Source organism: Myxocyprinus asiaticus, chromosome 2, assembly GCF_019703515.2.
Source record: "Myxocyprinus asiaticus isolate MX2 ecotype Aquarium Trade chromosome 2, UBuf_Myxa_2, whole genome shotgun sequence".
In the NCBI taxonomy this organism is placed as follows: Eukaryota; Metazoa; Chordata; class Actinopteri; order Cypriniformes; family Catostomidae; genus Myxocyprinus; species Myxocyprinus asiaticus.
The window spans coordinates 65,930,160-66,065,783 of record NC_059345.1 but is presented as its reverse complement, the minus strand read 5'-3'; the positions used below and the strand labels follow the sequence as shown (position 1 = coordinate 66,065,783).

At 39.1% G+C, this 135,624-nt stretch overlaps 4 protein-coding genes across 7 annotated transcripts; 2 read left to right on the top strand and 2 right to left on the bottom strand.

The window, feature by feature from the left end:
* Window positions 1-15,005: 15,005 nt before the first annotated feature.
* LOC127456241 (endonuclease domain-containing 1 protein-like) lies at window positions 15,006-23,560 on the top strand. The gene is made up of 3 exons (XM_051724638.1): window positions 15,006-15,396; window positions 15,669-15,987; window positions 23,177-23,560. The coding sequence occupies exons 1-3, from the start codon at window positions 15,106-15,108 to the stop codon at window positions 23,392-23,394; spliced, it is 828 nt and encodes a 275-aa protein (XP_051580598.1). The 5' UTR covers window positions 15,006-15,105; the 3' UTR covers window positions 23,395-23,560.
* Window positions 23,561-56,851: 33,291 nt separating this feature from the next.
* LOC127456082 (E3 ubiquitin-protein ligase TRIM39-like) lies at window positions 56,852-73,347 on the top strand. 2 transcript variants are annotated; one of them, XM_051724401.1, is made up of 7 exons: window positions 56,852-56,913; window positions 67,079-67,656; window positions 68,419-68,514; window positions 69,755-69,988; window positions 70,102-70,243; window positions 70,519-70,545; window positions 71,418-73,347. In XM_051724401.1, exons 2-7 carry the CDS (start codon window positions 67,102-67,104, stop codon window positions 71,969-71,971), a joined length of 1,608 nt encoding a protein of 535 aa, XP_051580361.1. In that variant the 5' UTR covers window positions 56,852-56,913; window positions 67,079-67,101; the 3' UTR covers window positions 71,972-73,347. The 2 variants fall into 2 exon arrangements, with proteins under 2 accessions (XP_051580361.1, XP_051580369.1); XM_051724409.1 differs by lacking the exon at window positions 56,852-56,913 and adding an exon at window positions 59,426-59,537.
* A 2,402-nt stretch (window positions 73,348-75,749) lies between these two features.
* LOC127456048 (E3 ubiquitin-protein ligase TRIM58-like) lies at window positions 75,750-105,891 on the bottom strand. Of its 3 annotated transcripts, none has more exons than XM_051724360.1 (7): window positions 105,850-105,891; window positions 89,911-90,560; window positions 89,394-89,489; window positions 83,844-84,077; window positions 78,816-78,963; window positions 78,375-78,401; window positions 75,750-78,218 (listed from the first exon to the last, which is right to left on the bottom strand). In XM_051724360.1, exons 2-7 carry the CDS (start codon window positions 90,556-90,558, stop codon window positions 77,665-77,667), a joined length of 1,707 nt encoding a protein of 568 aa, XP_051580320.1. In that variant the 5' UTR covers window positions 90,559-90,560; window positions 105,850-105,891; the 3' UTR covers window positions 75,750-77,664. The 3 variants fall into 3 exon arrangements, with proteins under 3 accessions (XP_051580320.1, XP_051580327.1, XP_051580312.1); XM_051724367.1 differs by lacking the exon at window positions 105,850-105,891 and adding an exon at window positions 100,294-100,435; XM_051724352.1 differs by lacking the exon at window positions 105,850-105,891 and adding an exon at window positions 92,355-92,400.
* Window positions 105,892-107,700: 1,809 nt separating this feature from the next.
* On the bottom strand, window positions 107,701-131,410 carry LOC127456075 (E3 ubiquitin-protein ligase TRIM39-like). Its single transcript, XM_051724388.1, has 7 exons — window positions 131,357-131,410; window positions 127,128-127,768; window positions 126,732-126,827; window positions 122,094-122,327; window positions 110,791-110,938; window positions 110,625-110,651; window positions 107,701-109,919 (listed from the first exon to the last, which is right to left on the bottom strand). The coding sequence occupies exons 1-7, from the start codon at window positions 131,361-131,363 to the stop codon at window positions 109,375-109,377; spliced, it is 1,698 nt and encodes a 565-aa protein (XP_051580348.1). The 5' UTR covers window positions 131,364-131,410; the 3' UTR covers window positions 107,701-109,374.
* Window positions 131,411-135,624: the final 4,214 nt, after the last annotated feature.

The window sequence follows — 135,624 nt, the reverse complement described above, 5'->3', positions numbered from 1 at the left end:
AGTTCCAGAGCCTTCTCCACATATTCGCCTAGCGTCCAGTGACGATCAGCCGGAGGCATCAGTTCCCTCAGTGCACTATTCAGACCGGCCCAGAAGAAAACCACAAGTGAGCGGTCTGGATAGTGCACCACATTTGCTAGCTCTAGAAACTCATGGACGTGATCCTCAGCTGGACGGTCCCCTTGCTGAAGGAGCAGAATTCTGACGGTTGCTAGATCCATTTTTGGGTCAGTCTTTCTGTGACGAGGCAGACGAGGAATGAGGATCTAAATGCGGCTTTAATGAAAAACAAAAGATGAACAAAGTACAGTAACTCAGAATAAAATGAACAGGAAACCAGGCACAGAACATGAAACAAGGGCATAAATACACATGGGCAAACAAGGAAATGAGGAACACCTGGGGAAAACAATCAGTGGAAAACCAATCATAAAATGAAACTACAAAAGGACTACAAACTAACAGGAAACAGGAACTAAACAAGAATGTCAACATAAAAGTCAACAGGGAATATGTGACACATTCATGTGTATCTTCTAAGTAAACTTTGATGATAATTCTGATATCACGTGAAGACAGCATGAGAGACAATACAGATGTTCTGACTGAGTAAATCCACTCACTGACAGACAAAGCATACTCTCACTCACACCAGAAACTCACTCATAGCACAAAAGACAGTAATTTTTCTCCATCTCCTGGCATAAATGTGTAATTTCACAGGAATAAATCAAGATCCCTCTCAGTACTCTGGTTTAGAATGTCACACGAAAACAAGCGGAGTGATACAAACAGTAAAGCGTGCCAGTGCTGTTGATGAATTAATTAACTGGTAGGGGAAAGGCAAATTAGTTCCACCTGACCTACGATTACTGCTGGAAAGGATACTGGTAAGTTCCACTCTGGAAGCCAAGGAAAAAAACAGTCCTCTCTACTCCTGATGAACACTGCCAACACCAGGTGTTCCCCACTCATCTGCTTGGACTACCTTCAACTTTTCAGAGATAGATGGATGAAGTACTTCAACCTCACTTTGAGAATGTTTCTGCTTATCTGGATGATGTAGTGATTCAGAGTCAGAACTAAAGAAGCCACTAACCATAGTGCAGGCTGACTGCCAAAGCGAAGGTGACTTTGTGTTCCCAACCATTGCTCATAATACCAGATATTTCATAAGAAATCATTGTCCTGACTAATTCCTAAAAAAACGGGTTTGGAGGCGGACGTGTCTTATATGGTGGCTAATGATGAGCATCCAATCCAAAAAAACTGCCTGAGGAAAGGCATTACCCAACAGTAGAAAAAGAATGTCTGGGATTTAAAAGGGCCCTAGAAAGTTTAAAATATTATCTTTTGGTAAGACAATTTACAACAGACCATGCCCCATTGTCCTGGATAATGACCAGGAGGTGATTCCTTAGCCTAAAGCAATTTAACTTCCCTGTTGTCTACAGGTCTAGACTCCAATCTTTCTGTGGAAATCTGCTTTCATTAAATAGTTGACTATTCTCTTAATGTATTACAGTGTTGTTTTATTATGTTTACTTGTTATCCCAACAGCTTCTTCAAAAACATGAAGTATTGGAATTTTAATTGGGAGCATACAGTATATACAGTTGAAGTCAGACATTTACATACACCTCAGCCAAATACATTTAAACTCAGTTTTTCATAATTCCTGACATTTAATCGTAGAAAACATTCCCTGTCTTAGGTCAGTTAGGATCACTACTTTATTTTAAGAATGTGAAATGTCAGAATAATAGTAGAGAGAATTATTTATTTCAGATTTTATTTCTTTCATCACATTCCCAGTGGGTCAGAAGTTGACATTCACTTTGTTAGTATTTGGTAGCATTGCCTTTAAATTGTTTAACTTGTGTTAAATTGAGTAATAGGGTTCAAAACAGTGTTACTATGAATGCAAACTTTAATACAGTGAAAAAGACACTCTATTAGCATAACAAATATATATATATATATATATAAATACAAATTTCCAACATTCTTTTGAATGTCCATGTACTAAAATAAAATATCTGATGCCATGAGTGTAGCTTCATTTACTATTACTATTATTTTCAATGGCCATGGAAAATAAAGCAATGTGATAACAATTTTGCCTGGTCGCAAAAAGTAGTCCATTAATTTACCTGATGAACTTTCACCTTTTGCTGACCCTTTATACTTCACAGAGCTAATGTGTGCTTCTAAATCACTTGCACCTTTATTAGCAACTGACACATAAGTGCCAGCTTTACATGTCATACATTCTGCTTCCCACGGATCTCGACCTGAACGAAAGCATGGGAATTTTTTGTGCAAATCTTCTGTAAATTTGCACTTTTGTTTGGGCATTGTTTCCACTCAGGTGGCATTTGCTGCTACTGTCAAGCAACTGTTTGATACCGAACACAACAAAGCTTTGCACGTTCGCAGAGAGATTGACAGGCAGGAATTTGGCCAATAGTTGCTGCAAGCCTCTTATAATCGACCAATTGGTGTGCGAGAAGGCGGGACTTACAAAGAGTAAGTAAAGCAATGCAAATATGCGTGCACACACAATGAAGTATTAGACCAGATGCACATCAATAATGCAACTAAAGCCGAATCCCGGACATTTTTGCAAATTTAGAAATCCTGGCCGGACACCTTTTTAAGGTCCGAAAAAGACGACATGTCCGGGAAAAAGAGGACGTATGGTCACCCTATTTTTCCTCCAAACATAACGATGGTCATTATGGCCAAACAGTTCAATTTTTTTGTTTCATCAGACCAGAGGACATTTCTCCAAAAAGTACGATATTTGTCCCATGTGAACTTGCAAACTGTAGTCTGGCCTTTTTATGGCAGTTTTGGAGCATTGGACTCTTCTTTGCTGAGCAGCCTTTCAGGTTATGTCAAAATGGGACTGGTTTTACTGTGGATATAGATACTGGTCTACCTGTTTTCTCCAGCATCTTCACAAGGTACTTTGCTGTTGTTCTCTAATTGATTTGCACTTTTCTCACCAAACTACATTCATCTCTAGGAGACAGAATGTGTCTCCTTCCCGATAGCTGTGTGGTCCCATGGTGTTTATACTTGTGTACTATTGTTTGCACAGATGAACGTGGTACCTTCAGGAGTTTGGAAATTGCTACCAAGGATCAACCAGACTTGTGGAGGTCCACAAATTTTTGCTAATTTCTTTTGATTTTCGCATGATGTCAAGCAAAGAGGCACTGAGTTTGAAGGTAGGTCTTAAAATACATCCACAGGTACACCTCCAGTTGACTCCAATTAGCCTATCAGAAGCTAATTGGCTAATTGCCTAAAGGCTTGACATCATTTTCTGGAATTCTCCATGTTGCTTAAAGGCACAGTTAACTTAGTGTATGTAAACTTCAGACCCACTGGAATTGTGATATAGTCAATTAAAAGTGAAACAATCTGTCTGTAAACAACTTTTGGAAAATTTACTCATGTCATGCACAAAGTAGATGTCCTAAATGACTTGCCAAAACTATAGTTTGCTAATACTGTATGAAATCTGTGGAGTGGTTAAAAAATGAGTTTTAATGACTTCAACCTAAGTGTATGTAAACTTCTGACTTCAACTGTATATAAATCAACTTTACAACAGTTTTGAACTAGGTGTTTGAAACCAACATTAATAACCACTGCTAGAGAAAAAAACATTTGTGCAATTGGACTTTTGGCTCAAAAACTTATTACAGAGATATAGCACTTCCGTGTGAGATATAGCTCCGTTCTGCCATATAGGGTGCAATATCCTCCACAGTCACAGGACATTTGTGGAACATCTGATGAACAATACCAGATAGTGGAAGTTCTATGCTCTCTTTGTTTTCACCTTAAATATTTGCAATTTAATTAATATGTAAATTGTGTCAGTATTTAATTTACCTATCTACACAAACCATATGATATGCCAAATCCTGTTCCCAAATCCTGCAAAACACATATGTAACCAGGTTAAAATAAGACAACATTTAAATTGTGAAACTGGTTATTAAAGCCCTTAATTAAGTGTATTGTCCATATGTAAACGAGGTCCTTCTCATCTAGTGATAAAATGTTACGTTGGTATTTTAAGAAACAGGAATGTGAGTTACCGTTCTGCCCGGGAGTGTCGCGAGAATTTACATGCAAGCAGCACAATTTACAATGCGGTTTAGGTGGTGCTTATGCGGTGAGAAATTAATACGTTAAAAGTTGATAAAACAACAAAATAGTGAAAAATATGTACTTCTAGTGACATATAAACTGTTTCGCAGTGTGTTTGTGAAACGGATGGCTGTGGGTCTCACCGACTGATACCGATTTCAGTTGAGACACTCAAAGAGTGTAAGTATTGATGAAGTGTCAATATCTAAGTGACGTTGAAATAATTTTGTGCACAATTGTATGTGAATTAGGGTGGTTTAAGTGTGTTTTTCTTGTTTGATCAAGAGGGGAGAAAAACGTGCTCCATAGGCCCTTTGTGTGTGTTTCTGAGTGGCTGTGAAGCATCAGAGTAAGTTTTATTTACTTTTATTTTTTTTTAAAGTGTTTGTGTTCATTAAAAATTGTATTTCCTGAAATGAAGTAATAATGTTCCTGTAACTTCATGTTTTTCGAAATGTTAAAGGAAGTTTTTGTATTTTGTTTTCTACTGAACACAGAGAAAGAGGGGTTCATCAAATGCTGTGTGTCAGTGTGTACATGTGCCAGTGTGATGATGAGCAGTAAGTGTAACTTGTTTAATTCATTTTCAAAGTGGCACTAGCATGTTTATTCACTACTGTGAGTGCTTAAATAGCAAAATGTGTGCAGTGCTCAAAATGTATTAATTAGAACAGAGAAATGTAAAGTGTGAGTGCTTATTTCTTTCTGATTGATACATTTTTTTTTGTTGGTTAAATTGAAGCAGCCTTATGTGGTATGTCATGCATACAAATGTTATATTTGTTTATGTATGTTTTTCTTTAGGATAAGAGGCTGCTACCACTGTCTATGCTGACCATTTTGTCCATGTTGACTACCGTTAACGCTGCGCTGTTACAAGTGCAGTCTGGAATAAAACAACCACAATTTATAGTAGTTTTACCCTGTGCCCTGTTGTTGTCATTTATTTCACATCACCGGGCCACACATACAACAAATAACATTTATTCTGACTTGTGAGTAGTGCTTAATATCGATGGTTTCTGTGTGTTTAGCCACACCAGTTTTGTGATCTTTGTAAATGAAAGACTCTCTGTTGTACTCATTTCTTAAGTAATTATATGAAATAATCTGTGATTTGAAATTTATGATTGAACTGGCTTAATGAATCACTTCAAACGTGATCATCAAATTATATTTTAAATACTACATAAATAATTGAAAGTTATTACTACATGTTTCAACTATTCTTCCGATGATTTTTTATTTTTTTTTTTGTTCTGCCCTCTGCCTCAAATGCCTTGCTTGAGTCGACAGTCAGTTAATGCAGGAAGTAGTTTTGGGTAAAACTGCAGAAAATACAAGGATGACAAAGTAAATACGTAAAGTTAACAAATATATCAATTTATAGCTAACAAAATGCTCTTAGATAATTACACAACATGTAGCTTAGCCCACATTAAGAAATGCAGTAATCGTGACTCCAGCCAGGTCACCTAAGCAACCAAATTGGCCTGGTTGCTAGGGAAGGTAGAGTCACATGGGGTAACCTCCTCGTGGTTGCTATAATGTGGTTCACGCTCTCGGTGGGGCGCGTGGTGAGTTGTGCGTGGATGGCGTGAAGCCTCCACACGTTCTATGTCTCCGCGGTAACGCGTTCAACAAGCCACGTGATAAGATGCGTGGGTTGACAGTCTCAGACGCAGAGGCAGCTGAGATTTGTCCTCCGCCACCCGGATTGAGGCGAGTCACTACACCACCACGAGAACCTAGAGCACATTGGGAATTGGGCATTCCAAATTGGGGAGAAAAAAATAGAATAATAATAATTAAAATAAAAAAAAGAATTAAACCTTCTCAGGATTCACATCCATAAGAAAGGACAGCACACACACAATGAACCTGATGAAGCATATTTGCAAAATGCATTGTTATTTTATTGTGTGAAACTAATGGAATAAAGATGTATCACTGAAGTCAGTCCATCGTGCAAATAGTAGACTGTGTGGTGAATAGTAGGGGTGTTGATTATTAAAAAACTAAAAGCTGATACTCTGGGTTTGCTGATTTTAAGCCCTTAGTTCAAACTTTTCCCTACTTAATCAAAAACACAACACCAAATATGACATACATAATAAAACATATCTCAGCCACACCACAGTGGGAGAGATAATGAGCAAGGGACAAGAAGATGCAACATTAGAGTGTAGGCTGTGAATGGTGCAATCGGATATGTAGTCACCACCTGAACACCAAAACATGATTGCCACTGCATCATCATCATGTCAAAAGGTTAAATTTGGTGAACTGAGTTTCTGTAGTAGTTCAGCTGAAAATCAGCTCAAGGCAAACTAGAGACATCTGCAGGACTGTAGGCGTGCTAGAAATAATGTTAACTGAAACTCTTCACGCATTCACTGAAATTGATTAGAAGATCGATCTTGGGGTTGGTACACAATCCCCCGCACTCGGGAATGACGTCACTCTGCTTATATTTACTGTATAATTTACCGTCTATAAATGTAATGAATGTTAACAAATTATACATCTTTTCAAAGGTCTAAGGGTTCAGCATTGATATCTGATCTCTGTTTCACGATAGCAGTGCTCCAGAAACAGTCATTTAGTTATTTTTGCCAGGAGTACAAATGAAAACATGCTAAATCAAAACGGGACTTCGTACCTTTTTTATGAAAACGCGATCTCCAGATGAATCCAGTTCGCCACACTTGGGTAAATTGTCCATGACAAGCGTTCAGTGAAAAACATCCAATAGAACTTTTTAAATCTGAGAAATATTGATATATTCTCCATTGTTTACATAAGATCTCGTCTGAAAGAATTACCCTTTGTCATCATTCTTCAACAAACTATGCAATCTGAGCAGCATTTATGTTGTAAAACTGTACATGATCTTATATATTAGAGTCACATAAACAAAATAAGCCCATCTCCAAAGTCTGTTTTTAAAAATGGGGCATAGTTTTATTCACAATAGCCAAGCAGTGCAGTCAGATTTTGTGTGGTCTTGAAAGGCTGCGCCTTACTTTTACTCTGTACACCGCCAGCGATTTTCCTGTGGTAAATTGCTGATGGACAAAATGTTTAGCCAATGAGAAAACAATTCCAATGGTGCGCATGATGTATATATTGCGCCGGTAGATTTGAGTTTTTTTATTATTCTGCAACGTGGATTCCACAATTCACCAGCAAGCTACCCTGTAACTCAATTCTGTGATGCACCTGTGTTTCAACACAAACATTCCTTCTGCATCCCACGGTGCTTTTATCATTGTCGTTCTGGATGGATCCTCATCGCCCAAAAAAGTTTTTTTCTCCTGAGGACTTTCTAGAGGAGGTCTATCGAAGCAGTGAGGAGGAGAATGCCTCAGAAAATGAACTGAGCAATGATTCAGCAGACGAAGAAGAGTCACTTCTAACTCAGTGAGTTCCAACACATTTCATTTTTGCTGGTTTACAACAGTGAAGAATACAAAACTGTGATACTGTATGTTATAGGGTAAACTGTATACTATTATAGATGAATCTTTTATCTCTCTCTTTTTTCTCACTCTCTCTCTATATATGTATGTATGTCTTATAAATAATAGCATTCTTATATTCTATTATATATATATATATATATTACAAGTGCTAATACTGTTTGTTATATGGTAAAATGCATAGTATTATATATATATATATATATATATATATATATATATATATATATATATATATATACACATACATACTGAGACAAAAGATTTTTTTTTGGACAATGATTGCTGCCTGTATGAGCGGCCGTCAGTGTTTTAAAAATAATTAATTATATATATATATATTCTGAAACTTGGGAAATAAAGCCCCAAGTGTCTTCTTTCAAAAGATACCACAACTGTTCCCATACTCCAAAGGGTTTAGGAAAGACATCCATTTAAGTTCAGGTATGTCTTTTTTTTTTTTTTTACCAAGTGACCATTTTAGGTTTTGTCTGTAGTCAGAGAAAAAAGCTTGCAGGAACCTCGTTTTTTGTTAGATCATCTTCAAATTTGAAACATAACTTCTTTAGACTTGTGGCTTTGAGAACATTGTATTTCTTGGTTGTCTTGGCACTTTTATTATTGTTTTTTTTTTAGATGATGAAAACATGTTCAGCACAAAATATTTCCATTACTATAAACTTCAGCTTCTGTAACTTTGAAAAAACAAACATATATCAATTCTGGGGAAATAAACTTGGGAAATAAAGCCCCAAATGTCTTCTTTCAAAAGATACTACAACTGTGTCCATACTCCAAAGGGTCCAATAAATACAACCATTTAAGTTCAGGTATGTCGTTTTCATGGTTTGTGCTCAAAAAGGGGGTGGTATCAACAGGTTAAGATTTGATTCAAATGAAATGATTTCATATGGATTTTTTTCTATATTTTTTCCCAGCCCTAATCATCATCATCACTACTACTAACTACTGGCAGCGTTTATCTCCTAAACCAGTCTCATTTAGGGCCCTGATGGCAATTTGTGTTCATGGCCACAGGGGCACTAAAACGTAGACCAGATGGTAACAACTTAAAAGTCTGAGTTAATGGAGTAAGCACATTCTGATAGGATGGCCTTTACTTTTCGTCCTAATGCCCCATTCTAGCACACTTGAGGCCACCTATAAAATGCCATAAATGTAATAATGCTAACACTACATAACCTAAACTAGGTTACAGTGTTAGTAGAAAATATTAACCACAACAGCAACTACAAGCAATTTGACAATTTGAGTATTTCCATTTCATGAAACTTTATACTTCTACTCCAATGTATCACAGAGGCAAATATTGTACTTTTTACTCCACTACATTTGTCTGACAGCTTTAGTAAGTAGTAACTTTTTGGGTTACAATTTTTCATAAACATAAGATGATCTCATAGAATATGATGCATTTCTGAAGATTAAACTACCAAACAGTATATAAAGTAGTTAAAATTAGCTAAACCTTAAACATCTACAGCAGTAAAATGCAACATTTATGCAGCAGTGATATTAATCCAAAAATATCATATAGGCTGTAATAGTAACACACTGTCAGGGACCATTTTACTGCACAATGAGTACTTATACACAACTTTTACTTTTGATTCCTTTAAGTACATTTTGCTGATAATACTTATGTAAGTTTTTAAATACAGGACTTTTATTATTGTGTAGTATTGTGTTTCAGTATTATATTGTGGAGTATTTTCATAGTGTGCTGTTACTACTTTTACTTAAGTAAAGAATCTGAATATTTCTTCCTCCATTGCCTCCTGTAGCCTACATATCTAGTTCATCAAATAAAATAGCCTAATGGAAATAACTTTGCAATAAAGATCTAATAGTAATTAGCTGTGTATGCTGACATGCATGGGTGTTAAACTAAAGCCTTCCATGATCAAAGTCCTAGGGAGATGGATTTGTAATGCTTCCTCCAGGCTTTATTATGCTCATTACCACCTTAAACCCTTCCTTGGGGCAGAATAGGAGTCAAGCTAATAGGTTAATATAGGCTAATATAATGCTATGCAATCAGAGGCGAGACGGCGTTCTCCACGCGCATGTCCACACATACATTATCCAGACGCTTATCCACACAGACGTTATCCAAACATTTTCCACACGGACATTATCCCGACGCTTATCTACACGGACATTATCCAGGCGCTTATCCACACGTACGTTATCCTACGTTATCCAAGCGCTTATCCACACGTACGTTATCCAGGCGCTTATCCACACATACGTTATCCAGGCCCTTAACCACACAGACGTTATCCAGGCGCTTGTCCACACGGACGTTATCCAGAGGCTTGTCCACATGTACATTATCCAGACGCTTATCCACATGGAAGTTATGCAGGTGCTTATCCACACATACGTTATCCAGATGCTTGTCCGCACATACATTATCCATGCGCTTATCCATATTGGAGTTATCCAGGTGCTTATCCACACATACGTTATCCAGATGCTTGTCCACACGTACATTATCCAGGCGCTTATCCACATGGAAGTTATGCAGGCGCTTATCCACACATACATTATCCAGATGCTTGTCCACACATACATTATCCAGACGCTTATCCACACGGACGTTATCCAGGCGCTTATCCACACGTACGTTATCCAGGCGCTTATCCACACATACGTTATCCAGGCGCTTATCCACATGTACGTTATCCAGACGCTTATCCACATGGACGTTATTCAGACCATTATCCACATGTATGTTATCCAGATGCTTATCCACACGGACGTTATCCAGACGCTTATCCACACATACGTTATCCTACGTTATCCAGGCGCTTATCCACACAGATGTTATCCAGACGCTTATCCACACGGACGTTATCCAGACGCTTATCCACACATACGTTATCCTACGTTATCCAGGCGCTTATCCACACGTACGTTATCCAGGCGCTTATCCACACATATGTTATCCAGGCCCTTAACCACACAGACGTTATCCAGGCGCTTAACCACACGGACGTTATCCAGGTGCTTGTCCACACGTACGTTATCCAGATGCTTGTCCACACGTACGTTATTCAGACGCTTGTCCACACGTATGTTATTCAGACGCTTGTCCACACGTCCGTTATCCAGAGGCTTGTCCACACGTACATTATCCAGATGCTTGTCCACATGTACATTATCCATGCGCTTATCCATATTGAAGTTATCCAGGCACTTATCCACATGTACGTTATCCAGACGCTTATCCACATGGACGTTATTCAGACGATTATCCACATGTATGTTATCCAGATGCTTATCCACATGGACGTTATCCAGACGCTTATCCACACATACGTTATCCAGGCGCTTATCCACACGGACGTTATCCAGGCGCTTATCCACACGTACGTTATCCAGACGCTTATCCACACGTACGTTATCCAGACGCTTATCCACACGGACGTTATCCAGACGCTTATCCACATAGACGTTATCCAGACGCTTATCCACACGGACGTTATCCAGATGCTTATCCACACGTACGTTATCCTACGTTATCCAGGCGCTTATCCACACGGACGTTATCCAGGCGCTTATCCACACATATGTTATCCAGGCCCTTAACCACACAGACGTTATTCAGGCGCTTAACCACACATACGTTCTCCAGGTGCTTATCCACACATACGTTATCCAGATGCTTGTCCACACATACATTATCCATGCGCTTATCCATATTGAAGTTATGCAGGCGCTTATCCACACATACGTTATCCAGATGCTTATCCACACGTACGTTATCCAGGCGCTTATCCACACATACGTTATCCAGGCCCTTAACCACACAGACGTTATCCAGGCGCTTAACCACATGGACTTTATCCAGGTGCTTGTCCACACGTACGTTATCCAGATGCTTGTCCACACGTACGTTATTCAGACGCTTGTCCACACGTATGTTATTCAGACGCTTGTCCACACGTACATTATCCAGATGCTTGTCCACATGTACATTATCCAGACGCTTATCCACATGGAAGTTATGCAGGTGCTTATCCACACATACGTTATCCAGATGCTTGTCCACACATACATTATCCATGCGCTTATCCATATTGAAGTTATGCAGGCGCTTATCCACACATACGTTATCCAGATGCTTGTCCACACGTACATTATCCATGCGCTTATCCATATTGAAGTTATGCAGGCGCTTATCCACACATACGTTATCCAGATGCTTGTCCACACGTACATTATCCAGGTGCTTATCCACACATACATTATCCAGGCGCTTATCCACATGGAAGTTATGCAGGTGCTTGTCCACACATACATTATCCATGCGCTTATCCATATTGAAGTTATGCAGGCGCTTATCCACACATACATTATCCAGGCGCTTATCCACATGGAAGTTATGCAGGTGCTTGTCCACACATACATTATCCATGCGCTTATCCATATTGAAGTTATGCAGGCGCTTATCCACACATACATTATCCAGGCGCTTATCCACATGGAAGTTATGCAGGTGCTTGTCCACACATACATTATCCATGCACTTATCCATATTGAAGTTATGCAGGCGCTTATCCACACATACATTATCCAGATGCTTGTCCACACGTACATTATCTATGCGCTATCCACACGTACGTTATCCAGGCGCTTATCCACACGTACGTTATCCAGGCGCTTATCCACATGTACGTTATCCAGACGCTTATCCACATGTACATTATCCAGACACTTATCCACATATACGTTATCCAGACGTTAATCAGGCACAAAGTAAAAAATATCAATTTCTCAGCTCCGTCGCCACCACACCACCGCATTTGAGCTCACCTCTGACACGTGGCTATGTCGCCTGACATCTAATGTTGCCATGACATCGCCTGTATACTCCAACACAATCAAAATTGAAGGATTTTTTTCACCAGGCGCTGGCGAACGTAGACACGTCAGTTATCCTGTCAGTTAGCTAAATAATCAGTTCTATGTCAGCTTTCACACCTCATACCTCACTGCACGCTTACAGTTCTGACACTGCTGACAGCTGCACGAGAGAGAGAGACAGAGCGAATTTATTCGCACACCTTTTGGAATTACAATTTGATACAAAAACAAGTTTATTGATTTGATTTACTCATCTGTATCTATTGGTTTTGGGATTTTGAGAAAACCCTAAACCAAGTTTGTACAATAGCAGTTTTTTTCATCATCATGCCGTCATATTAAAATGACTTTTTCTCAATCCTCTCAGTAGGATGTTTGGAAAAAGTCTGCTTTGAAGCAGCAGTTAAAAATGGCCATTTGACAGGTCCACATGAATTAACTGTCCCACACCCCTCCCACCCCACCCCCATGAATCTACGCCCCTGCATACGCAGATGCACACTCTTCCAAAACATAAGAACTTCACTTATGCGTTAACACAGACACATAAGCTGTGTTCTCTGACAGAAACCGTGTGTTAAAGTGCTTTATTCTTAACAGCCTTTAATCCCATTCGTGTTAAATTATGTTTCAGAACGCCACTTTCTGCAAAACCCCGGAGTAAGCTGTTTTCTCAAGTGTATGTAAACATGGTCAAAATCTTGACATAATGAAAGATATACTATATATACAGTATATGGAATGAAAGATATAGAAGCACTATACACTGTGCAATTATAAAATGTACTATGCACTTAGCCATGTAGTGTATGAATTTTCAAAGTGTAGTTTAATCTCAAATGGAACAATTAAAGTCTTTTACTTCGCCGTATAACAGCTTACGGAACTGACGTTTCAAGCACGCGCAATGTGTCGCCACTAGCTTTAGCGCGTTGGCCAATCTCAGTTCAACACTTGTATTTCAAACAATGTACATAATCAGACAGCTTGGGTGCTTTATCCACTGAAGCTTCATTAGCTGCTACATTCATCATTATTTACAATTGTTTTGTCAGACCAGCAGCGCAGCCAGGTATCTTTGCTTTATATATGTACGGCAGGGTTGGGGAGTAACAGAATACATTTAATGGTGTTACATATTTAAAATACAAAATATGAGTAACTGTATCCACTACCGTTACAATTTAAATAGTTGGTAATCAGAATACAGTTACTTTCGAAAAGTAATGTTGCAAATGATAACTGTAAATAACTGTTTAAACAGTCATCATTCGCTGTCATCCACAGAAACTCTTGTTAACGAGTGTAAAAGGTCATACAAGTTATCTTTATTAGCATGTAGAAACGGTTTCTGGCACTGCAGTGAATGTAACAGTCATGCTCTTTCTTTCATTCATTGTCTGCATACAACTCAAGCTATCTAGTTCTAGTTAGTGTACATGCTCCAGACACAATGAGCGGTTGTGCTTATCTTTATGGTTTTGAAGGGCATGACAAGGAAGATCTCTAACCACTGTATTAGGAGATGTAATAGTTTGCAACAGTACATTGAACCTTAGGCAAAACCTTCACATTATCAAGAGTATTTAACTTGGACATCATTTGTGTATTCCACTTTAACTTGCATGTAAGTAAAGCTGAAGTGTGTAGCTTTTACAGAGTTAAAATACTTTCTTCTATCCCAGCTTAATATACAGAGACAACTATAGGTGGTAAGAATTTAAAAAGGCACAAATCATGGGAATGCAATTTCACAATTGCTAGAGCAATGTGGATAGCCATGATTAATATTGTGGAGGATGAGGGTTTAAGAGATGTAATGCTCATTGCAATGAATACTTAACCTAAGGGGACTTGTTCTATCAATTATTCAACCTCTCACTTTAATGTTTTTTGAATTGGAGCTAGTTAATGTATTTCTGTCTTTATACTGTAGAATACAGTACTTTGTTTGCAAAATGTTAATAAAACATTATTGTTAAATATTGTTTTCTTTCCTAAGAAGGAACTAAATGCATTTTGACAGGAAAAGAAGCATATATAGTCAAATTTAAGCACTTTTGGAATCTGCAGTTAATCATGATTATCAATGCAAAATCGTAAATCTTTTAATCGACTGACAGCACTATATAATATATATATATATATATATATATATATATATAGTTTGGTTTATGTGAAGAACAAAAAAACAATTTGCCAATGGGGTAAGAAATATATAAAATTAATTCAAGATAATCTCTCTGAAATCTTACACAATTTGTATGTTGTTTAAAACATGTTAGAATAATTTCATTGAAAATAAGGCATAAATATCGATTAAGTATTTTCTTCTATTTTCTTTTTATCCACACATGATCCTTTCTCCACCCCCTCTTCAACTGTATAAAAGTGCTTACTTCCTCTCTGTGCTCTCTCTACTGTCCTGTAGCAAACCAAGAATTGTCTAAGAGTAACATACAGTAATCAACTTTGTACATTTGTCTTTGTTGTTTCACTATTGTGACCTGCAGTTTTCTGTCATCTCATCTGTGTCTTGATCAACTCCATCCACCTCATCATGATGCTGCTGTACCTGCTGATGGTGCTGTCTGCTTTTTACTCTCCATCTTCATGCAGAGTGGTGCATGACTTCTTTGGGCATGGTGGTTGTCCAAAGTTCTTCTTTTCCGTTGGAGGACCGACTATCCTGCCATACCCACGATTTGTGCAGATTTGTCAAGATCTTAATGGTATTGACAGATTTGCCACTCTTTATGATACTCAAAACAGAATACCAGTGTATTCTGCTTATCGGTTTTACCCTCATGCCAGTTCTCCAAGAAGCTATAGTTGGCGTAAAGAAAAAGATGTAAGTTTGTCCAAGTTTTCATGTCAAGTATATCTTCTTCATAAATATACCTATTTTTCAAGAACGTTTCCTATACTAACATGATGTAAAATTTTGCATGAGCTATTAATTGTGAAAGTCATTATTTACACATGTTTATGAGGGTCACAAAAGGCACATATTTGGCGGAATGACCAGCATGCTATGGTCATATCCCAAAAGTGGGTGTAAAAATAGTGGGATTTGGTATAAAATTTAATACTTCTTGTAATACTTCTGCAAATATTTTATAGCTCCATGATGACCAACAGGCTCTGAATGAAGACTGCTTAAACACCTGTTATGAACGTGGACATTTGTATTCTGCATACCAAAATAACAATGACGAAGGAGTGCATGCCACCTTCACCCTCACCAACGCTGCTCCTCAAAGCCATTATTTCAATGTTCAGTGGTTCAGGTTTGGTGAACAACCAATAGATGAAGCTGTACAAATGGCATGTGGAAAAAACCCATCATTTGGTGCTTACATTGTCACAGGAGTGGTACCAAGTAACCCACCGAAGTATTTAACAGATTTAGATAGTGGAACACCACGAAGAGGTCATTCAGGTAATAAACTCTCAACCTTATTAGCACATAGAAATTCTGTATTAGCACTTGGGGCTCTATTTTTGTGACTGTGCTAGGCATAGCGCTACACGCATCGACCGTGAGCTACGTCTTATCCATTTTCCGTAAGAGCGCTAATTCAAAGCATAATTTTCATGTCAGCGCAAAGCATAGGAAATGTTCTTGGGTGGGAGTGTTTGCGCCATCTGTGGGTGAATGCACGAAAACTGTGGGTGAATTGCTGTAGCGGCTCATGACCACAGATAGAGGTGGGACAGATCTCGCTTTTTCTTTTTTTCTTTTTTTACATTATTCTACTCGTTCAACTCATTATGCAAACACAAACACGCTGACACAATATGTATATTATTACAATGTGTGATTATAATATTCTAAATAAGAACGATTTATCTTAAAATGCTGACTTGCTGTAGTAGATCGTAATCTAAATCAAATGTTATTTTATAATGTTAATTGTTGTTGAAGACGGAGAGAAACAGAACTATCTGCACGCTATTTACACATTTCCACATTACTAAAAATCTAAATGCTTTATAATGATAATGTTTTATATCACAGTAAATTTAAAACAAAGTTTCAAGAGCCAAGGCTGTTTGACAAAATTTGTCGTCATACAAAACATACATTTTATCACCTACCCTTATCTTTTGATTGCCAAACTATTTTTTATGTCTGGCTTTTGTCTTGAATTTGCAATAAAAGGAAACGCGATAGTGCTCGCCATGTTTGCAATCTGTCACACTGCTGGTGCACAGTAATAATAAAGTTACCTTTGGTTTGGCACTATGTATGGGCAGAGTAATTTCTGCCCCAATGGGTCTCAATGAGGGCTTGTTGCAGTACCATATTTGACCACAGTTTTCCATTGGAAAATCTGAGGGGCGCTGTGGAGTTCTGGAGGGCAGCAGACTCCCTGCTCCATATGCTTGAATAACTATAGCAGTGTGTACGACTTAAAAGAGGATCAAAACGTATACTAGGTCTTCTTTTAAAAACGTATGTCAGCATTTTGAACACATTTACGGGCAAACACATGTTGAGGTTTTTTTAAAATCAGTAATGTATGGACAGACATTAAAAATGGAATAAACTTTTTATTAACCTTAAAAGGTTAACATTTGATTAATTTCTTACCACTGAAGTGTACAGTTTGCTTGTCTTCATTTGTAGTCAGTAATCAAACTTCTCAGTTACACTCCATCATCTTCTTTTCAATTATCAGAGTCAACTCTTTATCAAATTGGTAACAATCTCACATCTAGAAATATGAATATTTGATGAAATCAATAAACAAATGTCATTCATTGAGTGTCCACCAGCATGACCATTCATTTTAAAACAGAGCACTCAGATTTATAGAGGAATAAAGCAGGTGTGGATTAAATGTCCCTGTATTGGGCTCAGTAACAGGAACGCAAATATTGTTTGCTTTTTGCATCCCTTTATTACAACACATTCAAATGCATTACACTATGAGCTTTACTCCTACATTTGTCAACCTCACTGAAACGTTAAAAAAAAAAAAAAAAAAACCCCTTAACAACAATTAGGGAACAGTCATGCTTGAGGATGAACACAGAGGCTGCAGGAGAACCCAAATACATTTGAATGAGACAGCTATAAACTTAAGGATTCCACAAAATTAAATAAAATGGATTAGCAACGTCAACAATAATAAACACATAGCCGACGGAGTCGCAGGACAAGGCTTCAAAACACTAGCTCTGCTGACCCTGGCAGGTGTGGGCGCTGGCTCGTTGACCGTGGCATTATGGTTAACTCCACCGTGGAATCCACAGCAAGTGTTTGACTCCTCTATCACTCCTACAGTGAAGGCTGATCCACTCAGTAACAGAGCCATATCAATGAATTGGGCCAAGGTCCAGGGGCTTATGCTAGAAGGCATGATGTACTTCACAGGCCCATTCAATCCATCCCAGAAGAGGTCCTTCAAAGCCACATCATTGAAGTCCACCACATTAGCCAACTCACAGAATTCCACTACATGGTCCTCCACTGAAGGATTCCTCCAACACAGCTGAAGAAGTCTTATTGCTGGGTTCATGCTGGGTCTAGTCTTCTGTCATGCTTGAGATTGAGACTGCAGGTGAACCCAAATGCAGTGTTTTAATGATGAAAATAGACAACTATAAACTTAAAGATTCCACAAATTAAATAAACAAACAAATGGGACTAGCAACATCAATAATAATACTTAGCTTGGTAAACAAAAGAACGAAGATAGCTCAATGCTGCAATTCACAAGACTAGACTAAGACTGAAGGAAAGTGTTGAGTATAAATAGAGTCCTTGATTAGTATGTGACAGGTGATGACAATGATGGGATTAGTGCTGATGAATGAGCGCAGGCGATCATGGAGGACTGGGAGACCGAGGGGGCATGATAGGAACATTCTGTGTAGGTTGTAACACAAAAACCTCCCTGCAACATTCTGGGAACATTAGTTAATGGTTGCAAAAAAATAGAACCTAAAGAGAACATTCCTAGAACTTCAGAAATTGGTTCTCAAAAGATTACTAAACGGTAACTAAATGCTAACATTAGGGGAACGTTCTGGGTTTTCTGGGTTTGATGGCTGTAGCATCAGTGCATTAAAGGAATGAAAGTAAAGAATTAAAGAGACAAAACTTCTCAGAGTGAAAACCAGTTCGTGTGTTACTCTGCACAAATATAGCTTTGTATATTTATCTATCAATTATTGTATTAGCATTAAGCTAAACATGTAATTTTTTTAATTAACTTAAATATCTACAGTATATTTCACCAGGGAGACTATTTTAAATTCGTCTGCCTCAAGAATCCCAATTTGTAACAGAATCGATTTTTTTTCCCAACCCTACATTACATACAGCCCATTTACACTACCAAATTCTTATGAATGGGCTGTCTTCATTATACTGACGTTGCTTTATAGGAAATTAAATATATAATAGGATGCAGACAGGGAAATAACCAAAGAAGAACGTCTCAGTTATGTACGTAACCGTGGTTCCCTGAGAGGGAATGAGATGTTGCGTGATGACGTAATTGGGAACATGTCAGTGATCACGTGGTCTGAAGCCCCTATATAATCACAAGGAACTACATCATAGGCTCCGTATAGGCACTCACTTCGGCGCCATTTCCTCAGATTTTCTGCAAAAAGGCACGAGCCTATGCAGCAACTCGTGGGTATGGCCAGCTACACAACATCTCGTTCCCTCTCAGGGAACCAAGATTACATATGTAACTGAGACGTTCGCTTTCGAAGGAACTTCTACGTTGCATGATGATGCAACTGGGAACAAATTCCCTAATGCCATGGATTAGCAGCTGCCAACTATCTAAGCCTGTGTGGCAAGCTTACAGCGGCGCACAAGCGAGCTAAAGTATATAAAAATAATGAATTTTCTCCTGTCCCAACAGAAAGAACCTGGGAAGCAGGAGTCAAACTCTCATACAGATTATTTATATCTAACAAAAGTATGCAGAGAGGACCACCTTTTCACCATACAAATGTCCTCCAAGGACGCACCTCTAGCCAAAGCTCATCGTAGTATAGTAGTGCTCGACACAAACAGGTCCACTTCTACTCTGCTGAACCTCCTCCAGATTTGTTCCACAATCTGAGGATGTAATGTCCATTCTCTGGGTATCAGACCCTGTTTGGACAGGAGATCCGCCCCCAAATTCAGTTGGCCCAGATCATGTATGGTTTGTAGAGACAGCAAATTTTTCTGTGCCCACAGAAGAATGTGTTGTGCCAGCCTCAGCATGGCACAAGAGAGCACTCCTCCCTGATGGTTGATGTAAGATACCACCATCCTGTTGTCCAACCGGATACAGACATGACTGTCCCGAATCTACAGAAGGAAAAACCTTAATGCCAACAGCACCGCTAACATCTCCAGACAATTTATGTGTCAATTCAGCCGCTGGCCTGTCCACACTCCAAGAGATTGACGACTTTCGTACACAGCGCCCCAACCCACAAACCAGTTCCCCAGTTGCACTTGTGACATTCTTTATTTGTGTGTAAACATTCTGAATCTGCATTTCATTAGAGTGAAATACAATCATCTAAAATCCAGAATAGGATGCAGGCCGCCATCTTTTTTCGTGACTAGGAAATAACGGCTTTAAAAACTGCATTCTCTCTGAGGAGGAATCTCATCAATTGCCCCTCTTCTCGAGAGTGAAATTCCTGAATCAAGAACAGGGATTCCTGAGCAGAAACCTCTGTCGGGATAGCCCCGTTGAACATTGGCAGTGCCCGCCTGAATTGAATGACATAACCATGCTTTATCATTCTAATTAATTAATAATAATTCCTTACATTTACATAGCACTTTTCTGGCACTCAAAGTGCTTTACATAGTATATGGGGAATCTCCTCAACGACCACTAGTGTGCAACATCCACCTGGATGATGCGACGGCAGCCATAGTGCGCCAGAACGCCCACCACACACTAGCTATTGGTGGAGAGGAGAGTAGAGTGGTGTAGCCAATTCAGGGATGGAGATTATTAGGGTGCCATGATAGATAAGGGCCAATGGGGGAATTTGGCCAGGACACCGGGGTTACACCCTACTCTTTACGAGAAATGCCCTGAGATTTTTAATGACCACAGAGAGTCATGACCTCGGTTTAACGTCTCATCCAAAAGATGGAATTACCCAATTTGATACATTTATTAACTGATGCCAAGCCACTAGATGGGCAGACAGCAGAATTAATGCATGATTCACTATTATAGTGCAATGTGTAACCACTAGATGGTGCTCTTGGCTTACTTTTGACAGATGCCCTGCAATCAGCAACACAGCGGAGGGGAACCTTTGCGTCTCTACTACTGTGGCTGATTAAATGGGATTTAAAAATGTTTCTGCCTTTATTGTATTTAGGCATGAATAACTGGGCCCTGAAATGTTCACAGCAGGGACGCTCACAGAAAAAAGGTCTCTTTCCTGGCATCTTAATGGGGAAGAGTGTGTGAACATTGGGGGAATTGTGAACACTTGTGCTTACTGGACATCAAATTCTGTTATTCCTGTCGAGAGAACCTTGATCATGGGGAAAGAGGCCGAATTCGACCGGGCAAGTATAAAAAAGGATCACTCTGAATGTATACACAGCAGGGACGCTCAGATAAACCATCTTCACTAGGATTAGAATGGGGAGAATGTGCAAACATGGGGGAAACTGGGAGCAAGCAGGTTCGCCACAATGGCCCCAGCATTATTATGGGGGACTGTGTGTGTGTGGTTATGACAGTATTTTATGTGTACACTTGTGATTGTTGTTCATCGAATTCTGTTACGCATGTCCTGTGGCCCTTGGTTTTGGAGGCAGAGGCTGAATTCGGGTTGAAATAACATTTGTTGTTTACTTATAAATTATAGTTATGCATGTCCCAATATTTTGGTTGAGAACTCCCATACTAAATCCACAATGTGATTTACGGGGGAAAGCATGATTGAGACAGTTTTGAGAATTCGAGGTGTGATGAACGGTGAACATCACTCGATAATGTCTGAAGAGCAGACCAGGGAGCATCGGGAATGTATGAATGTCCCATTATGATCAAAACTCCAAGCGCTCACGGATCCAGAGACACAAATGTGCAGGGGAAAAAGTTTGCAACCTCAATTCATATAAGGAGGCATAAACCCCTTTCCATCATCTCTTTCACCAGCAAAAGCATCGCCTTGACTTACGTGTTCCCCAGCGCAAGCTGCGGAGGGAGATTGAGGAAAAAAACCAAGTGGAGCTTTCTATTTATTTACTCAAACAGATACTCCTTAAAGCGATGCACTTGGTTGGACTGCAAAATCGTGTGCAAATCCAACAGTTGTTGTAGCGAAATCCATGCTGCCACTGAAAAAACCGAGCAGAGATAGCAGTCAGTGTCTCTTCTCTTGCCTAATACATGAAATGGCAAAAGAAAAAAAGAGTTGAAATATAGAAAACCCTAGAGAAAATGGCATAGACGAAGCATTCCACGCACTGGTTCGCCATCACTCAGTGGGGGAATATTCTCTTATTCCAGCCTCGTCGTTCTGCGGCCGGGCTTCACCGGTCCATGCAGAATCCCGTCCACCATGAGCAGCGCTCCAAATGGGGAGGGGAGAGAGAGAGAGGCTGTGCCTCCATTGCCTTATACATGTGCATTCTCCCAGAAAGACAAAGAAAAAGACAATAGGGACAAAGGGGCCCATTTTGTTTTCTTACCGTCCAACGACGAATCCTCTCGTACAGCATTCATAATGGCGGGGGCTCATGACGCGTGTGTTTCTGACACACATTTTTGTCACAAAATGGCCACTGAGCTATGCCTCAGAGCCTGTCCAATGAGACTAACGCTTTCGCTCAGGGGGAGGGCGACAAACATGAGGAGGATTCTGGTGTCCTTCCGCACTCCATCTTGTCTGACACAGAACCGAAATCCCAAATGGTTCCAGCACACGGAGCTCCAAATTTGGAGGCTGTAGAACTGGAATAAGTGGGGACAGTGCCTCATGTCTTCATCAGTCCTTTGTAATGCAGAAAGCCACAACAGAGGCTGCAGGTGAACCCAAATACAGAGTTTTAATGATGAAATAGACAACTATAAATTTAGATATTCCACAAATTAAATAAACAAAAGGGATTAGCAATATCAACAATAATAATAATAACACATAGCACTTACTGTAGCTTGGTAAACAAAAGAACGATGATAGATCAATGCTGCAACTGACGAGACTAGACCGCTGTTTTAAATGTCCTTACACGTTTGCCACTCAAAAGGGAGAAAAATAATCCTCGCTTCGACGTGAGTTGCTAGTAACAACACGGGCTTCAGACCACGTGATCACTGACATGTTCCCAATTCTGTCATCACGCAACATAGAAGCTCCTTCAAAAGAGAACCTTAGAATTAAGTTGCACTTGACCCAGTCCATTAATGCTTTGCACATACAATTTAACCAAACCTACTTGCATGCTTACACGAAAATACCAAAACTTCATGGCCGCGCCCACTGACTTTGCGCATATGATGAATTGCATAGCACTGCACTTAAGGCATAGTGCTGTTGAAATAGGGCCCATTATGTGGTATAATCTGGAAAATTTTACAATGGTTAAATTTCTGGAAAGAAATGATTATTTTATTGCATTGCAGGTGTGTTTGTGAATGTGCCCCATGTCTTCTGGAATGCATTCTGCTGCAAAGACAACAATCAGATCATTAAAACTGGTGGTTTCCATGTACAGAGCAGCCCAAATGGAGCAGATCATTACATAGAAGTAAAACATCCAAATGTTGCACATCTAGAAAACGCCCTTGAGCATTTATATGGTATTCCAGGATTTAAGGTTTTTGGTGGTCTATGTGTTTGATTGTGAAAATGTTATTGCTCTTTAAAACTTGATATGATATTGCATACTTCAGCTGTATATCTGAGATTAACACATATTGTCTTACATGATTGAGAATGCGATCTAAATGCCTCTGGTTAATTTCCATGTAAAATCCATGTACTTCATTTGTTTTACCCTGATTTTATTAAAGCAGCATAAAGTGAATCTGTAGTCTACTTTGTTTGGCTCCAAAAGATCATGAACTCTACATGGACAACATGATCACACAGGAAGTCAGAATGTTGTTTCAGAGAGTTCTGGTATCCTGGGATTGGCCACATTATACCGACTCACCGACAAGTGGCATCTGCTATCTGACATTTTTGCATCAACTCCAGCATGTTTACCTTCACTTGTGGTGCGATTGGAAGCATGTTGCGTCTGCAGCGTGGGAGACCTTTGTTCAGATCCCAGGTTGAAAACAGTAAGTAATTGTGTTCACAAAATCAGTGACAAGTGCAAATCAGAGGTTGCATATTTCCCTCTAGCATTACATTTTTACTCCACTGATGGTTTAGGTTGGGGTTTGGGGTACAGTTTATAAAATATGCCTTCCTCTTCACTGTAATACAGCATATACAGCTGAAACAACTCACTTCACAAATTGCTCTTGGTGCCCCTCCGTGGACATTTCACCAGGAAAATGGAACTCATACATACCCATATGCCCAACAACACTTACTGCTTTGGCCACTGGGGGAAGTGTTTTGAATTTCGGTAAACACTGATTTTAGCCAAAGAAAAATCAACCTACTGTTTACGATTTCACTGCGAGATCAGTCTGGACACTGTGTCCTGTAAGATCATCGACAGTCATTTGGTCTTATTTTTGGTGTTATAGATCGCACTTGGTTTTGAAAAGATAAAGTTTGCCTTTTGCAACTCTTGGGGTTGTGCGATACCTCACTGATATACAAAACCACCAACACCAGAAACAATTAGGTCTTTCTAAAGCAGATGCCCTGGATCTGTGAATTAGCATAATTTGTGTAATATACAGAGTTTGTCCTGATCCACAGATTCAGATCTAAACAAGATTAGTATACTCAATTCAAGTCAGTAGAGACTGTTTTGAAGTCCAATCTAGCTTTTAATGAATGCAGAATACCTTGCTACAGCCTTGCACAAAAGGCTGGGTCATCGACAGATCCTCCTTAAATCTCCCTATTCCTCATATTACCCATCCTCACGCACCTCTCTGCCCTGGTCCCTTTGGAGCTGCAGCGGGAGGAAAGAGGATCAGTTTCAGTCATTTATGGAAAACATTGCTCTTGCCCATCAGATAGATGGATATATGGCTCACAAGGTGGAAACATTTGCGGAATGGCGTCTTGAAATAGATGTCGCTCAGCAAACTGCTCATTTATGTTCTTTTTGTACTGTATATAAAACAACACAATCACAAGGAAAAACTTGCATTTGCTCAAAAATAGGAAATTCTCTCAAAAATATATATCGCTCACAGAAATAATCTTTTGGAGCTAGAGATATCAGGGCTGATTTGCTGTTGTTAAATTGTGTTATGTTTATCTGCATTTATATCGGCCTTCAGCAATCCTATTCTCTAGATATCGGTATTGGCACCGGCCATTGAAAACCCAGTCAACTGCTAGAATAAACTAAAATTTTAGTCATTCTTCCAGTGAGATGTTTTAACTCAAGAACCACTGTGACTCAATTATGCATTTATGTGCACTTCAAAAGTTTGATTTCAGTTAGACTTAAACAATAATTTGTCTTTTTAAAATGTAATGAAAACACTGTAGATCAACTGAAATCGTACTAGTTGGATTTTTGCAAAGTCAAACTACACTGTTGTTCCTTTTCAAGCCGGTCTCTCGACACTGCTTCATAATGCTGATGCTATGGGATCTTTGCAGGATATCCAATATCTGAACTGTTTAGAATCACGGCAATTATTAATTGGCAGATAGCGCTTTGTGCTCCGGCCCCCTTGCGCATGTCATTGCATGTATATCTGGTAGGGCGATTTTCTTCATTGTCTTATTTGCACCTCTACTGTGATTGTGTATGTGTGGTACTACTGTACCCAAGCATAAAAGAGCCATTTGCTTAACAACGTATTTTTCAAGATGGCATTTCATAAAAGCTTTCCACTATGTGAGCGGTTTATCCCCCTGTACGATGGGCACAAGCATTGCGTGTTTTGCCTTGCCAAGCCCACACGGAGGTGGTGCTCGGTGTATTGCATTTTGCGATTGCGTTCAATTTGAACGCATGAAGCTCAAGACGCTTTGCTCGCAGATCCCCTCATCTGGAGGAAGATGCTGGTCCCCTCACCTCCCACTATACTCCTTTTCCTCCCAAGGGACCACACGAGGGAGGCATGCTAGGGCGGGATGATGAGCTTGGAGAGTTTGAGGATGGAATTTCACCGGCACAAGCCTTGTGCGCCTCCTCACCTCTCCCCAATGCATTTTTGCCCATTGAATACACTTATGATGATCAGCGTCCTACTATTGGGGCCTTGCACCATCACATTCAGTGGTCATTCCGATATGTCTACCATGGTGTAGGAAGGTGAGGACAGTCAGTCGATAAGCTCATCAGATTTTCTCTCCGAAGAGAGGAAAACCGTGCACTAGTCTCTGACACTGAGCTGACCCAGGTTCTCTCTCTGGCTGTCGAGAAGCTCAATTTAGAATGGCCCACCCCGAGTGCTTCCCCGAGCAATCTCGACTGGATGATCAGTTTTACCCGAGCCGACGCAACTAAGCATCCTACCAGCCGGTGCCTGCACGAACAGCTCACAAAGATGTAGCGTCCGCCTTACTCTGCGCGAACGCTCGTCTTGAGGGCCGCAGCCTTCACCACACTGGACCGTGCTGAGGAGCAAGGGTAAACAGTGATTCCCCGCTTGAAGAGGCACTAGCAACCCATTTGTGCCCCTTCTCTCCCCCATCGTGGAAGGCCAGACCCGCGCACCTGTCTAAGTCCTGCAGTCTCACGTCTATGCTCTTAGGGAAAGCCTACGGATTGGCTGGTCAGGCTGGTGCGGCCTTGCACACTATGGTGGTACTGCAAGTGTACCAGGCTGACCTAGATAATGTGATTACATTTCTGCTTTTTCCAATACGTATACACAATATATCGGACCACAATTGGCCTCACCACTGCACGCACGCTCCGAAAGACAGAGGTGACACACGGCATGTATTTAATCTGACGTGTTTGTCATCCTTCCTTCAAATATTTGATTATGCAGTGTGTCATGTATACATGGACAGATGAAGAATGCAGCTCCACTACACAAATATGGGCTGGGTTATAACTGCGCATTTAAAAATACCAAATGTACTATACTCAATTACTGGATTAGTGAACGAATCATACTTTTCATACATAAGAGGTGCATTAATTAATCGTACACCTCTTCTTTTTTTCAATGATTTGGTTGATCTGGTTCACAAGTCAGATTGAGTGATTTCAGCACAAATCAGAGTTCAGCTCACCAACTCAATAATCTGCTCGCAACAGTTCTCAAGTTAACAGCTGATGTGTTCATGAATGAGAGATCAAATTAATTTAAATCAGTACTGATCAAGTACTTTCGCTTTTGAATTAATGTATAGACATGACAAAAGCACACACCCAGGGCTATTGTTTGCAGATGTATGTAATTGCAGCTTAGTGTGTCTAATCAGGGGGTGTGACTTAATTTCTGGGAATGAAAGTTAATAAGGAAATGAAACAAAAGTGAATCAAATATGAGGAAAGAGAGAGATCAGACAGACAATATTATTGCATTTACATGTAAGGCTTTTGATAGACAGTGTTATGGTCAGTAATATATAATGGTACTAAACTAACATCTTGAAGGAAATTACATGAATAAAGCATGAACACTGTTAGTTCAGCATAATCACATGGGAAATTGCTGTGCTTTTGATGTCACATCCCATATTCTATTTTTTGCAAAGAAGTAAGTGAAAGAATGCTAGTTTCGTCATTTTAGGATAAGAAGCATATTTGTATAATTATTATAAAAAAATCAGATGTAAAGAAGTAAGAGAAATAACACTGTTTTAGTCTCTGTACTGTTATGGTTAAGCCCTAGGTATAATTTCATTTTGATGCGAATGCTTAGCGACTACATACAGTCGAACGCGAGCCTGTCAAAGTATACTCCATATAACTGTCCGTGCATACACAGGCTGTTTGCGCATGCCGCTACCGGACTTTCTCTACAGGAGTTTAGACCCTTAAAGATGTCTTTCTATTCCTTCAGACTGCATTATACAAACACAGGTATCTCCTGACTTCCTCACACATGCGCTCTTGACTTGCACATCCACTGTTGTTGTTTTTTACCTTAATCTCCAGATGTTTAGCGGCGATTACATCTTTTTCTAGCGCTTCTTCTTGACAGCAAACGGCTAAAAATGTAAGTGTTTCCACCTTGTGGACCCACTAATTAGTGCATATAACTCTAGGCGCATGCGCATTCTACACGTTCAAAAATCTGGCGCCATCTGCTGATGATGAGATTTGTGTCATACGTGGATGTTCAGCGTTCATGTCTGACCGAAGCATACTTTTAGGATTTTGGTCAGAATTAGGACTTTATTAATGTCATTACTATCCAAATGTTTCTGTACAGTTATGTTACATCCATTCAAAGAAGTACTTGCACAGTGCATCGCAACCGTAGTTCTAGCTTCAGCCACCGGGAGGGGCAGTTCGGCCATTCTGAAAGCATACACCGATTTTCTGAGACAAAACATTCAACCTCCAGTCACCGATTTAACTATACAAAACATTCGACCTCCAGTCACCGATTTAACTATACAAAACATTCGACCTCCAGTCACCGATTTAACTATGATATCAGTCTTGTTAGGTGCAATATACAGGCCTATGTCTTTTTTTTCCGAATGGTCAGTGAATGGAGGTCTTTAACCTTTTTTTTATCATCAACCTCAGGTGGTCAAACTAAATATTAAATAAGCTTTGAACGTGGAAGTGGCAGTGAAGAGAGTCTATTACAAAGTGTACATGCCAATTTTTACTTCTGCGTTGAACCTACGGCATAGTGATGTTTAATTTCATCTGTCTTTTTGAACAAATCTTGTAAGTGGATGAATCGTTCTCGTTCACCTCCATACACTGACTCATATTTGTTGTTCATTGAAGTCTCTCCCTTTCGAAACCAATGGACCAGGGGTCGGCAACCTATGGCACGCATGCCAGCATTGGCACGCCGATGGGTAATCACTGGCACGCCAACATCGGCGAGAGAGAAGTAGACTATTCATCTATTTCATGACCTGAATAGGAGGCTAAACAAAAAGTTAAAATTAATGAGACTGCAATATACCCAACAGACTCGTGCAGCATGTGCAAGCCATTCTGCACATCACGATCCGGCAGCGCTTCACTTTTGGTTAATTGCACGAGTAAACGTGCCTGCTTTGCTTCGGTTAGACTGCATGGATGACAGCCTACATTGTGTTTCATTTATTTCTTTTTGCTTTCAAAACAACACGTGATGCAATATGGAAAACACCACTGTTAATCCTTGAGATTTCCAACCCAGCATACAGGTACACCCTCCTTAAACCATAGTCACACTCAAAATGACATTAAAAGATTAAAAGAGAAAACATAAACCCACATCGAGTCTATTCAAAATATAAATTAAACCTGGAAATAAAGTTTTAGGATTTTGCAGATGCGATTCACCAAAAAGAGCTAAATAGTTGATTGGCTTGTGATGCGCGAATGGTTTGCACATGCCGCGTGAGTCTCATCACACGTTTAGCCTCCCATTCATCTGATGAAAACACGCTGCGTGATCACGAGAAAGGATTACATCAAGATGTAGATTGGAATGCAGGTGCAAAAAAAACTTCATATAAATAAAATAGACCTGCTGAATGAATACACCTCTTCACTGAACTAGTCAGTCATTTGAGTCTGAGTGAGATGAGAGGTGATTCGTGAACGAACTGAATATACCGGTAAACTCGTTTGCGAATGATTCGTGAACGAAGATCTGCTGAATGACTGAATGAGAGGATGCACTTAATGCACTTAAGACAAGTTTATAGGTATGCACAAAACATAATCCCCAATTTATGAATGTGTTCAAATGAATGACAACTTACAGTAAAAATGACATGAATTATGGATGGAAATGTTGTGCTTTGATGCACAATGTAGGATATTTAGTCTTTTCTTTTTCTTTGTCTTGGTTATAATTAAGCCCAGTATTTGACAAAATATAGGGAAAATAAGACCTGCCATTTGTAATGAAAATGGTTATGGTGTTTAAACTCTATTTTTAAAGTGTCTTCGTACTTTTGTCGACATTCCTTTGTTGTGTTTTTAAAGACGGAATTTAGCGTTAGCCGATAGCATTAGAGAGCGGGCTGTGAAGGAGTACAGTATATCATTGGTTGGACCCACTGAACGAATCTGCCCCTTCACTGAACTAGTCTGTCATTTTGTTCGTGACGTGAACATCCTGAATGTACTGGTAAACTCGTTTATGACCGACATGAATTAATAAGTCATCATCATCATAAATTCTGACCAGGTAAATGAGTGGAAGTGCTGCATGTCATTCATTTCTATCGTCACTCTTGTTCAACAAGAAAAGTGGCTGTGTATAAAAGTGAGTGATGACCACACATTACAATTACATATGGACATTATTGAAGCTCAAAATTATTTTTAGGCTAGTATTGTTGTCCATTTTTTGTATAGCCTGATAAAAAGTTGTGCTCTGCAGTTCACAGTATGATAGATATGCCTTGTTCTCATTTGTGGGGAAATGCTTATGATGCTTAAACACACTGCAGTGCTGAAGTCTCTTAGTAGAATTTTAATAAAGGATAATTAGATGTGTTGACTGCTTTCGGTTCGATGCAATTATTTAAAATACAATCATTTGGCACCATCAGCAGGTGCAAAGGCATAACTTGAAGATCTGGTCAGTGAAAGAATTAATGAACGAATCTGAATGAATCTTTTTGGTGAATGGAATCAAAAGAATCGGGTCACTAAAATAAATCAAAATCACCAACACTACTATGGCATAGCCTGTCGTGCACCTCTTAAAATTATTTACAACGTGTCCATTGACACAGACTACAACAGCTGTGACAGAATTCAGATGATGTCATTTATTGAGTGTCACAATTTTAAAGGGATAGTACACCCGGAAAAATTCAAGGAATGTGCTTGTGTGCATCATATGCCTGTAGACCAAACCCTAAAACATGCAAAACACTTGCCACCTTTAAAACCCAACCTACAGCTCTGATGCCTTTACTGTGCAATAAGTCATGCAGTCAACACCTTTCAGCTTCATTCTTCACTGACATCAGATATAGTCTTCCAAGAGAGTGCCTGACCTTTTATAAACTTCATTATCATAATTATCGTCATCTGGTGCAGTTGACAATAAAACTCCTGTGATCTCTGCTCATCCTGCTAGTCTTCTATCTGCTGGCTTCAGGGTGGTGCAAGACCTTTTAGGATATTTTCCTGAATTCTTTCTGGAGACACCAAATGGTTGGGTTACACCCACTATCCTGCCAGGGGCATATTAATGAATAATCTGCAAGGATTATGAGGGAGCTGATAGATTCGTCACATATTATGATACCCGCTGGCATATTCCTGTTTGGTCAGCGTACAGATTTAAAGGGAATGGTAAAGATAACAGAGCTGTAATTCCATGGAGAAATGAACCTAAGAGTCAACATCAATTAGTGTGTTTGCTGTTTATTGCGTTGCTTATTGTCTAGATGTTTATCAAAATTGTTTAACAATATCACAATGGAAATTTACAGTACATGAAGTGATCTTTAGTTCCCGATCTGTCACTCACTCGACGTTGTGTCGATGTAGTGACACTAGGGGTCACTCTTGGGAGCCCGAGGCACCTCTGGTCTTTGATAAAAGGCCAGTGAGAATTGGCGAGTGGTATTTGCATGCCACTCCCCCCGGACATACGGGTATAAAAGGAGCTGGTATGCAACCACTCATTCAGATTTTCTCTTCGGAGCCGAACGGTCATGCTCACTGAGCTGAATTCTACGGTTCATTCACCTCTGCTGGATCTGATGGCGCATTTCAGCGGCTTTAGTTGAGGGTTGTGCACACTTATGCAACCAGGTTATTGTAAGTCTTTTATTTATTTATTTATTTCCATTTGTAGTTCACTTCAATTTGGTTGATTGCATTATTACATTGAAGGTGGAAAAAGATTTGACATGATTAATCTTGGATTCATATTTTACATCTTAAAAACCTGCAATTTTAACAGGGGTGTGTAGACTTTTTGAGCACATACCACTGTATGTGCTCAAGTGTGTCAGGGGAACACCAAAGTCTAATTTAGAGGGAAACCCCATTATTGCATCCCAATGCACCTGTCGCATTACAAAGTGCATGTCACTTTTGTGTCTTCAGCAGCTTTCTCGCATTAAAATGCTTTCTGGTGTACATGTAAATGAGCTATTATAATTTAAAATTTGCAGAATTTATAACTCTACCCCCTGAGTAATGTCATTAACGACAGCTCAACCAACTTGGTTCGAATGATGGATGTGCGACATAGTTACATATGGTTTCAGGAAACAGACGTGACTAACTAGTTAATTTCTACAATGATGCATCGTACTATGGTGGTTATGCAGTAAGTAACGTCTTTGTACCCCATGACAGATAAAAATCTGAATACAGGTCCAAATATTCCCTAATCTAGTGAATAAATTAACACGTATTCCATCCATCCATCCATCCATGAAAACTACAAGGAACCAATGTCCTTACTCCATTTTACCATCCGTCTCCAACAGCTCAACCATAACGAGCAAGCTTCTAATGCAGATTATAATCAATTAGGAGAAGAATGGGAACGAGGTCATCTGTATCCTGTTCAACACACAGCCACACAAGTAGTTTGTAATCATTCTTTCTGTCTTTTCTTTCTTTCTTCCCTTATTTCTATCTATCTATCTATCTTAAACTTTCAGAACAGGCCAAACAAGCCAACCTAAAGTTTGTCTACAAACGTTTCCATCTAGTTATGTCAATTATTATTTTTGCTGTTCTGTCCACACTCAGATTTAACAGATGACACAATCGCAGTGGCTACAGCCATAGATATCTGTCACCACCTGCACTGCCCCATCTGTAAAAACCTGTTAGCCGAACCTGTCTCGACCAGTTGTGGACACACCTTCTGCAAGCGCTGTCTGGACCAGCACATCAGCATGTCCGACCCGCAGTGCGTGCTGTGCCTGGAGCCCATGTCCACCAAACCCAGCGTGAACGTCATGCTCGAAGTGCTCAATTATCCGACCTGAGTCTCTTCACCGGAGAAAGAGGCGAGGATCCATGCGACATCTGCAATGAAAGCCTCACATTCAGAGCGGTCAAGTCCTGCTTGATCTGTCAGATGTCGTACTGCGAGCACCATCTGAAGCAGCACCAGTCCACAGCGAGACTCAAGGGCCATAAATTGGTGAGTCCAGTGGAGAGGCTTGATCAGCAGGCATGCAGTGCACACAACAGACTGCTATAGAGTTATATATACGTGCCAAAATTCTGTGTACGCAAAATTGTATTTTGAGCGTGCAAATTATATTTTTAGTGCACAAAAAAGTTCTGTGCATGCAAGATGATATTTTGAGCACACAAAAAGTTATTTTACATGTGCTTGAACTTAGTTTTGTAAAGCAATGTATCTTCTTGCATAGATGAATCAATTTTTGTGTGTGCAAGAACTTTTTCTCTCTCCTCGTATGTTCTGCATGTGCTCGGAACTTTAGACTGCTCGCTTGTTTTTACACGCATATTCCAACAAGTCCCACCTCCTACATCAGGACTGGCTATTAAGAGCTGCTTACAAGTGCTCTGTGATTGGACAGTTGAGGTAGCTAAAGCAGCCATGAACATCTCAGTGTACATAATGCAGAAGAGCCAACAGGCACAATGCTCCCAGTGCAGTACACACTTTACATACTGTATGCAGTTATCATTACAAAAGATATTTACCCAGTGGATTATAGACATACCATGAATACTGTAAGGCTTAATGTAAGTTTTTCAAAATATAGTGGATTTAGGATCATGCAGTGCTAAGGAGGACTGCTTTTTGCAGTCTCAATTTATGTTCAATATACTGTACATTTAATTTACTCCAAACTATGACAGGAGACATAATTAGCCTCTTTTCCATTTATTAATCATGTTTGCCATTAGGATTGTGATAGAATGCATAAACTTCATAAAAACAGCATACTGAACATTTCAAGAGACCCCACAGCTTTGAAATGCAAACATATACAGCTTTTCTAATTTATTATTAAGAATAGAATATGTTAATTTAGGCAGTATTTATAATATTTATAAAAATGGGAAAGGACACACTAAAGAAGGTGGACAAAATAACACGTTTATTAAAGAAAATAATATTTCATATAATAATGACAAAGAGAAGAAGGTTCAGTGGTTGCAGATCCATGGTAGACTGTAATCTGGTCACATTTATTTTAATAAACTTATCTCTCAGAATATTCTTTGGGATAGATAGAAGTCAAATTAATTTCCCCCAAAACTGCACTATTACATTAGTCCTAAAGAGTTTTACACATGGGAGAGATTATATTGGTGTAAATTCAGATAAAAGTGGTAGCTAACTTGGTCAAGCTAGTAGCTACGTAAGTGTAACTTGGTAACCCAGAGAACCAAATGCTAACATAGACCAAACTAAGAGAGCTAGACAGATAGTTATCTATCTAGTAAGCCTATTGGCAGTGTACAGACTAAAAATATATATTTAAATCAAGTCAACAAAAAACTGCTTTCGTGTGGTCATAGTGTTACACGTTTACTTTCTTGAAAACAAACTAACCCCTTCTCCTCTTCCTCCTGTTTTGATTATCAGTTTGATCAGTGATCTAGCCAGCCAATCAAAATTTACCACCTCATCTCTTATTGGCTGACATTTTGGCACATTATAATGCTCTAAACTTGTTGAGCAAGCAAGCAGTCAAAGCTATGAGCACACACAGAGTGGGTAGGAGGAGAGAGCGAGTAAGATCTTGCACATGCAAAATACAGTGGAGTTGCATAAATGTCAGAAATCTGTGCAAATTCACATTCAAAGAAATTATATTCAAGCGCAAAATTGATTTTTGTTTGCTCAAAATGAATTAATCTTTGCAAGAAGATACATTGCATACAAAACAGTGTTCACGCACAAACAAAATACCTTTTAATGCACTCAAAATATCATCTTGCACGTGCAGAAGATTTTTGTGTGCTCAAAATAAGATTTTGCGCATGCAGAATTGTGGCACATACTGTATATAACTCCATAGACCGCTGGAGCTCTACTGCCGATGGGACAAGTGCTGCATCTGCCGCTTATGTGTGAAGACGGCCGGAGACGTGACATCAGTGGAGACGGAGAGAGAGAGAGAGAGGAGACAGGTGCAAACAGAAAGCTATCAGACAAAATAATACAGATGTAACAACTCACCTGTGCTACAACAGTGTTTTTTTTTGTTTTTTTTTATGAATATAATTGTTAATATTTGCTCACTGGAATTTATTTTAGCAACATTTTTACCTTTATTTCTAACCATATAAAACACATAGTCAATTTATATATACTGTATAATTGTCTTGTTTTCTAGTAAAAATGTCTAAACATCCTTAAAACCAGATACATTTAAATAAGAATCAAAGTTTTGTAAGATAATAAGACTTGTTTTCATGGAATAGGTACTGTAGGCCTTTATCTTGAATTTGAAGTTTATTTTTGGCAATAAGTTATTTTTATATATTTTTTTTCTTTTTTTTTTTGCTGTTGTTGTTTTAAGTAGTAACCTCACTAAACTTAGAAGAAAATGAAAAGAAAATACAATTCTGTCATTGTTTACTCAACCTCATGTTGTTCCAAACTCTAATGACTATATTCCGTGGAACACAAAAGTGAAAAAAGTGAACAGTGACAGAGGCCTTATATCTCCTTTTGTGCTCCAAAGAAAAAAGAAAAGTCACTTTAATCATTTTACCAAAACAGAAGGTTTAAAGACACTTGGACGATGTTTAGATATTGTTTTGAATTCATTGTACTCAGAAAGCTTTGTGTGTGTTTGTAATTGTGTACTGTATGCATGTGTTTGCATGTTTCTATAGGCAGTACAACAAAATACCATTGAAAAATTGGAAAGATGATCGGTCAGATTTTAAACTCAAAACATCCTCCCCAGTCTAAAAAGAGCATTTATAGTTGACACCCTGTTGAAACTTATTGAAATCTGCCTGTTTGTGATGTCAGAAAACATTGCTCATTTGTTGTTACACATCCCGCAACATGCATCATCGCACCCTTGGCCCCGCCCACTGGTGCACAGTTCAAGTCAAGAGATAAGGCCTAGTGTGGTTAACTATTCCTAACATAACACCAGTGGGGACCCATTTAGACTATTTTTTATTATTTTGTATATAAACATGAACTACACAGACTATTTGACCGCTGCCATGTATCTCGCCAATTTTAAAAGACGCGGTGTTAAGTTACAACTCTGAAATGGAGAATCAGTTCTCTCATTCAGCTGCTGCCTCTGTCATGGAAGTGTTCTTTCGCCCATCTGCGCTGTTTTAAATTGTTGGTCTATGTAAACATAGGACGTCTTTTACCATTTTGGTGTGTTTCCGGCAATGTGCACGTTCAGTATGTATTTGCATAATTTCACCGTTCTTTGGACTATGATGTGTTCGTTTTTTTTTTTTTTGGTTCATGTCAGCATGGATTGCTTGTGAACAGTCAAATACGATTCATGATTTGCAAAGGAACTGTTACTGAAGGATGGGACAGTTAACAACACTTCAGAAAGTAAACCGTTTCATTCATGAATATTTCAAATGTCATGACTGTTTGATAGTTTATGGTGCTGATGTGTTAACAGTTGTGCTTGAGATGAACAGTTTAATATATTCAGATGCACTGTGTTGGATGTGTTTTATGTGTAAACCCTGCAATTTTGTTTTATAATGTCGAGGTTCTTTGTCTTCCGACTGAGTTTGCTGAATTTTAAGTGGCTGCATGATGTTTGGCAATCATAACAGTGGCCGTTTACGTTGAAGTTTTAAGAAGGCGTTTTTTTTTTTAAATAATATTATCATTGGAACTCAGGGAAGATAATACAATTATAAAAATAAAAAAAAGCACTTCATGACCGCTTTAAGTAAAGAAAACTATAATACTACCAAATCTTTACATTTTAAAGGAATTCAAATTCCTCTGAACATTTATGGAACAGTGCTAATATTTTACCTCTCTCTCAGACTTACCCGTGTGCGCCTGCTGAATTCAAAGATGATTGGGCGGTTTCCATTGACACTGAGCTAAACGAGAGAGAATTTTAAAAGCAGCTGTGTTGGCTCAGATTGAGTCAAATCTCGAGGAACTTTGCACTGTTGGTGAGAGATCATGTTTGATGTCTCAGAGTTTTTGTGGTAATGTGAGGTTTTGTTGTGGTACAGCAAATCAGCCAGTAGGTGGCGCTCCAGCATTTCAGTCAACCTTCCCCAGTACTATTCAGTATACGTATGTGTGTCTGTTGAGTTGGTGACACAGTAAAGATGGCATGCTAGAAAGACACTCATGTTGTGTGCTTAAATGTTTATTCCAAGATATTACAGTTTTGATGTACTTAATCATTTATTGACTACCCTTAACAAAAATGCCAAGTACAATACAAAAGTAAAAGAAAATATAGTACAGTACAGTACCATTAAAGTGAATGTATCCATGAATACAGTAATCAATCAATATCATAGTGTTCATCAAAGTACCTAGTTACTAAAGTAACATCTTATACCATTGTTTTGTGTTTTTGTTTTTTTAAGTGTAAAGGACTGTAAAGATTATTGTACACTATGTACATTACCAGTCAATCATTTGGACCGAGTTGGTGTTTCTTATGATCTTAATGCTTGGATCTTAATGCTTAAATGCTGGAACCATGCCTATATATTAATTTCTATTAATTGTTTCTTAAGCTCCCAAACATCTCATAACTGATATCCTTCTCTTTCCTTAGTGGACGTGCTTCTGGATGCAGAAACTGCACTTCCACGCTTGGAGGTGTCTCCAGATGGCAAAATCATGAGGGATGCTGGAGAACCTCAGGAGATCCTGGGAAGCCCCAAGCAGTTTAATGTGTTTTGGGGGATCCTGGGAACTCCTCATATCACGTCTGGAAAAGTGTTCTGGATCGTGGAGGTGGGGCAGAAGACGGGGTGGGAACTGTGCGTGGTGAGAGAAGGTGCTAAGCGAGGTTACTGGGCCATCGTGCTCTTTGGTCAAGGCATGTATGGAGTTTTTGAAGATACTCCAGTGCAGCTGCAGCTCTCCAGAAAACCCCAGAAGGTGGGAGTATTTGTGGACTGTGAGGAGGTGCTTGTCTCTTTCTATGATATGGAGGCTTCATCACATATTTACACATTCACTAAGTGCAGCTTTAATGAGCGATCCATCCATAATTTATCTTTCATCTCAACAAAAATGGGAAGAATTTAGCTCCAATGGTCATTTGCTCATTTGCATGTGAGGCATGTGGTCTAAAGCATACAGGCTAATTTTACGATATAGAGTGCAACAGTCTGGTTCATTTTTTAAATAGGCAAATTAAGTTTTAATGATAACTTATAAAACTTTAAAGATAAACCTACCGTGAGCTCTGAGGTTGTTAATCAATGATGCAGTGTATACTTTTGTTGAAGTCATCAGTCTTTGCTTTTTCAATGTAATTTTCTTAAATAATGTGTTTAATAGCGGAATTCCTGGTGAAGAACTACACTACCCATAATCCTAAACAGAGATCCACCAATCAGAGAATGGTGGCAAACAAAGCGTGCCAAAAGAGATCTGCAGTGACCGCACACTCCCATGATGCACAGTGAATGAATTATTCGAGTCGGTCTCCATACACTCTCAAACTACATATATATTTTTATTTATCTGAATCTTTTGCAATAAACTTAAAATACATTGTTCTACGCTTATAATCAACCACTTCATATCAGTAGTTTAATATTTTTTTCATAATTTATAATTTAATTACATCTTTCACAATCCTTCATGGGATTGTATGATTTTATGAAATCCCTATGGAAAACATTAATTGGAAAAATACTTCCAGAACCAAGACGGCTGAAAAAGTGAGTGGGCACTGTTGCGCTCTATTGAGACGATGAAGGCTCAGGATGTTTATTGTTGAAGATGATAGTGGACTTTAGGAAAACATCACAGCATTAAACCCACTCACCATTCTAAACAGCACTGTGGCTGAAGTGGAATCATTCAGGTTCCTGGGCATTACCATCTCACAGGACCTGAAGTGGGATACCCACATAGACTCAATTGTGAGAAAGGTCCAGCAGAGGTTGTACTTTCTTCGCCAGTTGAGGAAGTTCAACCTACCACAAGCGCTGCTGATACAGTTCTACTCAGCAGTCATTGAGCCCGTCCTCTGCACTTCAATAACTGTCTGGTTTGGTTCAACTACCAAGTCAGACATCAGAAGATTTCAAAGGATAGTTCGGACTCCTGAGAGCATTATCGGTGCTCCCCTACCCACACTGCTAGAACTGTAAACATCCAGAGTAACAACAAGGGCTGGTAAAATCACTCTTGACCCCATTCACCCAGCACACTTCCTTTTCGAACTGTTGCCCTCTGGCCGGCGCTACAGAGCACTGAGCATCAGAACAGCCAGGCACAGGAACAGTTTTTCCCTCAGGCCATCCACCTCATGAACAGTTAAAACTGCACCCAAATATTTTCCTTTTGTCAATACAACCATGTGCAATAGTCAATCCATCCATTCCTACTTATATCCATATTTCATTTATATTTTTAACTTATCCTATCTCTTCTTCAATACATTACATCACCTGCATATAACTGTATATCTGTATATAAAATATTCAAACAACATTATTGCTCTATTGTATATTTCTCTTTTTATTTATCTGTTATATATTATTTTTTATTTTTGTGTCACTATATGTGTATACAGTATGTTTAAATGTATATGTTTGATTGTATGTATATATGGTTGCATTCTCTTTGCACTGGAGCTTCAGTCACCATGACAAATTCCTTGTCTGTGTAAGGATACTTGGCAATAAAGCTCATTCTGATTCTGAATATTCATTGATTTTATTTTTTGTATTCACTTCTTTCTTTTATGGACCACACTTAAAGTACCAAAAAGTTCCTTGGAGTATCATGCAAAATCATGTAGTACCATGGTATTACCATCTAATATCATCACTGTTCTATGATATTGCCACCGCAGTTTTTGCATTTATTAATGTTGTATTGTAATTAGAAGGGTACTTATGTTATTGTATTTACACAATATTTTACTAAGCATAAAATTGAATGTACTGTGTACTGCTTATCATTTTTTATTTTTATATTAATATATTGAAGTGGGGTAAGAATTTTAACACTGAATGTGTCAGATCACGTCATTCTTATGTTTTCCCCAAAGACTTTTATTTTGAAAGTTTGAAGAGACTCTTAGTTTTGAAGTTTTGTATCTTCCTATGTTATGTCTTCCTGTCCATTGCCCTAATTGTGTCCCAGGTGTTCCTTGTCTCCTTGTTAGCCCAAGTGTATATATATATATCCTCTTGATCTTTGTTCCTCTGTTGTTTTTTTTTTTTTTTTGTGTGTGTGTTAGTTGCAAGTATACTGCTATTGAGTTTGTGTTACCTTCTACTTTGTATGATTTCCTCTTCTTCTTTGTATCCCCTTATTTAATTCATAATTAAAGTTCTGCATTTGGATCCTCACTCTCTCACCTCTTCCCTTCAAAACCCTGATAGAAGATTCGACCAACATAATGGATCCAGCAGAACATATCCTGAAACTCTCCCAAGGGTCCACTCCTGCAGCTGAGTACTGCTCAGTTTTTTGGAAACTGGCCACTTAATTGCACTGGCATGAGAGATCCCTCAGGACCATGTTCTGAATGGGACTTAATGGCCCTGTGAGGAAGCTAGTTCCTTTGGACAGTGATTGTCAGTCTCTTCAGGATTTAATTGCTGAAATCATAAAGGCCTACCTTCTATTCTCAGTTCCGGTGGTCCCGGAGACCCCTCTGCTCTTGGCTACGGCGGTTCCAGAAACTCCCTCGACAGAGGCCCCTCTGCTCCTAGCTCCGGTGGTCCCAGAGACACCTCTGCTCTTAGCTCTGGTGGTCCCGGAGACCCCCTCGATGGAAGCTCCTCTGCTCCTAGATCCAGTGGTCCCGGAGACCCCCTCGATGGAGGCCCTTCCGCTCCGCCCGCTACTCCTCCAGCCACTCCACCCTCCAAGTCTTCTGTGGCTCCATCCTCCGAGCTCTCCGTGGCTCCACCTCCAGAGATTCCTACGGCTCCGCACGCTCTGCTGGTGGGTGTGATCACATTAGCGATAATGAGCTGAGCCAGGAGAAACTGTACATCGCTTTGTTTCATACAGATTACATTGCAGGAGAATATTTGTTTTAAATTTGAATTGTTTTATTTAAAAGTAGACACTAAGCTTTCTTTAGACATATGTTTCATGGTTGTGTGGTAAGTATTCGTGGAGTTTCAGTTAATTTGTGACGTGTTTCAGAAAGATGCTCGCGGAGACAGAGACGGCTGAAAGCGCACCCTGTTTATTTTCTTTATTTTACAAAAGCACAAGGTTTTGTTATTGTGAGTGTACACAAATAAAAGTAGACCCTTTATAGTTTCTAATGATGTCTTACACTTATCTGTATGCCCAAAAATGACGGAGTATTTTAAGTTTTTTCCGCTGTTATGCAGAAAAAATCCAGCAGGACGCGCCGGTGCGTCCGTCGACCCCAGAGGGTTAAGGTGGGGTTTGTCACATTCTTATGTTTTCCCCCCAAGGACACTTATTTTGAAAGTTTGAAGAGCCTCTTGGTTTTGTATATTCCTTTTATGTCTGTCTTCCTGTCCAGTGCCCTGATTGTATCCCAGGTGTTCCTTGTTTGCCCAAGTGTATATACAGTACTGCAAAAGTTTTAGGCACTTGTGAAAAATATTGCATAGTGAGGATGTCTTCAAAAATAAAGACATAAATAGTTTTCATTTATCAATTAATGTCATACAAAGTAAACAAAGCTAAATCCATATTTGGTATGACCACCTTTGCCTTCAAAACAGCTCCAGTTCTCCTAGGTACACCTGGACACAGTTTTTCTTGGTTGTTGGCAGATAGGATGTTCCAAACTTCTTGGAGAATTTGCCACAGTTCTTCTATTTCGGCTGTCTGAATTGCTTCTGTCTCTTCTTGTAATCCCAGACTGACTCAATATTCAGTGGGGGCTCTGTGGGGACCATGCCATCTGTTGCAGGGCTCCCTGTTCTTCTGTTCTATTTGCAAAAGTAATGTTTGGGAGTCTAAAATGTATATTTCCTATTGACACACTAAAGCTGAAAATATAAATAACCAACTTGAGACAAATGTTTTGTGAAGTATCTTATGTGCTTAATTTTAGTTTTGTAAGGAAATAAGTTGATATGTTTGCACAATAATATTTTTGTCAACAAAACTAATTTCAAACATTTAAGCATATCTCTTCAGATCAAAAGGTATCTAAAATCATGAGAAACATTTCAGTCAAGTGACCCTAAACTTTTGAACAGCAGTGTGCACATATATATATATATCTATTAACACATACTGTTTTAACAATGAGTTGAAAAAGGACATTACAAATTGATTTGAATGCATAAATGTAACCTTTTCTGGAAGGCTTGAGAAAATAAATGATAAAGGGAATCTACTACATCACTTTCCTGTTTTTATTATGAGACATGTTGACAAAGATATCTTGAGAAACAAAAGAAATAAATTGCACTTTATAGCCAATATTTGTTCTTTTTACTCTTATTATTGGTTACATCAAAACCAATAATATCAGAATTACTTAATCAAATGTGTGTATATACTGATATATGTATATCTATATTATTTTTTTTATTAATTACTTGTCCTGTTTATTTTGTTCACATTTATTGCCTTGATGACATTTTTGTTATTGTACTGCATGCATAACTGAAATATTCTTGACTTGCCTTACCAACTGAATTCATAATTGTGTATGGATGTCTTAAGCTGTCCTAAAAGTACTGATGTCTACAATTCAACCCTGATAGCACATGCACATCACCCAGATGTCTATTAGATATGTGTTTACATCCGGAAGACGCATTTTTTACGTTGTTTGCTCATCTGCAATATGTCTATAAGATGTATGTCAATAAGTATATCTAGGATGTCAATAAGACATTCAGCAGATAATAAGTTATTAATAAACGTTCTCTATATTAATGCAGTTCATGATTGTGATAAGATTGAGTTTGTGGGCAGTGGAGGAGTCAGGAGACAATGAAACAGGTTCAAGGTCAGTCTTTATTATCAAATAAAACAGAAGTCTGCTTTTCAGCTTAAATCAAAAACACTCTTTCTCTGGTAACAGACACGTTGACTCTTGTCTGTCTCTCTCTTTCTCCTCTGCCACTGTGGCGAGCCTTATCAGGTCTCCCTCCACCATCACTATAATGAGAGACAGGTGTTAGAGTAATTACAGCCCAGGTGACGAGCCTTACCGCTTTCCCTCTCCTGCAGACAGACACATGACCATGCCCCCCCATGCCACATACCCCCACTGCTGACTCAGGCTGGGGCAACATCCAGCCTGCGTATTATGCACATTTCAAGCATTGCCTCTAATTCTTCCTGAACAATCTTTTTCTTGTGTTCAGGAAGATGATGGTGTGGCTACGAACCACCACCCAGGGGTGGTCTTGATATGGAGCTCTATGAGGTTCGTGTGACCGGGAAGGGGTGAAAACACGTCCGTGAATTCCGCTTGCAACCGGGCAATGTCTGTAAGCTGCGACAGTGAGAGGTGGTCTCCACAAATGAATTTGGTTTGGGAGATACCTCCAGCCCGAGCTCTGCCCTCTCCGGAACTACCATTGCCAAGGCTACAGGCACCGCCTCCCTCCATGGTTTGAGGAGGTTGAGGTGGTAGATTTCACTTGCCCCTCCCCTATCCGTTCGCCTAACCTCATTATCGAGATCTCCAACTCGTCGTGTGACCTCAAAGGCTCCTTTCCACTTGACGAGTAATTTGGAGCTTGAAGTGGGCAGCAATACAAGCACTTTATCTCCCTGTGCGAATTTCCGTAGTTGAGTGCCCCTGTCATACAGTCGGCATTGACATTCTTGCACTTGGAGCAAATTCTCCTGAGTTACCTGCCCCAAAGTGTGGAGTTTTGCTCTAAGGTCAACAACAACAGGGGTTTGAGCCACTTATCCCAATTTTTAGCGTCTTCATGTACGAACTTACGAATCATGTTTTTCAAGGTCTTATTAAATCATTCGACCAACCCATCGGTTTGCAGGTGATAAACAGGGGTGCGAATCGATTTAACGCCTAATAATTCATAGAGTTCGCATAGTGTACGTGACATGAATGTTGTGCCTTGGTCAATGAGGATTTCCTTTGGAATCTCCCCGACTCGGGAGATAATTTTGAAGGGTGCCCCCACAACATTACGTGCTGAGATGTTGCGAAGAGTCACTGCTTCCGGATATCGCATTGCGTAGTCTACCAGAACTAATACAAAGCAATGGCCGCATGCAGTCTGCTCTAATGGTCCGACGAGGTCCATGCCAATTCTCTCGAAGGGGACCTCGATCAACGGCAGAAGGCACAATGGTGCTTTTCTGGTGACCGGTGGATTCACCAACTGATATTCACGGCACGCTGTACACCATTTGCATACGTCGCCGTGAATGCCTGGCCAAAAGAAGTGGGCCATTATGCGGTTCAAAGTCTTTTCATGAGTGGCCATCCACTGGGTTATAATGAGCCGCCTGGAATAGTGTTTCCCAATGGCTCTTTGGTACTAATAGCTGAGTTGTATTCTCTTTGGTATGAGTGTCCTGCGTCATACAACCGCTCTTTAAAAATAGAAAAGTATGGGTATGTGAGTGCAACATTAGGCTGGAGCTGTTGACCATCAATTACTTTCACTTGGTCAAAGGCGTGCTTGAGGGACTCGTCACGCGACTGCGCCAGAGGGAAATCCCCCTCAGGGAAGCCCCTGAGTATGGGAATTTCCCTGTCTGCATCATCATGATGCGGAGTAGATGTCGATGGCCCTGGCACCACCTCTCCCGCCATAGCATCGCACAGTGTCATTGTGTTAGCTGGGAATACATAGATCATATCCAGAGACTGTTACCAGTTTTTATGGAAACTTCACATACTGGTTGGTTATTTCAGTTTTTAGCATGGTTTTAACTGAAGCATGCTTTAACTACTGTATGAGTTACATTTTCGAAAAGAACATTAAAAAAAATACAGAACCACTGTTACCTTGACTAATCTTTACATTCTTTCTGTCTCCTCTCTATTACTCATAAACAAAAACTCGCCGCAGCACATGCGTGCAATTCAAGAATCTCATTGGGATCGTGGCCCTCTTGGAATAATAATATACAGGTGCATCTCAATAAATTAGAATGTCGTGGAAAAGTTCATTTATTTCAGTAATTCAACTCAAATTGTGAAACTCGTGAATTAAATAAATTCAGTGCACACAGACTGAAGTAGTTTAAGTCTTTGGTTCTTTTAATTGTGATAATTTTGGCTCACATTTAACAAAAACCCACCAATTCACTATCTCAAAAAATTAGAATATGGTGACATGCCAATCAGCTAATCAACTCAAAACATCTGCAAAGATTTCCTGAGCCTTCAAAATGGTCTCTCAGTTTGGTTCACTAGGCTACACAATCATGGGGAAGACTGCTGATCTGACAGTTGTCCAGAAGACAATCATTGACACCCTTTCACAAGGAGGGTAAGCCACAAACATTGATTGCCAAAGAAGCTGGCTGTTCACAGAGTGCTGTATCCAAGCATGTTAACAGAAATTTGAGTGGAAGGAAAAAGTGTGGAAGAAAAAGATGCACAACCAACCGAGAGAACCGCAGCCTTATGAGGATTGTCAAGCAAAATCGATTCAAGAATTTGGGTGAACTTCACAAGGAATGGACTGAGGCTGGGGTCAAGGCATCAAGAGCCACCACACACAGACGTGTCAAGGAATTTGGCTACAGTTGTCGTATTCCTCTTGTTAAGCCACTCCTGAACCACAGACAACGTCAGAGGTGTCTTACCTGGGCTAAGGAGAAGAAGAACTGGACTGTTGCCCAGTGGTCCAAAGTCCTCTTTTCAGATGAGAGCAAGTTTTGTATTTCATTTGGAAACTAAGGTCCTAGAGTCTGGAGGAAGGGTGGAGAAGCTCATAGCCCAAGTTGCTTGAAGTCCAGTGTTAAGTTTCCACAGTCTGTGATGATTTGGGGTGCAATGTCATCTGCTGGTGTTGGTCCATTGTGTTTTTTGAAAACCAAAGTCACTGCACCCGTTTACCAAGAAATTTTGGAAGTCACTTCATGCTTCCTTCTGCTGACCAGTTTTTTAAAGATGCTGATTTCATTTTCCAGCAGGATTTGGCACCTGCCCACACTGCCAAAAGCACCAAAAGTTGGTTAAATGACCATGGTGTTGGTGTGCTTGACTGGCCAGCAAACTCACCAGACCTGAACCCCATAGAGAATCTATGGGGTATTGTCAAGAGGAAAATGAGAAACAAGAGACCAAAACATGCAGATGAGCTGAAGGCCACTGTCAAAGAAACCTGGGCTTCCATACCACCTCAGCAGTGCCACAAACTGATCACCTCCATGCCACGCCGAATTGAGGCAGTAATTAAAGCAAAAGGAGCCCCTACCAAGTATTGAGTACATATATAGTAAATGAACATACTTTCCAGAAGGCCAACAATTCACTAAAAATGTTTTTTTTATTGGTCTTATGATGTATTCTAATTTTTTGAGATAGTGAATTGGTGGGTTTTTGTTAAATGTGAGCCAAAATCATCACAATTAAAAGAACCAAAGACTTAAACTACTTCAGTCTGTGTGCATTGAATTTATTTAATACACGAGTTTCACAATTTGAGTTGAATTACTGAAATAAATGAACTTTTCCACGACATTCTAATTTATTGAGATGCACCTGTAAATGTTAAAGAGGCATATCCATCAACCCCGATCTCTCCAGACCACAGGTGAACCAGCTCACATAACATCTTGGGAAGCCGCCTTCCCTCCCCAACAATGCCGCTGCTCCATTTCAAATTTCATCAAACATACGGGCATAAACAATCAGCAAATCAGGATCTTCATCCAGATCTTAGTCATGTAGGAGACCTCCCTCAGTCGAGCCAACACATCTACCACAACCGGAATACACGACCCCTTGCTGGAAGGCCGTCAAAAGCATCACATCAAGGCAGCAACTGATCCCCATCAGAAATACGCTGTTCTCTATCATATTCATCAATTTGTATTTACAGTATGGTTTAAAGGTCTTGGGCTTTCTGCTGCTAGTGTTGTCTGTTCACCACAACTCTCATCTGCATCTATATCATGTTCAAGCTGCAATATTTCATTTTTATAGAGCATTCAGTTCTCATAGTTCATGGTTGGTGATCACGCGTTTCACAGCGTGACGGACACGCCATGGCCGGTAACTGAGTTAAGGTTCACAATGCATGATTCAGTCACCGTGTTGCATACCTGAGTGTACCCTTATCAAGAAATCAAGATCTATTATTCATGCATGTCGTGATGCACAAGTACATACCGTACGGGGTCTGTTACTCCTTTCAGTTAAGATGATGCATTGTTTTGTTGGTCACTCCTATCCCACGTAAATCTCGAAGTGTTTCTTACTTCATATGTCTACTTCCACGTTCTGCAAATATGGAAGCACCACTGTTGTTGCGCACCTCTGACACCTAGCAGTAGGCTCCGCTCATTACATTTCCATTTTTCAACAGCTCATTTCATTACCAGCGCAATGCATTTAGATGCCTTATATGAAGAATATCGATCCTCACACAAAAAATATTGATTCTAATGTTTTTTTGTTTTGTTTTTTTACTAGTGATTTTATTATTTAGACAACATGAATATTAATGCATCTCATAATCTTCAAAATGGAAATAAAATATAAAAATAAATAAAAATACAATTTTGTTCCGCACATCTTATGTGCAGAATCTATACAGCTCAGAGCCCGATCTACACAGCTGCCTTTCAAATTTTTGTGTGATTGATTGTGACTGGAGTGATTTCATGGGAGTCACAAGACTCTCCCTAGCCAATCACGTTGATGGATAACAATAAAATCAGCACAGGGAAGTAACGAACACAGATGGAGGGAAAATAGCGCAGTAAAAGTACAGTTACAGCACTTAAAATGTACTCAAGTAAGAGTATACCATTTTTAAACTACTTAAAGTACAATTCCTGGGAAAAACTACTTAATTACAGTAACCTAAGTATTTGTAATTCGTTACTTTACACCCCTGCCTAGACGTGACATTTATTATAATGGGCTTGTGTGACCATTTTTACAGGTTATTAAAATTCAGAGTTGTTAAAACATTGATAACAATCTTTATTATTAAATGATACCCTTATGAAAACGTACCATGGATTTACTGTAGTAATATTGTATTACCATAGTAACCACGACTGTAGTAAACATGTTTTTTCTGTTTTTGGCAGTAACTAAGGTTTTGATAAAATTAACCATGGTTTTACTACAGGATTACAGTATGATCCATATGGTAACTTAGTTTTAGTAATAGTAACCATATTGTAACATTTGACCAGGCTCCCGTCCACCAGAGGGAGCCCTCATCTGAATATTGAACCTGTTCCTGCCACATCAGTTCCTGTTTGGTCATTCACCATGTATATAAGCCGTGTGCTCACAGTATCACATTGTGAAGTATTAACAGTTCCACTGCCTTATCAAGCGTTTCTCTCCATACCTATGTGTAGAGCTCCTGTTATGATCTTTGCTTACGTTTTCTGGACTTATGTTTTTGGATTATTGTTTTGGATTTGTTTGCCAATTGACCAATTTATATGTGTTTTGATGAAAGCCTGTGACCTGACTAAGATTGATGTTTATGACTTGGAGTATTTGAATAAAGACCCACAAATGGAATCCTCTTAGCCTACCTCTCCCTTACAAAATACTTCGCCCGGCTCGGATCCAGCGGATGTCTCTCAACTCCTTTCAACCATCAGGTATCAGAATGAGGTGCTCAAATGTTTTCAACACCAGCTGCTAACGCTACAAGCCACCAATGACCATTTAACACAATATATTCGGTCTCTTCCTGCACCATGCCATGATCCGGTAAGATTTGCTCTACTTGATAAGTTTGACGGCTCTCCAGATAATTGTATGGGTTTCCTGTGACAGTGTTCCATCTACTTATCAAACCAACCTGAAGTTTTTAACCAGGATAAATTGAAATGCTCATTTATCATGACTTTGCTAACTGGGAAGGCATTAGAGTGGGCTACGGCTGTTTGGGATTAGGATGCACATATTCAACAATCTTCCAGTCATTTTACTGTTTTGATTCGTGATGTTTTTCAATATCCTGCGGGGGGCATGGATGCAGCATCTCAGCTCACTCAACTACAAGGCAATAAATCTGCTTCCGATAATGCCGTACAGTTTCGTACACTTGCAGCACAGAGCGGGTTTAATGACATCGCTTTGAAACACATTTTTTGTTCTAGTCTGTCAGTTAAACTCCAGGATGAATTAGTGTGCAGAGATGACTCCCTCGACTTCTCTCGGTACATTACCGTCGCTATCAGACTAGACAATCTCTTACAATCACAACCATGTTTCAATAACTCCCTACCACATCTTGTACATACAACCTCTGTACAATTACCAAGTCAGCAGCAACCTACAGAGGCTATGCAAATAGGACAAACTTGTGTGTATCGAGATGAACGTAGAAGACGATTACTCCATAACCTCTGCTTCTACTGTGGTGAACCAGGTCATCGCTGTTCCAACTAACCCATCAAACCTGCTACCACCTCTTCACAATGTTATCGAGTGAGTCACATCTTTAAAAATCTAACAATCAGTCAAGGCCTGTCACTACCCATTATTTTGTCCATCACTAACCAAGAATATCATTTCTCAGTGTTAACTGACTCAGGAGCTGCTGCTAATATGATACATCAGGACTTAGTTAAGCAATTGAACATCCCCAAGACCAAGTGTGAACCACCTATTGCTATAACTGCTGTTGATAACGGTCCCATCGGTAAAGGTCATATCACTCATCAAACTCTTCCTATAAAACTCCTAGTCAGTCTGCTTCACATTGAAAGCTCTGTACGTCATTCCATCACCACGAAACCCAGTGATTCTCAGATATCCTTGGTTATCTGCTCACAAACCCCAGTTTTCATGGAAGAACAAGGACTTAATCCATTGGTCTCCTCACTGTCATCTTCACTGTCTGGAACTGCCACCCAAGTTTAAAGTCTGCACAATTCATCTCACTTAGAACCTCCCTTCATTGCCGAACAATGTCCCAAATGAGTATGCTGACTTGGCGGAGGTTTTTAGTAAAGAGAGGGCCACCCAGTTACCTCCTCTTCGATCCTGCGACTGTGCTATCGACCTTCTTCCTAACACTTCTCCACCCAAGAGCTGTGTTTACCCACTGTCCATCCCAGAGACCAAGTAGTACATTGAGGCCCTATCTTATGGATTTATTAGACCCTCTACTTCTCCAGCTGCATCCAGATTCTTCTTTGTTGACAAGAATGATGGCAGCTTAAGACCTTGTATTGACTATCGAGCACTCAACGCAATTACTGTCAATAACCGCCATCCACTATCACTTATTCCTTCTTCCCTGGAACAATTACGAGAGGCCGGATACTTCACTAAACTGGACCTCAGATCTGCTTACAACCTCATCAGAATACAAGGTGATGAATGGAAAACAGCTTTTCTTACCACCAGGGGGCACTACGAATACTTGGTAATGCCGTACACGCTCTCCAACTCACCTTCCGTCTTCCAATCTTTCATCAGTGAAGTCTTCAAGGATCTCCTGAATCAATATGTTATAGTCTACATAGACAACATGTTGATCTATTCATGGTTGATGGAGGAACATACTGTATCTACCATGTAAGAAATGTCTTGTCACGTCTACTCCAGAACAAATCTTTTTGTCAAAGCCGAGAAGTGTGAATTTCATGTTCTTTCCACCACATTCTTGGGATATAATTTTAGCCACTCTGGAGTGGAGATGGATCTCACCAAAGTAAAAACCATCACTGATTGGCCCACACCCACCATGGTAAAGGAATTACAACGATTTCTAGGCTTCGCTAATTTCTAACGCAGATTCATCCGTAACTACAGTACCATTGCTGCACCCATCACCTCCCTTCTTAAAAGAAAACCCAAGAAGTTGGCATGGACAGAGGCAGAAACAACCTCTCTCAATAGACTCAAGTCCAGTTTTACCTCAGCCCCTATTCTCAAGCATCCTGACCCTCAACTTCCCTTCATCATAGAGGTCGACACCTCTGATACTGGAATTGGTGCTGTTCTTTCCCAACGTCATATAAACCCAGGCAAACTACACCCCTGTGCATTCTTCTACCAGAAATTAACCTCAGCAGAGAGCAATTATGACATTGGTAACAAAGAATTACTGTCTATCAAAGCCGCCCTTGAAGAGTGGCGACACAGGCTAGAAGGTGCACTTCATCCATTTCAAGTCATCACAGATCACAATTTTGAATTATCAAGGAAGCCAAGAGACTGAATCCTCGCCAGGCCAGATGGGCACACTTCTTCACTCGGTTCAATTTCATGGTCACATATCATCCAGGAAGTAAGAATGGTAAAGCCGATGCCTTTTCACGTTTCTGTGAATCTGCTGAGACACATCAGTCCAGAAAAGATTCTACCTTCCTCTATCATCATTGCACCTATCTAGTGGGATATCATGGAGCAGATTCTACACATTCAACAAGAGGAGCCTTCGCCTCCAGAATGTCCTGCTGGCAAGGTATACATTCCATTCAGTCTACGCAACAGAATCATTCAATGGCCACACGTTACTCACCTCTGGACAACCTGGAATTAACCATACTAACACTTTAGTCAGGAACTCTTTCTGGTGGCCCACACTTCCACTGATGTCAAGAACTATGTATGTGCCTGTCAGACCTGTGCACAATCCTGCACACCTCGTCAACTACCTGCAGGACTATTAGAACCACTACCTATTCCACAATGACCCTGGTCCCACTTGTCTATTGACTTCGTCACTGATCTGCCTAACTCTCAAGGATTCACCACCATCGTGGTCACCGTTGATCGCTTCTCAAAATCGTGCCATCTTATACCACTGAAAGGTCTACCCACTGCCATGGAAACAACTCAAGTGCTGTTCAATCAAGTGTTTCAAATCTATGGATTACCTGATGACATAGTCACTGATTGAGGACCACAGTTCACTTCAAGAGTATGGAGAGCATTTTGCAAACTACTAAACATCAATGTCAGTCTCACCTCCGGCTATCATCCACAAGCTAATGGCCAAGTAGAACGGCTTAATCAAGAGATCAGTAGATACCTACGATCATACTGCAGCAAAGAACAGGAGAAGTGGAGCATCTTCCTCCCATGGGCAGAATATGCTCAAAACTCCCTCACACACTCCTCTACAGGTCTGGCCCCCTTCCAATGCATTCTGGGATATCAACCTCCCCTATTTCCTTGGTCTGGGGAAACATCTGAAGTACCTGCCATGGATGATTGGATTAGGAGTGAACTGGTTCGGGACGGGGCTCATATCTCCAACGAGCTATTTGATATATCAGAAAATCCAAGCTGATCGACACAGACGCCCCCATCCTGAGTATCAGCCAGGTCAAAGGGTGTGGAGAGATCGTGGGTAGCAGCTAAGGACATCTTGGACCCATCACTCATCAGAGACTTTCATCAAGCCCACCCGGATCATCCGGCCCCCAGACCAACGGGTCATCCCAAGAGGAAAATACCTGGAGTTCTTCTTGGGGGGGGGGCATCTGTAACACTTGAACATCCACTAGAGGTTGCCCTCACCTGAATATTTATCCTTTCCATCCAGCTAATTCTAAGAGGTATCAGAAAAAATTTCCCCTACCATCAGCTTCCAGCTCATAAACGGCTTCCTATCACTTTAGACATTCTACAACTCCTTATTTCCTCTCTCAGAGCAGGCTATTTTTCTAAATTATATGACATTCTTTTAGAAGCATTTTTTTCTCATGGCATTTTATGGTTTTTTGAGGTGTGGGGAATTCATGTAATATTTTCCAGTTTTCCTGCCTTCTCGACATTTAAACTTTCAAAAAAATGATTGTTTAGATCATGGTCGCTCCATATCAATATCTTAAATTCCTGATAATTTATTTTGTCCATATGCCTTGATGATACATTCTTATGTCACAGCCTCACATTTCAGCTGCCTCCCCTTATTTATTAATTCTTTGGGTGACGCATGACTCACCTGGTTCGCATCTCATCTTTCCGACACGCTAATATGCTGCGGTCTCTCCCCTCGAGCATATTCTGGCCATTCCTTCAGGATAGGAGCCACTACAGCAGCTGCTTCATGAAGACTTCCTGAGTGTTCCATTAAGACACTGGGATGATGGTCTTTTTCATCATACAAGACATACAAAGGCCCCAACCTGCATTCAATCAACCTCAGCTCATAGTAAGCAACGCATCAAATGTACCATTTTCTTACAACTCTGGTGGTGGTAGGATCACACACAAAAATAATAGTAAAAAAAAAAATAATGATCTGCATTCAATTCATATCATGAAAAGCATCAAATGTACCATTTTCATACAACCCTCGTGGTGGTAGAATCACACACACACACAAAAAAGGCTATGCAACCCCTTCCTTATCCTTTCCAAGGGTATTGCACAACAATGCTCCATTTCATAAATTGAAAGCATTGGTTACTCTTTTCAAGGGTACTGCACACCCAGTGCCAACTTCCCTTCATGTGTCATAAGCTTTGGTTTTCCTCAATCAAATGCTTGCCCAATTCAGGGCTTATATAAAGCATTGGGAAGCACTGGAACATTGGAGGGTTACAGTGTGAAGAATTTACATGTTTTTATTGTTCATGGTATATATATTGGGGAGGGGGGATGTACCTCACTGTGATTGGATCCTTGGTGAATGAACATAAACAAATGTTCAGCAACATCAGATAAGATGCTAAGACAACTGCCAGACACATCTTACAGGGCAGGAAGGGGGATCATCTGCACCAAGGTTTAAGCAAGAACTGCCATCAATTCCTTCAGGACCTCCTGGATAAAGCAGCAGTGAAGGGCCACAGAGATCTTTTCTATATATCTATAGGTTTGAAGGCCTTAAATTAATATAAACTGCAACAAATCGACTCCATCTTCCTGCAAAGCACAGATTATGTTAATGGTTACTGACTGTTAACACAACAGTTCACGGGACAGACCTATTAACGGATAAATGAATGCATGAATGATGACTAAGCCGTTTCTTATCGTGTTTGAAAGAGGTTTGGTAAAGAAATAATGCATGTGTAAAACGTTAAAGACACTGTTTTAACACTGTTCTTTATGCTATGCAAATGAGTTCTATACTAGGATGGGCAACACCATGGCTATTTCAGACGCCAGTGGCCAATCACACTCCAGGATCGGAAAGGTGCCAGATTTCAATCTCCTCCTCATCAGAAATGGATAAAAATGTCCCCCGGGTAGACACACCTTTGTCCTGTGTTTCCAACTCTACAGGGAAGGAGACATTAGCAGAAACACCACATCCTGAGTTTCTGACCTGACAAGGAAAGAGGCTACAAGATAGTTGAGGTTAAAATTTTTGCGAGCAAAACCTTTTATATTGCTTTATTGCTATATTGCTGCACTCTAGCTGAAAAAGGGCCCCAGCATTGAGGGACCTTATCTGACCCTTACGGCCCCTCCAGCAGTGCAGCTCAGTCCACAAAGGACCTCTGCATCGGCAGACATTGCCTGTCCCACATGGCTCCTCAGTGACGCAGCCAGCCTGCAAAGGACCCTGAAGATTCAACTGACCCAGCTGCCCAGTCCACTCTTTAAGGACCCTCTTGGCGCAATCGCAGTTCAGCATCCTCCAGCCCAGCATGGCAATGACTACTGGATTGCAACTCTGCGCCCATACCTCTGCACACTACCCACATCACCAGTGGAAGACGTCTCTATTGCCGGATTGATCATCCGACAGTGTGGAACATAAAAATAAACTTACCAAACCTCTTTCTAGAGACCTTGGCATTAGTTTATACCTGCAGCGTATGTTTTTCTAACTGGCTTAGATAACAGTTACCTGGGGTCAGTTTGTTATAATTAATAGGTATATTATTTGTTTAATGATAAATAAGCATTATTTATCACCACTTTGCCAGAGCCATTAGGTGGTTTCCCATAAGGAGCATTCCCATACAATTCTCTCCCATTGCTACATTCAGTTCAACAGCATTGCATTTATCCACTCTGTGTTCAAATCATTTATTTGTTTTATTGTTTAATTCAGTACTTTCATTTTTGGTTATTAGTTTATCCTTCAGCAGTGCATATTCATTATTAGCATTATTAATCGTTGTGCTATTTACTCTTGCATATCTATTGTTAATAAATTTCATTAATTTTATTACAACTGTGTCTTCATTGTGTTGATGATCAAAGATTCTACTAGTTGTCTAGACTCTCACAAATCCTTCAGATAAATCAGCTGACCAACTTCCTCTAGTTTACATTAATTCTAAATTAATGAACAGCTCTTTTGGGAGTGTTCTTAAATTGTTAAGATATTATTCTTAACTGGTGCCCCGTATTGCAAAGGGGGAGGGATCATCTGATACACTCATAACCACACCTTAAGTGACATGTGATCAAAAATCACTACGCCATCGGTGAATTGAGTAGAAATCACTACAGTCATATACATGGCTACTCTTGTCAAGGGTATTGCACAACCAAATGCTTGCCTGAGTCAGGCCCTTAAGCATCAGTCATCACAAACGATGCTCCCCTCCCTCATTTTCCAAATAGCATCATTATCCTTTCAAGGGTATAGCACACAATGCTCCACCAACCCCATCCCTACCCCCATTATCCCTCAGCATGGCATATATATATATATATATAACAATTATATGTTCTAATGGCTCTTATCTTTTGCAGATCGTTTCCTGCCAACTTGAAGATCCAATTGGTATTCCTTAATTTATTTTCTCTCTCTTTTGGGGGTCCTAGTATTAAAAGTATTTTTTGGGGTAGGCTCCTTGCCCCTGCTGTCTTCCCCAGCAGGATTTGACAGTTAACCAAAAAAAATACCCGGACCATCAGATGGAGGCTTACGCCAAAGAGACTTTTCATTATTATTTTATGTTCATCAATAAATTGTTATTCCCTTAATGCTATGCTGTTCTGAGTCTTTCTGATAGAAAATCTGTTTAATTCTGTGGAATGGATTTAAAAACAGTAAAATATGTTGAATAGAGTTGAGAGTACTACACTATTTTATGTAGCCAAAATATGTTATAAACAAACACACATGGGGTGGGGCATGTGTAGAACTTTATGAATAACAGGCTCTCAAATTCTGTGGGAATCTGCAGATCCATGTGGTCCTGCTCATAACTCCAATGTTTCTCACACACATTCTGCTTTTAGTTTAATTTCTCTATAAGGATCTGAGTAACACTTACTCATTCATGATGACATTTGGTTCCATTTTCAGTTTTATCCAATGGATAATGGATAAGAGTTATGCAATATGTTCACTTTGACACCAGAGGTATATTATTACTTTATAACACATTCATGAAAAGATGCAGATATGAAGTACAGAAATATAAATTGTTGATGTCATTCTAAATGCACCATGAAAGTACAAAAATGTCCAGATGACTCGGGCGCTATATCAGAGACAATTTAGTCAGATTGACCACTTTTATGATGCATTTACTGTGCTTTTTTGTCATTTTGGAGCTTGACAGACCCAGACCACTTTTTTTACTTTTCTATTTGTTCAGTATTAGTGATTTAAATCTTCATATAAAATTTTAATTTAATGATACAATACAGTCATGGAAAAATCATGTGAAGTGAAAAACTGTCATTGACATATGCTGGTACAGTAATAACCAGGTGCAGTTGTCTTTGATGTAGTATATACCTGAGCAAAACCTGTCAGAGATTGTGCTGCTTTCATAAATCACATACCCAGAGTAATTGTTTGCAAGTTGAGGGAAAGGCTTCTGTTGTAGAAAATGAAAGCTAATAACACTGAAGAGGGGGAGTAACTGTGAGGAAATGAAACTTAAACGAAGCATAAAGAGGGAGAACGAAGGAGAGAGAGACAGATCAGAGAAACATAAGAGTAATTCAAGCCCTTGACAAGGTAAGACTGATTTCTGCAGATTTCAAATTTTATACTAGGATTTGCACAAACAACTAACTCTACTGTACATATTAAACTACAGTGTGTAATCTATTCGTATAATCTATTAAGAAACACAAAGGAATGGACATAAGAGAGCTTAGGGATATGTAGCCAGGATTAATAGAAGAAAAAATGTTCAACCGAGTGTATTCTGATTACGTCTTTTGAGATAAATCTAGGAACCGTAAGGATATATTTCCCTGGAGTAATACAGAAGAGTGATGGCCAGCTTAAGGCTACAGTAAGGGGGCACTGCGTCCAGGAAGTCAATTTCGAGTGGGGACGCCATTCCAGTTCAAACTGATTACATTTTAAGTGAACGAAGAGGATATTTATTTATTATCTTTTATACACTGAATAGCCTACGAAAGCTATGTGTGTTAACTTTCGTGAATGGATAGAAATGATGTAATACACACAGCTAATGGGAATGCGTCTCTGTCAGTGTGCGTCCTCACATCACTGAGATTTTACTTCAGGTAAGTTGACTGAATCTAGGAATGCACCAAACGATAATCTGAACAGAATTCACTACTTTAACAGATCCGATAACAGAAACTATTCAGAAACGATTACATTGCATAGATAAAGCTGCATGAGCATACGTGAAATGATCCAGGTGTCTTGCCGAAGAGCTCACGTTTACAGTTGATGAGACACATATTGAGTGAAAACATCTCATAACCTCCCACATACTGTCTACTCAACAGGTTCATAATTGGCATGGGAATCCATAAGCACATGACAGATTTACAAATGTATACATTCATCAACAAATGCACACGACAAATCCTCACACGCTCAACTGACAAATCCACAAACCAGAAGAATGTACAAACGTGCTCACAAATCACAATACAATACACAAATAAACTGCAATATGTGTAATATAGTGCATAAATAAATGCTGTTTGTACACACACGAGTGCTTCGTCATATGCTGGGGGCATGGTTTAGCATGGCTGACACCAGTTACCCAGCACTCATTCATTATGTGGGAAAAGGAGAAATATCCAGTAGATTTGGCTATTTTTTATTTTTCATTTAGGTGCATCACTACTGAGACTATTTTAAAAGTCCTTATTCATTTTACTATTATAGCTTACTAAGCATATCCATAGTTATGGACGCAAATTTGCGACTAGTTTAAATTTTTTGTAAGGGATACTAAAATGACAACAGATATAAAAGTAAAAGTTACACAAGAAGCCTGTTTAATTGTTTTTTATTTCTCAAATTCTCTAATGTGGTTGTCTTGATTGTTCTTTCCCACCAATAAATGTTTAATGTCCAGCAACCACCCACAGACAAAATAATACATGATTTTATAGACTTGAATATCTTTCCTGACTCGCGTAATCACTAACAGTGTGCCTAGTATTGAGATCAGAACCTGAAGCGTTTTTCTTACAAACTGGCAGGATCCAATCCACCAGTTAAGTTTATCTTCATATTTATCTTCTCATAACACCTCCGTTTAATATTATCCAGCGTTTCTATATAAACCTAAATGTTTTTCGCAGTCACAATATTTCAGATTTATTTCTTTATCTCATTGGTACTGGAGAAACAGTGCTTTGTTTACTGGTGTTTCCATCCGTCATGGCGGCGGGGCATGTTTGATGACTTAATCGAATATTATCTATATTGATCCCATTTTCAATATTTTCTCAGAAATATGGCCCACTGACTCCCTTCCCACAGCCTCTATAAGGCCACGTCCACACTAATCTGTTTTTAACCCTTGTGCGACCTTAGGGACATTTTTGTCTTTTTCAGTTTTGTGTGGATTGAGAAATGTGTGTGTGTGTGTGTGTGTGTAAAAACAACAGTGGCATTATGTAAACAAACTGGCATTTAAAGGGTTAAAATCCTAAAAATGAATAAATATTTGGTCATTGAGTTTTTTTTTTTTTAATCTGACACTGCAAAAAAAAAAAATAATGCATCAAAATCAATGTTATTGCTAATCATTGACATATCCCAGACTGTGATAATCCCCAAAAAATAAAATAATAATAATAATAATAATAATAATAAAAAAAAAAACATTCCCCTTAGCATTTTGTACATGGAAAATAATTCATTTTTGGTGTTTTTTTTTTTTTTTTTTTTTTATTTTATTAATTTTTTTTTTTAATAAAAAACAACAGCGGCATTATATAAACAAACAGGCATTTAAAGGGTTAAAATTCTGAAACTTAATGAATATTTCGCAGTTATGATCAGGACTGATGTTGGTTAAAAAAATTAACTCATTGAAAGTGAGTTTTTTTTTGACAGACATTTTTGTCCTCTAAGGACCTCTGAGTAACTTTTTTACTGGCCTACAAGGGTTAATCATAAATGTATTTGGGTGGGCGTGGCCTAGTACGAATCAATATTTAACATTCCAGCGTGCAATTCACAATCGTGTTTCCCTGCAATTGTGATTCCTGTGTACATTCTGGCTGCCACTGTCCGCCATTAAAAAAAATAGGTAAATACAATTGCCGCTATATGTGTCAGGAAGCACACAAAACCGATGGATGTTATGAACCCAACAGCTGGGAACTTTATTGAAGATGGCAGCAGATAGCAGGGTGAGTAACAGACAATGATCAATTGAGGGTAGCAGCAGATGAACAGAGAAAGTACGCACAGCAATAGATGATCGTCAACACAGTGGTAGAGCAAAGTACAACAATAGATGATCATCAACATAGACGTATGGCGTAATGCACTAGATGAAGATCTTGTGTAAAGAATCTCTGATGAAGGAGGAACACTGTAGAAGGACAGCGCAGTCTTAGCAGTCCTTGTTGAGACTAGTCAATGATGTTGAGTAAGAGGTGAGTATATATGGAGTCTGTGATCGCTTAGATGATTGCTAACAGGTGTGTGTGATTAGTAGTCTGGCAGGAGGGAGCGGAGAGTGGAATGAGGCTGAGAGTCTGATGGAGGTGTGACAATATGCTGCTTCTATGTGAAGTAAAATCACAAGCTATATATGCTACTTTTTCCATAATATAAATGGATCATGAGGTGTGAGGGGGCCCTCTATAGGGGGCTGCGAAGATGCGTAAAAATAGCTAAATTAATGCATTTTAAAACCCAGATTTATTAAATGTAGGTCACACTACACTTTGACCCTGTGAAATTACTTTGGACACCACAATGGACCAGATGTGATGTCACGAGCAAGAGCTTCTGGTTTTAATAACTAATAAATCATTAAGTTACAAATAATTAATGAAATTATAATAAATAATAAATATTCAAAATGTTGAAATATACCATCTGCTCACTTTTCTGCAACAATAAAAACACACCGCTTTGAAATATGTATTTGTTTTTCTATTAACATTTTTTATTGATTCCTGTATTAACACATACAAGCAAGAACATATACAAACAGAATCTATACTTAACCCCCTCTATTACTACCCCCCCAATCCTACCCAAAACAACATCCCAGTGGTCCCACATAATTATAGACACACAAAAACATATATTAAAAAATATAATAATTAATAAAATGCAATTATTCACACACATAAACTCTACATCTCTCTCTCCACTGTCCCTCCCCGAGAGCCCTCCAAAAATGCCAAATATTTGCCCCATTTTCCCATAAACAAGTCCAAATTACCCAATCCTCTAGATACCCCTCCTTCAAATGCTGCCACCCTCCCCAACTCTGTACACCACTCTAGAAATGATGGCGCTCCGTCGGACTTCCAACCCCTTAAAATGACTTGTCTGCCAGTCATAACACTTGTTAAAACCCAATTTTTTATAAATTTGTCCACCAAATTTATGACAGCTCTGTCACCCAAAATACAAAGTCAAAAATGCAAAAGGCATGAGTTGTGTCTCCAACTTCTGACTGACAACACCAGCAGTTGGGTGTGTCTTTAAGACCAAGCCTATATAATCTAGAGGGGGTCCAGTAAAATCTATGTAGAATCTTAAATTGCACAAGGCAAACCCTTGCATCTCTAGATGCAGACTTTTTTTTTAGAATCCTAGTCCACACTTCTTCCTGCAATACCAAATTCAAATCTTTTTCCCATAATCTCTTGATAGAAGCTAAAGCTCCATCCCCCCGACACCGAACCAGCAGGGAGTAATACACTGATGCCTCATGACCTTTTCCAAAAGCAGTAATCACCTCTCCCAAAGCATCTGCCGCTTTAGGGGGGTGTGTGCTACTCCCAAAAATAGTACAGAGCACGTGGCGCAGCTGTAAATTCCTATAAAACTGAGATCTGGGAATCCCAAAATGATGACCCAGATTCTCAAAAGATCTCAACACTCCACTCTCATACAGGTCGCCGAGTGTAACAATCCCTCTCACAATCCACTCTGACCAACAGAAATTGATACATAATTTTGGGTTCAGCCATATGCTTGAGGCAACATTTAAATAAACATCCAAATTAAATACTCTGGCCACTCTTGTCCAAATCATGTGCAAATGTGAAATAACGGGGTGTGACTTAACTTCTCCGGTTAGTTTAATATAAAGACTTTGCAATGGTGAAATAGGGGCAAGGACTTCCTGTTCAGTAGAAAACCAGGGAGGGGCTCTTTCAAGTGGAAGCGACCAATGAGCCAAATGCCTGAGACCGAATGCATAATAATAAAACAAAATCTTGGGTAAGCCTAACCCACCTTTGTCAACTGGCCTATGTCATTTGTTGGAATGTAGACTGGGACGTTTACCATTCCAAATGAAGGACTTCGCTATGCTATCAAACTGCTTAAAATAAGAGAGGGGGACATCTACAGGGAGAGACTGTAGCAAATAGTTGAATTTTAGAATACAGTTCATTTTAATAACATTAATCTTCCCAATCATTGATAAATGTAATGAAGCCCATCTGTCCACATCGCTCAAAAACCTTTTTATTAAAGGGTCACAATTAACTCTAACTAAATCAGACAAATTTGCTGGTAATAAAATACCCAAATACTTAATGCCCTGTTTGGGCCACTGAAAGGCGCCCGGCTGGAAAGCCGTTACTGGGCAGTTTGCTGTCAGAGCCATAGCTTCGGATTTAGACCAATTGACTTTGTTTCCTGAGAACTTGGAAAAGGAATTAATAATTCTGTGGAGGGCAGGCATAGATCTAGTGGGGTCGGAGACGAAAAATAAAATATCATCTGCGTAAAGCAGAAGCTTATGCGCCATACCTCCCACCTCCACCCCTGGAAAATCATCCTCCTTTCTTATTGCATCTGCTAATGGTTCCAGGGCAATAATGGGGAAAGAGGGCAACCCTGCCAAGTGCCCCTATCCAGAGTAAAATAATCTGAAATTAATCCATTTGTTTGTACCGCTGCTACAGGGTGTCTATAAAGTAACTTAATCCAACCAATGAATGTACTTCCGAACCCATACATTTCTAAAATCTTAAAAAGATAATCCCATTCTACAATATTAAACGCCTTTTCGACGTCAAGTGAGATGGCAGCGACCAGAGACTGATCATTCGCTACTAACCACATGATATTAATGAAACACCTGCTGTTATCAGAAGAGCTGCGGCCCCGAATAAACCCCACCTGATCTATATGTATAAGAGATGTCATAAACTTACTTAAAAGATTAGCCAAAATTTTGGACAAAATTTTTACATCTAGCTGGATCAGAGAAATTGGTCGGTAACTTTTACACACACACGGATCTTTGTCCTTTTTAAGAATCAGACTGATCCGGGCTTGTGTCATGGTTGGAGGAAGCTTTCCGTTCTTTATTGATTCTGTATAAACTTCTAACAAAAGTGGAGCCAGTTCTGTAGCATAAGATCTAAAAAATTCAGCAGCAAAACCATCTGGCCCCGGAGCTTTGCCTGTAGGTAAGGCCTTAATTACCTTGTCAAGTTCCTCCAAGGTTATCTCAGAATCAGACAATTTCTTTGCTCAGTCGTCAGTTTAGGAAGTTTTAATGGTTCCGCAAAGTTTCTAGTATCTTCATCAGTAGACGAAGACGTAGATCTATAAAGATCAATATAGAATTCTTTAAAAGCATTATTAATATCAGTGGCCGAGGTAAATATTTCACCAGCAGATTTCACTGAGGGAATAGTAGAAAAAGACTCTCTCTGCTTTATATATCTAGCCAAAAGCTTCCCTGCTTTGTCCCCTGACTCAAAGTCAGGGGACAATGTCGTCTGATGAGGCCATCAGACGACATTCTGCACTTCAGCTCTGCCTCCGCACTTTTAATATTCTCTTCCAACTCCACAAGTTCTCGTGCTTTGGATTTTTTGGTGAATGAGGCATACTGTATGATCCGACCCCTAAGAACTGCCTTAAGTGCCTCCCAAGCCATGCCCACAGAGGATACTGAGGACCAGTTGGTCTCCATATAAACACTGATTTCGGTCTTTAACATTTGTTGGAAATCAGGATTTTGCAAAAGGGATACATTAAAGTGGCAACTATATGATTTCTTTTTCTCCGTATGTGGCAACATCTCCAAACTCACCAGGGCGTGATCCGGGACTAAAATGTTTCCAATTGAGCAATCCGCAACAGATGAAATGAGGGACTTAGATATCAAAAATAAATCTATTCTAGAATAAATCTTATGGACTGATGAAAAAAATGTATAGTCCCTACCAGATGGGTTCAAAAGTCGCCAAATATCTGCAAGACCAAGATTTTTACACATCCTCTCAGTGTTGCTCTAGGGGGCTTACACACTTTTGCTTCACTGTGATCAAGGACTGAGTCCATCAAAAGATTAAAGTCTCCTCCCAATATTATATCATGAGGGGTGCCAGCGGCTTGCAACATCCCTTCAAGATCTATAAAAAAGCCCTGATCATCAGCGTTAGGTGCGTAAATATTAGCCAAAATCAACCTTTGCCCCTAAATTTCAGCTAAAACAATAATGACTCTTCCTAATTTATCTTTAATCTGTTTGAGAAATTTGAATTGTAGATGTTTATTAATCAATATAATGACTCCCCTGCTCTTACTTGAGCCAACACTAAAGGAAACATGTTTTTCAGCTTCCTGCGGGGAAAGATGTACACTATATCATATTTCTTACACTTAAGAAAATAAATAACCTTCTTTTTATGGGGTGCCCCAACCCATTTACATTCCATGTGGAGAGAGACAACTTATTCATATTAACATTTGACATATTGATATAATAAAAATAAATAAATTGTGTGTCAAAAACAAGATTATACAGACCACATTCCCCATTAATGCAACAATCAAACCCTGAACTCCCCCCCCCCGAACAAAACAAACAGAAAAAAGAAAAACGTGCGCATTAACCCCGCACATGACAGCACCAACCGGCGTCAATCCCTTAAAACTCAAAGAGTCCATGTACGCCTACGAGAGCCCCCGTGACAACTTTGCCATCGGATTGCTCAAGTCCAGTGCTTCTATACAAATTTTGTAAGGCAAAATTACATAACAGAAAATACTTTGTAAAACAGACCCCAGCCAATAGGCAGAATAAACACAAAGAATATGCTGATTCATTCACAGAACCGTCTCGAAGGTGTGTTCCTCCACAAAATAAACTCCAGCTGGTATAAAGCCGTTCAGTTTCCTCGGACAGACAAGCAATTGTTCAGTGAACTGGCTGTTATGAGTTCAGCGGATGACATAATCATTCCAATGTCCTGTAAAAATAGTCAACAAAACAGACTCCAGCCAGCAGGAGGAATAAGCACAAAGAACAAACAGATTTATCCACAGCTGTTCCAAAGGAGTGATATTCAACAGAACAAGCTCCAGCTGCTAGGCGGAGCCAGCATGAAAAACAAAACCGGCATCCCGGTTCCTCGGATGATCAAGAGCCAAACTAACTCGGAGGCCGCAAAAAAAAAAGAAAAAGAAAAAGAAAAAAAATACACCATAACTTACTCAGCCCGTCAACTTTATAAAAGACGTCCTTTATGTGAGCATGTAGATATTTTGCGGTCATCCAAAGTGTCCATTCTTGATCTGGCCGGAAACTTCAGTGTAAAAAAGATCTTCCGTCAATGCAAAAGTTTCTTGGAGTCATGCCACAAAACAAACTCCAGCCGCTAGGCGGAGCCAGCGCAAAAAGAAACAAAAATGGCACCCAGCTTCCTCAGATAATAGAGTCACTGAACCATGAGTCAGTCCACCAATATAAGAAACATCAAATGGCTTACTCCAATGTATTTATAAAGAGTGCCTGTTTTGGACATGTAAATACTTTGCGACCATTCTTCATTTCTGTTCTCAGTTCTGGAAACATCAGAGCAAACGAGATCTTTTTCTGATGTAAGAGTTTCTTACATTCCTTGAACCGATCGTGTTTCTCTCTTGTCGAATTCGCAAAGTCCGGGAACAAGAAAATATTATGGTTCTTCCAAGAAAGCTTCCCTTTGCTCCCCGCCTGGCGCAACATGAGATCTTTATCAGATGATCTCAGAAATTTGGCCAAAATCTATCGGGGCCTATCTCCCTCAGCAGATCTGCGAGCCGGGACTCTGTGAGCTCGCTCGATTTCCAGCTTGTGGCCTGTTATTTCGAGCAGACTCGGGAAGAGCTTGTCCAGGAATTTCACCATATCTCTGCCCCCTTCATGCTCAGGAATTCCAACAATTCGTATGTTATTCCTTCGGCTCATATTTTCAAAATATTCCAGTTTTTCCAAAATTAATTCCAAATCTGTTTTGGACGTGGGCGGATTAGCGGATAATTCCCTTTCCGATGACTTAAGATAATCGATTCGTTTTTCAACTTCTGTCACTCTTGTACACAACTCAGAGAATTTTGTTTCCATCGCCGTAATTGATCGACGTATTACAGCGAGATCCTCCAAGTCAGCAACAACCTTCGTCAGCATCACCGACATGTTGACTTGCTGAATTTCATCTACCGACGTGCCGTCCAAATCGAGTCCCCGTCTCGCAGTCCCATCAGAGGCCTCAGCTTGAACACGTAAGTGTCTTTTAATGTCTCCAGAGTCTGAAGATTTTGACTTCTTTGCCATGTTTACCTCAAAGAGCAAATGTGTAACTGGGTATATCGAATCTCACCGGATTAAACATGAAAAGAATTTAAAAACTAGCAAAGTTCACAGAGCTCGTGTCTCACACGTCTGCTTCTCGCATGGCGTCCCCAGAAACTCGAAATATTATTTTTTTTAATTGTGCCAAGAGGTCAACGTGTGATGCTTTGGTCTTCTATTGATCTTGTATTTTATTTAATTAGATTGGTTATATCTTTTCTAACTGATCGGACTTACAGTTTTTCAACAGTGGACAATCAAAAAACAAAAAAATCCCACTTCACAATGTAAATAAACCCACACAACATCTTTAAAGGGGCACTCCGTAATTTTTTGAAATATGTCGAAGTATGTCTTACACTGACACCTAGTGGCTTGAATGCTGCATCATTCAAACTAGAGGTCGACCAATAGTGTGTTTTATAGACACAGATAACTAAGGAGGGAAAGCAGACAGGCAGTAGTTTTTAAAATGTATTAAATAAATGAAAACGTTTCACTCAGTGTAAGATAGTGCTGAACTTTAGTATCACTTTCAGTGGTGATACTTTAATACATTTCTCTCACACTAGTACCTTCTTCAAAGCCTTTTCCGTAATGAAAATATTCATTTAAATATTACAGGTCAAATGTGTGTTGTTCAGCAGTAACATAAAACGCTACCTTACAAAGCAAAATAGGGACTGTTTGCTTCATCACTACTGACAATATTTAAAATTTTTTGTCATATTAAATATGTGGATGAAGTAAGAGAGAGAGAAAAAAAAGTGTAGAAATAAAATCAACTCAAGTCTTGTCTTTTTAAATGGAATTTTAGAATGGCATTTAATATATTAAATGTGCACTCACATGAAAATCAAATTTATATTTCAGATATATATATATTTTACCATGCTCTAACTGATGTTTCATCTGTACATAACTATGTCATAAAATTAGGAAGCTTGGACAGTAGCTTATTTTGTCAGAATGGAGAGCATTTTGGGAAACTATATAGTCAAAAAACTATAAAACGTAAAACTATAAAACTGTTCCTGTACGTGTGCATACACACAATGTGCTGTACAAACGTGTCCATATAGTTATGTCAATTATTATTTTTGCTGTTCTGTCCACACTCAGATTTAACAGATGACACAATCGCAATGGCTACAGCCGTAGATATCTGTCGCCACCTGCACTGCCCCATCTGTAAAAACCTGTTAGCCGAACCTGTCTCGACCAGTTGTGGACACACCTTCTGCAAGCGCTGTCTGGACCAGCACATCAGCATGTCCGACCCGCAGTGCGCGCTGTGCCTGGAGCCCATGTCCACCAAACCCAGCGTGAACGCCACGCTCGAAGCGCTTCTGCGGGAGTTTCATCAGACTCAATTATCCGACCTGAGCCTCTTCACCGGAGAAAGAGGCGAGGTTGCATGTGACATCTGCGGTGCAAGCCTCACATTCAGAGCGGTCAAGTCCTGCTTGATCTGTCAAATGTCGTACTGCGAGCACCATCTGAAGCAGCACCAGTCCACAGCGAGACTCAAGGGCCATAAATTGGTGAGTCCAGTGGAGAGGCTGGATCAGCGTGCGTGCAGCGAACACGGCAGACCGCTAGAGCTCTACTGCCGACAGGGCGAGCGCTGCATCTGTGCTTTATGTGTGAAGACAGCCGGAGACGTGACATCAGTTGAGACGGAGAGAGAGAGGAGACAGGTGCGAACAGAAAGCTATCAGACAAAATAATACAGATGTAACAACTCACCTGTGCTACAACAGTGTCAGAAACAAACTCTTTTTTAGTATTAATGTATGAATTAAATTGTTTATATTTGCTCCCTGGAATAGCTTTTCATGGGCATTTTTACCTTTTATGAGGACATTTTTAATCATATAAAACACATAGTCCATTTATATGTACTGCATACTTGCATTGTTTTCTAGTAGAAATATCTAAACATCATTAAAACCAGATACATTTACATTAGAAACAACATTTTGTAATATAATACGACTTCATTTCAGGGAATAGGTTATGTAGGCCTATATCTTACATTTTAATTTACGTATTTTTTTAGTTTTTTTAGTTTTTTTTTTTGGCAAAAATTTAGTTTCTTCTTCTTGCTTTTTTCTTTTCTTGTTGTAATGTGTTAATTATATCATCATTAACTCAACCTCATGTTGTTTCAAACCCATATGACTTTCTTTCTTCTGTGGAACACAAAAGGAAAAAAGTGAATGGTGACATACGTCAATGACTTTAGCTAGAATAAGCTAATTTTCTACCTAATACTGTATCTTCTTGTGTTCCACAAAAAAAAAAAAAAAATAAATAAATAATTTCAATCACTTTGCCAAAACAGACGGTTTTAAGACACATGGAGAATGTTTAGATATTGTTTTGAATTCATTATACATTCATTGTTTGTGTGTGTTTGTAATTGTGTACTGTATGCATGTGTTTGCATGATTCTATAGGCAGTACAACAAAATACCATTGAACAATTGGAAAAGATGATCGGTCAGAGGCAAGACAAACTTGAGGAACTTCAGGAAACAGCCACAAACTGCCAGGTACTCCTATTTTTCTGATATATGCAAGTCTGTTTATTATAGGAACCAAGTGTTACAAGCTATATAAACTGCTCTACTATTGCTGCAGTATATTTTTCTCCACAGGCGATTTGATTTTTAACGATTACTTTATAAACACAAAAGACAGACCGATCATGAGCTCCGAGGTTGTTTATAAATGGTACATTATATGGCTCTGTTGAAGCCATCAGTCACGTAATTTTTTGGATATCATGTTTAATAGTGGAATTCTTTGTGAAGAACTACACTACCCATAATTCTGTAGAGAGATCCACCAATCAGAGAATCACAGCGAACAAAGTGCATCAAAAGAGCTCTGCAGTGACTGCCCACTTCTATGACGTACTGTAAATGATGCACTTTAGTATGTCTCCCTACACTCTCAAAGTACTGGTATATTTGTATCTAAATATTTTGTGATAAAATTAAAATATATTGTTTCTATACCTATAATCAGCAAGTTTAAATCAATAGTTGTATTTTCTTCCCATTGTTTTTCATTCATTACCTAATTCGCAATGCTTCATGGGATTGTTGTTCATTCCCTGATGAGAGATGTTAAGTACACAGTCTTGTACTTTTGTCCTTTTTTTTTTTTTTCTTTAACTCAAAGTTTGTAATTTTGCTGGTTTGTTTAGTTCATGGCTTAGAACTCTTTTATGAAGACTTTAATGAAATCTTAATGGAAAAAATTAAGGATGAAAATGTCAAAAATTTCATTCCGAACATAGCCATAGGCTTCTAGAGTGTATAAAGAGAATACAAGTGCAATATAGTTTGTAAAGTCTAACAATGAAGACCAACATTTCCATTATCCTGTTTTTTATAATCCACACAATGACAAACATACATTTCACACATTGGACAATGTCAATGACATACAGCAAACTATATAAGACATGACAAGTTGCAAACACAGCAGAATAAATACTAATGAATAAACAGGACACACCTAGATCCTGCACAATCAGGGCAGAGTAGGGACACATGGAGGTCTAAAGTACCCGATGAGAGCAGGCCATTAGCGTTCCCATTCATCACAGTGGCATTTGACTGAGTGATAAAAATGTCACAACTCAAAAGATAGTTGCTTGCGAAGGGCTTTGACTGTAGCCACATGATGTACCACACACAAAGAAAGAGTGAAGAATAAAGCAAACAATGTAAAGAGACAAGATTATACAAAGACATGCATAAACATAAAAATCGTCCAACACAGGCTCTGATAGAGAGACAGCAGCAGGAGATAAAGCAGGTGTTTGCTGCAGTGACAGAGACCGTGAGGAGGGCAGAGGGGGTGCTGCTGGCTCCTCTGGAGAATGGAAGGAGGTCTTTGGAGAAAGAGATGGAGGAGAAGACACAGCAGATACAAAAAGAGATCCTCAAATATAAAGAGATCATCACTTCTTTGAATGACACTAAGAATGAGGAAGATGACATCCTCTACCTCCAGGTCAGCACGCAATCAGAGTAAAAAACGATAATACTACTTTACATTTTAAAGGAATTCAAATTCCTCTGAACTATTCCTTTATGTTACAGTGCTATGTTTTGTCTCTCTCTCAGACTTACCCGTGTGCGCCTGCTGAATTCAAAGATGATTGGGCGGTTTCCATTGACACTGAGCTAAACTTCGGCACAATGAGAATTTTAAAAGCAGCTGTGTTGGCTGAGATTGAGTCAAATCTCGAGGAACTTTGCACTGTTGGTGAGAGATCATGTTTGATGTCTCAGAGTTTTGATGTATTTAATTGTATATTGACTACCCTTAAAAAAGTACAGTACAAAAGTACAAAAATGAAGTACAATACAGTACCATTAAAGTGAATGTATCCATGAATACAGTAATCAATCAATATCATGGTGTTCATCAAAGTACCATAGCAACTAAAATAACAACGTTTTGTTGTTTCTAAGTGTAAAGGACTGAATAGATTATTTGTTTACGAGTGTCTCTCTTTTTCTTTTTTTTTTTTCTTACAGAAATTCAAAGAATTCAGAAGTTTTCAGGTAAGTTTTGGAAGAACATATACACTACCAGTCAAACGTTTGGACAGAATTGATGTTTCTCATGATCAACCCCTTAAACTTTAGTGCATTTTTGGGCTGCTGCCTGCAATTTTTCAGACTCAAATTTAAAAGCTCACCATTCACACATGCTGTGGACAAATTGCAAAAAATTGGACTATTTTTTCAGAACACCCACCAAATAAAAAAAAAGACTCCAATTATTCATAATAAATATTGTATATGTTTATAATCTTATGATGAACAGAATAAATATATATATATTTTTTTTTACGTTAGTTTTTTGTCCTTTGTAAGCATGTAATTCTGGCTATGTACACTCTATCTCCCTTTAAAAGGTCTTATTTTTTTCCACTACGTAGCAGCAAGTTCTAAGAAAAAATATTTTTCCTCTATCACCTTCCATCACAAAATGCACAAAATTGTAGAAAACTGCCTAAAGTAAAAGCAGATATAAAGTTTTTAGCTACTTGATGATTACAGCTGCATTGATCGGCGAATAAATATAAGTTTATATTTGATGTCTGACATAAATATTTCACTTTGTGATTTTTTTTTTTTTAAATGTTTCGAACTGTGGTATTAAGACAACAAAATAAATAATAAATTGTCACATTCTTGAGAATGAGAGCTTTCATTTGATATATGATTTGTCCATTTTTAGTGCTATGTAAAAGACTTTTAGATGGCACTTTTTTCTATGCAGATGTTTTCAGCCCTTATTTTGTTATTTTATGTAACATAAATGCAAAATTGATGGTATTCTATGAAAAGTTCAGATTCTAAGCTTTCAAATGATAGCCCATATACCTAATACCAAACATCTCATAACCGATATCCTTCTCTTTTTATAGTGGACGTGCTTCTGGATGCAGAAACGGCACATCCACGCTTGGAGGTGTCTCCAGACGGCAAAACCGTGAAAGATGCTGGAGAAATTCAGGAGATCCCGGGAAGCCCCACACAGTTTGATCGGGTCGGGGGGATCCTAGGAACTCCTCAGATCAGGTCTGGAAGAGCATTCTGGATTGTAGAGGTGGGGCAGATGGAGGGGTGGGAACTGGGCGTGGTGAGAGATGGTGCTAAGCGGAAGGGTAAAATCTCCTACAAACCCAGTGAGGGATACTGGGCCATCGTGCTCTTTGGTCAAGGCATGTATGGAGCTTTTGAAGATACTCCAGTGCAGCTGCAGCTCTCCAGAAAACCCCAGAAGGTGGGAGTGTTTGTGGACTGTGAGGAGGCGCTGGTCTCCTTCTATGATATGGAGGCTTCATCACATATTTACACATTCAATAAGTGCAGCTTTTATGAAGTGATCCGTCCATATTTTAACCCATATCACAACAATGGGAATAATTCAGCTCCAATGGTCATTTGCTCTGTCAATCAAACTGACATCTGTATGTGAGGCATTTGGTCTAAAGCATAAGGGCTAATTTTATGATATAGAATGCAACGGTCTGATTTAATTTTTCCATAGGTGAATCAATTTTTAATAACTTATAAACCTTTAAAGGCAGACATACCGTGAGCTCTGAAGTTGTTTATCAATGATACAGTGTATGCTTTTGTTGAAGCCATCAGTCTTTGCTATTTCAACATAATTTTCCTAAATAATGTGTTTTAATAGCAGAATTCCTGGTCAGGAACTACACTACCCATAATCCTAAACAGAGATCCACCAATCAGAGAATCACAGTGAACAAAGTGTGCCAAAAGAGCTCTGCAGCAACCGCACACTCCCATGACGTACTGTGAATGACGCAATTGAGTCCGCCTCCCTACAATCTCAAACTACCTACATTTTTGTATATAAATATTTTGCAATAAACATAAAATATATTGTGTATATGCTTAAAATCAACAACTTCAAATCAATAGTGTAATATTTTTTATAATTTTTAATTCGATTATGTCTTTCGCAATGCCTCATGGGATTGTTGTTCATTCCCTCATGAAATAATCTAAGTGCACAGTCTTGTGCCTTTGTCTTTTTGTCTGATTTTCGAATAGTTTTTTGCCTCAAAGCATTGTTTGTGATGTTGTGATTCACCTCGGAGCTGTTTGGTTTGGCTCATGGTGCACAAATCTTTTGTGAAGGATTTTATGAAATCCCTATGGAAAAAATGAATGGGAAAAATACTTCCAGAACCAAGATGGCTGAAAATGTGGGCTGGAGCTGTTGCACTCTGTTGAGACAATGAAGGCTCAGGATGTTTAGAATTGACTTCATTTATTTTATTTTATGTTTTTATATTCATTTCTTTCTTTCTTTTATGGACTATACTTTAAGTACCTTGGAATACCATACACAGTAAATACCACAGTACATGAATATGGTAATCATATAGTTCCATGGCAAATACCATGGTAATACCATCTGATGTCATCACTGTACCATGGTATTGCCATAGAGGTTTTAGCATTCATTAATGTTGTATGTTAATAAGAACAGTATCCTCCTTGTTTTATTTGCCCAATATTCTACTACACTAAAATGTATATTTACACAGTCCGTGTGTCGTCACATCCAGCTCCGAATAGAAACGTAACCAAACATCCGCCCATCGATCTGTCTATGGACGACCGCAGTTTTTCCAAATAAATTAGGCCAACTTGGATGCACTTAGCAGTAAAAATCAGCCATTTAATCGTTTATTTGAGGTAACTCAGCACGTCACCATGTGTTATCAAGCACTTTAATGTATAATAGTATCTGAGCGAGGCGATTATCAGTGCAGTTTTCCCAGTTCACGAGGAGCTGCACGTGCAGTTCAGCTTACTCCCAGAGGATTACTGTGCTCAACTCAAGTCCGAAGAGACAGCGTTTAAGTGTTTTAATGTCTTTGTTTTCACTATTGTAAATATAATGCAGTTGTAGACACTGGGACATTTTCATCTTTATGTTTTATTTACATTGCATTCGATTATCATCGTACAATAATAAAAACAAGGATATAACTCCACGTTTACAATGATTAAACCGGTTATTTTCTGTAATCAGACTCTGGGATGGAAAGATTTCTTTATTTTAAATTTTTTAAATGGATCTTATATCATACATGGAGATTATAAAAAGTAAGTACATGAAAGCAATGTGATCTTTATCAATGCAAATACTCTATAATCTTTACTCAGAATATAAGTGTTTTTTGTTTTTTTTGTGACTTACTGTTTACCTCTGTCTTGTTCTAATACTCTTTAATGTGTAGAGGTTCACTTGCTTGTATATATTCTTGCATTCATCTAATAAAAAAATGTACTTGTACTCTGTGAAGTGATCCTTGCTCACGTACATCCTGTTTAAAATAATAAAACAACATGACACAGTTTTTCTTTACTGCATCATCCCTGAGTAATGATTGTACGGTGAGGTAGGAATGTTTAGATTAAGTATTTGAGAACAACTGTACATAAAATAGTCCATAATAATTCCGCACTGTGGGAACTGTCATTGTTTTATGCTACTAAGTTAAGCTTCCGCTCTGCAAATGTAGAAGTGCGATAAAAGGCCTATATATATATACACTGATCAGCCACAACATTAAAAGCACCTGCCTAATATTGTGTAGGTCCCCCTCGTGCTGCCAAAACAGCACCAACCCGCATCTCAGAATAACATTCAGAGAGGATCTTCTTCTCTCCACAATTGTACAGAGCGGTTATCTGAGTTACCGTAGACTTTGTCAGTTCAAACCAGTCTGGTCATTCTCTGTTGACCTCTCTCATCAACAAGGTGTTTCTGTCCGCAGAACTGCTGCACACTGGATGTTTTTTGTTTTTGGCACCATTCTGAGTAAATTCTAGAGACTGTTGTGTGTGAAAATCCCAGAAATACTCAAACCAGCCCGTCTGGCACCAACAATCATGCCACGGTCCAAATCACTGAGATCACATTTTTCCCCATTCTGATGATTGATGTGAACATTAACTGAAGCTCCTGACCCTTATCTGCATGATTTTATGCACTGCACTGCTGCCACATGATTGGCTGATTAGATAATCGCATGGATGATTATTGGACCAGTACAGAAGTTGTGAAGCACCATGACAATGTATGTGTATTCAATTGGTGACTGTGGTTTTGGAAATCAGGACGTTTCTCAACATTTAATTCACAGTGCTTACCGAAATTCGAACCACTGCCCCCCAGAGGCCGAAGCTGAAAAGGTTGTTGTACATATTGGCACGAGCTCCAGTCTCAGAGTGAAATTTCAGGGTGAATTTTTTTATTTTTATTAACTCTGCCTCCTAAACCAAACCCAACCCTAAACCTAACCTTTAGTGTAAAAATGCAACCTCATAATTACGCTCATCATTGTTTATTTGAACGCATTTACTTCCTGACTCCCACAGCACCAGAACCCATGTCTCTGAGACTGCTTTTGCAACACACTACCAGTAATGCTAGAGGGAGCAGTGATCACATTTTAACTGATTTAAAAGTAATTGAGCAGAACGAGGTTGATTTCAGGGTACATGAACATTCAGAAGCAACATGTCGATTTCCCATGTGATCATGTTTTCATGGATGATGAACATCTTTAAATGTGTTTTAATTTAGCCAACAGCTGCAAAAAAAAGCATTTGCAGATGTGCATGAATCACATTAAGCAGCTGTTTATTTGAGCTGATTTAGACTGCATTCCCTGTTTCACAGTGATCAAAATGTGAGAACCTGCAACATAAAAAAGAGGAATACATCTGCACAAGCTTCTTACTGAAGATTCTGTCTGTTTTCACAAGGACCATAGTTTGTCTTAAGGAAGAGTACATAAAACAATTATGCAAATTTATATTAGCATAATTTTTTCATTACATTTAGTAAAAAAGTAAATGATTAAATGTGTAGCACAGTTTAGAAAGAGCCGTTTTGTTTGTGTACACACAACAGAAAAAAGTCTATTAAATCTGTCAACAAGACGAATGACAACAGAGCAAAAAATCAAGTTACCTTTCATTCCTGTGGCTCTCTCTTTTGTTTTTTATTTCCTCCCCCCGATGCATGTCCTTATGTTGTTTTCTTTAATGTAATGAAAAAGACATGCACATTTTGTAAGGAATCATCCCTCCTTTCTGCCTTAGACTGTGTGGTACTGATTTCCAAACCCTTTATCCTAATTTGCATTCATTAAAAAGTTGTATTTCTCGAAAAGTTCAAATAAACACAAACTTACACTGATGAACATATTTATTTAGACCTTTAAGGATATACACCTACACAAATGGATAAATGTTCATTATACAAATTTATCACATGGCTTTCTGTAATACTTGATTCTGATTAGTCATTGTATTTTGCGGTCAAATAGTCATTTTAGTAATTGAGTTCAGTAACTGTCCCAGGCAATCGATTTTCTACATAGCTGTGCTATTTTCATGTCTCTCATTACCAGTGTTTTGTGTACCCTGATTACAGAGTAATTACTGTAATATAATTACTTTTTACTCAAAAAGTAGTGTAATGCATTACTTTTTAAATTCTTGTAATCAGATAACAGTTACTAACTTTAAGCGAATTACTTTTAAGTTTACTTTAGGTTAACGCTGAAGTCTGTATCTTTTTTTGTATTAAAATACTTTCTTCTATCCCAGCTTAATATGCAGACACAAGTAACATAAGACTATTAACTGTTAATTTTCTGGAAAACTGTAAGCACTGTGTTTCTGTGGCGCTATAAAAATGGCTCTGTTTGTTTTGAGTGACCTGTTTAGACCCGCCTAAACCCATTACTCAACCAATGGCGTGAGTTAGAGACTATCTCTTTGTTTGACCAATGGCAGATGGGGGGCGTATTCAGAAAGCTGTTTTAAAAAGGTTTATTTTTGCAAATCCATTTGGTGGCGCTAGTGGCGCAGAAATTACATCAGATTTAACTAATAGTTCTAAATTAATATTATTTATGTACAGTATAATACATTTCAAATATTATGTTCATATATACTGTACGTCTGTTTACATTTCTGTGACGGCTTCAGGGAGCGAAATAAAGACATTATTTTGAACTTGAGCAGAAAAACAAAACTTTTCTCTGAAAAGTGTTTTAGATTGTAATTTAAAAGTAAAGTGATTAGTAATGTGATTACAGATTACAAATGTCGAGAAGTAAATAGTCATTTGTAGTGGATTACTTTTTGAGTAACTTACCCAATACTGCTCGTAACACATTACACTTTCTTTTTTCAGAGTAGCTATTTGCACCCCAATAGTCTATTGGAAATCTAAACTTACAACAAATGGCATTGTGAGTGTCGCTTCAGTGGCGTGGGGATTAATGACAGTGAGACTGTGCCTTTTCCACCCGTGTTCGATTACGCGTTTGTCGCTTAATTTTTCCCTTTCTGTTTCCTGTCTCCTCTCTTAATAATTTATTTAATACTACTCATAATATTAATGAATATAAAGGTAGTTTTACTATAGTAATATTGTAGCAACTAAGTTTTTAGAAGGAAACCATAGATCTGATGCAATTAACAACAGTGTTGCTACAGTAATATGGTGTTTATATAGTAGCCATGTTTAATTTTGTGGTTACTATGATTTTACTACAAAATACCATGGTGAAACTATAGTTACTGTAGTATAACCATGGGTAATTTTTGTAAGGTAATGTAAGGGTTACAGTAGGTTTAGAGGTAGGGGTTGGTGTAGTGTGTCTTCGGGACTCTTAATAAACACAATTAACACACTGCAGGGATGCCCCTATACTGTTAGTATTCAATTAGGGGTGCAAACAGCATCTACCATTATTTGTACGTGGAATTGTAATAAGCAGGATAATGTACAGTCCGCTTCGTATGATAATGACCAGCTGAATGTACAGCACAAATTTGCTTTGTTTGCTTAGGCTGTTTGTCATAAAGGCTCTTTTTTAGCCATGCACTAAAATGTATAAAATTATTTGTAGAAATATCTGTATAACATATTGGGGAAAACACACACACACACACACACAAAACAGAAAACTCCAACTTTTAACAGGATTTAACAGGAAGTCGTATCATTGTAGAGCACGACAAGGGCATAGAGATAAACTGTAAGCAGTATCTGAAATGAATGAAGTCACAGGGCGCGTGTCATTGTGTACAGTAACTCACGATTCAACACTGTTTTACATGAGATTGCTCCTGTACGGGACAGATCATCATGGTGTCAGAGGCTTTATCACAGCAGTAAAGGTAGAAAAATGGGAAGAGCTTATCTTTAAACGAGTCCATAAATGTGTAGATGTGACTTCTGCTTTGGACATCATAGAATGACACCCGTCCTTCTTCGTAATCTACGAACACACCTACCCTCTTCAGCTTGGGCTCGACAGAGAGCAGGAGGGGTGGAGAGGTAGACACCCGATACTCCTGGCCTTTCTTCATCGCTAGAGCCCAGTAACCGTGAGCTGTGCTCACTGAAATACGCCCCTTTCTGTTGACGGAAGCACGGGCCACGCCCAGGTACCAGTCATCCTTCTCGCCCACCACCACCTCCCAGTATCGGCGGCCGGAAGAGAACCCCTCACGCCCAAGTGAGATAACCACCGTATCAAATCGCTCGGGTGTGTCGGGCAGGTCCTGCCACGCCCCCAGGTGACGTAACTGACGCCCGTCCTCAGATAGCTGCAGCCAGGGGTTTGCTGTGTCCGGGTCAAAAGTTATGTCCACTTTACAGGGACATGGGTAGAAAGAGGCCGATAGAAAACCAAGTTGACCAAGAACAAATATAGATGTTTGTTAAATGCACAATTGACTAGTAATATATGACAAATCAAATGTACAATTAATGGAGAACTTTTAAATAATAAATAAAGAAACATTACCTGAGTATTTTTGAACCCTCCTTAGCTCTGTAATAATTAAAACAGCAAAAAGACATTAACATTGATTATCCATTAATGTTACACACAGGGTCTAATATTGACACTCATTAAGTGCATAAATGGAATAAAAATTGGCTTTGCCGAGTAAATAAAGCAGTTACTTGCCAAATAGCTGGTAACTTTATAAGGAACTTGGTTTAAATCTAATTGTAAGAATGATAATCAGACCCTTTCTGAAGTAACCAACACGAGAAACTGAATTCCAAGACATTCAAACTGTCTACTATAGAAATCACCTGTCAGGATATCAGAAGAAAGTTTACAAGCAGACGTTTATCATGGATGCCACAGAAGTGGCAACAAATAAGTGGAATATTCCTCACATTAAACCACAAAGGGTTATATATACAAAATATATATTGATTTCACTGGGGTTCTTACCCATTTCTACCAGTTTTTCTACTTCTTCAGTTAGTGTCTCCTCCAGTTTGAGGACAGATCTTCTGATGGTGCCCACACACTGATCTGCATGCACACAGGTCTCAGACCAGTCCTTAGTGGGTGGATGAGACATTAACGATGTAAAGTTCTAGAGAAGAAGACGGTAGATGTTAATGAAAAAGTTACCCAAAAAGGAAAATTATATCATCACTTGCTCAGTCTGAATTTGATGTGATGAGAGAGACTGAATACCACTAAAACAAAGACATTAAATACGCAACACATCTGTTATTGCATAGTGCTTGGTGGTTGCACGCCACATTAAGTGCGACCAGTGTAGTACGTACAAGGCCATAACCATGTCTTGAACAATGGGGGGGGCGACCCTCAAGTTTAAGTTTTTCACTCGTTTCTTTAAGAATCTTTACGTTGCTCTTTTCCATACAAAAACAGTTTATACTGACCACTGTTGTCAAGGTCCAAAGGAAAAAAAATCATCATTAAATTCCATAAAAGTAGTCCATAAAACACAAATCGCCTGCATAGTCCCAAAAACACTTGGAATATAGTGCACAAGTCATATGGATTACTTTTATGCTGTCTTTATACTGCACTTTTACTAGTGCTTTAATATGTTTGTCCTTTTTGAATCTTGACAGCTCCTGCTTACTATAAACTGTCATTCTATGGAATAGAGCTGCTTAAAATATCTATTTTTATGTTCCATACAATGTGACAGCATATGGGTTTGAAATAACGTAAGGGTAAGTAAATGACAGAACTACTCCTTTAACTGGTGGATCATTGTTTCAGCACAGACCTGAAAAGGGCATATCCAAAATAAAATAGCTGCAGTTCATGAACCCTGGTCTCTTTTGAAAGAAGACCACTTAAGTCTTAGGAGATGCTGTCCAAAGGTCAGAATTAAAGTCATAAAGAAATGAGAAAAGCTCAAATTGATTGTAAATAATTTATATATAGTTATTTGCATAAAAAAATACTGTATATGACACTATTCTTGCCAAAACCTAAAAACACAATGGAAGCCACAAGTCACAAGTTTTACCATGCTCTACACTCCTGGGCCAAAATAAATAAATAAATAAAATTAAAAAAAAATTGGGCTCAGCCCAAAATGGCAAAACATTAAGCTTTTAATGGTCTCCAATTAATGAGAATTAAACAAATGCACTCCTGGAACACTTCTGTGCCACCATTTGCTCATTAACTTTTGCTGCAGCAAACTGTTTTGGGGAAATTCACTTATATAGGCTTGTTATATGCAAAGGTAAAATCATGATAATTATTAAAATGTTTGATATAAAATTCAAACTAACACATGTCTGAGTGTACAAAGTGTTCCAAAAATATCTTCTGGGATGTTTTTTTTTTTTTTTTTTCTTAAAAGATTAGTCATTAGTTGGTGATCTGCTATACCTGATGCAGCTCATCAAAGGCCTGATAACAAGCTCATAAATGGAACCAGGAGTGATAGAGCAGGGAGAGATCTACAATATGCAGTGTTTTGAGTCCCAAGGTAAAGGAGTGAGAAAATCTGCAGCAAAAAAAAAAACTCACTTATCATGCAGGGGTTACTGTCAGAAACCACATAGCTGGTCTGTGTCAGGCCAACATTCTGAAGTTTACAAAACCCTAAAGGCAGAGAAGATCCCTATTTCTCTAACAGCTATTAAGAGAATAGGTCAACACTTTGAAACAACAGGCGATGTTGCCAGAAAGAAAGGATCTGGAAGGCCCAAAGCCTTTTCATGCAGGGATGAACACCTGCTGAAATTTACAGTTCTCAAAGACAGGAAAAAAAGCCAACACAAACTGTCAGCAGAATTCAAGGCCTCAGAAAACAAGACTCGATTGTGAAGAACAATAACCATAAGGTTATCTAATGCAGGTTTTGTGTCTAGAAGATGTGTTACAAAGCCATTGCTGTCTCAAAAACATCAAAGACAGTATGAAGGTTTTGGCTGAATATGGAAAGTCAATGCATCTCCACCACAGCGAAGCATGGAGAAAGAGGTGTCATGGTTTGGTGAGCCTTTTCAGCTGCTGGTACTGGTGAGCTGCTTCACTGTGAAAAGTCAATTAATGCTTTGAAATACAGGAGAATATTGCAGAAAGCCTTGATTCTCACATTTGAAAAGTTGGACAAGGCTCCTGCCCACACTGCAAAGACCACAAAGAAGTGGCTTGAGAAGTCCATCAGGCTCATGTTTTGGTCTGGTCAGAGTCCAGATTTGAATGGGAAATGTTTTTCAACTACTCATCAACTGTTTGAAGCCATCAACATTGAGTAGAACAATGCTGACTCTTCTTTCTGTAAAAAGCTGTCCACAAGTTTTACCCACAAGACTTAAACATTTAAATGAATCAAAGGGGAAAACTATCCCATACTAAGTTACTTTATCTATTTGTTCAATTCTTGCTGATTTCCTGACCAATGCTTTGTGTTTAAGACCATTAAAACCTTTATGTTTTGCCATTTTGGGCTTGGCCCATTTCTTTTTTTTTTTTTTTTTTTTTGCCCAGGAGTGTAGTTCTAAACTGAGGATGATAACTCTTCTTCTTTGTGTTTTATAGATGATTTTCTAAGACAATATCAAGTTAATTTTCTAAAAGCCTACTTCAAAAGCTAGGTATTCATTCATAAAATGCACACATTCACTCTTCGTCTTATGCCTGATAGGCAGAAAACTGCTCCGTTGATGTTTTCACATTCAAAATTACGAATAACATTAACACTCACGTACTGTACAACATTTCAATTGTAAAATCGTGGGCAATTATCACATTTAGTTAGATACACTCTTAACCGGAACTGTTGATCGTGCTGATGCGTGGCGCTGGAATAACTAGATTCGCAATTAGCTTCTATGAGTCCCGCCTTCATTGATTTGATTGGCCCTTTCTAATGATATTGACGAGCGGTGCTAGACCACTGAGCATGCTAAAAATTTTTTTAACATTATATAATCCCTGCAACAACTTGATGACAATTAGTCAGCGGTGCTGACTAATTGAACTGAAGCAGAACAGCAACAGGGATATAAATTATTGGGGCAATTTGGCCATATAATTGGGCCATATATGATTATTGGGGGGAACACATCCCCCTTAATGTACTGTATATAGTAGTTACGGCCCTGAGTCTGAAGTGCAGTCACAAAAATGTACTCTTATGAGCTGGTTCTTTTTAATAAATCTGTCAAAAAGATTAATGAATTGGTCTGAGACTAGTGAGTTTTTAGTTTGATTTGGTATATTGACTCACTCATTGAATTGGTCAGGGATGTTCTTGACTTACTGAATCATCATTACGTTTGTCATGTCCAACTTAAAATGAACTGCTTCCTCAAAATTACTAAAATAATTGTCAATGGAATTGTAAAAGGTGCACTCAGTAATTATTTTTTTTTTTAGTATGTTGAAGTGGTTTACATTGACTTAAACTGGCATTAGTGGCCTGGATGCTGCATCATTAGGGTTAGGGTTAGTAGTTTTCAGTTACAATGCCATTGTAGAAATTCACTATGCACGGTAAACCAGGATTCATATAATCCATGAGTGAAAGTGTCCAAAACAGGGCAGTTACTGAGATTAAGTGAGTAGTATACAGCCTGTTATGTGATGCTAACATGTCTGCCCCCATGAGGCACCCCTGCTCCATGTAGAATAAAAGAGCTTGCTTTCTGTCTGAATTCCCTAAAGTTCTGCTTTTCTGACATTTTCATTAAACAACATGAATAAACAGTAGATTACAATGGAAGATTGCAGACAGTGTTTAGCATCTACCTTCAACACTGCAGAAATCCAAGTAAAATACATTTACTTGAGAGACAAGAGGACATAAAATATGTTTTCAGAGAAATCCATCAACATTAGTGGGGTTTACGCTTAAAACAAGACTAAACATTTTGCCAATAATGTAGGAAAAGCGATCTTAATTAAAAGAAAAAGAAGTTCCTACCCCATGGGTGAATAGTCTCATTTTAAGCATAAATCTCCCTAAATTTTGTGAGATTTCTCTGAAAACAAGACATAATATCTCATGCCATTTTACTTTTCAAGTACATTTTTCTTGTTTAAGGATGTTAAGATAAGAAAAAAAAATAAAAGACAAAAAATATTAAGAAAGCTTGGAGGGGGAAAAAAGGCAAATCACAAGATTTAAATACTGTATCTAAGGGTCTAATAGGCAAATGGGTAGTTGACATATGACATGCATGTTGACGCATGAACTTGATTCAGTCATGGACAGTGGGTCCACATGTTTGAAATTAGTTTTCTTAAATTACAGTTACCATGTAATTTCAACTAATATTTCAAGAAGAGAAAATCTAACTGAATCTAGAAAACCCAACAAAGTTTAGCATGTCAATATCAGCTCTTTTAGTGATATGCTAGCTAGTGACAGGAAATGTCAGCATGCTAAATACATACTGGTGGGACGCACTACTGAGTGCAACTTGGTCACTATGCTATGGTTAGCACAGCAATTGCTTAATGGACATCTAGAATACTTAAAATGTTTTGGTTTTCAACCTAGGCTCAAGCTCCACTTTTCACCATGATAGTAACCAAAACTACAACATAACAGATACTCTTCTAAATCTCAACATAATAAAAAAGTGTGTATTTTAGGTGCTGTAACTGGTCAAATTTCTTTTAAATTTTCACCATTGTTTATTACCTTATTGCCTCTACTGTTTAATTTTAAATGGTTCTGTGATGTGATGGATTTTAAAAAGAACACATATTCCATCTAGTCTTTCAATTATGACGTCATAAACGCACAAACGTCTATATAAATCAGCAAAAGTGCTGTTTAACATTTTAGATGGACTATAAAATGTCACACCGCAAGATGAACTTTCCAAATGTATTTCATGTCATCTACCCAAATGCATGTAGCTAATATCTCAAATCTAAGATCTAAAGTACTGTAGATCATCATGTAATCATCATGCTTAAGCTTTATAAGAAAAGCATCAATGATGTCATAATGCCATGGACCTGCAGGAAGTGGATGTGATCTTCAGTATGTGAGAGATACTCTAACTCTGTGTTTCTCATTTTCAACACATCAATCTCCCGCTGCATTTCTTCTATTTGTCCATTGGCCCAGCTCTCCGTCTTCCTCTGTTTCTCCTCGATGTCCATCACCAGCTCAGCCTGAGCCTTCTGAACTGCTCGGATCAGATTGGAAAACACCTGCATGCTGTCCTCGATCTCTCTTTGAGCGCTGCTCTGTGTTCAGGAAGAGATGCACAATAATCAGTGTGGTTTCTTGTTAATTAATGAATTACTAATAAATAATTAATAATAAATAAATTAACTAATTAATGGACTCAAGATGGCGCCAAGTATGGCTGCTGCGTTGCGAGCTCCGAAACAACATTGTAGTTTTTTGTTTGTTTTGTTTACAATTCTTATGTTTTTTGTCTTGGATGTTGTCTGCTTTATTGTCTACGACAGACAAACACTTTTGGACATTGGCTCTGCAATTACACACCATAAACCGGACTTCAAATTCCTCAATCCCGACCCGCTGTTTTCAAACACACCTGCGGAGCCCTTTGTCTGGACTGCCTGGCCGCAAAAACGCAGAAGGAAAAGGGGAAACAGAGCCGGTGTTCTCATCAGAGTAAGACGTCATGCAAATCGACCCCCGCTACCCAGTATTCTACTGGCAAATGTTCAGTCTCTGGACAACAAGCTCTGCGAGCTGAAAGCGCGGATCTCTTTCCAACGAGAGACGAGGGACTGCTGCATTATCTGCCTTACAGAAACTTGGATGTCTGCTGAGATTCCAGACTCAGCCACTGAACCCGCGGGGTTCTCCATGCACCAAGCGGACAGAGCGAAAGACCTCTCAGGTAAAAGCAGAGGTGGTGGTGTATGTTTTATGGTCAACAAATCCTGGTGTGATCAGAGGAACATACATTCTATCAAGTCTTTCTGCTCTCCTGATCTGGAATTTCTCATGCTTCTGTGTCGACCATTCTGGCTACCAAGGGAAGTCACAGCGGTCATTGTCACAGCTGTGTACATCCCCCCACAAGCCGACACAGACCGGGCACTCAAGGAACTGTATGGGAGTATAAGTGAGCAGGAAACCTCACACCCTGAGGCCATGTTCATTGTGACCGGGGACTTTAACAAAGCCAATTTTAAATCAGTTGCACCAAAATACCACCAACACATCAGTTTTAACACACGAGGGAACCGGGTTTTGGACCATTGCTACTCTGCCTTGCGGGATGGCTACAAATCCCTCCTCTGCCCACCATTTAGCAAATCGGACCACTCTTCCATTCTGCTTCTGCCCTCTTACAGGCAGAAACTGAAACAGGAAGCACCCACCCTCAGAACGATCCAGTGTTGGTTGGACCAATCAGACTCTATGCTACAAGACTGTTTTGATTACGTGGACTGGGAGATGTTCCGGTCCGCCTCTGATGACGACATCGAGGTGTACGCTGATAGTGTAACGTGTTTCATCAGAAAGTGCGTAGAGGATGTTGTTCCATCCAAAACAATATGGATCTACCCGAACCAGAAACCTTGGATTAATAGCAATGTTCGCACGGCACTTAATGCGAGGCTTTTAATTCCGGGAACGCGGAGGACCATAAACAAGCCAGTTATGCCTCCGCAAAACTATCAGAGCAGCAAAACACCAGCACAGGAACAAGATTGAAGGACAGTTTAACACCACCAACTCTAGAAGCATGTGGCAGGGAATTAATATCATCACGGACTTTAAAGGGAATAAAAACTCCGCCGTGAACACCGCTGCCTCTCTCCCGGATGAGCTAAATACTTTTTATGCACGGTTCAAGGGAAATAACACAGCCCTCGCAGAGAGAGCTCTCACAGCCGAACCTACAGAGGTTATTTCACTCTCCATCTCTGTAGCGGATGTAACCCGATCCTTCCGATGGGTGAACATCCATAAAGCCGCGGGTCCAGATGGCATTCCGGGCCACGTCATCAGAGCATGCGCGAACCAACTGCCTGGTGTTTTTGTGGACATTTTCAACATTTCCCTCTCTTTGTCTGTAGTCCCCACATGCTTTAAAATGTCCACCATTGTGCCTGTTCCAAAGCAATCCAAAATCACTTGCTTAAATGACTGGTGCCCAGTTGCTCTGACCCCCATCATCAGCAAATGCTTTGAGAGACTAATCAGAGATTACATCTGCTCTGTGCTGCCTCCATCACTAGACCCATTGCAGTTTGCTAACCGCAACAACCGCTCCACTGATGATGCCATTGCATCTACAATACACACTGCTCTCTCCCACTTGGAAAAAAGGAACACATATGTGAGAATGCTGTTTTTAGACTACAGCTCAGCATTCAACACCATAGTGCCCTCCAAGCTTGATAAGAAACTCCGGGCTCTGGGCTTAAACAGCTCACTGTGCAGCTGGTTCCTGGACTTCCTGTCAAGCAGACACCAGGTGGTTAGAATGGGCAGTAACATCTCCTCATCACTGACCCTCAACACTGGAGCCCCGCAGGGCTGTGTTCTCAGCCAACTCCTGTACTCCCTGTACACACATGACTGTGTGGCAACACATAGGTCCAATGCCATCAAGTTTGCTGATGATACGACGGTGGTAGATCTGATCACTGACAATGATGAAACAGCCTACAGAGAGGAGGTACACACATTGACATGCTGGTGTCAGGAGCACAACTTCTCCCTCAATGTCAGTAAGACAAAGGAGCTTGTGGTGGACTTCAGGAGAAGAGATAGAGAACACAGTCCCATCACCATCAATGGATCACCAGTGGAGAGAGTCAGCAGCTTCAAGTTACTGAGTGTCCACATCACTGAGGAACTCACATGGTCCGTCCACACTGAGGCCGTTGTGAAGAAGGCTCATTAGCGCCTCTTCTTCCTGAGACGGCTGAGGAAGTTTGGAATGAACTGCCACATCCTCACATGGTTCTACACCAGCACTGTAGAGAGCATCCTGACTGGCTGCATCTCCGCCTGGTACGGCAATAGCACAGCCCACAACCGCAAAGCCCTGTAAAGGGTGGTGCGAACTGCCAGACACATCATCGGAGGTGAGCTTCCCTCCCTCCAGGACATATACACCAGGCGGTGTGTGAAAAAAGCTCGGAGGATCATCAGAGACTCCAGCCACCCGAGCCATGGGCTGCTCTCACTGCTACCATCAGGCAGGCGGTATCGCAGCATCAGGACCCGCACCAGCCGACTTCATGACAGCTTCTTCCCCCAAGCAATCAGACTTTTGAGCTCTTGATCTCTCACAATCAATATACATCAGCACTGCACTTTATTACTCTTATATCTCACACTGGACTGTCATAAATTATATTATTATTATATTATATTCTCTCTTAACAACTTACTATCAACCGACAGCCTGAATGTCAATACAGTACAATACAACCTACTGTACATTCTATATATACTATATATACTATTTTTATTGTATAATGTGTATTCTATATTGTGTGTACTGTATAATGTACATTGTATGTTATTATTTGTATATTGTGTTGTGTGTAATTATGTGTATATTAGATTTTAAATTGTGTTGTGTAAATCTGATGTTTATTGTAAATTGGTATATGTCTCATCACTGTCACGACTACTATGTTTCTCGGAACTGCACCCAAGAATTTCACACACTATTGCACTTGTGTATATGGTTGTGTGACAATAAAAGTGATTTGATTGATTTAATTAATATAATTTGACTAAATAAATACTAAGACAAAAAGTTATCTCTAATTTACCTTTCCATCTGAGTCATCCCTTGTTATATTTATTTTATTATAAATAATTATAAATGAAGTTTGGATCGCCCATCGATGGAAAATGCAGAAAATCTTTTTTCTTTGTCACTTTTACTTTTGGCTTGCTCAATGGAGGGTTTGCAATTCACTAGTTTGTCTATATATTTTTTTATATTTTCTGTAAAGCTGCTTTGGAACTATACAACACACTCTCATAGCAAAATCATAAGGATTCGTACAACTTTTCTAAATTTGGCTAATTTGTATGATATTGTATGACTGCACTTTCACTACAGCCAATGACGTCGCTGGACATAATTTCCATCTAATACGCGACAATAACTTGATCGGTTAGGTTTAGATAGGGGATTTGGGTAAGGGCATAATATTAATAAGCATGTCCTTGACACCTTGCACGCGGAACTTGCCTGGATGTTTAATGTGAACGTAAGCGCATTTGCTTGTGATGAAATTGTACAAATTCATATGAACAGAATTGTATGAAATCATACGAAAAAGCCAACTCATAAAATATGTAAAAATTTTCATGAGATTGGATTGAACTATATGTCACTATATAAAGTCACTATATAAATAAAATTAAATTAAACTGAACTGAATGAATATACATTTTACTTAATTTAGCAGACACTAACTAGACTAACACAAACAATGACTTCTGTTTGAACAAGTTCTGCAACTAGTCGACGTGTGGTTTGTGTTGACTGATAATAATAACAATATATTTGTCATATATAGTGTGTAGTAGAGATGATGAAGAGGCGATGGATCAACTTTCAGGCTTTTAATGAAGGAGATGAGAAATTCAAACATCATGGAGAACAAAAAGACCAAATAAACTTCACACTAACACAAGTAGTACACAGATGAGAACTGACAATCAATGAACAAAACAGGAGGGTATTTATACACAAACGGAACTAATGATGGAATGAAAGACAGGTGAGGATGATGGGGAACAGATGGCTGATGAGGGCAGTGTACCATGGGAAATGTAGTAATAAGAGTCCAAAGAAAACATGAAGGAGACAGACTGTGACAATATTAATATGCAATAATAACTATTTCAAAGGAAGTGACATTCTTAGAATATCAGGTTAAGGCCAGGTATACTTTGTTTTTCCATGTTCCGGATCGGATCGTGCCCGGCCAACTGCATTGCCTTCCAAAATATACTTTTCTGACCACAAGCATTATGAACGCGTTTTACGCATGTGCACTACTATGGTTTGTGATACTCTTTTAGTACAGTCGATGGCTGGTGCATGCCCCAACGATACGCACAGACGAAGACCATGTCCGCCGGTCAAGAAAATCTGGGTGGCGGGCGGTCAGGCGTCATGCATACTGTGTGCGGAGCGATCGGTAACACAGACAGTTGACGTATACTTTGGCCTTTAGTTATCAAACACATTTAAAACGTAAGCGGGAGGCACTTCTTTTGTAGCGGTAACGTTAACATGATTGTCATAAAATGTTAACATTAAAATTTGGACCACGAGTCCAAAGACTCATTTTATGGATGATGTCATTGAAAAAGTCTATAATAATTTGTAATTGCAAAATATATTTGGAATTATGTAAAAGTGAATATAAAGTTAAAGTTGTCTGGGTTAATTTGGAGTGTTCACACATATGCCATGATTCTTGCAAACCACCCTTAAACTAATCATGTGTTGTCAAAAGACTAACAGAAACTGTAAGTGAGAGGGACATAGTCATAGATCCATTAGACAGACATTCACGCATCTTAAAACTTACTTTGTTTAGGTCTATGGAGTGTTTGATATCATCAACTTTCTGCAATCGCAACTGGATCATCTGATGAACTTCAGCTTCAGTTTTCCTCAGCAAAGCCTGTCAATCACATCGTTTTGTCTTTAGCAATGAAACACCGAAAATACACTTTGCTAAGCTACTTCTGAATGTTCTCATTTTACCCCTTTTTCTCTAAATGTACAAAAAGTTCTGTTACCTGTATGCTAAGCAAGAGCTGTTCAAAGAAGCACATTTTCAAAATGGCCAACAAATATAACACAATAGCAACTTCCCGTTATGAAAAATCTAGAGTGCTGGCAAACTAGCTGCAAACTTGCCACAGTTGGTACATTATTAGCCAATAATTTTCTATCTGGCCTCAACAAGCCTACCAAACTCAATACACAGATATGTTATTACTAAGTTCAAACCTTGTCTCTGAGTTGTTGTTGTTTTTTTGTTTTTTTACTGTATGAGTAAGTCAGTTCTCTGCTGTCTAACTTTGTTTTCGTCAGTTTACCTTTTTCTCAGTCCACTCTCGTTCAACGGGTACAGTGTAATGTGCTCTGTGATCCATCTCTGTACACAGCACACACACAATAGTCTGATCCTTCTTACAGAACAGTTCCAGCAGCCTCTCATGCTTCTTACACATACGGTCCTCCAGGTTCTGCACTGGCTCGATAAGTTTGTGTTTGGTGAAGCGGGCACTGTGGGTCTTCAGGTGTTCCTCACAGTAAGAGGTCAAGCAAACCAAGCACGACTTCACAGCCTGTTGGCGATTGCCAGTGCACACATCACAGGACACTTCCTGAGCCCACAGGCTGCTAGGAGGAATCAGTTCTGGAATTTCTGTGGGGAGTTCTTCTAGGCTCTGTCCTCGGTCCATTTGTATTGTCTTCTTAAGGTTCTTGATGGGATTGGCTTTAATCTCCTTGAACTTCTCAGCGATCTCCCTCAGAACTGTGTTGATGCTGATATCAGGCTGCTTGAAGAAGGTCTTTTTGCACATGGGGCACATGAAGAGGGAGCTGGACTTCCAGTAGCTGCCGATGCAGGCCATGCAAAAGTTGTGTCCGCAAGGGATAGAGACAGGGTTAGTAAACACATCCAGACAGATGGAGCAGTGCACCTGCTCTTCTGCTAACATCCTGGTGGGAGATGCCATTCCTGTAAAGACAGAATGAGAATCATGTGTCCTCCAAACAGCTGTCAACTTCTAACTTTGGAGTAACATAATTTGTAAAATCTACTCTCTCAGAAAAAAAATGAATAATACTGTTTAAGGTACAAGGCCGTCACTGGGATAGCTATGTAAAGCTATGTTTTTTTGTGCACAGAGGAAAAAAACATATAAATGTACCTTTAAAGCTACACAATAGGTCCTTAGGGTACAATTAAATACCTTTATGAATTATACATTTTAACGAGATGTACAGAAAAGTTCCACTTATTTTTCATGGAAAAATATCTACACATCCTTAAAACAAGAAAAACAAATACTTAAGAAAGTTATTAAGTCTTGTTTTCAGAGAAATCTCACAAATTTGGTGGGGTTTATACTTAAGGCAATACAAAAAAAAAAAAAAAAAAAAAAACTATTTGCCAATTGGGGAAGAAAAATAAATAAATAAAGATGTTTAAGCATAAACATTCCTAAATTGTGTTAAATTTATAAAAAAAAAAAAGAAAAAAAAAGAAGAAGACAAAATATCTTATAAAATTTTGCTTGTCATGTAATGTGTAGATATTTTACTGGATAATAAGACAAAAATTCTCAGTATTTGTATACTCAGAATACTGAGAGTGTATAGAATTCATATAAGAATTTATATAAAACATTTACATTTAGTCATTTAGCTTTTATCCAAAGCAGCTTACAAATGAGGATCACCAAAAGCAATTCGTCATACAAAAGCCAACAATACTTGCACTGCCAAGTTTAAAATGTAAGCTACCCAGATAGTACACTATATTTAACATCTGCTAAACATCTTTAAACAAATATTCTATAAACAATTCTTCATAAACATCTTAGATACATCTGATGAATGTCTTATTGACATCCAAGAGGAAACATCTTATAACCTAAAAAATATGTCTTCCAGATGTAAACACACACATCAAATAGATGTCAATCAGGCAAGTGTGTTCCGAACAAACTTTGTGTAATCTAGTTAAAGAATTATCAGGGATGTTAAGAGTTTTAGTATGTAGTGCAGATGTGACCCCTGTATGTTTCTGCTTTATGCACGCATGCTAATTCAAAGTCATTCTCTTCCGGTTGAACGAGACCGATGGTGTGAACGTGTTTCATTACCTCCATCAATTATGAACAATTTACTGGTTATTCTACACTAAGAATGGCTGTGCCAACAGGTTATGTGCCCAAGAGGGAAACAGGTAACCGATGGAATTGGTTGTGTTTTGACGGAGATGAAAAGAATTATGAACTTTGGGAGACAAAGTTTTTGGGCCACCTGGGATTGCTGGGGCTGTAAGAGGCCAAATTGAAATCCTCCACACCAAATGATGATGAGGATGACGACACTGATAGAAACAAGAAGGCATATGCTGAATAAATTAAATTTATGGATGACAAAAGTCTTTCTCTCATCATGCGAGAAGCAGCGGATGATGGATGAAAAGCCCTGCGGATTTTGAGGGACTATTACGCAGGTAACGGGAAGCCTCGTGTGATTAACCTGTACACAGAATTAACATCTCTTCAGAAAGCTGCAAGCGAAAGTGTTACAGATTACATTATTCAGGCAGAAATGGCCATCACAGCTTTGAGACATGCTAAAGAGACGCTCAGTGATGGATGCAATGATTTTTAAAGGTTTGCCATTTAGAGTCATTTAAGCCATTCGCCATCCATATCACGCAGAGTAAAGAACACATAACTTTTGCACAGTTCAAAACCAAGCTAAGAAGTTTTGAGAACACTGAAAAATATCATACCAGTTCAAGTGATGATAACGTGATGAGAGCGAGTGCAGCATCTTCCTTTGAGAGAAGAGGGAGAGAGAGAAATGTTGACACGGAGATTACATGCGGTCAAAAGGGGCATAAGGCCTGGGCATGTCCGAAAGTTTTTTGCAAAAGGCAGCCACATTGGTGTAGCTATTGCAAAAGCTCGACACACAAAGACTTGACTTGCAGGCACAAAAGGAAAGCCAACGTAAAGCAAGCAACGGATAAAGAAGAGGACAGAGATGAACATGCATTTGTCTTCAAAGTGAGTGACTGACAGCTTAACGGACTGAAACAAAAAGGGCTGATGGTTGATACGGGAGCAACATACTAACGGACATCGGAAAGTTTAGAAAGTTTGACGATACATTCCAGGAAGTAAAAAGCTTAACTGAGCTGGCAGATGGGACAAGAGCAAGCAGCGTGGCGCTGAAGAGAGGTGACAGTGAGGGGCAATGGGTGAACACAATGCTGATGAAAGCACTATACATTCCTTCGTTTCCACAGGACATCTTCTCTGTTAAAGCATCAACTTCCGACAGGGACATGACGAGCCCATTCACAAAAACAGTGCAAAGTTTGACATTAAAGAGTACAACAGACTGTACTATCTGAACACTGTATATGACGAAGATGATTATTGTAACGGCTGTTATGATATTCAAACTTGGCACAAAATCCTTGGTCATTGCAATTGTGATGATGTTTCCAGGTTGCAGAATGTAGTAGAAGGAATGAAAATCAAGGGTAAGATTGATAAGTCTAAACTTAACTGTGAAATATGCACACAAGGGAAATTTGTCAAGAGTAGAAATCGAGAGCCTGATGCACGGGCTAAGGCAGCACTTGAATTAGTGCACACAGATCTGGCTGGTCCTATTGACCCAGTGGCCAAAGATGGTTTCAGATACACTCGGCATTTGCTGATGATTACTCTGGTACAGTGTTTGTGTACTTTTTGAAAGCTAAGAGTGACAGTGAAAGCCACTGAGAAATTTCTAGCTGACACAGCCCCTTATGGGACTGTAAAGTGTATTCGGTCAGACAATGGTACAGAATTCACAGCAAAAGATTTTCAGTGACTGCTCAGCAAGAATTCAGTTCCACTCAACTCACTTTTATTGTCACTACACCATTAAACAAGTGAAATGATGTGTGAAAAGCTTATGTGCATGGTCCAGACATTGCAGCCATACATGTAAATACAATAAGTATAATTACACTCAACAGAATAACAATGTACAGAATAACAATATTACAATGTACAGAATAACCATATAACAGTGTACAGTATAACAATATACAGATTGACAATTAGCAATATACAGAATAACAATACACAGGTGTTTACACAGTTCGCATGTTCCACAATACACATAACACAATATACAAACTGAACAGTTAGAGGCAATTGCACTGAACTGAATTAAGAACAGTATACATATTATACATAACGTGCAGTGATGTGTGGCATATACTATTGTGTTGCCATTAATTCTCAGATGTGCATGAAGGGGTAGATATTAATAATAATAGATGTGATTATATATATACAGGTGCATCTCAATAAATTAGAATGTCATGGAAAAGTTCGTTTATTTCAGTAATTCAACTCAAATTGTGAAACTCTTGTATTAAATAAATTCAATGCACACAGACTGAAGTAGTTTAAGTCTTTGGTTCTTTTAATTGTGATGATTTTGGCTCACATTTAACAAAAACCCACCAATTCACTATCTCAAAAAATTAGAATACATCATAAGACCAATAAAAAAAACATTTTTAGTGAATTGTTGGCCTTCTGGAAAGTATGTTCATTTACTGTATATGTACTCAATACATGGTAGGGGCTCCTTTTGCTTTAATTACTGCCTCAGTTTGGCGTGGCATGGAGGTGATCAGTTTGTGGCACTGCTGAGGTGGTATGGAAGCCCAGGTTTCTTTGACAGTGGCCTTCAGCTCATCTGCATTTTTTGGTCTCTTGTTTCTCATTTTCCTCTTGGCAATACCCCATAGATTCTCTATGGGGTTCAGGTCTGGTGAGTTTGCTGGCCAGTCAAGCACACCATCACCATGGTCATTTAACCAACTTTTGGTGCTTTTGGCAGTGTGGGCAGGTGCCAAACCCTGCTGGAAAATGAAATCAGCATCTTTAAAAAGCTGGTCAGCAGAAGGAAGCATGAAGTGCTCCAAAATTTCTTGGTAAATGGGTGCAGTGACTTTGGTTTTCAAAAAACACAATGGACCAACACCAGCAGATGACATTGCACCCCAAATCATCACAGACTGTGGAAACTTAACACTGGACTTCAAGCAACTTGGGCTATGAGCTTCTCCACCCTTCCTCCAGACTCTAGGACCTTGGTTTCCAAATGAAATACAAAACTTGCTCTCATCTGAAAAGAGGACTTTGGAACACTGGGCAACAGTCCAGTTCTTCTTCTCATTAGCCCAGGTAAGACGCCTCTGAAGTTGTCTGTCGTTCAGGAGTGGCTTAACGAGAGGAATACGACAACTGTAGCCAAATTCCTTGACACGTCTATGTGTGGTGGCTCTTGATGCCTTGACCCCAGCCTCAGTCCATTCCTTGTGAAGTTCACCCAAATTCTTGAATCGATTTTGCTTGACAATCCTCATAAGGCTGCGGTTCTCTTGGTTGATTGTGCATCTTTTTCTTCCACACTTTTTCCTTCCACTCAACTTTCTGTTAACATGCTTGGATACAGCACTCTGTGAACAGCCAGCTTCTTTGGCAATGAATGTTTGTGGCTTACCCTCCTTGTGAAGGGTGTCAATGATTGTCTTCTGGACAACTGTCAGATCAGCAGTCTTCCCCATGATTGTGTAGCCTAGTGAACCAAACTGAGAGACCATTTTGAAGGCTCAGGAAATCTTTGCAGGTGTTTTGAGTTGATTAGCTGATTGGCATGTCACCATATTCTAATTTTTTGAGATAGTGAATTGGTGGGTTTTTGTTAAATGTGAGCCAAAATCATCACAATTAAAAGAACCAAAGACTTAAACTACTTCAGTCTGTGTGCATTGAATTTATTTAATACACGAGTTTCACAATTTGAGTTGAATTACTGAAATAAATGAACTTTTCCATGACATTCTAATTTATTGAGATGCACCTGTATATATATATATATATATATATATATATATATATATATATATATATATATATATATATATATACACAATACTGTGCAAAAGTTTTAGGCACTTGTGAAAAATGTTGCATAGTGAGGATGTCTTCAAAATAATGACAAATAGTTTTCATTTATCACTTAATGTCATACAAAGTCCAGTAAACATAAAAAGGCTAAATCAATATACAGTGTGGCCACCTTTGCCTTTAAAACAGCCCCAATTCTCCTAGGTACACCTGGACACAGTTTTTCTTGGTTGTTGGCAGATAGGATGTTCCAAGCTTCTTGGAGAATTCGCCACAGTTCTTCTATCTATTTAGGCTGTTATGGGAAGCACCTTGTCTCTGACTATGACGTTGGAGCTGTGTGTGGCCATGCAGCCGTGGGTTTAGAAAGAGTACAGGAGTGGGCTGAGAATGCAGCCCTGCGGAGCTCCAGTGATGAGGGTCAGTGGAGTAGAGATGTTGCTGCCCATTCTGACCACCTGGCATCTGTCTGACAGGAAGTCCAGGATCCAGCTGCACAGTGAGCTGTTCAAGCCCAGAGCCCGGAGAGGTGGTAGTGTTTTTTTGGGAGTGTCTATTCTTTTTAAGTCTGTGATGTTATTGAATCCCTGCAACAAGCTTCTAGTGTCTCTGCTGTTAAACTGTAACTCCACTTTGTCCCTGTACTGACATTTTGCTGCTCTGATAGTTTTATGGAGGGAATAACTGGCTTGTTTTTGCTCCTCCTCGTTCCTGGAATTAAAAGCAGTGGTCCGTGCATTTGGTGCTGTTCGGACTTCGCCGTTAATTTATGGTTTTCTGTTGTGGTAGATCCATATTGCTTTGATTGGCACAATGTCTTCTATGCTTTTCCTGATGAAACACGTTACAAAATCTGCGCAGACCTCGATGTCGTCATCAGAGGCGGACCGGAACATCTCCCAGTCCACGTGATCAAAACAGTCCTGTAGCATAGAATCTGACTGGGCCAACCAGCACTGGATCATTCTGAGGGCGGGTGCTTCCTGTTACAGTTTCTGCCTGTAAGCAGGCAGAAGCAGAACGGAAGAGTGGTCCGATTTGCTGAATGGTGGGCGGGGGAGGGATTCCTAACCATTCTGGAAGGGAGAGTAACAATGGTCCAAAACTCGTTCTCTTTGCGTATTGCATGTAACATGCTGCATAATACATGAGACCTCAGCACTGTATTCACCCCATCAAAATGGTACTGCTGAGAAAAATTGGTGAACCCTGTTTGAAATGGCAAGGTGCGTGCTCATAGAAAGCAAATTACCTAAGGAGTTATGGTCATATGCTGTAATGACTGCTGCAGTAATTTGCAACAGATGCTTTAATAGCAGAGTGAAACAGACTCCTTTATGTTGATGGAGAAAACCCGACCTTTCAAAGATGAGAGAATTTGGATCAGTTTGCTATGCATACAAAAATGACAAAAAATAAGCTAGACTCATGATGTGAAAAGGGGATATTTGTAGGGTATGACAAAAACAGCCCCTGATACCTAGTCTATTACACAGACACAGGAAAAGTCCTTAAATACAGGCTTGTGAAGTTCTTCAGGAAGTCTGTTGTTGAACAGCAAACCCAAACTGACCTGCAGATGATGATTTTCATGGAAAGGGATATGTACCCTCCATAGCACAAACAAACATTACTGATCAGAGTCCAAAGAAGAGTCAAGAGTGTGAAAACAAAACTGCTGATTGCCAAGATAGTGCTCAGACTGAAGACGTTCAGAATGTACCTTACCCCAAAATAGATAGCAGAGCTCCTCAATACTTGTCTGACTATGTATCTGATGTTGAATGTGATGACCAGATACTTACCATTATTGACTACTGTTACAGATTGTGTAATGTTCCACAAACCTTCAAGGAAGCTATGAGTTCGATCAAATCACAGGCATAAGCTAAAGCTATGGAAGAGGAAATGCATTCCCGCAGAGAAAATGATACCTTCACATTAACCACTCAACCTGAGGGCAAACATGCAGTGGGGGGTAGAAGGGTTTATGCAGTCAAAAGCAATGCAGAGCAGTCTGAAACAGGACAAGGCCAGATATGTTGCTAAGAGTTATAGTCAGGTAATGGGAGTAAACTACAAAGAGACTTTCTCTCCAAAAGCAAATATCACATCAATACGTGCCTTGATGCAAATGGCAGCACAATATGATCTTGACCTTCATCAGATGGATGTAAAGACAGCCTACCTACATGCTCCAATTGACTGTGAGATTTATATGGAGCAGCCAGAAGGATTTGAGGTGAAATCAGACACTGGTGAAAGGCTAGTCTGTAAACTGAACAAGTCACTGTATGACTGTTGCTTGATTTTTGTGCAAAATCCTGTAGACCATTGCATATACAGTAAACAAACTGAAAGAGAGAGAGTGATACTGATAGTCTGGGTAGATGACCTGATTATCGCTGCTAGTAACAATGAGTTACAAAATGATGTGAAAAAGATGTTGACAGATGGAGTTATGAAAATGAATCAGAAGAATTACATATCAAAAGTACTAGAGAGGTTCAGTATGTCAGATTGTAAACCAAGATCAACCCCCATGTGAACAAAAGCTTGAGTTCAACAGTGAGGGAAATCCTGTTGATCCTAGCAGGTATCGTGAGGCAGTAGGCAGCCTGATTTATGTGATGACCTGTACTAGACCTGATCTTATATGGATTGTCAGTAAGCTGTCTTAATTATTGTCAGAACCAAATGAACAACATTGGTGCACAGTGAAACATGTGATGAGGTACTTAAAGGGTACAATCAATCAGAAATTGTGTTACAAGAAAAATGATGAGAAACTAAACTTGTGGCATATAGTGATGCTGACTGGGCTTCAGATCCAAATGACAGATGAAGTACAACAGGATACTGTTTAAGTCTAACTGAAAATTTCCTGGAAGTCAAAGAAGCAGCCTACAGTTGCTTTATCTACATATGAAGCAGAATACATTGCGTTGGTTGCGACCACACAAGAAAGTTTGTATCTTGTATTACTGATGAATGCACTGGCAAGTGAGTGCCAGTACACACCTGTAAAAATCTTTGAGGATAAACAAGGTGCTATTTGTCTTTCCAAAGGTGTAAACATGTCGACATCAGATATCACTTTATTTGATCAGCACTCAGCGATGGTTAAATAACAACTGAATATTGTCCTACAACAGAAATGGTTGCTGATGTTACAAATATGCATTGTACAGTATGAGAGCAAGTTGGGGGTGTTTTTCTGATTCACAATTAACAAAGAAAAGCAAAACATATATTCACAGAATCAACATTTAACCCCCACTATTACAACCCTCCCCCTCCCAATCCCAACCCCACCCTGACCCTCAACAAAAATCCCTGTGGTCACACATGAGTATACACACATACAATATATAATCACACACACATAAAACTATACTTCTCTCTCCACTGCCCCTCCCCGAGAGCCCTCCAAGAATGCCAAATAGATGCCCCATTTCCCATCAAACGAATCCAAGTTCCCCAGCCTTCTACATGCCACTTCCTTGAAAGTCGCCACCCTTCCCATCTCCATGCACCACTGTTGAAATTGGGGCACTCCAGCCAACTTCCATCCCCTTAAAACAATCTGTCTGCTGATCATAACACTGGTTAGGACCCAATTTTTTATGTGTTTATCCCCTATATTGATGAATGCCCCATCGCCTAATATACAGATTCTGGGGCAAAATGACATTTGAGTGCCCAATACGTCACACATAAAACTCTGAACCTTCAACCAAAATTCTTGGATCTTAACACACCACCAAAAAATATGGGTTATGTCTCCATCTTCTGACTGGCATCGCCAGCAGGTGGGTGTGTCTTTAAGACCAAGCCTATACAATCTAGAGGGGGTCTAATAGAATCGATGTAAAATCTTGAATTGCATAAGGCGCACCCTTGCATCTCTAGATGCAGAGTTGATGTTTTTTAGAATCCTAGCCCACATTCCCTCCTCCAATACTAAGTTTAAATCTTTCTCCCATAATCTCTTGATAGAAGTTGAAGCTCTGTCCCCCAGACTCTGAATTAGCAGGGAGTAATACACCGATGACTCATGACCTTTTCCAAAAGCAGTAATCACAATCCACTCTGGCCAGCAGAAAAGGGACTTATTAATACATGATTTTGGGTTCAGCCATATGCTCGAGGCAACATTTAAATAAATGTTCGAATTAAACACTCTGGACACGTTTGTCCATACTGAGTGCAAATGCGAGATAACGGGGTATAACTTAAATTCTCAGATTAGTTTGATAGAAAGGCTTTGCAATGGCAAAATAGGGGCAAGAACTTCCTGTTCAATACAAAACCAGGGAGGGGCTCTCTCAGGTGGAAACGACCAAAGAGCCAAATGTCTGAGACCGAATGCATAATAATAATTAAAAAAAATCTTCGCTAGGCCTAGCCCACCTATGTCAGTCGGCCTATGAAGGGACATGCACAGACATTTTGGGGGGCAGGGGCTCAAGAGGGAAAAAAAGGGCAATTCTCACAATTATTTATTTAAAAAAATGTTTTTAAACAAAACGTTAAATATATTAACACAACTCTGACTTCCTTACCAATTAATTTTAATTCCCTCACACTCACGCAATTGTTTCATACTCAACAGATTTCTACAAAATAATCAGTTCACACAGAGACCATGGTCTTCTTTAGTTAGGGTGACCATATTCTGGAATAATAGGGTTCAAAACAGTGTTACTATAGTGTTACTATGCAAAAAGTAGTCCGTTAATTTACCTGATGAACTTTCACCTTATGCTGACCCTTTATGCTTCACAGAGCTAATGTGTGCTTCTAAATCACTTGCACCTTTATTAGCAACTGACACATAAGTGCCAGCTTTACATGTCATACATTCTGCTTCCCACAGATCTCGACCTGGAAGAAAGCATGGGAAATTTTTGTGCAAATCTTCTGTAAATTTGCACTTTCGTTTGGGCATTGTTTCCACTCAGCTGACATTTGCTGCTACTGTCAAGCAACTGTTTGATGCCAAACACAACAGCACTTGACAGGCAGGAATTTGGCCAATAGTTGCTGCAAGCCTCTTATAAATCGACCAATTGGTGTGCAAGAAGGCGGGACTTACAAAGAGGGGTTAAAGCAATGCAAATATGCACACACACACAATGAAGTATTAGACCAGATGCACATCAATAATGCAACTAAAGCCGAATCCCGGACAAAAAGAGGACCTATGGTCACCCTACTTTAGTATTCACCTCGAGACATGGTCACGACATCTCTGGAATGTCAGTCAAGATACTTAAAAATGGAACTTTACCAAGACGTTGTCACAACGTTGTCAGAAAGTAGTCACGCTGACGAAAGGACGACTAACTGGTGACGTCGTCAGAACGTACTGTGTTTGCTGGGATGAAATGTACCTTGTTTCTTAAAATTAGAGGAAGAATTAATGCTGATATGCTGAACTCACATGACATGATCAAGCAATTGTCCTTCTTCATTACGAAAAACCCTTACAGGTGCTGCCGAGGATGTTCAGGTGTTTTATCGCTGTTTGAAGCATCCTCCACATCCATGATGATTAATAGCAGTTGGCGCAGATCTACCGCTGCCGCTCAATGTTCTACGCGTGATTATCTGCATATTTAAACATAACATTTCAGGGGAAAAGACTCTTGATGTAAGTCATTAACTGGGGACGTTCTGTGGTGATATACTTTAGTTATTTTGTTTATCCTATTCACCTGCAGTGCCTTGTCAAATGTATGCAAATTAGCGCATTTTAATTAGTTAATGCCTAATTTCCATATCAATGTGGCGATTGTGATGATGTAATTAGACACAAATTTTACTGTATTCACCTGTAGTGTCTCCATTAAGTACAGTACATTAGCCTGTATGGCCATGATATATTGCCTTAGCTAAACTTTAGCTAACTTATTACATTAGCTAGTAGCTTATGAGTCATACATGTTAGCAAGACACAAGTTAACTATATTTGTCTTTTGGCTTTTGACTAATTAGCTGTAAAGTCGAAGCACTGGTAGCTTAGTCTTTTGTTCATTACCACTCACCTCCACACCAGCCAAGAAAAATGTGCCGATGTGCCGATGTGTGCTGCACTGCTGCGCGGAGACGTGGAGGGAGAGAGAGGGAGAGAGAGAGAGGGAGAGAGGGCATCAGAACTCAGCAAAGTCTCATCTCCCGACCTGATATTTTGATTTTTAATCAATAAATATATTTGTTTGACAGGGAAGCTGTGCACAAACAGGTATATATATATATATATATATATATATATATATATATATATATATATATATATATATTCATTTTATCGAGGAAGAAAAAGGGCAGGTGCTCAAGCCCCCTTTGATGTCTATGTGTGCACGTGCCTGGGCCTATCTGGGACGTTTCCCATTCCAAATGAAGGACTTCCCTATGCTCTCAAATTGCTTGAAATAAGAGAGGGGGACATATATAGGGAGAGATTGTAGCAGGTAGTTGAGTTTTGGAATACAATTCATTTTAATAACATTAACCTTCCCAATCATAGATAAATGTAATGAAGCCCACCTGCCCACATCACTCGAAAACCTTTTTATTAAGGGGTCAAAATTAACTCTAATTAATCACACAAATTTGCTGAGAATAAAATACCCAAATATTTAATGCCCCGTTTGGGCCACTGGAAGACACTGAAAAGCTGTTACCGGGCAGTATGCTGTCAGAGCCAAAGCTTCGGATTTAGACCAATTAACTCTGTATCCTGAGAACTTAGAAAAGGAATGAATAATTCTGTGGAGGCAAGGCACAGATCTAGTGGGGTCGAAGATGAATAGTGAAATATTATTTGCATAAAGCAAAAGCTTATGCGCCGCACCTCCCACCAACACCCCTGGAAAATCATCCTCCTTTCTTATCGTGGCTGCTAATGGTTCCAGGGCAAGACAGAACAATAATGGGGAAAGAGGGCAACCCTGCCGGATACCCCTATCCAGAATAAAATTATCTGAAATTAATCCATTCATTTGTGGGTGTCTATAAAAGAACTTAATCCAACCAATAAAAGTATTCCCAAACCCATACATTTCCAAAGCTGGTGTGTTAAGAGTTTTAGTATGCGGTGCTCTCGTTCTACTGATGTTGTGAGTACGTGACCCCTGTACGTGATGTTTTCTGCTTTATGCAAGCATGCTAATTAAAAGTTCTTCTCTTCTGGTTGAAGGGGACAAATGGTGTGAGCGTGTGTTTCATTACCTCCGTCACTCAAGGGCATAGCCAGAAAATTACTTTTGGGTGGGCCTCAATAAAAATGGATGGGCCAAGTTTTTGTCCCAAAAATTTTTTTTACCAAATTTTCCTTAACAACCGGGAAGTGGTGCATTCAAAAAGTTCTTTCACACTTTCAGAAATCAGAATTTATGCATTTTTATACTATATTATAAATATATATTTGAAGTCAGAATAATCTCTAATATTCTGGGTGGGCCTGGGTCTAATTTAGCCCACCCTTGGCTACACCACTGCTGTCAGTTATCAACAATTTACTGGTTATTATATGCTAAGAATGGCTGTTCCAACAAGGGACAACCTTTCTTCAAACTTTCCATTTTACTCAAAACAATAATCCTCTTGTGAGGTTTCTTTGTTTATATGCGGTTTTATAGGTAACGCAAACAGGAAATGGCAACCCATTTTATTTCTGTAATGCTACATATTTTGCGTGAAAAAGGGATATTCAATGAGACAAAAAATGTAGTGCATGATTTGATTTTATCGATTGGGAATTAGAGTGGGTTTTTATGGGGGTGCTGGCAGATATTTTCAGATGGTCCCTTACCACCATAGGCAAAGTTTTCAACGAATATCAAGGTTAAATTAACAATCTTGAACAATTTCTCCATGACACCAACTGACCTTCTTAAATATGGGACAAACTGAATCAATACAGGACGCATCATTTCATTGAAGCACTCAAAATGTTCAAGCATCACGTATTTGTGTGGTGAAAAGTTGGCAACCCTAATCTTGATGTATCCCAATGATAACGCTTTTGTTTTTCAAAAATCTGTAGTTATTTGCTATTATGGTCATAGTGTTTATTACATTAACATAAACTGGCATTAAATTACTACATAGGCTGCATTATTAAAAAAGTAGCCTAACATAATGTTTAAATAGCTAATTGCTTATTGGTCAACATTAATCAATAGCCCATGCAGTTTAAAGGAATAGTCCACCCAAAAATTTAAATTCTCTCATCATTATCTCAGCTTTGTAGGTCCATACAATGCAAGTGAACAGGTGCCAACATTTTTGCGCTCCAAAAAGCTGCATAAAAGTAATCCATATTTTCAGAAGTGAGATGACAGGTGTGTGTGGGAAACAGATTAATATTTAAGTCCATTTTTGCTAGAGATTCTTCTCCCTGCCCAGTAGGGGGCATATGCATGAAGAATGTGGATCACCAAAAACACAAGAAGAAGAATGTGAAAGTGAAAGTTTAAGTGGAGATTGACTGAGCAGGGAGGAGAATTTATAGTAAAAATTTACTAAAATATGTACCTGTTTCTCACCCACACCTATCACATTGCTTCTGAAAACATTGATTTAACCACTGGAGTCATATGGATTACTTTTATTTGGACCTATGTGAGTTTTGGAGCTTCAAAATACTGGCACCCATTGACTTGCATTGTATGAACCGAAAGAGATGAGATATTCTTCTACAAATCTTAATCTGTGTTCTGCAGAAGAAAGTCATACACATAAGGGTGAGTAAATGATGAGAGAATTTTCATTTTTGGGTGAACTACTCCTTTAAGTGATGTCAGCAAAAATAAAACATAGATTCAGACACTGTGTTATATAACCCTGGAATTAGTTTTAAAAAAACGAATTACCACAGCTGTGAAGGGGTTTCAATTACAGCTGCTGAGAGAGTGACAGTATATTTGGCATCTTCTCCCATATTACTGTCTTAATCCACTGCTCTCTATTTCTTTCCTCTTCTGGAAAGTCATTCAAATGTAATAGCGGATTTTTTCTTTTGGTCTTGGAGCAAATGGGTAAGTGAAAATAATATTTCCTTTGGTCTCCCATTCACTGCTGTCGAAGTTTACCCTGCAAATGTTTACTTTCACATTCAAAAACCCAGAGTGTGAAAAAGGTCTACTGGTCTGTGCTTACCGAAATTCAAACCAATGACCTCAGTGGCAGAAGCGGGAAGTGTTGTTGAATTTATGGGCACATGTGAGCTCCAGTTTACAGGTGAAATGTCCAAGGAGGGGCACCAAAAGCAAGTTGTAAAGTGAGTTGTTTTTAGTTACAGTCAACAGAAATGCAGATTTTACTAACCATACATCCTATCACAAAACCAAACCCTAAAACTAACTGTCAGTGGAGGACAAACGTAATCTTTGAGGGAAAATGCAACCTCTAAATCACGCTCATCATTAATTATGTGAACGAGATTACTTCCTGGTTGACCAGAAGCCATGTCTCTGAGGCTGAACACACAACACGCTATTAGTAGCACCACAGGAAAAGGTAAAAACATTTGAATTGATGCAAAAATGTATGATGGGAGATGACACTTATCAGTAACTTATCAGAATGGGGTTCATGTCAGGGTCCTGGAGCATTCGGTAGCAACATGTCGACTTCCCATGTGATCATGTTGGTCAAACAGATGATTTGTGCTAATTACGCCCAGTGCAAACTGTGTTTTATCAAGTTTCATGAGCAAACTTCATAAAACACATGATTATTGAAACTATTCTTTGGAAATGTAATCTCTAAAAACAGACCTGGTGGCATTATTGACAGTCATGCTGTGTGCTAAATATACAGAGCGTCATTTGGATTTGATTAGCAATCCTGCTGTAGGCATGTGCTTTTAGCAACATGCAGTGGCTTTTGAGACAGAGAGAGACTTGAGGAATATGTGAAGCCTGGCTATTCATAGAAACCATGATTATCATCTCTCCAAAAATATTAGGCTACCCAGACTCCCGCTTCATAAACAACACGTGCATGAGATTTTTGGACCCATAACGGCATTTTAAATCCACACTTTTTGGGTGATTATTAAACACGTTAGCAAGTGAAGAGTTAGCAATTGTTATTTTTGTTATTTAGCAAAGAAAAGTTTAAAGAGTTTTTTTGGGCATGCTTCCATTAAGAAAGGAGACATTTTTTTCACACACTGGCTGTGCAGTTGAAATTTCTTGTTAAACTTGCAGTTTTTTCAGTCAGCCAAGCATTTTGGACTTTATATCACAGTGTTATTTAAGAGTCAAGTGTTTTAAAATGGAGACTCACCAGCAGTCTGCTGTTGCTGAATGTCTGTGAACACAATGACCGCTCTGCACTGGACAGCAGTGACATGCAGCACAGCTGACACCCCTGTTACCCTGAAATATCGCCCCTCACCCTCCCTCTTAGCCCAGTTTCAGTTTTACATCCCAGACTACTGTACATAGGATCCCTTCCAACCTCAGACAAAATGTTAACCATTCACTGGCCCTAGTTGATCTAGTGTTTATTAATTGTGCCCAATATCTATCTATCTGTCTATCTATCTATCTATCTATCTATCTGTCTGTCTGTCTGTCTGTCTATCTATCTATCATTTTTTCTGTCTTTTCTATTTGTTACTCTTTCTGTTTCTTTCTATCTATCTACACAGCCTGGCCCAAAATAAAAGTTGCATACTCTAATATTTCATTGGACCGCCTTTAGCTTAGATTACGGCATGCATTCATCGTGGCATTGTTTCGACAACCTTATGCAACATCACAACATTTATTTCCATCCAGAGTTGCATTAATTTTTGGCCGAGATCTTGTATTAATGACGGGAGAGTCGAACCACTCCGTAAAGTCTTCTCCAGCAAATCCCAAAGACTTTCATTGAAGTTAAGGTCAGGACTCTGTGGTGGCCAATTCATGTGTGAAAATGATTCCTCATGGTCCCTGAACCACTCTTTCACAATTTGAGCATGATGAATCTTGACATTGTCGTCCTGGAATATGCCCGTGCCTTCAGGGAAGAAAAAAATCGATGGGATATCCTGGTCATTCAGTACATTCAGGTAGTCAGCTGACTTCATTTTATTGCTGCATAACGTTGCTGAGCCTAGACCTGACCAACTGAAGCAACCCCAGATCATAACACTGCCTCCAGAGGCTTGTACAGTGGGCACTATGCATGAAGGGTGCATCGCTTCCCTTCTTTTTTTCTTTTTTTTTCTCCCCTTTTCTCCCCAATTTGGCAAGCCCAATTCCCAATGCACTCTAAGTCCTCATGGTGGTGTAGTGACTCGCCTCAATCCAGGTGGCGGAGGACGAATCTCAGTTGCCTCCGCGTCTGAGACCGTCAATCCACGCATCTTATCTCGTGGCTTGTTGAGCATGTTACCGCGGAGACCTAGCGCGTGTGGAGGCTTCACGCTGTTCTCCGCGGCATCCACGCACAACTCACCACGCACCCCACCGAGAGCGAGAACCACATTATAGCAACCACGAGGAGGTTACCCCATGTGACTCTACCCTCCCTAGCAACCGGGCCAATTTGGTTGCTTAAGAAGCCTGGCTGGAATCACTCAGCATGCCCTGGATTCAAACTTACGACTCCAGATGTGGTAGTCAGCGTCTTACTTGCTGAGCTACCCTTGCTGAGCTACCCATTGCTTTGGAATAGGGTCAGTCTGGACTTATCAGACCACATGACCTTTTTCCATTGCTCCATAGTCCAATCTTTATGCTTCCTAGCAAATTGAAGTTGTTTCTTTTCCAATTAGCCTTACTAACAAGTGGTTTCTTGTGGCCACACAGCTGTTTAGTCCCAATCTTGTAAGTTCTTGTTGCATGGTGCGTGTGGAAATGCTCTTATTTTCACTATTTAACATAACCGTGAGTTCTAATGTCGATTTGTTATGATGTGACTTCACCAAGTGTTTTAGAGATCTCCGATCACAATCATTCAAGATTTTTTTCTGACCACATTTCTTCTGCGAAGCTGACGGTTCACCACTCTCCTTCCAGGTTTTAATTTCTATCTATCTATCTATCTATCTATCTATCTATCTATCTATCTATCTTTGCATTTATGCATTCTTTGTCTGTCTATTACTGGCAATGGCACAGAAATTAATATTATCAATAAGTTTTATTGAAAAGTTATGAAAAGCTCATAGAAAACCTTTAGAAAAAAAAAAACATTATGTTACCCTGAGCAAAAATACAATCATAATCAACACATCAAATATATATTCGATCTGACATACAATGGGGTGCAAACGTCTGAGACCTCTATCAACAAATTTGAGACATTCAGTGTTGGGGAGTAACAGAATACATGCAACGGGATTACGTATTTAAAATACAAAATATAAGTAACTGTATTCCACTACAGTTACAGTTTAAATAATTGGTATTTAAAATACAGTTACATTCAAAAAGTATTTTGATTACTGAAGAGATTAATTTGCATTTTATTGTCATTTGTTTCATTTAATATTTAGTCCTTTCAGATGGAAAACATTTATACATACAGTATTCTGTAATCTGTAGTGGAATATATTTCAAAAGTAACCCTCCCAACCCTGAAGACATTGACCATGTTAAATCTATTATACTCAAGGTCAGGGGCCGTCATGGTTAGGTTTAGGTTGAGATTAGCGGTTTACTTAGAAAAAACTGTAGTAACATAATTTGTTGTTTTTTTTATCTTTCTCTATGGGAGTAAAAGTCATAAGTTTTTATACGAGCCAACTTGTATGATTTCATATGATTTCGCCATCTCATACTATTATTATAACTTGTTATGAGATCGGGTTTAAATTGTCACTAGTGGTTGCAGACTTTTGAACCCTCACTGTATACAGTTGATTTATTCACCATTTAGCTTATGCATATTGTCATTTGATAAGTAATTTAAAACCAAATAATGTGGATACTGCAAAGATATTATAGTTAATAATTATACACAAAAGTCTGAAAACTCTCACAATATTCAATTATAGTACAGCATGTTGCCCTGAAATATGTGTATGCATGCAACTCTCTGGATCTTTTAAAGTAACTTGCAGTCTTCTCACGCTAAATACATGCTGGTTCATGTCCTGTGTTTTCAAATGGCGCTCCTTGCCACATTATTAGAGTGAACTCACAACTTAAAAGGGTTATATTTGGCCTGGTCTTAGAAAATAACGTTACTATACCTACATTTTTGCAAAATGATTTTTATGTGGCCCATTGTATGTAATGCGGCGGTTTGAGAGACACTAGAATTGCAGATTATCAGTTCATAAACACGTACTTTCACCCTGTTCCTCACACAATGCTATCTTATAACATTGAAACACTTGTACTCTACGTGCATAACTCGTAAGACGATATATTTTAATGTTTGCATTACATAGCTAACCACATTTACAAGATTGTTCAAATGTGATCAAATTGCACGGTAACTGATAGAGCGTTGCACTTGTGATGCAAATTACCAGGGTACGAGTCCTGAAGAGCATGCAAATCGACACTTGAGCCAAAAGTGTCACAGAAGAACCACAATATGACATGGTTGCTTCAGCAAATTCATCTGTTTTGTGGAAAATGTAATTAGCTTTTAGCGCCACACAGTGGACATTGCCGCAATACATGTAATAAACTATGTAATATCATTTTGCAAAAATGCCACCACAGTCACGTAATTGTCATGAGATCAGGCTCATTATATTTGTCCAGAATCCAAAGTTTTGTAACACAACAATCTTGCAACAATCCAGAAAACAATAGAGACACCCCCTAAACCCCAGAGGAAAAATCGACAAGTGTGTTTTCAGTCTCAGCTGTGTTTGACGGCGGTGATGATCAGAGCTCCAGGGTTCTTTCCATCCTGGTTGACGCAGGGGCTGAAGATGGGGTAGATACTCTCAGTAAAAGCATCAGTGAAGGTGTAGAGATGAGAGTGCCCCTTCACATCAAAGAAGGACACCTGGCCAGCTTCATAGTCTAGAAAGATGCCCACCTTCTGTGGTAGTGTGGCGAGATGCAGAGGAAACCTGTTGCCTGTAAGGGCTTTCACTTCTCCGTTCTTCAGCCACAAACACCAGAAACCACCCTCTGGACTGAGACGGATCTCCCCTTTGCGTCGCACTGAACCTCTGGCCACTCCCAGGGTCCAGGCAGTCTTGTGTCCCACATCCACCTCCCAGTAGTGTCTCCCGGAGGAGTGGCCCTCACGCGCCAAGACAAACAGCGCCGGGCTGAAGCGCCGTGGCGTGTCTGAATTTATTGAGCTCTTGCGCTGCACCTCATAGCACACCTGCCGTCCGTCCTCAGAAAGACACAGATCACGCTGCGCTGTCGCAGGATCGAAGATCACCTCACCTTAAGAAAAGAGAGGACACATTTTACATCTGCACTCTTTTGGTTTGTTTTCCGTTTCCATGCTACCAGCAGCAACTCTGATTGGTGGATCTCTTTTAAGAATTATGGGTAGTGTAGTTCATACTGACACTGACTTTATGGAGTCATCAATCTTCAACAATGGTTATAATTATAATGCATCGTTTATACTGTAGGTCCAAGGCTTTGTTGGTGACTGATGGGACATGTCTTCATAAAGTGAATTGACCATAGGCCAATTACATTTTACATCAGTTCAAATACCTCTTAAGTATAATCAATAGCTTGAGTAAAGTCGAAATAGAAATGGCATGCAATTAACAAGGCACTTTACAAACCTGCTAAACAGGGCTGTTACTTTCATAAATCATTACGTTCCTAATGCAGTGGTAGTGAGGTCAAGTGTGCCCTCTAGTGAGCATTATGAAAACATGCACACTTCTTTATTGTGTACACACTACAACTAAAGTCTAAAACAACTAAGCATTCAAAAGTAGAAAGAGAATGCGGACTTCAGGAATAAACACTGATATACAATTAACCTTTGCCTCTCATATCGGTTTAATTATCAATTAGATAAAACATTCATCACTCTAGGTTTGATTATTCAATCCCAGTAATTAAAACAATCAAATGATCTCTAGACTCTGTTAACAGTGCTCAGATGGCAATAGAAATAGCACTTACTGGCATAGTTCTGCATATTTCTGAGTTCTGCAAGGAAAATAAACACATTGTTAAAATCACAAAAATCATTAAACAAATGAAAGGTAAAAATGTGATATGCTTGAGAGCTGATTTTGGACAACTTTCATTTTGACATGGCTGGAAAGGGTTTGACATGATTATTTACCTTTCACATAAAGCCGCTTGACCTCGTATTGGAACTTGTCCATCAGAGAGCAGACAGACTTCCTGATGGTGCTGACATACAGGTCCGTGTTTACAGACACTGCTGACCAATCAGACGGCTCCGGCGCAGGAGGAAGAGAGGGAAGAAACTGCAAGAGATTAAATATTTTTGTGAGTTAATTTAGCAGAGATACATGCATATGCATACGATCCATGGATCTGCACACAAACACATACACTGTGGACCTTGAAATGTCTAATAAATCTAATAGAATACATTACATACAATACTTCATTCCAAAAGAAAACTGATGAGTAAACTGAAGAATAAACAGGCAAAAATTGAAGTCATTCACTGAAAATCTTCCCATCCACCGCTGTTCTCAAATCTCATTCTCAATTGTACACATTTGAACTAGCACGTCACGCTCGGTTGCGACACACATGAGAACCAATTACATTTGGCATCCATTATGTCAAACCTGTCATAGCATTTTCAAATATGAACTAGAAGTCGACCGATAGTGGATTTTGCCGATACCAATAACTAATATGGTGGGAAAGACAGATAACCGATTAATCGGCCGATAGTTTTTAAAATCGATTTATAGAATTAAAAAATAAATAAATATATATATATATATATATATATATATATATATATATATATATATATATATATATTATATATATATATTATTTTCTTTACTATGGTGGGCAAAGACAAAGAATCCAAAAAATAAACTCCCAGATGCAGTTTTTTGTCCAATCAAATTCAGAAAAGATTTGGTGCATAATACGGGATTTTTAAAGGTGCTGGAAGTGATTTCAGCCGTTCTACTTCCATGAGACTGAGCCTTTGGATTAGCAACGGTTGTCTAAAACAACAGCAGCGAAATAGCACCCTCAGCTGACAACTGTTATGAGCAACATGGCATAAAAATGCTTTATGCCTCAATAATTCGCTGCAGCTACAATACTAAGAGAACACGCAAAATGATTGACAGGCAAAAAGCGTCACTTTCCACGGTCCACGGACACATTTTTGTTAGTTTAGAGCTGTGACAGGTGAGATATCTCAGGACACTTATTTCATTAATATCTTTAAGGGAGTAGGAACATTTTTTCCATACCTTTCCATGAACAAAATCGCTTACAGCACCTTTAAGTATAAACAAGCCTGAAACACACTGGGGACTCTTATTTTGAAATGACAAAATTATGAAAAAATTATCAGCAACAATCGAAATAGATTTTTGACAATAACAGATAGTTCCAAAAAGCAACTATCGGCACAGATTAATCTGTAAAACCGATATATCGGTTTACCTCTAATAGGAATGCAAACTCTGTGAATTTGAGAGCTTTTGGCGGATCCATCATATGGCTTGAGAAGACTTGGAATACAGTGCACAGGTCATATGGTCTACTTTTTTTGTTTTTTGGGGGGGGAGGGTTTGTCTTTTTTGGAGCGTGACACAGGGCCGGATCTAGGGGGGTTCTGCTCCCCTCCCCAACCCCAACAAAATGTGCTGGAATGAAAGACACGTACATAACCCCATAATAGTGGATACTGTAGAGATCACCCTGTGTGTTTGGAGGTCTATGCAAATTATTTAGCAATAGCATTGTGATGTGTGCTCCTCCTTGTCATGAATTTACATGAAAAAAGAAATTATTAACCATTACCCACTCTCTAAAATATATTTGTAGGTAATTTATGCCATTTTAAAATTAAATATTTGACGTTGGATCCCAGAAAGAACATTATTTTTCACGCAGAGACGTTTGCTGTCTCGCAGAAGAGATGCAGCCAGTGTGAAAGCCAAATGCTGATGCGCCGCTCACGTGCCACTGATGGAGTATATGACGATTTTCTCCAACTTTCTGCTTTCCAGCTCCCCTCACTCCTACATAATCGTTTCTCATATTGCTTATTAACTTGGAAAAATTAATCTGGAAATGTAGGCCTCCTGAACAAAGTAGGCTTTAGGCTTAGGGTGGCCAGATGTCCCATATTTCCCAGGACAGTCCCGTATTTAAGTACTTTTGTTAGTGTCCTGACTTATTCTGAAAAAATCGTGTTTTGTCCCATATGTCCCCTCTCCTTAAATTTCTCTATCGCCTAAGTGGCTTTCTCAGTCACGTGAGTATTCTAATCAAAGGTAGCCAAGGATACAGCTTGTAAAACCAATAAAATCACACTGTGTTATTTGAAGTACATGATTGGATTAAGCTATCCAATCACATCCCCTATCAATATACATCCAGTTAGTGAACTGATTAAAGAGTCAGTCAGTTTGAAAGAGCACACAGATGAAATTGCGGCTGGAAAAATGTCAAGGAAGTGTGCATGTACATTTAATGAGGATCTTCAAAAATAGTTTACATTTCTAAAAAAGGTGTCACAGACAGAGCCTAGTATAGTGAGGTGTGAGATTTGTGGAGCTCGCTTTTCCACCGCCCATGGAGGCCACATTGATAAAGTGCACGCAATTGAAGGACTTTTTGCTTATTATTCTGTTGTGCTCGGCCATACTGTTGTTTTTGGTCGGTTAACTGCACTGCGAAATTGATCAAGAAATTGTATGATCCTAAATTTTCTTCTGCCCGCACCAAATCTAAAGCTGTCATATGCAATGTGACTTTCTCCTTTGTCAGAGGAAGAAGTTCACAGAGATTTGGACAAGTGCGCGAGTGTTTGTCACGTTGACTGTGGATGCAACCAATCACAAAGACATCAAATTGTTCCCTGTGCTTGTGTGTTACTTTAATCCACTACATGGTATAAAAGTCAAGATAATGGATTTTTCAGCTCTGCCAGGTGAGACATCAGATTTGCAAACTAACTACATTTCCAACGTCATTGAAAAACATGGCCTTGAAAAAACTAGTTGCGCTCTGTGCCGACAACACTAACGCAAACTTTGGAGGTGTTAAGAGAACTGGTAAAGGCAATATCTGGAGAAAGCTGCAGTAAAAGCTAGGAAAGGAAATTTTAGGTATTGGCTGTAATGCACACATCATCCATAACACATTGCAAACAGCAGTGGATTGTCTTCCAAAATATTTAGAGAGTTTGGCTTTGAAGGTGTACAAATACTTCTGTATCTACACAGTGTGTGCATGAAGGAGTTCAAAGATTTTTATGATTTTGTGCAGCTGGACTATCAGAAATTACTGCAGCATGGCAACACACGTTCCTCTCTCTTGGTCCAGCTTTTAAAAGAATACTACACATTTTCGATGGTCTGCATACATACTTTCTTTCTCAAGAAAAATGCCCAAAGTTTCTAAGAGACATTTTCAGCGATCCTTGCACTAAACATAGGATTGGCTCACACTCAAGCAAACAGCCACTTTTTTTTTTTCGATTAACATTTTTTTATTGATTCAACCATTAAATATAAATAACAGAACACACATATACAGAATCAATATCCAACCCTAAACCCCTACACCTCTCTCTCCACTCTCCCTCCCCGAGAGCCCTCCAAAAAAGACAGATATCTGCCCCACTTCTTCACAAACATTTCAGGACTCCCAGTCTTCTGGATACCCCCTCCTCAAGAGCTGCCACTCTGGCCATCTCTGAACACCACTCCTGAAACGGGGGCGCTCCAGCCGACTTCCAACTCCTCAAAGTGATCTGTCTGGCAATCATAACACTAGTTAGGACCCAGTTTTTCATGTGCTTATTCTTCAAATTAATGACTGCCCCATCTCCCAAGATACAGAGTCTGGGGCAAAATTAAATTTGAGAGGCCAAAACCTCACACATAAAACTCTGAATCCTCATCCAAAATTCTTGCATCTTAACACATCCCCCAAAAGACATGGGTTGTGACTCCGTCTTCTGATTGACATCGCCAGCAGGTGGGTGTGTCTTTAAGACCAAGCCTATGCAATCTAGAGGGGGTCCAATAGATTCTATGTAAAATCTTAAATTGAATGAGGCGAACCCTTGCGTCTCTGGATGCAGATTTGACGTTTTTTAGAATCCCAGCCCACTCTCCCTCCTCCAATACAAAATTTAGATCTTTCTCCCATAATCTCTTAAGAGAAGTTGAAGTTCTGTCTCTCAGACTCTGAATTAGTAGGGAGTAATACACCGATGCCTCATGACCTTTTCCAAAAGCAGTAATCACCACTCCCAGAGTATCTGCTGCTTTAGGAGGGTGTAAACCACTCCCAAAACCAGGACAGAGCAGGTGGAGCAGCTGTAAATACTTATAGAACTGAGATCTAGGAATCCCAAAAAGTTGAACCAAATTTTGAAAGGATTTTAACACTCCATTCTCATATAGGTCACCGAGTGTAGTAACCCCCCTCCCAATCCACTCTGACCAGCAAAAAGGGGACTTGTTGAAGCATAGTTTGGGGTTCAGCCATATGCTCGAGGCAACATTTAAAAAAATGTCAGAATGAAACAGTCTGGACACTTTTGTGCATACCGAGTTCAAGTGCGAAATAACGGGATGTAACTTAGCTTCTCCAATTAATTTGATAGAAAGGCTCTGCAGTGGCAAAATAGGGGCAAGAACTTCCTGTTCTATACAGAACCAGGGAGGGGCTCTCTTAGGTGGAAGCAGCCAATGAGCCAAATGTCTGAGACCGAATGCATAATAATAAAATAAAATCTTGGTTAGGACTAGCCCACCTTTATCAATCAGCCTATGTAACTTATTGAAATGTAATTTGGGACGCTTATCATTCCAAATGAAGGACTTTGATATGCTATCAAATTGCTTGAAATAAGAGAGGGACTGCAGTAAGTAATTTAATTTTGAAATACAATTCATTTTAATATCATTAACCTTCCCAATCATAGATAAATGTAATGAAGCCCACCTGCCCACATCGCTCAAAAACCGTTTTATTAAGGGGTCAAAATTAACTCTAACTAAATCACACAAATTTGCTGGAAATAAAATATCCAAATACTTAATGCCCTGTTTGGGCCACTGGAAAGCACCCGGCTGGAAAGCCATTTCTGGGCAGTACACTGTCAGAGCCAAAGCTTCGGATTTAGACCAACTGACTCTATATCCTGAAAACGTAGAAAAGGAATTAATAATTCTGTGGAGGCAAGGCATAGATCTACTGGGGTCAGAGACAAATAATAAAATATCATCTGCGTAAAGCAAGAGTTTATGCACCATACCTCCCACCACCACCCCTGGAAAATTATCCTCCTTTCTTATCGCGGTTGCTAATGGTTCCAGGGCAAGACAGAACAATAATGGGGAAAGAGGGCAACCCTGCCGGGTGCCCCTATCCAGAGTAAAATAAACTGAAATTAGTCCATTTGTTTGTACCGCCACTACTGGGTGTCCATAAAGTAACTTAATCCATCCAGTAAACGTACTCCCGAACCCATATATTTCTAAAACCTTAAAAAGATAATCCCATTCTACCATAGCAAACGCCTTTTCGGCGTCAAGTGAGCTGGCAGCGACCGGAGATTGTTCATTCGCTACTGACCACATGATATTGATGAGACGCCTAATGTTATCAGAAGAGCTGCAGCCCCGAATAAATCCCACCTGATCTATATGTATAAGAGATGTCATAACTTTACTTAATCGATTAGCCAGAATTTTTTGACAAAATTTTTTACATCTAACTGGATCAGGGAAATTGGATGGTAACTTTTACACTCGCTTGGATCTTTGTCCTTTTTATGAATCAGACTGATCCGGGCTTGTGTCATGGTTGGTGGAAGCTTTCCATTCTTTAATGATTCAGTATAAACTTCTTGCAAAAGTGGAGCCAGTTCTGTAGCATAAGATTTGAAACACTCAGCAGCAAAGCCGTCAGGCCCCGGAGACTTGCCTGTAGGTAAGGCCTTAATAACCTCGCCAAGCTCCTCCAAGGTTATCTCACAATCAAGAGATTTTTTGTGCTCAGTCGTCAGTTTAGGGAGATCTAATGGTTCCACAAAGTTTCTAATATCTTCATCAGTAGACAAAGACGTGGAACTATAGAGATCAAAGTAGAATTCTTTAAAAGCATTATTAATATTAATGGCCGAGGTAAATATTTCACCACCAGCAGATTTCACTGAGGGAATGGTAGAAAAAGACTCTCTCTGCTTTATATATCTAGCCAAAAGTTTTCCTGCTTTGTCCCCCGACTCAAAGTATGACTGTCTTGCCCTGAATAACCAAAACTCCACTTTCCATGACAAAATAGTATTATATCTGTATTTCAATCAAGATAATTCTCCGAGGCCATCGGATGACAAACGGCGCTTCAGCTCTGCTTTGGCATTTTTAATATTTCCTTCCAACTCCATGAGTTCTCATGCTTTGGATTTTTTGGTGAATGAGGTATACTGTATGATCCGACCCCTAAAAACTGCCTTAAGTGCCTCCCAAGCCACGCCCACAGAGGATACCGAGGACCAGTTGGTCTCCATATAAACATTGATTGCAGTCTTTAACATTTGTTGGAATTCAGGATTTTGCAAAAGGGACACGTTAAGGCACCAACTATATGATTTATTTTTTTCCGTATGTGGCACCACCTCTAAACTCACCAGGGCGTGATCTGAGACTAAGATATTTCCAATTGAGCAATCCACAACAGATGAAATGAGGGACTTGGATATAAAAAATAAATAAATAAATAAAAAATCTATTCTAGAATAAATCTTATGGACTGATGAAAAAAATGTATAGTCTCTACCAGATGGGTTCAAAAGTCTCCAAATATCTGCAAGACCAAGATTTTCACACATCCTGTGAAGCGTCAATGTTGCTCTAGGGGGCTTACACACTTTTGCTTCACTATGATCAAGGACTGAATCCATCAACAGATTAAAGTCTCCTCCCAATATTATATCATGAGGGGTGCCAGCGGCTTGCAACATCCCTTCAAGATCTATAAAAAAGCCCTGATCATCAGCATTAGGCGCATAAATATTAGCCAAAATCAACCTTTGCCCCTGAATTTCAGCTAAAACAATAATGACTCTTCCTAATTTATCTTTAATCTGTTTGAGAAATTTGAATTATAGATGTTTATTTACCATTATAATGACTCCCTTGCTCTTACTTGAGCCAACACTAAAGAAAACATGCCCACCCCATATCTTCCCAAATTTTTCCGCTTCCTGTGGAGAAAGGTGTTTCTTGAAGAAACACTATATCATATTTCTTACACTTAAGAAAATAAATAACCTTCCTTCTTTTTATGGGGTGCCCCAACCCATTCACATTCCATGTGGAGAGAGATAGTACACTCATATTAACAAATGACATTTTGATATAATAAAAAAATAAAAAATTGTGTGTCGAAAACAAAATTATACAGACCACATTCCCCATTAGTGAAACAATCAAACCCCAAACTTCCCCCGAACAAAACAAACAGAAAAAAGAATAACGTGCGCATTAACCCCACGCACGAGAGCGCAAACCGGCGACAGTCCCTCTAAACTCAAAAGGTCCATGAACGCCCACGAGCCCCCATGACAACTTTGCCATCGGATTGCTCAATTTTGCCTCACAAATTTGTGAAGCAAAATTACATAACAGAAAATACTTTGTAAAATAACTCCCAGCCAAAAGGAAGAATGAACACAAAGAACATTTAGATTAATTCACAGAAATGTTTTAAAGGTGTGATCCTCCACAAAACAAATTTCAGCTGATATAAAACCGTTCAGTTTCACGGATAGACAAACGAATGTTAAGTGAGCCAGCTGTTATGAGTTCAGCGGATGATGTAATCATTCCAGTGTCCCGTAAACAGAACAAGCTCCAGCCGCTAGGCGGAGCCAACACAAAAAGAAACAAAACCGACATCCCGGTTCCCCGGATGGTCGAGTCAATTCACTCGGAGGCCGCATAAAAGTATATACCATGACTTACACAATCCGTCAACTTTATAAAAGACATCCTTTGTGTGAGCATGTAGATATTTTGCGGTCATCCGTAGTGTCCACTCTTAAACTGGCCGAGAACTTCCATGCAAACGTAATCTTCCGTCAATGCAAAAGCTTCTTTAAGGAAAGTGTTATTCACAAAAAAACTCCACCCGCTAGGCGGAGCCAACGCAAAAAGAAACCAAAATGACGCCCAGCTTCCTCAAAAGCCAGAGTAAGTACATCGAGTCGACCCACTCACATGAGAAACACCCAATGGTTTACTCACCCACTGATTCAATAAAAGACATTGCCTGATTTGGACATGTAAATACTTTGCGACCGACCTTCATTTCTATTCTCAGTTTGGCCGGGAACATCAGAGCAAAAGTGATCTTCCGCTGATGCAAGAGTTTCTTGCTTTCCCTAAACCGATCGCATTTCTCTCATGTCGAACTCGCAAAGTCTGGGAACAAGAATATATTATGATTACTCCAAGAAAGCTTCCCTTGGCTCCTCGCCTGGCACAACACGTGATCTTTATCGGATGACCTCAGAAATTTGGCCAGAATCGATTGTGGCCTATCTCCCTCAGCAGATCTCCGAGCAGGGACTCTGTGAGCTCACTCGATTTCCAGCTTGTGGCCTGTTATGTCGAGCAGACTCTGGAAGAACTCGTCTAGGAATTTCACCATATCTCTGCCCTCCTCATGCTCAGGAATTCCAACAATTCTGACGTTATTCCTGCGGCTTCTATTCTCAAGATCTTCAAGCTTTTCAAGAACACGTTCCAGATCAACTATGGTCGCAGGCGGATTAGCGGATAATTCCCTCTCCGAAGACTCCAAATAATCGATTAGTTTCTCAGCATCTGACTCTCTTGTAACTAACTCAGAGAATTTTATTTCCATCGCCGTAATCGATCGACGTATTACAGCGAGATCCTCCAAGTCAGCAAGCACCTTCATCATCATCACCGATATGTTGGACAGCTGACGCTGGATCTCCTCTCCCGCCGCGCCATCCAATTCGAATCCCCGGTCTGTAGGCCTATTGGTGCTTTCATCATGAACATGTAAGTGTCTTTTAATGTCTCCAGAGCCTGATGATTTTGACTTCTTTGCCATGTTTTACCTCAAAGAGCAAATGTGTAACTGGGTGTATCGAATTTCACCAGATTATAACATGAGAATAATAAAGAATTTAGCAAAGTGCACAGAGCTCGTCGTTCACATGTCTGCTTCTTGCATGGCGTCACGTGACCTCCGCAAACAGCCACTTTTAACCATGCACTGGAGGCTTGATTGACGAAATCACGCTCCTTGATGAGTGAGTTTGCACGAAAAACATTGTCACTCGTCGCATCACTGAGCTGAACATGAACAAGACGGCCGTGTCTGAGAGATGGACAGACGTTTTTCGTGAGCTGGAAAGCAAGACAATCAACTTCGGAGTCTTAGCCATGGTCGTGGAGTTTGTTTTATGCCTGCCTGGGACATCTGCATCTGTGGAGCGTGTGTTCTCATTAATGAACGCAGCACGGACACAGGATAAATCTTGACTCAGTGTAACAGTCATGAAGGCAATGCTTTTCTTATGTCTTAATTTTGGACTGGACCGCTCTACATTTTACGATAAACTCTTGAAAGACATGCACACAATGAGAAAAATTGCTGCCAGTGAAAAGTACAAGGTGACAACAGTTACAGATGCAGATACACCCTCTACTTCGCATTGATCTGCACCTATGTAGGTAAGGATACGTCAGTTTCATTTTTGCTGGGAGGGGGCTGTCCTGTTTTCCACAAGCAGGAATCTAGTCACCCTGTTTAGGCTTCGCATAAAACTAATTACTTTTTTGATAACAAATGCCTTATTTTACTGACAAAATATTATTTTTCAATCTATCCCAATGTTCTTCTCTAATGTGCAAAATAAAACATTTATTGGAGTTATACAGGCATCTTAAAATCCTGCACCTCAAAATTTTAAGGTGTCTTCCTCAAGAGGACACTTACCAAGAGAAAAAGCAGAATCCTTCATTGGGCTGCATGCACAACTAAGAACATTTCTGACTTGGGCAGGAAACAAATCTGTTAATTTCAAGGATAGCATGTAATCCACCCGTGTAATCTCCAGAAAATTATTATATATATATATATATATATATATATATATATATATATATATATATATATATATATTTTATCGTACAAACGACTGTGATTGGTGCATCCTGAAGAACACTGAGAAAAGTAAAAGGTGCCACGTGACAACACTGTTTATGCACTGCTTCAGAAGAAGTAGGACAATTTTCTTTTTTCATAATTTACTCATGAATAATTATACTAAAGACCTTTAAAATCATAGTATGAAGTTAAAGTGTATCTGTGTGGTAAAACTGCCCAAATGTTGGTCGGGACATTTCCCATTTTCAAAAAATTGACAGGGACATGTCCATATTATCCCTACCTAAATTACATATCACATTACATATCACACTACATGCATGGACGTATGGCTTTATAAGATTCTTTGGTAGCACTTTATAATAAGATTTACTTTTTTAACATTAGTAAATGCATTATGTATCATGAACTAACAATGAACAATATATTTTTGAAGAATATAATTTATATAAATCTTAATTTTTTTTCAATATTAAACCATGTAAACTAATGTTAGTACATATAATTTATCATTTAAAAATGTATTAGTATACAGTATGTTGCAACTAATATTAACCACGATTAATAAATAGTGTAAAATTATTGTTAATTGTAAGATCATGTTAACTAATGTTATTATGTTAACAAATGTAGCCTTATTTTAAAGTGTTACTGATTCTTTGTGTTCCACAGATATAGTAAGTAAATGGGACTAAATGATGACAGAATTTTCATATCTGGGTAAACTATTCATTATCTATTTTACGAAGGGGTGTAAATGGGACGTTTCATCACGATATGATATCTTGAATCGATTCTCTTGGCCTGTGATCCAATGTTTGCCGATACTTCAAAGTCTGCATTTGTCATGAGAGCTCACATTTTAAGGAGTGCCCGGTTGATGCACTCGCACGTATCCTGTCAATGGAGCTCCCATTTCACGGGAAGCCCGGTTGATGCGTGTGCACGCCGCACGGATATCAGAGCACAATTTGGCTTCGAAGACCCCGCGCACATCCGTGTCCCACATGAAAAGCATATTTAGTGCTCATAAAGTCATATGAATGTAATAAGGTTGCTTCATCACCTGATGGAAATGCTTACGGACGTGGCTGACATGAGTATTAAAATAAAAGTACATCTTAAAAAAAATTCTATATCGATATTTACGCGTTGTATCGATAACATTGGATCGTTGGTCATTGGATCGATGCATCGATCCAAATTGATGGGTCGATACACCCCTAATTTTATGTGCGTAATGACCTGTAAGAACAGCACTTTGTCTTGTGTCTGAGCCAAAGCGTCGAGCTCACTGCTCCTCTTCCTTAATGTGTTGAGCTCTTGCTCCAGGCCACTGGCGAGTTCTCTGGCGTGCTGCTCCGCCTGTTTCTGTCTTGTTGCAATGAGCTCCAGCAGCTGCGCCTGCGACTGCTCCAACAACCTCTGCAGCTCTGCATACACCGCCCAGCTCTCCTCCATCTCCTTCTGACTGTTCTCCTGAACACACATTGAGAAGAGCATGTTTAGATGCCTGTGCTAAACATACATTGCACTACACTACCCATAATCCTTAAGAGAAATGATACACCAATCAGAGAGTTGCAGCAAAAAAAGCCCGGCAAAAGAGCTCTGCAGGGACCGCCCACTCCCATGGTGCACTGTGGATGACGCAGTCGAGTCACTCTCCTAACACACTCAAACTACTTACAAATTTGAACATTTCTGAAAATTTTGCATACAAATTTAATTTTATATTGTTTCTATGCTTATAATCAACAACTTCAAATCAATAGTTTAATATTTTTCCATCATTTTAATTTGATTACATCTTTTGCAATGCTTCATGGGATTGTAGTTTATTCCCTCATTAAAGACACAGTCTTGTCCCTTTGTCTTTTTGTCCATTATTTTTAAATACATTTTGCTTCAGTCAAAGTTTGTAATGTTGTGACTGACCATGGAGCTGGTTGGTTTGGTTCATGCCTTTGGTTTTATGGAATTTCTGTGGAAAAAATGAATGGGAAAAATACTTACGAGACCAAGATGGCTGAAAAAATGGATGGGCGCTGTTCAAAATGGAACCAACAGAAATGTCATCACAATATTTACATACAGAATCTTCTTTCTTCCATTTATTTGCATTCTAAATGGTGACTGGTCTTGTCTTTTTTGCTTCTATTTGACCATATAGCCATATTTACACTGCAAAATGATGTGTTGCTTCGTTTGTGCAGCCGACACAAAACAAGATGTGTGTTGATTGTCATTACAATGGCAAAGGGGCTTTGATGCTGCATTTAATTTACACAGAAAACATAAAATCTAAACTTCCCACAACTTTAAGACTATTCTTTTACTGCCTTGCAAGCGTAGTATTTCCTTGAGAAAATACAAATCTAGTTTGTTTTTTTTTATTCTTTATTATACAGGCAATAGAGCAACTTGTGGTAATACCACTGGCTGTTTTGTGTAGAAAGTTACTCAAAATAACTCTCAAGAAACTTTAAGTATTCTTTTACTTAAATGAGGACTTGAAGTATGGCTTACACTGACACCTAGTGGCCTGGATGCTGCATCATTCAAACAAAGTAGTTTTCAGTTTCAGATGCCATTGTAGAAATTCACTATTTGCAGTCAGCCATGATGAATTTAATCCATGACCGAAAGTGTCCAATAACAGGGCAGTTACTGAGATTAAGCGACGCTAACATGGCTGCCCCCATGAGGTGCCCCTGCTCCAGGTAGAATAAACAAGCTTTTATAAAGTTACTGATGTGACTGAACTTTTCATCTCACATGAGTGGTCATGATTTTATACATATGTTTCAGATTTGCTATTCATTTCTTTGGAAGTAAACTTTTTAAATGAGGAAATAAATGACTGAGTGTACCTTTAAATGCATTTTATGAAAAGTGTGCTTGTGCTATCTTGCTTTAAAATAAAGCTTTGATAGTTTTCTATGTAATGCAAACCATCATTGTTTTGACAGGACTAACCGGTTGAACAGCACCAAGAACATACTAACACAAACTCTTCACTTCAGAGGCAGTTCCCCTCATCTGCCCTCATAATGTATCTTAAACTTGATTGGACGTTTTTATGTCTGTCTAAAGTCATTAGCATAATCATTAAAACTTTCATGAGAATTAGTGAGGTTAATGAATTATTTCTGTATGCCGATACTATTCTCTCTCTCTCTCTCTCTCTCTCTCTCTCTCTCTCTCTCTCTCTCACTCTCGTCTCCCCTTATGTAGTTCAATCCTCTTTGTATTTTTAAATGCTGCTAAAATTAGCCCTGTGCTCTATATACATTTATTGAATGAGCATAAAACTGCCACATTATCCTTACACTGTTACAGCATGTCATTGACACACTGCCTCCACTTTCAGAGGAAAATATAATATCACTGACAGAAATAGTCAATTTTAGAGCAATTTGTCAAAACAAGTGTCATTTGTTGCAGACTTAAGCTTAATAAACATTTTCCCATTTCCACTGTTTGGAAATGGCACTTCCTGTAACTACAAATTAAATATGAACATGATCATCTCATTATTTCTATTTTCCACCTGCGAAAAAAACTAAAGGATTTTGAGTTGCTCTCTAAAATGGAGCGCTTGTGTTGTTCAGTACGCAGCATTTGATGGGAACTATTTCCTATTTCCTTGGTTAAATAGGGGCGTGACAACATGGGCAAATATTTGCAGTGCTCTTACAGGTTGTGTTAGATCAAACAGATGGTAAAAAAAAAAGCAACACAAAATTCTAGAACATTTTGTCACCACTTGATTTCATTGTGTTCTATCCATTTAAATTTGTAAAATGGAAGTTTACTTAATCCATTTGAGTTGGGACTACGTGAATATTTCTTTGTGGTGTTAATGTAGCATTGATGAAACTGGGCAGAGGATTTCCATTTCCCAGCATGCTGTGCATGGAACTTGATAGGGAGAGTAAATGTTAAAATTAAGTGTTATTTTATGTGTTTTTGTGCAAGATGAATATAAAGGGGGATACTTGTTAGTGTTTCATGTTTTGTTATGTTAAGATTTAGAATAATCTTTGTTATATTGGAGTTTTTAGGATTACCATTACCAAGAGGGGAGCTTGAGCTAATGATGAGGTCAGGTAGATGTCGCACATGAAACTGATGGCTCACTTCATTGAACAAATGCTGTGCTAACCATAGCATAGTTACTAAACTACACTCTGTTGTGCTTTCAACTGGCATGTATTTAGAATGCTGACATTCACTTTCACTAGTTATTATATAAATACATTAACATAAGTTACATTAACACATCAAATTTTGTTGGGTTTAAACAATTCAGCTAGGTTCTTTCTACACAAAGTGTTGAGATTAAGTTAAGAAAACTCTTTTTAAACATGTGGAATCACTGTCCATGATTGCATCAAGTTCCACCATTTTTGTGCTTTCACTAATTTCCTAATCATAAGCCTGGCCCGTGCCAAATGACACCTAATCACAAAAAACCTGTCATGTTTAACTTAAATTAGCTTTCTGAACAAAAGCCTCATTTACATTCGTTTCACAACCAACAATCAGATAAACTGTAAAAAATAAGTAGTATAACACTTTGTGCTTATCATACATTAGTGCAGCATGTCTGTAGTTAATCTGATGAACTAAACCTGTGGCTTCTCTGCTAGGACAACAGTGTGAACTTGAGGGGAAAAGAGGTTTTGTGTAGAGAAGTTTTGTGCTCTTGCATCATGACACTCACTTCGAGTGATATTTTGTTGTGTAATGCAGTGACATTCAGATGATTTTAAGTGTGACTCGAGTGTCCAGATATTTTCAGAGCCACTGTATATGTAAGTGTTCAACACACTCTCCTAACAATACATGATTATAGCAACTTTTTGCCTGCAACCCCAAAACTTTGTTCGTATTTTGTCACTCTGATGATGCTTTAAACTAATTTCTGAGGATTTTCAGACCCAAGGCTACCATGCATTTTAAAATGAAATCAATTGAAAATTCAATCATTATTTAATGACTACAAATGGAGTTTTCAGAATGTCAGAGTTGCGGCTCAAAATGTGAAAATTACCATAAAATTATCATAAAAGTAATCTACAATCTCTATGTAAAATTTTGATGTTATAGTATAATATAACTAAACAAATGTATTTATAAGTATGATAAAACATATTGCAGTTAAACACATGCAAAAAGTCTGAAAATTTACATTTCCATGATGTAGGCAAAAAGTCACTACAGTGACTTCTTCTTGAGACTGCCGTGGAGTTTTCTTATTAAAGGACACAGAAAAAACATAGACGTCTTAGATCACGGCCTGTGTTTTGCCTGTATTTACTGAATCTAACCTCAGTGCTGTTTATGCCACAGATGCTTCTTCACTTCTGTGGAAAAAATGATAATGAGATTAGATCCAGCCAGCTAACGTCCCCATGGCTGTCCCAAGAAACCCTGGATCCATTTAAATGTTGGAAACGTTGGATGAAATACACTATATGGCCAAAAGTATGTGGACAACCCCTTCTAATTAACTAAGATTTGGATATTCCAATAAATCTAGTGAAGAGAGATCTTTATGCTACAGCATTCAGTGAAATTCTTGATAATCGTGTGCTTTCAACTTTGCGCACAAAGCCCAGACCTGACCCCCATTAAACATCTTTAGAGTGATTTGGAATGCCAACTGTGATCCAGGTACCATCGCCCACCATGTTACTACATAAAGTTTAGTGGAAAGCCTTCCCAGAAGAGTGGAAGCTGTTAGGGAGGAGCAACTCACTACTCATGCCAAGAACAAATGGTTGTGGTGTTTAGGTCTCCACATACTGTACTTTTGGCCATACAGTGTATGCTTTCAGTGGACTCCTGTAGATGACGCAATGAAACTGGACTCACTTTGATAACTTTGATGGACTGCTTGATCTCCTCGAGTTTCTTAGCTCGCTCCTTGATTAGATGTTTCAGTTCTGACCTTTTCTTGCCCAGCTGACCCTGAAAACCAATGAACAAGAACAGTCTCATTTGCAAAATTTTCAAGACCTTGTTCAGGCATTCAGCAAAAAAGTCATTTTTGGTGTATCCATTTCAAATCTGCTTAGTTTTTTGTAGACTGAACAGCAAACAACCATAAGAAAACCAATTTTTTACATAACTAATCCAAACCATATCTATATATGGTTTGAAATATTTAAAAACTCAAGATGCAATGCTGTTTCGCAACAGATTGCGCTAGATTGAATTAGACTCATGTTTAGTGAATTCACCCCAATGTGTTTCAGTCATAAAATTTACCGATATCTTCTTCCACTCTCGTTCAGTGGAGACAACATTGTGTGATTTGTGTGTTGTCTCCACACACTCCTTGCACACGCACACATGTTCGTTTCGGCAGTAGGCATCTAGGAGGCGTTCATGTTTCTTGCACATCTTGTCCTCCAGGTTGTGTATGGGGTCCACCAGCTTGTGCGAGGCCATCGTTTTCCCCTTCTTATGCTGCCTCAGATGGGCTTCACAGAAAGAGCCTGGGCAGTTCAGACATGACTTCATGGCTTTCATCTTCCTACCAATGCAGGCATCACAAGGTATGTCTCCTGCTTTAGCAAAGTCTCCCCAATCGTCTTCCTTAATTGCTGGGTTTGAGTTTGCAAACCCAGTGTTGACCGCATCACCTCCAGCTGAAGACAGCGTCGTCAGACCCTGGAACTGTTCGGCGATCTCAGCCAGCACACAGTTGACGCTGAGCTCTGGTTTTCTGGAGAACGTTTTCTTGCACATGGGGCAAAGAAACTTCTTGCTGTGGTTCCAGAAGCCCTGCAGACATGCCTTACAGAAGGTGTGACCACATGGAGTGGAGACGGGCTCCAAAAACACCTCCAGACAGATGGAGCAGGAGAACTGCTCCTCTGATAGCATACGCCCTGGAGATTGTGGGCCTGTGAAAGGTAAAGGGAGAAGGACATTGATTTAAATGAAATGCAATAGACAGTCATTTTTATTTGTATAGCGCTTATCACAACACACATTTTTTCAAAGCAGCTTTACAGAATATCATAATGTAGTGTCTCTAATGCCTCAAATGTCCCCAATGGGCAGTTTCATTGAAAAACTTCATTGAAAATCATTTGTTAATGTTTTTGTCTTTAATCCTCCAGTAAGCAAGCCAAAAGCGTCAGTGGCAAAGAACAGCAAACTCCATAAGATGTTAGTTAATGGAGAAAACAAGCCTTGGGAGAAACCAGGCTCAGCTGGGGAAGCCAGTTTCCCTCTGGCTAAAGAGTATGGAATAGGAAATACAAAAGGAAAAAGAAAAGAGGACGAAAGACCAAAAGTTGGGGTAAACATGGTTCGTGTGTCCCAATTCATCTTACTATCCATCTTAAATAGTTTGTGATATCAAAGATGGGAGAAATCGCAAAGCTCAATATGGTGGCTGTAGGAATAGTTAAAAGAGTCAATAGCTTTTTTGACAGAGTCATCGCCTATTTTGTTATTCTGGATGTATGATACCATTGATGTTGAATTTTATGGCTGATTTGAAATATGTTACTGAAATGTAATCTTGAATAAATGTTTTGGAGATTTGGGTTTTTTCGCCATTCAAGTAGCAACATGAGATATGTTGAACCAAACAAAATCACATGTACGACTTTGGTAAATATATACTGTAGATTTTCCAGTTAATTGCGATCTTCATTTGAACAATCACAATATTGATCTTTTGCTCTATGCAAAGTTTGGCACCGAGATCTTTTTACTGTGTGTTGAGAGTAAAAGTTTGGTTTGACTCGTCCCATATAATGTGTGTCCAAAGATGAGATCCACTACACAATCCATTTGTCATTGAATAATGTCTCTTTTGATATCCTGTCTGTTCTTTACAGATTGTTGATCTGAACATTTATTCTAATCACACATAGCATGGATGCGCTAAAGAAACTGTACTTGTTCTCTCTCATTAATATGCGCTCACTGACTGAACAGCTGGTAGTCTTAATGAGAGTACCGTTTTAGCTCTTGTTCTGCATATTAATGCAAATACTTGTAAAAGTACAAATTATGCATGTAGACAATAAACATGTAATAAAAACAAAATATGTATGCAACATAATATATGCAATTTTAAGACATCATATTTACTGATGGAATACATACTGTAGAATTTGTTGATTTTTTAAAAGCTAAAATGTGACAAATTATGAAAAAGTAATGATAAAAAAAAAAGTAAATTAATTTCATAATGTGCCATGTTAGAATTTCCCCTGAATAATTAACCAAATTAGCTGAGCAACATGGACATTGTAACTGTAATATGCCCAAATAATCGGAATTGAATCGGAATCAAATCAAATCGAGATGTCATTAGATCAAACCAATACTAGTTGATCAATAATAATCAACATTAAACATGGACACATTTTCTTCATTAAAAAGTTTAACTCCTAAAGACATGAATTGTAATTTTGCAATATATGTAGGAAATCATGAGCACTCACATTAAAGTGAAGAATCCAGTCATATCAGTAACCTTATAAAAGCTGTTTTATTCTACATGGAGAGGGAATTCTGACTGTGAATACAACATTTCTACAATGGCATCTTAAACTGAAAACATTGTATTAGTGCCTTCACAATCATACTATGTTGAAAAAATTATGTCAAAATTGCCCAGATGATATATGTTTTCTGGTGGATTCCCAACGTCTATGCATGATTTTCCAATGGGTTCTCAATGCTTTCTCAAGGTGTCAAATACTACGTCCCTCAGCTTCTGTTTAGCAACGTGGCTGATAAGCCCATTGCTTTCAACGAGAAATCTTTGGTATCAATAGACTGACATGAAGGATATCGGAATTTAATCATCATGAAATTGTATGCTGGGGTATAGTTTTGTCAACTTGACATATGTTGGGGGATCATTTTTTTAATTTGAACTCAGCAACATTTTTTAGTTTGCAGTGGTGAATGTTTAATCTTGTTTTCTGTACACATTCTGCTCTACTGAGATAACGTGTTTCATTCCGGTGTTCTCTTTTGGTTGGCCAACTAAAACAGAACCCTGAGTGATGCTTACGTTGTAACATTAATGACAGGAAGTATCTTTGATGAAAGTTGATGAAACCACACACAAAAACCCACCTACGTAACGTCACATGAACTTCAAACAGAAAACAACAGATTCAAATATTTCTCCTACTTTTTCAGATACAGGTACAGCTCATTAAATGCTTACAATTAAATGCGTGATCAATATTAAATACAGTTTTCTTAAAAAAATAAATAAAAAAAAAAACGTTTAAAATGACAAGCATGGACACATTTAACCAGCAAATTTATCAAGATATTTTGAGAAACTAGCTCTATGATCATAAAAAATGGGCTAACCATCTGCGTCACTTCACCGATGCTGAGGGGCACTTTTGGCCTTTATAGTGGCGTGCAGGTCTATTGGTCAAGCGCCAGTATTTGATACTTGGGAGCAAGAACGGGTTTGACTTTTTGGCTAATATTGCCCACAATCCCTTATGCAATGGAAGTTTGTAACAGTTCTCTTTTTACATTTATTTTTGGATAAAAAAAAGGCAAGGAATAGTCTGAAGCTGCCACAGCAGATTTTAAATGTATGAACCTAAAGGTGGTGCAATAAGGAATTCAAAGGTAATGAATTTAGCTAGATGACATGCAAACGCAAACAGTACACGACGAGGTGGTGTGTGGTATCAGGACACAATCGGATGTGATAGTATGTATGTTGCCATACTGGTGTACCGTCCATACTGGTGAAGTACGTACTTTTAATGCTGAAATATGGGGTTCAGCCTGTGATTTAAAATACACAACTTACACAACTAAATTCACTCACAAAACCCCCATAAATAAAAAGTCTTTGTTTTAATACGAAACACATTACAATCACGTTCACAAACAGCAACAAATAAGAATAGAGATTCCTGCTTATATAAGCATAAACTTGAGCACAGTTTCTTATCAGATGTGTGAAGGACGTGCAAATAAAGGCAGGCAGACGTCATTGTGTTATCCCAGGAATGTAATACAACAGGATATTCTTCAACAAGACACCTGCTCCTCGTTTAAATCCAAACAACTTTTTCTTCCTGTCTGTCCCTAAACTTAATAAACACTTACTGTATGTTCAAATCAACATCCACAAACTTTACTCTCAAGTTCAGTGCATTCTTTTTATTTTATTACTATTATTATTATTATTATTATACTGTTAATGCACATTTTGCGCATTACATTTGTAAATTAAAAGATTTGATGAGCAGGACATACATTTCATTAAAAGACTTTGAAATACTTTTGAGCATGTGGCTTCAACAAAGTAAAAACAAAAGCAGACAACAGCAGAATCATACTGTGACAATGATTTACTTGGGGTTAAAGTTCTTCTATATATTCTAAAAATATCAACCATGACCAAACTCATAATTGTTGGCATTTATTGAGAAACCAATAAAAGTCAAGTTTTCTAAGCAGAATAAGCAGAGAATGTGACTTACACTGCATGATGAAGCGTCCTGTCGTACTGTCTTTAAATGCTTTACTGGTTTGTGATGGGCGTGTGAGAATAAAACCTGTACAAAACCTGTCTGTCCTCTCTCTCTTTCTCTCTGTGGGCGTGTCTTTAATGCACCTGAGGCTGGAAATTCACTGTGTTTTGCTGAAACCAAAACAAAACTTCACTGGAAAAAAAGTTATAGATATCTGTGTGTGTGTGCATGTGCGTGTGTGTGTGTTAAACTCAATTTAATTGAGGACACGGGTTAAACAATGAAAATATGTTTCTTTGATGTTTAAATTAAAGTGTAGGCTGTACTCAAATACTTTGTGTGGCGAAAACCTTAATGAACTGAGTTAACATAACTTACATTTGATCTGTTGAAATAACTCTATTGAACCTTGCAGCTTGTTGCTAAACACATTAACATATATACTGTATATACTGTGTGTGTGTGTGTGTATATATATATATATATATATATATATATATATATATATATATATATATATATATATATACAGTTGTGCTCAAAAGTTTGCATACCCTTGGAGAATTGGTAATATATGTACCACTTTTAAAGAAAACATGAGTGAGCAGGCAAAACACATTTCTTTTATTTCTTATGGGATTCATATTCAACTGTAGGTTATAACAGAATGGCACAATCATAAAACAAAACATGACAACAAAGAAAAAAATGAAATGACCCCTGTTCAAAAGTCTGCATACCCTTAGTTCTTAATACTGTGTATTGCCCCCTTTAGCATCAATGACAGCGTGCAGTCTTTTGTAATAGTTGTCTATGAGGCCCCAAATTCTTGCAGGTAGTATAACTGCCCATTCATCTTGGCAAATGCCTCCAGGTCATGCAAAGTCTTTGGTCGTCTTGCATGAACCGCATGTTTCAGATCTCCCCAGAGTGGCTCGATGATATTCAGGTCAGGAGACTGTGATGGCCACTCCAGAACCTTCACCTTTTTCTGCTGTAACCACTGGAGGGTCAACTTGGCCTAGTGCTTAGGGTCATTGTCATGCTGGAAAGTACAAGAGCGTCCCATGCGCAGCTTTCGTCCAGAAGAATGCAAATTGTCTGCCAGTATTTTCTGATAACATGCTGCATTCATCTTGTCATCAATTTTCACAAGATTACCTGTGCTCACACACCCCCAAAACATCAGTGAGCCACCACCATGCTTCACAGTGGGGATGGTATTCTTTTCACTATAGGCCTTTGTTGACCCCTCTCCAAACATAGTGCTTATGGTTGTGACCATAAAGCTCTATTTTGGTCTCGTCACTCCAAATTACAGTGTGCCAGAAGCTGAGGCGTGTCAAGGTGTTGTCGGGCATATTGTAACCAGGCTTTTTTCTGGCATTGGCGCAGTAAAGGCTTCTTTCTGGCAACTCGACCATGCAGCTCATTTTTGTTCAAGTATCGTTGTATTGTGCTCCTTGAAACAACCACACCGTCTTTTTCCAGAGCAGCCTGTATTTCTCCTGAGGTTACCTGTGGGTTTTTCTTTGTATCCCGAACAATTCTTCTGGCAGTTGTGGCTGAAATCTTTCTTGGTCTACCTGACCTTGGCTTGGTATCAAGAGATCCCCAAATTTTCCACTTATTTATAAGTGATTGAACAGTACTGACTGGCATTTTCAAGGCTTTGGATATCTTTTTATATCCTTTTCCATCTTTATAAAGTTCCATTACCTTGTTACACAGGTCTTTTGACAGTTCTTTTCTGCTCCCCATGGCTCAGTATCTAGCCTGCTCAGTGCATCCACGTGAGAGCTAACAAACTCATTGACTATTTATACAGAGACACTGTGTGTGTCACCTTGTGTGTCTGTAACAAAGCCAAACATTCAAGGGAATGTAAACTTTTGATCAGGGCCATTTGGGTGATATCTGTTATCATTATGATTTAAAAAGGAGCCAAACAACTATGTGAAGATAAAAGGCTTCATATGATCACTATCCTTAAATAAAAGACAGTCAATGCCAAAATCTCACAATTTCTGCCAGGGTATGCAAACTTTTGAGCACAACTGTATATATATATATATATATATATATATATATATATATATATATATATATATATATATATATATATATATAGTCTGGCTTCAAAAAAGGATATTAAACAGAGACTGCCCTCTTGTCAGTAGCTGAAACTAACTTTCTTTTTAGCAAGAGCTAACTCCAAATCATCCATCCTCATCCCCTTTGACTTGTCTGCTGTTTTTGACACAGTGAACCGCAAGATCCTCCTGTCCACCCTCTCTGACCTGGGCATCACAGGAATTGCGCTTGGATGGTTTGAGTCATATCTCACTAGCAGATCATTCAAGGTCTCCTGGAGAGGAGAGGTGTCCATGACACACCAGCTGACCACTGGGGTTCCTCAAGGATCAGTGCAAGGACCCTCCTCTTCTCGATGTACACAACATGACTCGGACTGGTCATTGAGGCACATGGCTTTTCCTACCACTGCTATGCAGATGATATGCAGTTCTACCTGTTGTTCCAGCCTGATAAACCTACTGTCTCAGCTCGTATCTCTGCCTGCCTCTCAACCTTGCCAAGACAGATCATCATGATCCCAGCCAACCCATTGTTGACCACAAACTCACTTTTCATGTTGGTTCAATTACACTAACACCAACCAGAACAGCCCAGTTCCTGGGAGTGGTGGTAGATGACCAGCTTAATTTCACTGCACACATCTCATCAACCGCTCGGTCTTGCAGATTTGTGGTTTATAACATCAGGAAAATCAGACCTTTCCTGTCTGAATATGCTACACAGCTCATGGTCCAAGCTCTGGTCATTTCAAGACTGGACTACTGCAATGCTCTGTTGGCTGGCCTTCCAGCTAACACAATTAAGTCACTGCAGATGGTCCAGAATGTAGCAGCATGTCTGGCCAAAATGGGCTCATGTCACCCCACACTTGATTTCACTCCACTGGCTACCTGTAGCCACCCGCATCAAATTCAAGGCTTTAACTCTGGCCTTCAGGACAGCCAATGGCACCGCACCCTCTTACTTCAATTCACTTCTTCAAGTCTATGCTCCAACTCACTCTCTACGGTCTGAGAACGAGTGGTGTCTGGTGGTCCCATCACAAAGAGGCTCAAAGTCTATTTCACGATCGTTCACTTTCTCTGTTCCTCTGTGTTGGAATTAATTTCCAACATCCACACAATCTGCTGTTACCTTATCAACATTCAAGAACCAGCTGAAAACACATCTGTTCCATGAGCACTTAACCAACTCACACTAATTGCACTTACTACTGCACTTAACCTGCACTTAATGTACACATTCTTTTAATAATAAATACAAATAGATCCTTGTCTGTCTCTATCTTCTGTGCTAGCATCTTTACTACTCCAGGCACTGTGAGAACTTGGCAGTCCTATACTGCAGATGTTGTTAAACTTTGACAAATTGCTTGCTATGTGTCTAATTTGTAAGTCGCTGTGGATAAAAGCATCTGGTACATGACTAAATGTAAATGTAAATATCTTTTTGCACTGTATAACAAGTATGGTGCTGCTGAGAGTTTACAGATCCCTAATCAGTCATTATAGACCCTGTTTCCACCTGGTATTAAGATGGATGATTTAGGGCTGAGTGATCAGGTCTAAACGGGGTCTAAAACGTTTTGTGATCACACCTCAGTATTTGCCTCATGAGAAAGCAATAAACACTGATTTTTCAGTAGTAAATAAAGTAACCATTTTTCTCCAGAATGGTTACCTCCAAAAAAATCAGCATAACATAAACTCCTCTAAATTCCAATATAACAGAACATTACACATTAACAAGTCTTACTTGTTTCATTTAGCACAGAAATACATTAAAATAGCAACTTAATTGACTCTCTCATTTAAAGCAAGCTGGGAACTGGAAATCCCCTGCCAGGTTTCAGCAATACATTGATGCAACAAATATTATTGATGTAGTCCCAACACCATTGGATTAACTGAACATAGATGGATCGTACTCAATGAAATTAAGTTGAGACCAACATCTAAAGAATTTTGTTGCATTAGCTCATTTTAAATAAGTTAATTGAGCAAGCAGTAAAAATCCCGTTGAGGGAACACCACTCATTAGAAGTCTGAATCCATTTGAACATTTCATAGAAAAATGTGATCATGGCACTTTTTGATGACTATGTAGAATATCACTTGGACTTTAAAAAATATAATCACGTTCTCATCTCAACCATAAATGTACTGAGTTGATTTCAAGTG

Excerpts from the sequence above, each read along its gene's own strand:
- LOC127456082 (XM_051724401.1), top strand. The coding sequence starts at position 67,102 with ATGGCTACAGCCGTAGATATCTGTCGCCACCTGCACTGCCCCATCTGT. Across the intron at positions 67,657-68,418 it reads CGGAGAGAGAGAGGAGACAG|GCAGTACAACAAAATACCAT; the intron begins GTGCGAACAGAA and ends ATGATTCTATAG. Across the intron at positions 70,546-71,417 it reads AAGAATTCAGAAGTTTTCAG|TGGACGTGCTTCTGGATGCA; the intron begins GTAAGTTTTGGA and ends CTCTTTTTATAG.
- LOC127456048 (XM_051724360.1), bottom strand. The coding sequence starts at position 90,558 with ATGGCATCTCCCACCAGGATGTTAGCAGAAGAGCAGGTGCACTGCTCC. Across the intron at positions 78,964-83,843 it reads ATCACATCCACTTCCTGCAG|AACTTTACATCGTTAATGTC; the intron begins GTCCATGGCATT and ends CTTCTTCTCTAG. Across the intron at positions 78,402-78,815 it reads AGAAAAACTGGTAGAAATGG|AGCTAAGGAGGGTTCAAAAA; the intron begins GTAAGAACCCCA and ends TAATTATTACAG.
- LOC127456075 (XM_051724388.1), bottom strand. Across the intron at positions 122,328-126,731 it reads AGTCCATCAAAGTTATCAAA|GAGAACAGTCAGAAGGAGAT; the intron begins GTGAGTCCAGTT and ends ATGTGTGTTCAG. Across the intron at positions 109,920-110,624 it reads AAATATGCAGAACTATGCCA|GTGAGGTGATCTTCGATCCT; the intron begins GTAAGTGCTATT and ends TCTTTTCTTAAG.
- LOC127456241 (XM_051724638.1), top strand. The coding sequence starts at position 15,106 with ATGATGCTGCTGTACCTGCTGATGGTGCTGTCTGCTTTTTACTCTCCA. Across the intron at positions 15,397-15,668 it reads GTTGGCGTAAAGAAAAAGAT|CTCCATGATGACCAACAGGC; the intron begins GTAAGTTTGTCC and ends AATATTTTATAG. Across the intron at positions 15,988-23,176 it reads ACCACGAAGAGGTCATTCAG|GTGTGTTTGTGAATGTGCCC; the intron begins GTAATAAACTCT and ends ATTGCATTGCAG.